Raw genomic sequence first — 103,048 nt, 5'->3', positions numbered from 1 at the left:
GGAGTCAAGGTTCAGTTGCAGAAAGGGAAGGGAGAGGAAGACTGTGATGTGACATACCCCCGTCCCATGAGTTGAAAGTCTAAAGCATTCCTGCACTCAGGCAGCACCAATTAGGCACACCTGCAGGACATGCTCCACCCAGAGAAGTGGACCTTAAAAAGGGTGAGACTGGCCACAGAATAGGGGCGGGGAGAATAGGGTGAGACTGGTCACCGAATAGGGAGCCTGCCAGGTTTTCTAATGAGCTCCCATAGCCAGGGGGAGCTCAGCCTGAGGCAGTTGCTAACCTTTTTCTTCCATGCGCCCCCATCCTTGTTTGGGGCAGATTGGCATGACAAACTCGATATGAGTGAAGGCTCTAGAGGGCTTCTTCCAGTCAGAAACCTGCATTGGGACCTGGGAAGCGCTGGCAGCGACTAGAGACTTTAAATTGGGCTCTGAAACAACTCCAGGAGTGAGCTGAACTGCTGGGAGCAGTAAGATTGCTTAGGCGTGGGGGCTCCTGGAGGGGAGCCCGGGGCAAGAAACTCAAAAATACTATTTCTGAGCCCAAGCAGAGGGTCAGCCAGCTACAAGGACCAAGATGGGAGGTCCTGAACCTCTGCTAAGAACATGTGTAAGTTTTGGATGTCCATAGCAATCTTTAATGGCCTGTCTGTTTATGTTGCTTGGCTGGGTTGGGGGAAGGCAAGAGAGACCCTAATGAGCGTGTCAAACAGTTTGTCCAATACATTTGGTGCAGCAGCATTTAGGATTCAAAGTTGGATATACAGAGTCACTCTTTAGGAAGATCTACTGGCTGGTGGTCAAGAAACCTGGCTAGGAAAGAAAAAATTCAGTAGTCTTTGCTCACTGGTCCTCGGGACACTTGTCTGACGGGGCTCTTGTATGTCAGATATTTTGTCTCAGACATTCTTGCATCATAATTAGAAACTATATCAACAAGAGGGATTCCATTTTGGAATGGGAAACATAATGATGCCCATATACACACAGTGCAGGAATAGGGGGTTACACTCATATCATGGATTGGTGTATTCAAGTCACAGGACTAGAGCAGGAGTTCTCGCAGTCCACATTTCCAAATCATTGTAATTTATTTATGTAGCGTTTTTTTTCAGACTCAATAATAAAAATAATGTACAGTTGTATTTTAGTGCCCTTGGTCCCCACTGCCTCCCTTGATCTCACTCACCCATTGCTTCTGCCACCCCCCCTATGTCTCCCCCAGGCTCCCCATTGCCCCCTGGGGCCCCATTACTCCCCCTACCTTGCCTCAGGCTCCCTTCCCCAGGCTTGCACCCTGGGCTCACCCCGCCCCTTGCCTTTTGACTGTGGTGAATAGTAAGGCCAGCCCTGCTGCTCTGGGACGAAGCCCTATGGCTGATCCAGAGGCGGCAAAGCCCAGAGCCTCACCATTCAGAGGGGTGGAAGCCCAGAGCCCTGCAGCTGAAGCTGGGGTGTGGGCTGGAGCCTGCTGCCAGAGCCCCAAAGCTGAAAGACGGGGAAGGGGGGCGTGAAGCAAGAGCCCCACAGCTGAAGGAAGGAAGGGGTCTGCCAGGGGCTGGAGCTAGCCGTGCAGCAAGGTGAGCCCAGCACCTGCTGGAAAGCGTGGGGAAGGGCCGGGTGGGAGGCTGCAGGCCGAGCTGGGTATGGTCACCGCTGCAGGATTCAATCTCCTAACTTCCATCCATGGAGGATTCAGCCTGGTACTTGATTTCCAGCCGGATCTGTGTCCGGCACTTCTACCCAAGCAGGGCTCCCCAGGGATACACCATCCCACCGGCCTCCCCATTGCACCCCATGGGCTAGGGCAGAACCTGCAGCACAGAGAAGACTTGGATCCTTGTTGCTCTGCAGGGAACTTTGCAGTGTCTGTTAGCTCCAACCTGGCTCAGGTGCAAAGGACCCACTCAATCAAAATCATCTCCCCCAGCAGCTGGTAAATCCACCCAGGCCCCTCTAAAGGGCAGCAAGTCTGGCGAAGCCCTCGCCCAGCCTGGGCTGGGATTCAACACCAGGCAGTGGGCAGGATTGCAAGCGGAGACATATTGCTCTGGGCCCCTGACCCGGTTACCAGGCCTCTTGACACTAATGGAGACTGGGTGCGCCACCCAGCCTCTGCCACTAGGCAGTGGGAAGAGCAGCAGCTGTGGCTGGAGGCACATGGAGGAGCTGCTCTCTGCTCAGCTGCTGACGCTTAACAGTGGCTGGCTTCCAGACTGGACTCCAAGAGGTAGGTGGTGCTGCCGCCTGGGGGTGGGGGTGGGATCACGTCCACCCCCTTTTCTCCCCAATTGCCCTGGTCCCTCCCTACAGAGACTGGCCCTCCCCTAGAGGTGCCAACCCTCCAGGATTGTCCTGGAGTCTCCAGGAATTAAAGGTTAATTTTAAATTAAAGATTATGTCCTGTGACAAAACCTCCAGGAATACATCCATCCAAAATTGGCAACCCTCCTCTCCTCGCCCCGGCCCCTTGCTCTGGGGGCTGACCCTCGCCACGCCCCTATTGCCCTGGCCCTGGCCCCACACTGCAGGGACTGACCCCTCCCCACTCCAGCCCCTTGCTCTGGGGACTGACACCTCCCCACCCCACTGTGCCCCTATTGCCCCCAGCACGACACAACGCTAGGCAAAGGTTTGAACAACAGATACCATGTATTAAGAGTCAATGTAATACAGAAAAATTAACATGAGGCCTGTCAAGTGATTAAAAAAATGAACAGGCATTCTCATGGCACTGTTGCAAGATATTTACATGCCAGATGCACTAAAGATTCATATGTCCCTTCATCTTCAACCACCATCCCAGAGGACATGCGTCCATGCTGATGATAGGTTCTGCTCGATAACAATCCAAAGCAGAGCAGACTGATGCATGTTCATTTTCATCATCTGAGTCAGATGCCACCAGCAGAAGGTTGATTTTCTTTTTTGGTGGTTCAGGTTCTGTAGTTTCTGCATCATAGTGTTGGTCTTTTAAAACTTCTGAAAGCATGCTTCATACCTTGTCCCTCTCAGATTTCGAAAGGCACTTCAGATTCTTAAACCTTTGGTCGAGTGCTGTGGCTATCTTTAGAAATCTTACATTGGTACCGTCTTTGCATTTTGTCAAACCTTCAGTGAAAGTGTTCTTAAAATGAACATGTGGTGGGTCATCATCCGAGACTGCTATAACATGAAATATATGGAAGAATTCAGGTAAAACAAAGCAGGGGACATACAATTCTCCCCCATGGAGTTCAGTGGCAAATTTAATTAATGCATTTTTTTTAATGAGCATCATCAGCGTGGAAGCATGTCCTCTGGAATGGTGGCCAAAGTCTGAAGGGGCATATGAATGTTTAGCATATCTGGCATGTAAATACCTTGCAACGCCAGCTACAAAAGTGCCATGCAAATGCCTGTTCTTACTTTCTGGTGACACTGTAAATTTTTCTTAGCCATAGGCTGAACAAGAAGTAGGACTGAGTGGACTTGTAGGCTCTAAAGTTTTACATTGTTTTGTTTTTGAGTGCAGTTATGTAACAAAAAAATCTACATTTGTAAGTTGCACTTTCACGACAAAGAGATTGCACTATTGTATTGGTATGAGGTGAATTAAAAATACAATTTATTTTGCTTATCATTTTTACAGTACAAATATTTGTAATAAAAAATAAGTACACTTTGTATTGGGTGTTGTAATTGAAATCAATATATAAAAATGTAGAAAAACATCCAAAATATTTAATAAATTTCAATTGGTATTCTATTGTTTAACAGTACGATTAAAAGTACGATTAATAGCGATTGATTTTTTAATTGCAATTAATTTTTTTGAGTTAATTGCATGAGTTAACTGCAATTAATCAACAGCCCTCATTAATATGATCCTGAGAAACACCTTACGATTACAGCTTCTCTATCACTTGAAGAAGATACAAAACTTTATTCTAACAAATGACTAGTGACTGATGTGTAAATAGAAACATTTTCTGTGATGGGGATGTGGTGTTGGATTATGAACTAAATTCTCTGCCTGCTCTCTTATGGGTAACTATTTTATTGTCTTAAAGGTTAAAACAAAATTCAGAACATATTATCTTAATACAGTTGACTTAATATATCAACATGTTAGTGCCTTGTTTTGTTAATCTTGAGATAGCTGGTATCAAATGTAAATTATATTGTTATCTTCTAGTTTTTGCATCATTTAATAATGATGCAAAATAATAATACTCTACTACACGTGAAACATGACAGATCACATCGTGTTAAGGCCCTGCAGGGGTCTTAACATAGCACCATGGGGGTTTTGGGTTGCTGACACTGCCACATCACCACAGGAGGATGAGACTAAGGCCTGGTCTACACTAGCAGGTTATGTCGAATTTAGCAGCGCTAAATCGAATTAACTCTGCACCCGTCCACACAACAAAGCTATTTAGTTCGACATAGAGGTCTCCTAAATTCGATTTCTGTACTCCTCCCCAACGAGGGGAGTAGCGCTAAATTCGACATGGCCATGTCGAATTAGGGTAGGTGTGGATGGAAATCGACGCTAATAGCTCCTGGAGCTATCCCACAGTGCACCACTCTGTTGACGCTCTGGACAGCAGTCCGAGCTCGGATGCTCTGACCAGACACACAGGAAAAGCCCCGGGAAAATTTGAATTCCTTTTCCTGTCTGGGCAGTTTGAATCTTATTTCCTGTTTGGATATCGTGGCGAGCTTAGCAGCACTGGCAACGATGCAGAGCTCTCCAGCAGAGATGGCCATGCAATCTCAGAATAGAAAGAGGGCCCCGGCATGGACTGATCGGGAAGTCTTGGGTCTGATCGCTGTGTGGGGCGATGAGTCTGTGCTTTCGGAGCTGCGATCGAAAAGACGGAATGCAAAGATCTACGAGAAGATCTCCAAAGCCATGACAGAGAGAGGATACAGCCAGGATGCAACGCAGTGCCTCATGAAAATCAAGGAGCTGAGATAAGGCTACCAGAAGACCAAAGAGGCAAACGGACGCTCCGGATCCCAGCCGCAGACATGCCGTTTCTACGAGGCACTGCATTCCATCCTAGTTGCGGCCGCCACCACTACCCCACCACTGACCGTGGACTCTGAGGATGGGATATTGTCCATGCCCGCTTCCTCTGAGATGGTAGTGGACGGGGAAGATGAGGAAGGAGATGAGGAGGACGAGGCAGTCGACACCGCTTACAACACTGATTTCCCAGACAGCCAGGATCTCTTCATCACCCTCACAGAGATCCCCTACCAACCGTCCCCAGGCATTAACCCGGACCCAGAATCAGGGGAAGGATCAGCCGGTAAGTGGTTTAAACATGTAAACATTTATTTTGAAAAGAATATTAATATTAACTGTAGCTTTTTCATGATTAGATTGTCCTAGGCACTTAAAGTTCTAGTCTTTGGCAGTGCAACTGCTGCAAAAAAATCTAACAATGTCCGGTATATCTTGATTGGTTTGCCCTAGGCGCTCTACTGTTTAGCCCTTGCCAGTGCAGCTACAGTAAAATTCGGTCAATATGTCCGGGGATAGAGCAGAAATCCTCAGGGGACATCTCCATGAAGCTCTCCTGGAGGTAATTGGAAAGCCTTTGCATGAGGTTCCTTGGGAGAGCGGCCTTGTTGTGTCCTCCGTAATATGAAACGTTTCCGCGCCAGGCTACCATCAAGTACTCCGGTATCATTGCCTTGCACAGCATGGCGGCATATGGCCCTGGTCTTTGCAGGCTTTCCCGAAGCATGCGTTCTTTGTCGCTGTCTGAAATACGCATCAGAGTGATGTCGCTCATGGTGACCTGCTTTGAATTAGGGGAATGTTAGTATTGGGACTGCTTCCCTGTTCCTTTACAGAACTGTAACCGCCTGTTTACAGCCATGCGGTGGAGGCGGGAGAGGGGCAGCATAGAGGGATCTTTCCCGGGGACAGCCGCGAGGGGGTGGGACAGGGGCAGAGTTCATGCTTGCCGGATTGCTGGCAGCAGGAACTGGCCAACGCTAGGAGCATTGCTTTGAACGTGAAAGTAGGGCAATGCTATTATTAAAGTTTTAAGCTGCCACAAGTCTACGGCTTACCATGTCAGCCCGCTACCCAAATTCCGCTGTGCTGTTCCGATTCTGTGATCTGCACTGCAAGACCCCAGGGACTGAATGCGAAGGCCGAAAATTCGACCTTGTCCTGAGTGTGCATGTGATAGGTGCTGTGAATGGTCTTTTTCACAGAGAAAGACTATTTTCTTTGTTCACCCAAAAATTTATCTTTCTGAGGAATTCACTCCCTTTTCCCCATCCCACAGCTGTGGCTGTCTCCTGACCTACCCTGTCATCAGACTCCCAGAGGCTGTCGCAGATTAGGCGTAGAAAGAAAAGGACACAGGACGACATGTTCTCAGAACTTATGGGCTGCTCCCGAGCCGAGGCAACCCTGCAGAGTCACTGGAGGGAGAACCTGTCCCAATACCAGTGAGCACACAGTGAATGGGAGGAGAGGTGGCGGCAGGAAGACCAGCAGGCGACTCAAACACTGCTTGGACTAATGAGGGAGCAAACGGACACGCTCCGGCGCCTTGTGGATGTTCTGCAGGACTGGAGGCAGGAGGACAGAGCCCCACTGCAGTCTATCTGTAACCACCATCCCCCGCCACAAAGTCCCATACCTCCCTCACCGAAAGTACCAAGAAGGAGGGGCTGCAGAGCCGGTGAAAACTGTCACTCTACCCCTGCAGACTGCTCAAGTGGCAGAAGGCTGTCATTCCCCAAAATTTGATAAGTCCTTTCCTTCCCGCCTCACCCAAGCCCCCATCCAGTTTCATCCCCTAACTGTCCATTTGCTAATAAAAAATACGTTTCTGTTAATTGCTGTTTCCATCATGTTTTTTTAGAGGACAGTCTGTTTTAAGGGGGGGAAAGGTGGTTGGTACAGACACGGGGGCAGGTTCAGCAGCAGGTCACACACACAGTGCAGTCACTAGGCACCCTGGTCAGTCTGGGAGGTGGTTTTCATTGTCTGTGGGGGGGTGGGGGGGGCTATGTGACTTTGGTGGGGGAGGGCGGTTACAGATCTTATGCAGCGGTCCTTATCCTGGATCACAGAGCCAAGCAGCAGGGAATCTGTAACCGTCCTCCCCCTGCCACAAAGTCACATAGCCTCCACACACAGAGTCCCGAACAGGAGGGGTGGCAGGCTCCGTTCAAACAATCAGTCCGCCAGTGCAGACCACTGTAGAAGCAGGAGCCTGGCATTCCTCGAGTTTAGACGCGTCCTTTGCATCAGTACACTATGCCCGCTCCCCACCACAGTCTGCGTCCCAGTTTCAACACTTTACCGCGAAAACAGTAATAAAGAAAACGTTGTTCATTAACAAATTTTCAGTGATTTTATTTTTAAACGTGGGTTGGAAGGGGGTGAACGGGGTATGAAACTGGAGAGGATAGTGAACAGTCACTGGGTAAAGAAACGGGGGCAGGTTCAGCTTCTCTGTAAACCAACAAAATTGTCACAGGTTACCCTGCTCACTCAGGAACCTAGCTTTCAAAGCCTCCCGGATGCACAGCGCGTCCCACTGGGCTCTTCTAATCGCACGGCTGTCTGGCTGGGCGTAATCAGCAGCCAGGCTATTTGCCTCAACCTCCCACCCCGCCATAAAGGTCTCCCCCTTGCTCTCACAGAGATTGTGGAGCACACAGCAAGCTGCAATAACAATGGGGATATTGGTTTCACTGAGATCGGAGCGAGTCAATAAGCTTCTCCATCTCCCCTTGAGACGGCCAAAAGCACACTCCACCACCATTCTGCACTTGCTCAGACGGTAGTTGAAGAGTTCCTTTTCACTGTCCAGGGTGCCTGTATAGGGCTTCATGAGCCATGGCATTAGCGGGTAGGCTGGGTCCCCGAGGATCACTATAGGCATCTCCACATCCCCAACAGTTATTTTGTGGTCCGGGAAGTAAGTACCTTCCTGCAGCCGTCTAAACAGACCAGAGTTCCTGAAAACACGAGCGTCATGAACCTTGCCCGGCCATCCGACGTAGATGTTGGTAAAACGTCCCCTGTGGTCCATCAGTGCTTGCAGCACCATGGAAAAGTAGCCCTTTCGATTAATGTACTGGCTGGCCTGGTGGTCCGGTCCCAGGATAGGGATGTGAGTTCCATCTATGGCCCCACCGCAGTTTGGGAATCCCATCGCTGCGAAGCCATCTATGATCACCTCCACGTTTCCCAGGGTCACTACCTTTGACAGCAGTACATCAATGATTGCCTTGGCTACTTGCATCACAACAACCCCCACGGTAGATTTGCCCACGCCAAAGTGGTTCGCGACTGACCGGTAGCTGTCTGGCGTGGCAAGTTTCCAGAGGGCTATGGCCACTCGCTTCTGGACAGTCAGGGCTGCTCGCATCCGGGTGTCCTTGCGCTTCAGGGCAGGGGACAGCAATTCACAAAGTTCAAGGAAAGTTCCCTTCCGCATGCGAAAGTTTCTCAGCCACTGGGATTCATCCCAGACCTGCAGCACTATGCGGTCCCACCAGTCAGTGCTTGTTTCACGTGCCCAGAATCGCCGTTCGGCATCAACATGACCCAGTGCCACCATGATGTCCACGGCGCGGGGTCCCGTGCTTTGTGACAGGTCTGTGCCACTCTCAGACTTCATGTCCTCATCGCGCTGCCGTAGCCTCCTCGCCCGATTTCTCACCATCTGCCTCTGGAAAAGGTGGCTGATAAGGTGCGAGGTGTTGACAACGGCCATAACTGCAGCGATGGTCGCAGCAGGCTCCATGCTCGCAGTGCTGTGGCGTCCGCGCTGTCACTCAGCAGAAAAGTGCGCGAACTGATTGCCCGCTGGCGCTTTCAGGGAGGGAGGGCGGGAGTGACGGCTGGATGACAACAGTTACCCAAAACCACCCTCAACACATTTTTTCCTCCAGCAGGCATTAGGGGCTCGACCCAAAATTCCAATGGGCAGCGGGGACTGTGGGAACTGTGGGATAGCTGCCCACAGTGCACCGCTTCCAATGTCGACGCTTGCCCCGTTAGTGTGGACTCACACAGTCGAATTACTGTCCTTAGTGTGGAAACACACGTTCGACTTTGTAATATCGATTCCACATATTCGATTTAAGTGACATCGAAGTACTCTCGTAGTGTAGACATACCCTAAGCTTCTACAGGAGGACCCTATAAGTTTGGAGTTGGCAGAATGTTCTGCCCAGCAAGACCTGAGTGGCAGCCCCTCACAGCCCCCTGATTTGCACATACCAGTACTTAAACCAGAAAGCCATGAAGGGGAGCTGTCTGAACAACAACACAGAGTGTCTGCCTGTCTCTGTTCCAGGCCCTGCTTGTGCTAGACCCTGGCTTCCAATCCTGGTTTGTCCTTGACTTTGCACTTCAATTGCTGTCGGTCACCTAGTGCCTGACCCAGGCATCACAAGGCCAGATCCTGTAAACAAGAGTCAGGGTCATTCAGGCTGGAGTTGGAGACTGGAGAGCAGAGCAGCACCGGGCTAGAATTTAGTGGCAGAAATCAGGCTGGAGTCAAAGACTGGCACTGTAGCAGGCCAAGGTCTGTATGGTTGCCTGAACAATCCCTGGGGTTAAGAAGGGGCACTTGGCCAATCAGAGGGCTGCAGGTTCTGTCAATCTGGGTCTTGTGGGTGGTACGTCCTGTGGTACCTACTCTCCATAGTGCTGCCTGGGTGGGGCTCAGCATAGCCTCCAGGTGCCACTGTAGGACTATCAGGTGCCCCAGGCTCTGCAGACTGGGTGCAGTAGGGAGGGGATGATCCGTGAGCTAGCTGTGATGCCCTGATTCTCCAGTCAGCCCAGGGTGTAAAATAGAGCAGCATGTGGGCTACTCTAATGTGTGAGCTGACAATGGTTCCTAAAGGACGCCTTGCCAGCTGATGGCAACCTCATTATTCAGTGAGACCAAACACCAATTGGAGATTGCTGGAGCATATTGTGTTTAGTCCATATCCCCTGCATTGCGGGCTCTGAGGAAGGGAGTGTAGCCAGCTCTATGCTCACTGAGGATAGCGAGGGGTTTGCAGCCAGTCTCTTCTCCACGTATGCTCCTGACCAGTGCAAAGGGAGCAGAACCAGGTAGAAAATCTCTGATTTTTATTCCATTTTTAATAATAGCTCCAATACTTCTGTTTAAATAACTTAGTGTTTACAGATTCCACACATTTTTAGGGTTATTTTCCTGAGTCTGTTTTGCATGAGTCAGTGAGCAGAGTAGTGACTAAGCATTCTAGCTTTGGGAGCTGACAACTTATCTCTGAAAACTATATTGTATTAAATTCACCTCTGAAAATACACAGGACACAACCTGGATAAGAGGGAAGCATTTCCTAGAGAATCCTGCCACTTGCCTCGACACATAGTTTTTTGGATGGATTTGTCTTTGGCAGGCAATTGTTGCTGTCTGTTGTACTGAGGATAGGCTATACATGTACCAACAACTAGGAACCCTGATGAAAGTTTTACACTGCAAACATATCCATTTGTTAGAATCATCTATGATGTGTCATAAAGGAAAAGACCATAAGGAATGTTAGGTTACAGATATTCAGACCTGTCTGTAAAGGCCTATACTTTAAGAATTTAGGTGTATTCTTATCACTTAGCTAGTTACAGAGGTATAAAAGAAAGAATCAAAATCACTGTCTGACTGTGTAAGGGCCTTTTCTCACTGTGACAGTCTGAGGCCCTGTTCTTAGGCTAAGGCCTTCAGCTAAGCAGCAGAAGTGTATGGTCACATCCTTATATTACAAACTAGTCCCATTGAAATAAGGTGCTATTGGGCTGTTAGGAATACAATCCTGTCCTGATATTCCTATCACCTCCAGAGAAAGGGAAGAGCCTAGAAGATTAAAAGGAAACTTAGTTTGATAGCATCCTGTCACTTATCATAGCTGGGATGCGAAATCCTCATTTCTTTGTTGTTCTATCACTGTAGTCCCCATTTCCCTATTGTTTGTCTGTATAATCTCTGTCTGGTTCTGTGACTGTTTCTGTCTACTATAGAATTAATTTTGTTGGGTGTAAGCCAATTAAAGTGGTGGGATATAATTGGTTAAATAATCATGTTACACTATAAAAAAAAGACCAGGAGTACTTATGGCACCTTAGAGACTAACAAATTTATTTGAGCATAAACTTTCGTGGGCTACAGACCACTTCATCGGATGCATGCAGTGGAAAATACAGTAGGAAGATTATTATATATATATATATATATATATATATATATATATATATACACACACACACACACAGAACATGAAACAATGGGTGTTACCATACACACTATAACGAGAGTGATCAGTTAAGGTGAGCTTTTATCAGCAGGAGAGAAAAAGAACTGTTTGTAGTGGTAATGAAAATGGCCCATTTCCAGCAATTGACAAGAAGATGTGAGGAACTGGGGAGGGGGGAGGGGGGAGAATAAGCATGGGGAAATAGTTTTACTTTACTTTGTAAAACCATTTCCCCATGCTTATTCTCCCCCCTCCCCCAGTTCCTCACATCTTCTTGTCAATTGCTGGAAATGGGCCATTTTCATTACCACTACAAACAGTTCTTTTTCTCTCCTGCTGATAAAAGCTCACCTTAACTGATCACTCTCGTTATAGTGTGTATGGTAACACCCATTGTTTCATGTTCTCTGTGTGTGTATATATATATCTTCCTTCTGTATTTTCCACTGCATGCATCCGATGAAGTGGTCTGTAGCCCACAAAAGCTTATGCTCAAATAAATTTGTTAGTCTCTAAGGTGCCACAAGTACTCCTGTTCTTTTTGCGGATACAGACTAACACAGCTGCAACTCTGAAACATGTTAGGATTGGTTAGTTAAATTTCAGTAAAATGACGGTTAAGGTATAGCTAAGCAGAACTCAAGTTTTACTGTATAGTCTGCAATCAGGAAGTAAAGGGGGGGGAATTGAAATCATGTTTTGCTAAGGGGGGAGGAATGGGAACAGGGACACAGGCAAGGCGGACACTGAGGAAGGAAACTGGAATCATGCTTGCTGGAAGTTCACCTCAATAAAAATTGAATTGTTTGCACCTTCGGGTATTGTTGCTCTCTGTTCATGCGAGAAGGGCAAGGGAAGTGAGCGGTTGAAGGAATAAGCTCTCTAACAAGGAAGTCTTTGACTTTCTTCCTAAGACACTGCAGGAGAAACGAAACTAAAATACCTCGCCGAGCCCTCAGTGCACCTCTCTCCTCCATTACTCTGCTTGCACTGTTTTTTCTCTCCTCTTCCCTCTGCTTTTTTCTTCTCTGTCCCTTGCAGTCCAACCCTCTGTTCTCCCACCTCTTTGCTGAGCTGTGCGGCTAGAACTCTGAACAAACAAAAAGGCAAACACTCCTATGTGGGATTGCAGGCGTCTGAGGAAGAAGGGAGGTGAGTGACTGGTATATACACAGTGGGCTGAGGAAGACAAGGAGAGCTGTTTGGATCCTCAGTGGGAAGGTTGTCGGCTGAGTTATTCCAGTCTTTTTTATGAGGAAATATTTACTGTTTGCTATGATTTTTGTGTCTTCTAGTGTGTCTGTGGTGCCTTACTAAAGGAAAGAAAAGGAGAGGGGGGCTACGGGCAGACATGCCAATCCTGCGAAAAAACCCCCACAGAAATTGGGCTTGGTTTTGGCTTTATTGGCTTGTGAGTTGCTTGTTGCTCGTGTAAGCGGGGGAATGGTCCCGCTATTGTGGGGAACTTTCCTGGCTTCTTCTCTACTCCGGTGAAATGGGCTTACGGAAGAATCTGAGTCCTCACTCCCACTTCCTTTACCAAGAGGCCCCCCTGCCCTTGAGGGCTCCCCTTCCACTGTCCTGTCTGGCAGAGTCCTCGTAACTCTGACAAGGCCTGACCCAGGATTCCTGGGGGGCTCGACCCCCAATCCTGCTGTGGTCACCTAGGACAGGGGCTAGGGTGTCCCCACTCCGGGGTGCTCTCTCTGCACTGGACACTTCCCTGACCCATTGATCATTTCATACAATTTAAAGCAAATACAAGTTATTTAGTCAACAATTAATTAAAAAAAGAATAAAGAAAAATGGGAAAAGTTAAAGGAAAACACATCATCCCGCTCTGTGGCAGGGAACATTACAAACAGTGTCTCTGGAACGTCAGGGCAGTTCACAGTCTGTTCCTTGTAGGTCCCAGGCCTCCTTCTCGGGCTCTGGCTGTGCTGCATGGATCCTGTGGGTTGGACACTTGCTCTGGTGGTGGCCGCACACCCCCGGGCTTTGGGTGGTGGGACCCTTCTTCCCAGCATCACCCCCCATAGGGTTAAGATCCCCCTCCCAGTCTGGCCTGCAAGGACCCTTGGCTGGGGTTGTCTTTCTGCGCTGGGGCCTTTACCCAGGATCCCCCCTTGGCTGGCCCCAGTTGCTCACCGCACCCGGCTTCAGCTCCAGCCCTACTATTTTAGCTCCGGCTCCACTCTGCCTCAGCACTGATGCTGCAGCTCTGCCTCCAGCCCCCTGGGCTGCTTCTCTGGCCCCTCCAGCTCTGTGGCTGCAACTCTGCTCCCAGCACAGGATCTGCTCTCCCTGGGGTGGGTCTCTGGCTCTGTGGCTGCAGCCCTGCTCCCAGCAAAGGGTCCACTCTGTGGGCTGCTTCTGTGACTCTGTTCCCAGCTCTAACCGGCTTCTGGGGCTGCTTTTCTGGCCCTTTTGGCTGGCCCAGCTCTGTTCCCTAGCTCAGCATGGGCCCCTGCTCTCTCCTTAGCTCAGCTCCACTCTGTTTGACCCAGGCAATTCCAGCTCACACAGAGGATGGGACCCACCCTGGCCTCCTTACGTCCTGATTAGCCTGCCCGCCCTGTCAATCAGGCTGACCTGGAGAATTGACCTCTCCCCATTCTTTTAGTACTGGGAGCTAGCCAACCAAAACATCTCCACTGAATGTTAGTAACAGTCCCCTTACACTTGTTTGCTTGTTGCTTATTGCTTTTTGATCGGCTCCGGGCAAGCAGGGACAAGGAGGGAGGGGAGAGGGGTGCACAGCGGGCCCACCACAGTCCCAGACTGCACTCTGGGGGGATCTAGTCACCAGGGATGGTGAGTTATATGGGCCTGTCAGGGCCGTCTTTAGGCATATGCAGCATACGCAGCTGCATAGGGCACCATGAAATTTGGGGCACCAAATTGTTCCAAATTTCATGGTGCCCTAGGCAGTTGTGTGCTGCATATGCGGCAGCACCAGCCCCGGTGACCAGCCCTATCCCTCGGCCGGCCCCCCCTGCAAGGGGCAGGACCATCCCTAGGAGGGTGTGGGGCCCTGGACAACTCCCTCCACCCTGCCTCTTACCCTTCACCCCGCTCCGCCTCCATTCCACCTCTTCCCCCAGCGACCCCGCACTCACCAGCAGCGATGGGAAGCGGAGCAACCCGGCCCCAGCCTCCGCCAGCTCCCAGCTGCAGCGCTCGCTTCCCGCCGCCGGTGAGTGCGGGGAAAGGATGGCCCCAGCCATGTCGCTCGGGTTGGGGAAAGGACCACCCCCGGCTCTCACCGGCGGCGGGAAGCGGAGCGCTGCGGCTGGGAGCTGGCAGAATAGAGCAGGCTGGGGCCGGGCTGCTCCGCTTAGGTCAGCCATTGTGCTCCCTCCCTCATCCTCCTGCAGCTGCTTTCCCTGTCCCTTTCCCACTGAAGGCCAGTGACATCTGAAAGTGGAGAGGCAAGACTGACACCATCCCACTCAATAAAGCTTTATCAGCATGATGAGTGTTGCCAAAGTGTTAAAAGGAGCCAGCACCTCAGAGGCATCAGACCTGGGAGCCATCTGCCTGGGATAGGGCTTCCTGATGTATTTGAGGTCTGATCCCCTATATCTATTAGTCATTACTGCCCATCCCTGAGGAGTTGACAGGGTTCTCTATAGCATGGTGTTGTCTGTACTTTCTCTCATCTTTCTCCCGGGGTTCAGGGGCAGTTTTTTCCTCATCACTCTAATGACGAATGCTCTATTGTTGCTGATAGTTGAAGGAGTTCTTCTCACACTGCCTCTGATTTTGGACTCTGTGGTAGGAGGTGCCTCTCTGTTTTAGGATATCCTCTATCACACTGGTTGCTCTGTCATTCATCTCTGAGTTTACACTCTGCTTTAGACCTTCTACCTCCAGGTTACAGTCACTGCCCATGGATTTAAGAACTGGGAACTTGTAGGGACATTAGCCCTTCCAAAATGTTAGGGACTGCAGTAATAAATAAAGGAAACACAGGGTTTGGAACAGAAGCTCATCTGTCTCTATTAAAAGTGGACAAATTTACCTATGGTTCAAAACTACTCATAAAAAATAGCTGTTTAAAATTGCTTTAATATTGCTTAATATTGCTTTTAGCTCCCTCCCCCCAATAAAAAAAGGTGACTATGTGTTGTATCCACCAGGCAAGGTATTAACAAACTTCAACAGAACTTTATTTACAGTGGAAATCTCTTTACCAAGCTGTGGCTGCACACTCTGTAACTCTCCCAGCCTCCTCAACTCCTCCCCGCTCCTTCCTGTTTCCTGTCCTTTCAGACTCGCAACAGCCAGTGCTCCCAGTTCTAATAATCACATGCAGCATCTAAACACCACATTCCCTCCTCTCTTAAGAAACTTTCCAAATTAAAATAAACATTGTTGTTCTAACCACAGGAACAAATATGAAACAAGACACTATACTGTTGGCAGGAATATTACACTGCAAACACTGTAGATACTACATAACATAGTCTCTAGTCCAGGCTGGTGGTCGTCTGGATCTGACAGGCCGTCTCTCAAGCCCCGGTTCCAGTGCAATGTCTTGTTGTGTTGGTTCTACAGTGAAGTCATCCAATGCAGACTGGGTGTTGGCATAATCTCCTCTTGATGCATAGGCAGGTGCACAGGCCAGAAAGCCGCCCCTAAAAATGTGCCGCCCCAAGCACCAGCTTGTTTTGCTGGTGCCTAGAGCCGGCCCAGCCCCCGAGTGGACCGATGCCTTGCAGTTAGGGTAGGCAGACAAGGCCCCCGAGGAGCTGCCAGAGCTGCTAGCGGCCGAGTACTCGGAGGAGACAAGGATCTTTGGACCACAGGACCCTACACACAGACTGTGGTAGGAAGTAGCCCGGGGGACCAGACTCTAATCCCATTCTGCTGCCAGAGTGAGAGTCAGCGTGCTGTGGGCGGACCCTCGCTGACCCAGTGGCACACCCATCCACCACTGTTAGCCCCTTGGGCTGGGAGTCTGTGGAGTAGGGTGGGCCCAGGACGCTTTACCCCCTGCTGCCAGCCCCACCCCTGGGCCTGTGTGTTGCTTGTGGTCTGTCCCAGACAGGAGTCTGCGGGCTCCAGACTGTTTGCTTCCAGGCTGCTTTAGCCAGGAGGCCTTGGCAGAAGTCTGCTCACTGCTCTGCGCCACCCTGCCCAGAGCCTTTGAGCAGGAGTAGTCCATTATTTTTTGTCAAGGTCCAAATTTCTTGGTCAAGGAATAGTCAGGGTCCACTCCAGACCAACCCCCCAGTTCTCCTCCCTTAACCCCCAATTATCCCTACAAGCTCCCAATTACCTATCAGTCCCCGCCCGTTCTGCCCGTAGAGTTAGGTGACCTTATTTCCCTCAACTGAAAACAGGATGCACGGGGCTGGCTGGAGTCATCTGGTGTTGCTGCTTGCCCCCCCCCTCAATGCGCCTCTGTGCCCCCAATTGAGCCACGTAGCAGAGATGGGGTGGGAGGATGGGTATGGGCTGGGATCTGGACAGCAAAGCAGGGTGTGAACGTGTGAGTACCTTTGAGCTCGTAGCTAGGAGGTGAAGCTGTTGGACTATGATCCAGCCAGCAGGGCGATGCCCTTTTTGGGGCTGGGATAACAGAGGGGCAGGAAGGAGGCTCTGGGTAACAGGAGGGACCAAGGAGACTCCAGATAGCAGCCCCGGGGAGATGGTGGGAGGCCGGGATGTGGCAGAAGCAGGTGACTGGAGGTGGACTGTGGAGGGAAAGAGGCCAGTTGGGGCCGGGTATGGGGCCTGGAGAGGACATGAGGCCAGGGTGGGGGGACTGCGGGGACCACAGGTGCCAACTTTCCAAAGTGCCGGGAGGTGTTTGACCCCTGGCTCTGCCCCAGGCCATGCCCCCACTCCACCCCTTCCCCCAAGGCCCCGCCCTGCCTCTTCCTGCCCCCATCCCCGCTCCACCCCCACCCCACCTCTTCCCATCCAGCTGCCCCCTCCCCCTAGCTTGCTGCATCCTTGCTCCTCCCCCTCTCCCCCAGAGCCTCCTGTATGCCGCAAAACAGCTGATCACGGCAGGCGGGAGGTGCTGGGAAGGAGGGGGAGATGTTGATCCGCGGGGCCCGCCGGTGGTCAGGAGGCGCTGGGGGTGGGGGAGGTGCTGATAGAGGGGCTGCCGGTGAGTGCTCAGCACCCACTATTTTTTCCCCATGGGTGCTCCAGCCCTAAAGTACCCACGGAATCAGCGCCTATGGCGGGGATAGCTCAGGGGTGCGAGAACAGGGTGGGTGGACAGGCTCCAGGGACTGCTCGTGGGTGGGAGGCACGAGGCTGGGGTGGGACAGGTCGACTCCGGGGACCACTCAGAGCACAAACATGGATCCACATGCTCCAGCCCCAGCTCAGCTTCAGCCTGCATGCAGAGGCGGCATTAGCTGTGGCTAGTATGTGGGTGGGGGGCACAGATGAAAGGTTCTGGAGGGTTGTGTGACCCCCACCCCCACTGCAGTGTGACTATATTCCAAAAGGAAAAAGGGAACACTGCGCATGGCGCTGGTCCGTGCCCTGTTCTCTCCCCCCCCTTCCTTCTGATGGGTTGGCCCATGCCCTGTCCCCACTCCGATCTCTGCGCCAGGGGCTGGCCTGTGCCCTGTTCCCTAGGGTTACCATTCGTCCGGATTTACCCGGACATGTCCTCCTTTTTGTGCTAAAAATAGCGTCCGGGGGGAATTTGTAAATAACTCAAAATGTCCGGGATTTCCCCCCTCCCCCGGCAGAGCAGAGCGAGCGGCTGGGAGGGCTGCAGGGAAGTCACGGGCTGGACTCCGGAGCAGCTGTAGAGGAGCTCCGCCCTGCATTCTGAGCCGGCAGCTCTCCCCCGCAGCCTGGCTCCGGCAGCCCTGTGCAGGGCCAGGGACCGGGTTTTGTTGTGCTGGGGAGCGCAGCCACGTGTCCGGCTCGCACAGAGCCCAACACCCTGTTCTGAGCAGCAGGGTAAGGGGGCCAGGGGGTCGGAGAATGGGCAGGGAGGTTCTGGAGGGGGCAATCAAGAAATGGGGGGGGGTTCGGGAGTTCAGGGGGGGGCTTTTGGGGGGGGAGTGGAGAAAGTTTTGGGCAGTCAGGGTACAGGTAGGGGGTAGGGTCCTGGGGGGCAGTTGGGGGGGGTCTTAGGAGGGGGCAGTTAGGGGACAAGGAACAGGGAGTCTTAGGTAGGGGGTGGGGTTCTGGAGGGCAGTTAGGAGCAGGGGTCCCAGGAGGGGGCAGTCAGGGGACAAGGAGTGGGAGGGTGGGGGGCTGGGAGTTCTGGGGGGGAGCTGTCAGGGGGCAGGAGTGGGGAGAGGGATCGGAGCAGTCAGGGGACAGGGAGCAGAGGGGTTTAGATGGGTTGGGAGTTCTGGGGGGGGGGCTGTCAGGGGGTGGGGAGTGGTTGGATGGGGCGTGGGAATCTCAGGGGTCTGTCTGGGGGTGGGGGGGTGGATAAGGGTTGGGGCAGTCAGGGGACAAGAGGCAGGGAGGCTTAGATAGGGAGTGGAGTCCTGGGGGGCAGTTAGGGGCAGGGGTCCCAGGAGGGGGCAGTCAGGGGACAAGGAACGGGGGGAGGGTTGGGGGTTCTGGGGGGGGCGGGAAGTGGGAGGGGCAGGGGCGGAGCTAGGGCGGGGCTCCTCCCGTCCTCTTTTTTGCTTGCTGAAATATGGTAACCCTACTGTTCCCTCTCCCTCCCCTCCCCTCTTGAGAGGTGTCCCCCCTCCTCACACACACTGGTCTGGATGGTTTGCGAAGTAGACAGCAGTGCTGGAGCTCCAGCTGCAGGAAAGAGGAAGCAGCCCCATATGGGGGGAGGGGGGAGAGGAGGAGCTCAGCCAGCTGCCATGCTCCCTCCCCACGCTGCACAGACACACTGAGAGCACAGCTGCCAGAGGTGTCTGGAGAAATGTGCGGGGGGGGGGAGGGGGGAAGAGGGCATATGACCCTGTGTGCCCTGCCCACAGGTCACCTCTGCCCCCAGTGGCCACTGAAAAGTATCTGGCTGTCCAGATTTGGACTGTGGTCTGCCTACTGACTACCCCTGCCTTAGAGACTGTGTTTTCTGGCTGCCTTAGCCAGGAGGCTTAGGTAAAAGCATGCTCCCTGCTCTGCCCACCCAGCAGTATTCCCTCTAATTTTTCCTACACGTGTGCGGAATGAATTTTGTTATGTGCACCAATATGGAGGTGATGTGTGACACATCACCTCCATATTGGTGCACATAACAAAATTCATGTGGTGGGGGTGGGGCCTAGGGGTTCGGAGTGTGAGGAGGCGGCTCAGGACTAGGACAGAGGGTTGGGGTGCAGGGGTGTGAGGGCTCCGGCTGGGGGTGCAAGCTCTGGCCTGGGGCTGGGGATGAGGGGCTCAGGGCTGGGATAGGGGATTGGGATGAGGGCTCTTGGGTGGAGCTGGGCATGAGGGGCTTCAGGCTGGGGCAGAGGGTTGGAGTGCAGGGGCTGAGGGCTCCAGCCGGGGTTGTGGGCTCTGGGGTGGGGCCAGGGATGAGGGGTTTGGGGTGCAGCAGGGAGAGGGGCTGGGGATAAGTGCCCCTTCCCAAGTCACAGCAGGTCCGGGGCTGAGATGGGGCCAGGGGAAGGGTGTCCCAGCTGCTGCAAGTCCAGGCCAGGGCTGGTTCCCTGAGTACCTGCACGGTGCGAAATAGGCTGCTGTGCAGCCGCGCAGCTTACAGGGAACTTAGCCACCCAGCTGGCCAGAGCTCCTTCGTAGACTGTTACTTCCTGTCTGCCCTGGACAGAAGGTGCTGGGCTAAGGACTGTTTGTGGCTCTGCCCTGCCCACCACAGGGCCAGAGCTCCTCCTCCCCCTAGATTGTTCCTTGCTGTCGGCCCCAGCCAGGCAACTGCAGGCTAAAGACTGGCTGTGGCTCTGCCCTGCCTAGAGGTCCAGAGTATAAACTTGCTGTCTGCCTGTAGTGAGGCAGAGTGGCCTCCCTCCCCACTCGAGAGCAAGGGACAATGCCACACTCTCTCTGAATGTATTGATCTATCCATTTAGGGGGTTACATAATACAGCATTTTAGTGCACAGAAGATTTTCACCTCTTGGGATTTAGGCACTAATCCAGGATTAAGAAAATGAGTTTAATAGTATTCATCTTAGTCCCTTAGAAAACATGATCTCCCACTCTGTTCCCATGAATTCATTATAAATTGGAGTACAGGGGAGGAGAGGAGAGTGGGGATGGCTCAAAAGAACACTTATTGCAACTGTAAACTCTGGGATTAAATTAACAGGAGATGCTACTTTTTCTGTTAACCAGGTGAAATAGCTGAAAAAACCTCCTGAGGGAATCTTCAGGACTGCACAGCGAAGCACTGTGTGCTGCTCTCATCAAAGGCAGATGTAGATCCACGCCCTTCTTCCCAGCTCGATTGTATGGGAAATAAATTTTGTTCTAAAAACTGCTCATGAAAGGGACAAAGAGGCGCAAAGGGCACAGCCACTGATTTAGCCTTCATGGAGGCCACAGGCAACAGCCAGCCGGCGGCACCAAACGGCTGCAGAAATAGAACAGCAGCAGCCACAGCGTCTCAATTACATGATGCTATCAAAAAAGGTTCAGTAAAGACAGTCCGGCAGCTGTTGGAGGAAGGTGCAGATGTCAATTCCAAGGTAGAAGGTGGTTGGACACCTCTGCACAGCGCTGTACAGGTTGATCAGGAAGAGATCGTTAACCTTCTGCTGGAGCAAGGTGCTGATCCACGTGCCAGAAAGGACAATGGTGCCACGCCCTTTATTATAGCAGGCATAGTGGGGAATGTGAGCCTTTTGGAGCTCTTCCTTTCTAAGGGGTCAGAAATAAATGAGAAGGATAACAACGGCTTCACGGCCTTTATGGAGGCTGCTTGGTATGGGAAGGAGAAGGCCTTGAAATTCTTGTATGAGAATTTCTCGGATGAGAAAGAGATGGATGTGAATTTGGGCAGGATGGTCAGTACACAACAAAGACAAGTGTACAAAGGAGGAAAAACAGCCCTGATGGATGCTGCCAGGAATGGCCACCTCTCAGCTGTGAAAACCCTCGTGAAAGAGATGAGAGCCAGCGTGCATGCCTGTGATAACTTTGGCAGGAACGCTTTGATCCATGCATTACGGCTGCCTCTGAAGAAGAACACCATACGTAGACAAAACAAGAATATAGAACAAATAGTCTCCTTTCTGCTGGACTGTGGCGCTGATGTTACTGGAAGAGATGAAAATGGGAAGACTTCGCTCATCCTGGCAGCAGAGAGGCAAAGTCAGGATTTGGTGGAATTGTTACTGAAGACAGGCAAAGTTGACATTAACGCCATGGGCAATGATGGCAAAACAGCACTGAAGATAGCTGTGGAGTATGACCATGAGGAAATAGCCAAGCTGTTATGTGAGAACGGAGCCAGGGCTGATTGTAGTGACATTTCTGCGGCCAAAGAGAACTACAACAATGAAATGGTGGCGCTGCTGCTCAAATACGGTGCTACGGCTACTAATAATCAGCCTCCTAAAGATTGGGAGCCCACCAGCAAACGCTGGGGAGAGCAACTATGGCGTCTTCACAGTATAAATTCCCCTCAGATCGGAAAACTCAACATCATATTTGATGAGTATTACTGCATTGAGAGCACCTCTGAAGGCGGCATCTACCTGGGATTCCATGCAGGGAAAGAGGTGGCTGTGAAGAGATTCCTTCTTGGCAGTGATAAGGCTAAACGAGAATCCATGTGTCTCAGTCACTGCCATAGCAACAGGCATATGGTAAAACTTTTTGGGACTGAGACTCATGGCAACTGCCAGCTCTTCTGCCTCTCTCTCTGTGAGAGCAACCTTGAGGATCATCTGAGCAAATCTGCACAGGCAGTCAATAATCATAACATCCTCAAGACACTCTTGGAAGCAGTGAGAGATCTGCACTCTTTGGAATTAGGCCATGGGGACCTGCACCCACGTAACATTTTGATAGGTTTGTGTGTTTTACATTTGGTTCCATTTAATCCTGCAGCCTGGCTGGGTGAGAAATTCTAGAAAGCAGGGTTGTAAAGGTGCGGGACTCACCCCTGTGGTGCCTCCTGCTGGTGTCTTGGGAATTAGCTTGTTTCCAGCCTTGGAGCGCCCTCTGCAGGCAGGTGTCCCACTGCCGCTTGGCCCCCCCATGTCCCTCCCAGAGCCTGGTGCCTCGTTACCTGGGGTGCTGCCCCCTGGCCATACACCCCTCAGTCTCAGGGTCTCCCCATCCAGGGGAACCCCCAACCCTCTATCCCCACCTTGCCTCAGTCATGGGCTACTGCCAGTCACTAACTAGCCCCCGTTCCCTGGGGCAGATTGCAGTATATGCCACTCATCACTGGCAAGGAGGGTTTGGACCTGCTGCCTCTGCCTACCTGTAGGATGCCCTCTGCAACCCCCAGTACCTGTTGGCCTTAGACTAGGCCACGGCCTGGGGTTTTCCAGGCCGGAGCTCCCCAGCTCCCGTGGCCTTCCCCCAGCCCTGTTCCACCCAGGTACCCTGTCTCTAGCTCCCTGCAGCCAGGCCCATCTCCCTCTACAGTTAGAGAGAGAGAGACTGCTTGGGCTCCTGGCTCAAAGCCTCCTATATAAGGCCAGCTGAGGCCTGATTGGGGCATGGTCCAGCTGCAGCTGCTTCCCCAATAAGCCTATTAGCTGTTTTCCCTGCCACAGCCCTCTCCCAGGGCTGTTTTAAGCCCTTCAGGGCAGGAGCGGGGTAACCACCCTGCTATAAGGGTATTATATAAGATTCAAACCCAGTGACTTGCACGGTGTGTGTGTTTTCACAACAAGGATGTTATGCATGTGTACAAGGATGCTTTAGTATGTATATGTGTGCGAGACAAAGTATATTGTGTGTGTCAGAGACAGACAGAAGTGGAAAGGAAACCTAATCACAGCAGCAACAAAGCCTGTAGTTCAGCAGCTTTACCATCATATGGATGGATCAGGGCATCCCTCTGAGTAACCCTGCTCCAGGGAACAAAGGGTTAATTCAGCCACACACTAGAAAGGTGGAACACCACACAGGAGCCATTAATTTACTATTAACAAATCATATTGCTTTGCTAGATGCGGATGATAAAGTTCTCCTTGCAGATTTTGATAAGAGTTGCAGTTTTGCTGAAGGTCAAAGGGAACTTATAATCAAAGAAGACTTGGAGGTACTTTTTCCTTAATACCAATATTGTGTTTACAGTTTTTCCAACTTTCTGCCCTTTTCTGATTTTTTTCCTAGTCTAGGGTTACCATATTTCCACAAGCAAAAAAGAGGACACGGGGGGGGGGGGGAGGAGGAGAGGAGCCCCACCCCTGCCCCGCCCCCATCCACTCCCACTTCCCTCCCCCTGACTGCCCCCCTCAGAACCCCCAACCCCCCCCGCTCCTTGTCCCCTGACTGCCCCCTCCTGGGACCCCTGCCACTAACCGCCCCCTAGGACCTCACCCCCACCTAAGCCGCCCTGCTTCTTGTCCCCTGACTGCCCCCTCCTGAGAACCCCCCACCCTAACTGCCCCCCCTAGGACCCTACCTGTCCCCTGACCCTTATCCACACCCCCACCCCCAGACAGACCCCCGGGACTCCCATGCCCTATCCAACTGCTCCCCACCCCCTGACAGGACCCCCAGAACTCCCAACCCATCCAACCCCCTCTGCTCCCTGCCTGCCTCGACCCCTCTCCACACCCCTGCCCCCTGACAGACCCCCCCAGACCCCCAGACCCATCTAACCCCCCCTGCTCCCGACTCATCCAACCCCCCGTCCCTGTCCCCTGACCAGGACTGGCTTTAAAGAGCCCAGGAATCAGGCTGCACTCCGTCCGGAGCTCCAGCCGGGGTTGCGGGGCTTGGGGCTGGGCCAGAGGTGCTTGGCCGGGGCTGGGCTGGCGTGCTTGGCCGGAACCAGGGCTGCCGCCCTGGACCCGAGCCGGGCCGGAGCTACTGGGGCCGGGGGTGCTCGGCCGGCGTCGCTCGGCTGGGGCCGGGCTGGCGCGCTTGGCCGGAACCGGGGTCGGTGCCCTGGGGCCCGAGCCGAGCCGGAGCCGCTGGGGCCAGGGCCTGACTGCCCAAAACCTTATCCACCCCCCCAGAAAGCCCCCCCGAACTCCCGACCCCCGCCGTCTCTTGACTGCCCCCTCCAGAACCTCCCTGCCCCTTCTCCGACCCCCTGGCCCCCTTGTTGTTGGCCTTTCTTTGCCTAATGTCTCGGTGAACTTGCTCAGGAACTGCATGAGCCGCTCTTCGGACGCTGGGCAGCAGTGGGGGAGGAGCTCCAGACTGCCGGAGCCGATCTGTGATGCAGGGAGGGAGGGAGGGAGTTCTGCTGCAGGGAGGAGGAGGAGGACGTGCTCTCTCTGGTTGAGTGTCGGAGCCCCATGTAAGTGGCACCATCCTGCCAGCTGCACTGTTAGCCGCGCGTGCTCTGCATGGGGGGGGGGGGAAGTCCGGACATTTACAAATTCCCCCCTAACGCTATTTTTAGCTTAAAAAGCCGGCCATGTCCTGGGGAATCCGGACGAATGGTAACCCTAGGTTAACCCAACCCCCAACATAACAATACAGTTGTTGGTCTCTGCAGAATCAAACATAGAAATAGACAATGCAGAAGGTCAGAGTATTGTTCAAAGCAACAAAGAGTCCTGTAGCACCTTATAGACTAACAGATGTATTGGAGCAAAAGCTTTCGTGGGTGACTACCCACTAAGTCAGACACGAGTGAGTATTGTTGATAGGAAATCAATTGGGCATCAGCCAATCAGATGGCTTGATTTTTTGGACATTCCAATGCTGCTAAAAAAAAAAAAAATACAAATTGCAGGTGCATGTGATAGAAATAGTGGATTATTCCGTCACTTCTGATAAGGGACCTACTTGATACTGTAATTTCGACATGCTAATATAATGATGCGTCAAAAACAGCCAAGAAAGCAAAGGGTAGCAGCCCTGTTGTGGCACTGCAATCTATTATTTAGACAGAGCCAACTCTCCCTGGCTAGATCTACTTCTTTTCTACCTCTACTGTTTTCATTGCTATACTAGTCCATTGGAGCTGCGCAGGCAAGGAGCTTTGGAGGAAGGGGGCTGCCAAGTGCCAGATCTATTGTTAGGAAGTTGCTTTGCCCTGTGGGGGTAGGAGATGAAACGGAACTCCTTCGGTGAAACAATGTATGTGAAAATTTTACAAACCAAAGTTCCGTCCCTTTGCTTTACACACCGATGGAGACAATCTGGCCCATAGTCTTTTCTATGTATCTTGTTTTCAGTTTATTTTAAACTTGATATAAAAATACAATGGTCATGACACTTACAGCATAATGCAGCATATGGGCAAGTTGACCAGGAGCTGGTCAGCTTCTTGAAGTAGATCGTAAGAAGTTGACATAGCTCCTAGGAAAATGGAATTTTTAATAGAAAAGGGTATTTTCCCCACCAGAAACAAGACCTTTGGGCATTACAAAAGGTGAACATTGAAGACTTTTTCCTCTGAGCTATTGCAAGTTGCTATTTACAATGTGCACTAATCTGACAAGAGAATCTCTGCTATTCTGGTTGAAATGGCCAGTATGTTCTAAACTGCAAAGGGGCTGACTGCCGTAATATATTTATTAGTGATCATTTCAAATTAAACAGACAAAAATTGGCTGCAAAGCTATAGCTAAGTTACTTTTTAGTTTCTTTTATTGTAGATCAGTGTTTCTCCATTTTTTCAGGTTGGCAACCCCCTATTGAAAGTTAAAAAAAAATGTTGCAACCTCGTTACATTTACTATAAGAGTAAGGATAAAAAAGTATCAATGATAATGCTAAGCTTACATAATGTATTTGTGTGTGTGTTTTGAGAGGTTGACAGAGAATACTTGATTTTGAAGGGTAAGGTGTATTGGGAGTGGTGGAGCGAGATTTTCTTTGCTTTAGATTATAATTAAAAATTTCAATGCCTCATGACACCCCGGTTACCTTTCATGATTCCCTGGGGTTGCAACCTCCCATTGAGAAAAGATAAATAAAAACTGTTGAAGGACAAGTCATTTCCTTATATTACATGCACAGTAAAGGGAGGGTAACAGATACCTAAAATAGGCCTTAGGCCCCAATCCAATTGACTTCAGTGGCATCACTCATTGTGTGTGAAGTTAAGCAGACACGTTAACATTTGCAGGATTTAGGCCTACGGGAATACAGCGGAGGCAAAGCAGTTCATCCACTGGTTCAATTGTTCATCCAACTCCCAAAGAGAAAAAAAACATTTCATTAAAAAAAATGGTGCAGGTTGCTAAGTATCAACAATTTATTTAACTACCACATCATTTACAAAACCCAAACCTTTAACAGCAAGGAAATGAATAGTTAAAACATCATAACATCTTACAGCCATGTAAGAAACGTAAGCATGTTATTCTTTCTTAGTCTAAAGAAATGTATATTTCATTACAACACCACAACCTTAACCTTGATCCACGGATTCCATTATTTTACATGCAGCATTTTTTTAAAAAGCCCAACAACCTTGATTTCAGTATCAAAACAGCTTCTTTTAAGGGATCGTGTTAAGTGGGAGATATTATCAATTCATATATCTATTTTTGGCAAAGATCCTGTACCTGCTGTTTCTTGAGAATAGCAGAACAAAGAGAATTTGGCCCATAGGATGAATATATAACTGAAACTTTGCAGATTATGGGCTCAGTTCTGCTCCTTCTGGACTCAAGGGGAGCAGGAGCAAACCCTGTATGTTCTCTCTGCTGGAGGTTTTGGCTCTGGAAGTGAAATATTCTGATGCTTGTTCTCCTGCTCAGGCACTCGGGAGGTTGGTCCTATATGTTGTAACAAGGGGTGAGGTCCCTTTTGATGGACCTGATGGAGAGGATGTGTCTGCAAGATGTCCAACAGATTTGCAGGGTCACTTGGAGATTGAAGATCTCATAAGAAGTTTGGTCTCCCCCCACAGAGGAAACTCAGTTCAGTTAGGAGACTTGATCCACCACCCCTTTTTCTGGACCTGTGAGAGGTAAATGTCATTAACAGTAGTTCTAAGATCTCAAACAATAGATACAAAAGATGCAATGCTCTTGCCAAAACCTCCCCACTCTGGGATAATAAATGTGCCATGACGACCCTGACTCACCTTCAACTCTATAGCAGGTACACATTCTTGAAGGCCATCCCTTCCTCTCTTTCAATTCCACAGCAGGTTTGAGTTTCTTGTGGATGTTGGGAATAATCCAGACATCGAAAAATACAATGCTGGGAGCCAGATTGTGAAAGCTTTGAATTGCAATAAGGCAACAACTGAGAAGCACTTCCACCAGTGGACTAGGAAGGTAAGCTTTAATCAGCTAATTATATATTAAGAATAATCCTCCAAATAGGCTTCCCACTGTGTCCTGTTTTCTCTGTATCTTTGTTGTATAGTGCAAATGTTCCAGGGCTAGAACCGTTGTCAGTTAGTGTCTTATACAGCACCCAGCACGCTGCTGGAATTTAAATCATAAAATAAATAACAACAGGCAGCTTGTACTAGGAAAGGTGTCCCTGAAGACTTATAGGCACTAAGGTTTTCTGTATGTGGGCCACAGATGTCTCAGCCCAGATTCCTTACTGTGGATCAAAATTAATTTCCTTTTCTCTCTTCTTGGTAGCGTCATCATAGTCCTTTCTGCTTGATGGTTGGTTGGACTACTGCCTGTATTCAACCTTTTCTCAGTCTGCTCATGTTCTGTGTCCACCGTGTCTTCAAAGACAGGATACCTGTTGCTGGTGGCAAGGCTGAAGGAATCCATAAATGCTTTTTATTACTCAACCTGTCCATTGCAAAGTGAAATGGAGGCCCTCTTGCCAAAGCCTATTTGATTTAGTGATCAAAAGCAGCTAATGGCCAACCAAGGGATTTGGCAGAATGAAATTGACACATAATCAAGGCATCATCCAATATACATATTTTTCCAGTGCACTGATACTAAATAACTTCATTATCAGTGGATTCCTGTACAAAATGGAATCTGAATTGGTTTGCCAAATTGCTAATATACATTTGATATTTAAAATATACTTTAGATATTTTCTTCTTAAGAAAATGCATTGTTTTTTCCTATATTGCCATTTCATATTTTAAATATCTGAAAACTTCATCAGTTTTGTACCTTTTCAAATATATTTTTTTGCCGTTTTTTCATTCCAAATCCCCTCCCCCACATACTATCACGCAGGTTGCACACTTAAGCACTCAGAAATCAGGAAATGACAAAATTAAGGTTACACATGTAATGCTAATTATTATTTATTTTTGTATTAAAGTAGTACCTAGCAGCACGTACCAAGATCAAGGCCCCATCATGTTAGGTGCTGCATGAACATATAGTAAGAGATAATCCCTGCCTTCAGGAACTCACAATCTAAATAGACGAGAGAGAAGGTGGGAGAAAGAAAGTATAATTTTCATTTTACAAATGGAGAATGGAGGCACAGAGAAATTCAGAGGGAGTCTGTCACACAGGGAGTCTGCTGGAAACTTGAATCCAGAGCCAGATCTCCTGAGTCCCAGTCCAGTGCTTTAACCATAAAACCATCGTTCCGCTAACTCGTCCCCCTTGTACATACCTGAAGATATGTAGTGAATGGGCTCCACAGGGCCTGATCCAATGCCCGTTGACATCAATGGGAGCCGTTCCATAGGTGTCAGGGATCAAGCCCTCACTGCACATCTTACAAGATGTGCCTTTCAAGGTTCTAGGGGAAAAAACCTGTGCTGTGTTGTATTATTTGAGAAATAGTATATAACATAGAGTCTCTGAGCCAAATTCTGAACTCTGTTACATGAATTTGGTCCTGAATACTATGCATTATGTATAAGGGGAGTTAAGGTTGCATATACAGTCTTAACTGTGGCACTTCCTGACTTTTGATGGAATTCCTATGGCTTGAAAGGAAAAAAAATTCCATAACTTAGAACGGATTGGACCCACCAGAATTCTCTGTATCAGGTGTGCAGTGACTGTGCACCTCAGTCAGTAAAGCAAAAGGTTCTGTGGAGCCCTACCTGTTGGAATGAATACTTTTGGTGTGCAGTAAAAGTACACTCACTGAGGCCTTTGTGCAGGGGTGGCTCTAGCTTTTTTGCCACCCCAAGCACGGCAGGCAGGCTGCCTTCGGCGGCATGCCTGCAGGAGGTCCGCCAGTCCCACGGCTACAGCGTACCCGCCGCCAAATTGCCGCCAAATCTGCGGGACCGGCGGGCCTCCCGCAGGCATGCCGCCGAAGGCTGCCTGATTGCTGCCCTCGCAGGGACCGGTAGGGCGCCTCCCGCGGCTTGCCGCCCCAGGCACGCGCTTGGAGTGCTGGTGCCTGGAGCCGCCGCTACCTTTGTCTAAATTGCTCTGTGTGGGTAGCCCCCTATGATAATTCAGTGAGTCTCTGTACAGATATAATGGTCTGCCTGCATGAAGGAGCTTGCAGGATTGGGGCCTCAATGGGAAACATAGCTGTGCATGCTCACAGTGCATCTAGGCTAGCCATGCACATGTGCAGTGCCGCATGCCTGCATTTAGAACTCTGCTAAGAGTAGCTAAAAAAACCCTGTACTTGTACAAAGCACTGTGCATGTGCAAACTGTGATTTCAAGACCCTGCAAAGTGCCAGGGCCGCCCAGAGGGGGAGCAAGTGGGGCAATTTGCCCCAGGTCCCAGGCCCCACAGGGGTCCCACAAGAATATAGTATTCTATAGTATTGCAACTTTTTTTTATGGAAAGGGCCCCCAAAATTGCTTTGCCCCAGGCCCCCTGAATCCTCTGGGTGGCCCTGCAAACTGCAGAAACAAAGCCACAAGTCACCAGAGGTATTTCTCTTTACATTGGTCTATTTTCTCCCAGCTAAATTTCAACTTTCTTTGATCTAGTCCTTTTGGCTCTCAGGGGTTGCAAGGCTGCGTGGTTGTTTTGTTTATAATAGGGAAGGTTCTTAATTTTTTTTTACATGTTCTTAACAGCTGGATTGTTTTAGCCCATACTTTGTGAAAAAACAAAAACAGCCCAATTCATCCCCAGACAGACACTGAACCTGGAAAATTTCAGCCTGAGACGTGAAAAGTTTTGGAGAGTTCTGAGTGACTGACAGTAGGGGGTTATGATGGAAACAATTATACAGCCTTAACTATCACTGTAGCTATAAAATAGGTGGGTCAATTCTGTTGAAAATATAAGAAATAATGGGATAGTGACTATGTTTCCAGTGTGGGAGATCTCAGTAGCCAGGGGACAAGAAGGAGAGGGAAGGAGGAGAGTATTTTCTATGGTATGGGAACCTCATGGAGTGACCGATCTCTTATGGGTCATTTTTCAGGTTGATCAAGATGTTCTGAAAAATATGGAAAAGAGACGCCCCTATAAAGATACTGTCACTGACCTGTTGAGGTTAATCAGAAATGTGGGGGCGCACTATGGTGCAAAACCACAATGGTAAGTGGTCATATCGGTATTGATGTCCCAGATGAAGATAGTTGCAGGGGGCTGCGAGAGGAGTTGGGTGGGAGGGGGTCCTTTTTTCACTTCCAGCATAGTAGTATACGGCTCGATAGCATTCATCACCATGCAATTTTGACAGGTCTGTATGCCCAATTAGGGCCCATCTAGGGCTTATGTCCCGCCTTGCCACCCCATTTCTGGTGGCGCCAAAGTTTGGCACAGTCGGCCATTTTGAAAAATTTTGTTTTTCAAATAACCCACCAAGCAATAGTTCATTTCTAAAAGGTTCTTGTTTAAAATCTTGGGACTACAGGATTGGTTTAACAAGTGCATTCTGTGACCTAGCTGTAAACAATCTCTGATTGGTTCACCAAAAGGTGGGGCTAGCTCCCTAGGCTCATCACCCAGAGCAGCTATCATTTCACCATCAACAGTCGCTGGGGTAGGATGTTTCGCTCTGCATGTGTTCAGTAACACAGACTCTCTTACTGCTTTATTTTTTCCTCTTTCTATTCTTGAATAACCTGTCTTTACCAGCCTCTCTCCTGACTCAACCTCCCCAAAAAACCTTTCTTTCCTTTTTTCCTCCAAACCTTACTCAAACTTTATTTTTTCATCTTTACACTCTCTCACTCTCTTCTTTCAACCTTTTTCTCTCCATGTACCCAAGCACACACACACACAACACTACCCCTACTCAAACACACACACACACACACACACACACACACACACACACACACACACAATTTTTTAAAATGGTTGACGGTGCCAAACTTTGGCGTCACCGGAAATGGGGTGGGAAGGCGGGACATAAGCCCTAAATGGGCCCTAATTGGGCATACAGACCTGTCAAAATTGCATGGTGATGAATGCTATCAAGCCATATACTACTCAGTATTATAAAAAAAACAAAAAACAACTTTTTTGCAACCAGATTTTGAAAACTAGCGGCCAAAATCACCACCACCACCAGCGAAGTGATTTTTTTTAATCCCCAGGCAGGGGAGAAAGGAAGAAGCCACAGATGCAAAGCAGGGAGAGCATGGACCTTAGTTTGTTTCCAGGAAATTCTCTCAAGGCTGGTGAACAGTGGGAAAACCTACTTCTTTGATACTTCTCAATGAATTGGGATGCCCCACGTAAAATCATCTGTTTTCTATTCTAGGTTCAAGGAAATAATCCAGAACCCATCACAGTATTTTGTTGACCGGTTTCCAGATCTGACATTTTATGTCTATGAGCATTTGCGCCGTGTGGACAGAGGTTGGTGGGATTTAATTACCTATTTGGTAAATACCCAGTTTGGGAATTCAAATTAATTAGTTTATTTTCACAACTGAGTAACAAAAACACACTCTGCCAGTCTTAATCAGAATGGAGAGAAGGCCTTCATTGGCCCCAAGGCTGATGTATCTTTATGAAAGCTCTCGATTCCTTGATTCATCTCTTCTCTCTTCACAGTTCTAGACACACTCCCCTCAAACTTGGGAGGCTGAACTGGAGACCTCCAGAGTTAAATGCATGAGCTGCTACAGCTTGAGCTAAAGTTCTCTAGGTGGGGTTGTAACAGACTCTTATCCTCTGTGTATCAAGCCCAGAAGAGGACCTGCACCACTAGTTGGTTACACCTGCCCCACAGAGGCCAGGGCGACATGAGCAAGCAATCCCTGGCCTCCTCATAGAGGAACCCTCATATAGCCAGGCCAAGGGGCATTGGGAACTTTTTGTTCACTCCTGTGTGAGGCCTGTTTACAACCAAGGTCTAAGCCAGCAGTTCTCAAACTTTAGCAATCCAAGGACCCCCATTTTGATTTAAAAATTTGTAGAGACCCCAAGCCCCCCCACTCAGCCCTTACCCCACCCCTTCTCTGAGGCCCTGCCCCCTCTCAGGGCCATCCCCCCCCTTTCCTCCCTCGCTCACTCTCCTCCACCCTCGCTCACTCTCACCAGGCTGGGGCAGGGGGTTGGGGTGCAGGAGGGGTTACGGGCTCTGGGAAGGAGTTTGGGAGGAAGTTGGGGTGCAGGAGGGGGTGCAGGGTGCGGGCTCTGGGAGGGACTTTGGGTGCCAGATCTGGGGTGGGGCAGGGGGTTGGGGTGCAGGAGCGAGTGAGAGGGGCGGCGCTTACCTCGGGCGGCTCCAGACAGGCACATCCCTCTGGCAGCAGCTCCTGGGGGGGGGAGAGGGGGGCAGAGGGTCTCAGTGTGCTGCCCCTGCCCACAAGCACCACTCCTGCAGCTCCCATTGGCCACAGTTCCTGGCCAATGGGAGCTACACAGTCAGTGCTTGGAGCGGGGCAGCATGTGGAGACTCCTCCCGCGCCCCCCCCCCCCCAGGGGCTGCAGAGACATTGCCGGCTGCTTCCGGGAGCGGCTCAGAGCCAAGGTCCCCACTCCTCTCCCTCCCTCCCAGCGCCTCCTTCACGTCGGGGAACAGCTGTTCCCCGGCATGAAGGAGGTGCTGGGAGGGAGGGGGAGGAGTTTCTCAGTGGGACCCATGGAGCCGCTGGAGTATCCTCAAGAACCCCCAGGGGTCCGCGGACCCCAGTTTGAGAAACACTGGTCTAAGCTACCAGGGTGTAAATGCCCCGGGCCCAGAAGTTCTCTAGCATCTCCAAAAAGGTGATCAGAGTGAGAACAGGAGATGGATTCAGAGGCTCATGTGGTGTGTTTAGAGTCTGAAGGGACAGGAATTCACCTTGGAGGTTGCTCTGCTATTTTTATTTAGAGGCAGACAGAAGGGCACTAGGAATACATCTAGCGAACAAAACCTTTTATTCTCTGCACTTGCTAGCATCTGAGCAGAAAGTTTCTCTGTGCATGTTGCTTGAAACTCAGAACTTTTTTCAGCCATTGCAGCATCCACTAATAACATCAGAGCACTAGGCTTCCCGCTGTCTCTGTGGAGGGGGAAAACACTTTACATCACAGGCTGCAATGACCTCTGGGCAGTTAGCAAGCGAGAAGGATAGTGGGGGACGGATACAGCTCCCTTAGGCCTTGTTTACCCCTGGGGATTTCAGCCAGCGCGGTAGCTGCACTAGTGTAGGCAGGCAAAGAGGCTTTAAACTGCGGTTAGGTTAGCAACGATGCAGCTTGCCCCGGTTTCAAGCAGTGTCAAGCTCCCCCAGCGCAAATTGCAGCTGCAGAGCATTTGCCTGCCCACACTAGGGGTTTGCACTGGTGCAGCTACCTGGGTGGCTGGTGACTGGTGGCTGTAACTGGGGCATATCCCCAGGGTAGACAAGGCCTTACAGAGAGACCAGACTCTCCTGCAATGTTGCTTCAAAGGCACAGAGGGGACCCGCTTGTGTAAGTTGTTGGAACAACTCCCTCTGAGAACTGGGACAAGAGCATTACACCCAGGGAATCGATACGCCCAAGTAGGAAACCTATTAATTATTATTTATTGGTGTTACGGAAGTGCCTAATAGCCCCAGTCATAGACCACAGCCCTAGGAGCTGGACAAACACAGAACAAAAAGACAGCCCCAGCCCCAAAGAGCTTAGAATCTCAAGATGAAACAACAGATGGAGATGGATAGACAGGGAAGTACAAGGAAACAATGAGACAATATTGTCTAAATAGACTAGACAGCCCCAGGCTGGGGGAAGGGGTCTAACACACAAGCGGAGCGGTCAGCGGGATGGCAGCAAACGTTATGTTCGTTCCACAACTATTTTGGGCCTGGGTGAGGGGTGGGTTTACTTAGGAGGGGATCAGCCAAATGGAAAGGGGGGTGAAGGGGACAGGGCAGGGGAGGAGAAGATAAGGCGGGCAGGTGTGGACTGAAGGTGAGGTGAAGATACTGTGAGGAGAGGGAGGGAGGGTTGGAGCAAACAGCCAGTCAGGGCAGGGAAAGTCAGAACTGGCTACAGTTTTGACTGCGATGTCTAGAGGTCCCTGCTTCGGCTGCTCCTGCCCCGCTGGCTGGAGTTTCTGGCTGGCTGCTCTCTGCTATTGTCCCCCAAGTGGAGGAGTGGGCAGACACTGCCTGTCCTAGTGCCTAGGCCTATCTACCTACCTCCCGTGACCTTTCTTTCTTTCTTTGCTTCCACTTATTTCTTTATGGGGGAAGGGGCCAGTGATTAAAGAACATTATTGAAGGCAGAAGATGCTATCATTGTCCACAGCCAAGGACTATGAGAACAGGTGTTGTGCAATCCATAGGTCTGCCAAAGCACCTAATGCCTGAACTGCCACAACCCCTGATATTCTAGTCCAGATCTCCCACCATGGCCCTGCTAGTGCACCTCAGTCCTGACCTGCAGCACTGCCGTGCCTTCAGAGCCAGCCTCCGGGTGCAGAGTTGCTCTCACTCAAACCATGAAATCGGGGATGGATTAGGATGGCTTTTTAGAAGCATCTTGAAGCTGTTGCCTGAAGGAAAAAGAGCAAGAACGTCAGGCAATGCCAATCCAAGATGGGCGGGGGACAGGAGGGCACCGACCCTGTACTATACAAATGCACTGGAATTGCAACAAAGCTGAGAAGCCAACAATCCCATCCACCCCTAGCTGGGGTTACGTTCCCCACTCTTCATTGTGCCTGGGGTAGGTTGGGGGGACAGGGAGTTGGCATGCCCACACAATTTGTACTCAGCCTAGGAAGCGAATGAGATGGGAAATCATGCTAGGCACTCGTACTGGGTCTGGACGGAAGGAGATGAGGTTTCCCAGTCATTACCTACCCGATCTGTTGGGTCACGCAGATGCCAGATGGAGGCTTTTTCCAGTTGAGGCTTTCAGATGATGCTGAGACAAAACCTGAGAGAGAACTTTCCATCATGAATTGAAAATCATCCCCTCCACACAAGCAACCAGCAACATTCTAACATCTAAGCCTCTTTTTTCCTGGGCAGATAGGAAGGTGAACTAAAGAGAAAGAGCATTCCTAACTTCTCCTTGGGGTAAAGAGATCAGCAGGGGAACGTGATGCTCCCAAGGTGGCCTGGCAATATCTACGCAGGTGCAGGGCTGGATTAACTTTTTGTGGGCCCAGCGCCAAACATTTGTGGGCCCCCATTGGGAAAATAGGGCATGTGCTGGGGGGTGGTCCGCAGAGCAAGGGGCCGGTTGGGGGCAATGAGGCACAGCGGGAATGGCCCCACTCAGCCTAGCACAAGGGCACTGTTTACAAACCCACAACTGCTAGATGCACACTGGCCCACCCAGTCCTGTGCTGCCAGTGTGCCCCTTCCCCACTGCCCCCCTGCCCAGTGCCCTGCCCTTATGCCCAGCACCCCCTTACCCAGAGATTTCCCCCAGAGATCCCTATGCCCAATGCCCCCGGACCCGCTATGCCCAGCACCCCCTGCCCAGAGACCCCTCCTGCTGACCTCCCACCACAGCTGCACAGCATCCTGCACACCATACCCCCCCTGCCCAGCTTCCCCACCCACAGCTCCCCCACTGTCCAGGACCCCCTTCACAGTCCCACCATCACAGCTGTACAGCACCCCCATTCCTGAGGGAATTCTGCATCAAATTCTGTGCATAATATTTTAAAATTCTGCATTTTTTTTTTACAATAAATAAATGTGGAAGCTCCACCATGGCAGTGGGGAGCACAGGTTACTGGCTGCCTGGAGGTGGGAGAACAACCTGCAGTCTCCCCGACCCCCCTGGGACAGGGACTTGGCAGTGAGGCTGAACCTGACCCTGACACAGCACAAGGGCCATGCCTGCCACAGAAACACCCTGGGGCCCTGCCTCTTTTGCACCAGGCACACCAGATATGGGCAGGGAGGCTCAGCCTGGCAGCAGGATCCAAGTGCAGAGGGACTTAGTGTGGGGGGATCCAGATGGGGGTAAGAGGGTTCCGTGTGGGGAGTAAGAGGGTTCTGTAGGGGGCAGTCTGGGTGCAGGCAGCTCAATGGGGGATCTAGATGCACAGGGAGGTTCCAGGTGCAGGGGCAATGGGAGTCTGCAGGGGGGACCAAGTGAAAGTGGTTGGAGCTCAGCGGGGGGGGAGGGGGAGGGGAAGAGGTCTGGGTGCAGGGAAGGTGGGGTTTATTTGGGTGGGGGTCCAGGTGTAGGTGGTTGGAGCTCAGTGGGGAGGGTGTCTGGGGGGCTCAGCGGGGGTGGTATAGATGCAGAGGAGGTGGGGCTTGTCAGGGTGAGGGCTTGATGGGCCTGTTTAACAGAGGAGCCCCAGCTGCTGCCAAGGGGATCCGCATGTTGGATCCCTGCTTTCCCTATCCCCTTCTCCTCCCCATCCCACCCCCTTCCTTCCCCACTGCCTCTTTCCCCCTGCCCCCGCTTCCCCTTCCCGCTGCCCAGTGAATGCAGGGTGCGCCCGACCCCTGCTGCAGCCCCCAGCCGGGACATAGCTCAGGGGAAGGGGTGGAGTGGGGGTGGGCCTGGGACAGAACAGGGGTGGGAAGAGGTGGGGTGGGGCAGCTTTCCTGGCTGGCTCAGCCGGCCGGGGAATCAGGCTGGCCGGGGCCCCTTCTGACTCTGGGCCAAGCATCATGTTGCCATGGTAAACCCAGTACTGTGCAGCTGGGGACAGGAATAACTAGAGACAGAAGAGTCTGATTTCCCAGGCTCCTTCTTCATCACTAGGCACTCGGTTCCCAGGTCAGAGAGCCTCAGGGGCAAAGTTACTTACACTTTTGCTCTGTAGAAGAATCCACTTCCTCCCGAGGCTGAGGCAGCAGCAGCTGGATCCCCTTGAGCAGCGTGAACCTAATGATTGGATAGTCCTCTATTGAAAGAGGAGGCAAAACAATACACCACAGTAACTTCTCCAGAAATGGGATCCTCCTCTAATGCATCCAATAGATTCCCCCTTCCTCTGCTCTACCACCCAGCTGCTCCCACACAGATTTGCAGACCTTGTCAGCTCCTTTCGTCTGGATTGGCAGACAGGGTTGAGGAGGGACTGGAGAGTGAGATTGGATTCCCCTTCCCATCCCATATTAAATGACTGGGATGTGACATAAACACGTATCCTTGGGCAAGAGGGGGAAGGAAGCGGCTCAGGGTAATCCAACAAGCATCTCATTTGATGTTGTTGTAGCCTGTTCTCCTTGAACATCAGGCACAGTCAATGAAACAAGATGAGAGGACAAATGAATAACAGAGGGAACCACCTCCTGCCCTAGGTTCTGCTGCAGCAGTGGTGAACAACAGGGGTACGAGCTACTGACTATCCCATGCATGGTACTGGTCTTGAAGGATAGGAGGTGGGGCCTTGTGTTTAGTCGGATGTTGTTCAAGGTGGTTTGTTTGGTTGTGTGAATGGAGGGGGAAAGAGGAAGGTGGTACAAAGACACACAGCTTTACACGCAGCCGCATGGTTTAACATATTGCCACACACACCCAGCCACATCCATAGTCCAATATATACATGCAGCCAGCCAACTGGTGTTTGCTCTACAAATTGTAGGATGAAGCACTATCTTCAGTTTCGTGTGGCAGATGTCATTTGAATTTCTCCCTCCCTGAATTAGCAATCTGAAGTTCTGAATTATATTTTTTTTTCCCAAGCTTTCCTAAAGAAGGTACTTCACCACATCCTCAAAGGCTACAATCCCAGCTGAGACATCGCTTTGAGCACCAGAAGCTGCCCAATCCTCTGCTGATGACAAAATAAGGCACAAGCGGAGCAACAGTGACACTATGTGGCCAGATGGAAGAAAAATTCAAGTCTCTTCCTTGGGAATTTCCCAGGGGGGAGGGATAGCCCAGAAAGAGAGGCACCCAAGGGGAGTGGGGTTGGGAAGAGAGATGAATTTAAAATATGTATATGCTGTGATACATTACTCTGCTCATCTGCTTCTTTGCAGTGAATGTAATCCCAGAAATAAACTAAAGTTTATAAAGGTGCTTTTGTGTGATCAATATATATTTAGGATATTTTTCCTAGTAATTTTAGAGTTCTTTTTTAAAAAAAACTATTTAACCCATCCTGTCAGTAACCTCACTAGGTAAAGCTTTTACTTTAGGGTGTGATCATGATCAGGAAGGTATCTTGACAAAAGTCAGCAGAAACAATTCAGTTTGCAAGTCGAAACAAGATTTTTCTGACTGCCTAAAATACACTTTTATCCTGGATTTGGAAATCCAGCTGGGTATTTTCCCCTCCTCATACAATGACACCAACAATACAGATTCTGCCATCGGAGATTGGCTGGCAAGTGTGTGGATGACATGAAGCAGAAGTGAATCTGCTTTGCTCTCCCACCACTATCTCAGCTTTGCAGTGCGGACACTGGTAACAACTACAGATGGTTCTTCTCATTTAATGGGCAGCTCTAGAAACTGACACAAACACAGTGAGTAGCTATAACACAGAGGTCAGAGTGATTTATGTGTCATCCTCTGCCAGCTCTAGTGAGGATGTTAGTCTGTTAAAGGCCCTAGCTACAGAGTTTGGATTCTGCTAGGGGCCCCAGTCCTGCAAGGAGCTTTGTGCAGGCACAGGGGTTTGCCCAATTGGCACCCTTGCCGAATTATGGCCAGGACGGGATGGAACAAAATGCCATTTCAATGTATTCCATTTGCAGTCCAGTCCAGAGCAACACTTGAATACTGGGATAATGATTGGTCACATCTCAAAGCATCATGGTTTTTAACATGAACTCTGGTGCCTGGGAGTAGACAGCATGGAACAGAAATAGTTAATGACTGTAATAATTTGCATGTACTGCATATAACTCTCTCCATAAAGCTTTTTACGAAGATTTGTTTACCCTCCCAAACAGCCCTGTCAGGTAGATACCCTAAGTCTTTTTATGTGCAATTGAAATTTTGACTGACGTCTGGCTGAGAATAATCATGTGATGAATCAAATTTTGTCTGCCTCCTCGGGAGGTCAATAATCCTGACTTTGGGACTAGAGCCATGATGTATTGAGGAGCTGGTCTCAGAAGCCCCCTGATAAACATTCCACAAACAAATAAGGAAGAGAGGTTGGCATGGTTACACGTAGTAACTTCCACTTTGAGTGAAAATAAGATTTATTGTTCCTTGGGATAAATATTGAGCTCTGTTTGGCCTGGATCAATACATCTTGATATGCATCTCAACAGACATCAATGGGCTTGATTCACCACTCAGATCAATAGAGCCACATAAAACTGCTATAACAAAATAGAGAATCAAGGCTCCAAATCTTCATTTTATATGCAGGGAAACGGAGGCACGGCAGTTGCATGACTTGACCAAGGTCATTCAACGATGGAGTAGAGAGAATAGAACCCTAGACTCCTGACTCTCCGTTTTCTATTCTAACTATTAAAGAAAATAAAACAAACTCTCTCTCTTCATAAAAAAATGACTATTTTGATTAAAGGTGGTAAGTCAATTAGAAAATTGCCACATGAATATTCAGTGAGGAATCCAAGGTGTCAGAGGGAGTGACAACCACTTCAGTGCTAATGTCTTAGTATCATTTCATAGTTTGGTTCTTAAATGAGCTGGTACTAAGTGCCAGGCTGAGGAGTGAAAATTGTCCCTGATCCCTAGGACAATGTACTCTACACCAGTCACTCCACTTCACATCTGAACTCTAGTGAGTATCACCCCCGAGCCCTGACTGCAGCTTCTCTGCGTTGTAAGTGCTCAGTTCAGCCCTGGTGTAAAGCCACTGATGTCAGTGAAGTTACATGAGAGATGAATCACTCCTCAATTTGCTTTCATCTCCGAACCTGGCTGGGAGCAAATTCGCAAACCAGAATGACTTTAGTTTAATTTCTGTTTTGAAGGGTTGAATATTTTTTTGGGACGTGGTATAAGGAATCTAGTGTGTTTATCGTGGAGAAAGTGCAATTGATGGATATGACCCTGATTTGACTTTCTGTATTCAGTAGCAGATGTACGGTTATGGGACTTACCACGGACGGGTTTTCATGTACTATCTAGGAGGGAATGAAGGGAAAGGCTCTAACTGTTTTGAGACCATCATGCTGATTGAAAATGATCTCCAACATAGGAAGATAGGAATTGCCAGATCAATATTAATCCATCAATTCTTGTCTTCTGCTTCAGTTACAGTACCTGTATCATTACCTGATGTTTCACACAAAAAACTCCCCTAGACAATTGTGCAGCACTTTACCTGGAGGAAGATTCCTTCCTGACCTGATCCAGTGTACACCATGAAGCATGACAGCTGCCTGATCTGTGCAAATGCTCACCAAATAAAGGTATTTTAATATCAAATTTTGCCTCTCATACAGAACCACTGATGAGCCACTACCTGAGGCTGAGAGGAGTAACGTGCAGCATACGTGACACGGCTAACACATCAGAGAAAGAGAGGATGAGGAAGAGGCAGTCTCAGCTTACCCCCACTGAAGATACTGGATGTTATAGGTGATGCCTTAGCAGGGAGTGGAGAGAGATTTTTTTTTATCTTCGGGTACCTGCGGAAAGATTCCATTGCCTTCCAGTTACAGTATCTGTAGGGGAAATGTTAAGGTCAAGGACAGACAGCAAATCAAGTCTAACACATTTGAGGAATACAGCTAGCAATAACGTCCCTTTCGGACTTACATGTTCTTTGGAAGAAAGGAAGGCGAGAAAGTGCCCAACACCCACCTCTGCACCCCCCTCACCCAGTCCAAAAGCGAGGGATTTTTACCTTTTCCAGAAGTGTATCAGAACCGGGAAGACGTTCAGCAAGGCCACGTGATAGAGGCTGCGATCCAGGACTCCTTTGGAAACTAAATTCCGGATTAAATCTTTCTGGCCCTCAGAAATGTTCACCTGGCCACAGAACAGAGACCACTTCACAAATGGGCCAGAAGGCACAGGTGGCATCCCTACTGAATCCCAGAGAGAAACACCCCTAGTAACTCCCCCTGCCCTCGCACCTTCCAGGATTCTACATTCCACTTATAGAGCCCTGGTCACAGTTCAGAGCTCTCCAAGCAGGGTCTTGGTTTATTTCCTGGCTAACTAGCCAAAATCCAAAGGAATCCCCTTTCTGCCCCTTCCCTCACCATGCTTTTAAAAGGGATTTAAGAAGAAATGTGGTTAAAACACCAGTGTGCCATGGGGAGGTGCAGCGTAACGGGGAGGGAGAGTATGAGTGATCTCTAGTGAATACAGACCAAAAGGCTCTTCTCTATTGATCGTAAAGCCAGCCACTGTGTCTCAGCCCTGACCAGAGGGGCCAATGTCTCTACATGGTCATTCGGTCGCCATGCCCACTCACTCACTCTCTCTGGATTACCAATTAGCGTCAGTTGTGAGAGTGGTTTTGGTGATCATGGACACTCTCCATTAGGACCTGGATTGAAGCTAATAACTTACTTCGCACAATGTCAAAGTCATCAGAATTGCAGTATGTTCAGCCGGAGCAATTGAAACCTGGGTCCCATTATTAATTCCCTGAGCCAGATATCCCCCAGTCCATAAGGCTCTCAGGTGATGATTTGCAGGCCCCAGGCCTCCCTGGTAGTGAGCGTGCAGGGCGTGTTACAGCCTCCTACCCGCAGTTTAGGAGCGACTTCGGAGTTCAGGAAGAGTTTGGTGATTGTGGCCACTTTGGTCTTAAGAAAGGTGACGTCCCTCTCGGTGTACATCCCGCAGGCTGCGAGCACTGCAGCTGAATCAGCCAGGTGACAAAACCTGCCAGGACAAATGGAAGGGGATGTCTAAGAGAGAAGCCGTGGGTGTGGCTGTCTCCTCAGACTCTGATACAACATATGGCCTTTAGCTGTGATTTTCTAAGCCACGTCGGGGATTTTGACCCACTTCCCACTAACATTCACCCCCTGCCCTGTGGCACGTCTTCCTCCAAAGAGGGTGTGATAGGGTGTATATGCCACACTGGTATAGAAAGGGCTAACTGGAGCCAGAGAGCAATGAATGCATCCAGTTGCACCTGGAGGATGGGCCAGGTCCAATTAAAGATGAAGCCTAGCTGGGAAGGATCTGGGAGTTATAATGAGGTGAAGGAGCCACAGTGAGAAGGTAAGAACTGCAGTCCCTCTCTGGTCAATAGAGAGGCCTGTGGGCCAATGGCAGGATTTCAGGGCAGTAGAGGAAAGAGGAAGCCCAGGGATGGAGATGGGGGAATAGGCCTTGGGGATCCTCTCCTGACACGAGAACCCTGGAACAGGCCAGGAGAGACACTGGGAAGACAGAGGGGTGGAGCAGTCCCTCCGAAGGGAGCTCTGACCAAAAGGAACAGGACTTCCAGGGGGAGAAACTCGGGGAAGTATCGCTCACAACAAGAAATGGAAAGGACTCAGCCCAGAAAGGGGCAGCAGGAAGTCCAAGGTAGGAAGCACTCAAATGAGGAGTCTGGGGGAGTGGACCTTGTCTGCTTCCACAGGGTCCCTGGATTGGAACCCAGAGAAGAGGGAGGGCCTGGGTTCCCCTCCTGGCCACTGAGGAAGGTGGCATGATACCTCCATACAAAAAGTAGGGACTCTGGGAAACCTGGAGACAAGGGGTGTAAAGATCACTGGGCCTAGAGTCAGGGCTGGAAACCTGACCTAAGGACATCAGGCTGGTGTTTGCAGGACTTTCTGCTACCCCGGAAGGGGTGGGACTGGATGTGGCCTGGCCAAAGGGTTGAGTCACCGGAAGAGGCAGACCACCACTAGGCTGGAACAGCTGTCCCGCAATGGGTGCCAGACCAGAGCCTGCTACACCACACCTGGCCAGCGGTGAGTCACTCTATGACAGAGGGGGTTGGGGGATGGCATAAAGGTTCCCAGATACTTTCATAGGGGCAACTACACCTCAGCAGAGGGATTGTCTTGTGCTTCCCACCTCTGCCATTGGCCATCACGACATCCCCGTGGCAGCTCCAGCAGGAAAATACCAAATGTCAAACCAGGAGCAGCAGCCAGTAGTGTGTAACTAGCCCGCTCTCTGCAGGCCACCAGCAGTGCACGGGTCACAGTTAGGGTAACGCAATGCAGACACAGGCAGCATGGCTTAACTTGTCCCCCCCCTTAAACAACCTCCTACCATGGAGACACACAGCTTGTGTCACCGCCATTCCTGTGCTGGCTGGGAGAGTGAAAGCGAGCGTCTTTCAGTGTTCTGTTACTGCTGCTCCCTGATCAGCCAACAGGTGTCGCTGCAGAGCACTCAGCAACAGGTACTCATTCACACCAAAGACTCCCTTCTGGCTGTGCAAAGGGGGCTTCTTTGTGTAAAGGAACGGGCCTTTGAGTCTTGTCTCTTTGCCCTGGGAGCTGAGTTCAGTACCTCCCAGCACCACATCACTGCAGTGTAAGCAACAGATCAGCTGAGTGCCCAGCAGACTAGCGTGCGGTGCTGCTCTGTCTGAGCCAGCCCAACAGGCCAGGGATTTTATCCCTGCAAGACAGGAAGAACCCCAAGGTATTTGAAACAAACGGACAGGGCGGGCAGGCTTACTTCTCAATCTCCAGGTAAAAACTGAGGTCGTTGACCAGGAAGTTGATGGAAATGTGCCGCTGATTAAAGAGCCGGCGCTTCACCTGTATCACCTCCACATCCTCTCCCGTGCTGGCAGTCGGCACGGCCTGGCGGGGGCTAGCCATGGCAATGGTACTGCGCATGGAGCTACTGGGCAAGTCTGAGTGAGGACAAGGGAAGACCTGAGCAACTCATCTCCCTCAAGCTCCTGCAACCCAGATGTTGGGTAAATTGAGAGAGAGACAGTGCGTGGAGGTGACAGGGCCAGCACTAATGGGATTGATCCACACCTCATTCAATCCCACGTGTGTCTCTCTATCAATTTACCCAATCCCCCGACAATGCAATCCTGTACCCGGCCTAACCCCCACCTAAAGTGCTCTACTCTTCTGTCTATGGTTCGCTGCTGGTGTCTCTGGCCCTGTAATCCTCAACCTGTACACTTCCCCCAGTACACACAGGGCTCATCCAGAGCCCTTCTAGTGCGCATTACTCTCTAATCCCCATACCCCTCCTGCCCCCCCAGCACTACCCTAAATCACAAGGAAAGAACTTACATTAGTGCTACGCCCTAAACCACCACATGGAGGAAATGCTCACAGCTGACGCCAGGTACTAAGTCACTGCACAGACTTACTGAACATTCAAGAAGCAGCTGGTGGGTGCTGTCTTCAGATGCGCTGAAAACGTAAGGCGTAGGCAGCTCCCAGGTGGGTTATGCAGTACAATTAGTGCTTTAAACAGTTAGGACCTGATTTTTCATTATAGTGCCTAATGGGTGCCTAAATTAGGCTGCCCAGCTCCTCGCATGGGTGCTCAAATAGCACGAGCTGCATAAAATGCCACTTTGAGTGGCCAACTGCAGAGCTGCCTGCCCAGGTTAGCAAATGGGATTTCCCCTTCTCCAGTGGCTAACTTCTTGCTGGGTTGGAGCAGATTTTTGCTATGGAGAGAACAACCCAGCTGCTTCACTCGCTCTGAGCCAGCTGGTATTCTGGCCTCTTATATGCCTCCAACAGAGAACTCTCGGGTAAGAAAATGACAGCAGGGGACAAGCTGCCAGGTTTCTGCTATTGCCTCCCCTAGAGTCTGCTCACCCCAGGTGGCAACAATGGTAGGAAGGAGAATGAGCGGGGTCTGGACGTACTTTCTTTTTGATTTACGAGCTCCCTCCGGAGAAAGTCCTCAAAGTCTTTGCGGGATTGCCGATTGTTCATCTCCCTCCGGAACTTGCAGATGCTCCTGATGAAAGCCTGGAGCACGAACCACACTCTCTTCTGTGGGCAAAGAGCATGGAGGGTGTCAGCTTATGTACAGCACTTGGAAAGGAAGCAAGGCAGGGAACGGAGGCAGTAAGTAACTATGGGCCTGATGGGAATGCCTTCAGACTAATTATCCTGATTATTCCCTGGGGATCTGTGCCCAGGCAGACCTGCCACTCTGAACTAATGCATCAAAATGAATCCACACATTATGTGGAATTACTGACCCCACGGAGCCACAGTCATTGCTTTTCAATGTCATAGATTCATAGATTCATAGATTATAGGACTGGAAGGGACCTCGAGAGGTCATCGAGTCCAGTCCCCTGCCCGCATGGCAGGACCAAATACTGCCTAGACCATCCCTAATAGACATTTATCTAACCTACTCTTAAATATCTCCAGAGACGGAGATTCCACAACCTCCCTAGGCAATTTGTTCCAGTGTTTAACCACCCTGACAGTTAGGAACTTTTTCCTAATGTCCAATCTAGACCTCCCTTGCTGCAGTTTAAACCCATTGTTTCTGGTTCTATCCTTAGAGGCTAAGGTAAACAAGTTCTCTCCCTCCTCCTTATGACACCCTTTTATATACCTGAAAACTGCTATCATGTCCCCTCTCAGTCTTCTCTTTTCCAAACTAAACAAACCCAATTCTTTCAGCCTTCCTTCATAGGTCATGTTCTCAAGACCTTTAATCATTCTTGTTGCTCTTCTTTGGACCCTTTCCAATTTCTCCACATCTTTTTTAAAATGCGGCGCCCAGAACTGGACACAATACTCCAGCTGAGGCCTAACCAGAGCAGAGTAGAGCGGAAGAATGACTTCTCGTGTCTTGCTCACAACACACCTGTTAATGCATCCCAGAATCATGTTTGCTTTTTTTGCAACAGCATCACACTGTTGACTCATATTTAGCTTGTGGTCCACTATAACCCCTAGATCCCTTTCTGCCGTACTCCTTCCTAGACAGTCTTTTCCCATTCTGTATGTGTGAAATTGATTTTTCCTTCCTAAGTGGAGCACTTTGCATTTGTCTTTGTTAAACTTCATCCTGTTTAACTCAGACCATTTCTCCAATTTGTCCAGATCATTTTGAATTATGACCCTGTCCTCCAAAGTAGTTGCAACCCCTCCCAGTTTGGTATCATCCGCAAACTTAATAAGCGTACTTTCTATGCCAATATCTAAGTCGTTGATGAAGATATTGAACAGAGTCGGTCCCAAAACAGACCCCTGCGGTACCCCACTCGTTACGCCTTTCCAGCAGGATTGGGAACCATTAATAACAACTCTCTGAGTACGGTTATCCAGCCAGTTATGCACCCACCTTATAGTAGCCCCATCTAATTTGTATTTGCCTAGTTTATCGATAAGAATATCATGCGAGACCGTATCAAATGCCTTACTGAAGTCTAGGTATACCACATCCACCGCTTCACCCTTATCCACAAGGCTCGTTATCCTATCAAAGAAAGCTATCAGATTGGTTTGACATGATTTGTTCTTCACAAATCCATGCTGGCTATTCCCTATCACCTTACCACCTTCCAAGTGTTGGCAGATGATTTCCTTAATTACTTGCTCCATTATCTTCCCTGGCACAGAAGTTAAACTAACTGGTCTGTAGTTACCTGGGTTGTTTTTATTTCCCTTTTTATAGATGGGCACTATATTTGCCCTTTTCCAGTCTTCTGGAATCTCTCCCGTCTCCCATGACTTTCCAAAGATAATAGCTAGAGGCTCAGATACCTCCTCTATTAGCTCCTTGAGTATTCTAGGATGCATTTCATCAGGCCCGGGTGACTTGCAGGCATCTAACTTTTCTAAGTGATGTTTAACTTGTTCTTTTTTTATTTTATCCGCTAAACCTACCCCCTTCCCATTAGCATTCACTATGTTAGGCATTCCTTCAGACTTCTCGGTGAAGACCGAAACAAAGAAGTCATTAAGCATCTCTGCCATTTCCAAGTTTCCTGTTACTGTTTCTCCCTCTTCACTAAGCAGTGGGCCTACCCTGTCTTTGGTCTTCCTCTTGCTTCTAATGTATTGATAAAAAGTCTTCTTGTTTCCTTTTATTCCCGTAGCTAGTTTGAGCTCATTTTGTGCCTTTGCCTTTCTAATCTTGCCCCTGCATTCCTGTGTTGTTTGCCTATATTCATCCTTTGTAATCTGTCCTAGTTTCCATTTTTTATATGACTCCTTTTTATTTTTTAGATCATGCAAGATCTCGTGGTTAAGCCAAGGTGGTCTTTTGCCACATTTTCTATCTTTCCTAACCAGCGGAATAGCTTGCTTTTGGGCCCTTAATAGTGTCCCTTTGAAAAACTGCCAACTCTCCTCAGTTGTTTTTCCCCTCAGTCTTGATTCCCATGGGACCTTACCTATCAGCTCTCTGAGCTTCCCAAAATCTGCCTTCCTGAAATCCATTGTCTCTATTTTGCTGTTCTCCCTTCTACCCTTCCTTAGAATTGCAAAGTCTATGATTTCATGATCACTTTCACCCAGGCTGCCTTCTACTTTCACATTCTCAACGAGTTCCTCCCTATTTGTTAAAATCAAGTCTAGAACAGCTCCCCCCCTAGTAGCTTTTTCAACCTTCTGAAATAAAAAGTTGTCTCCAATGCAGTCCAAGAATTTGTTGGATAGTCTGTTCCCCGCTGTGTTATTTTCCCAACATATATCCGGATAGTTGAAGTCCCCCATCACCACCAAATCTTGGGCTTTGGATGATTTTGTTAGTTGCTTGAAAAAAGCCTCATCCACCTCTTCCACCTGGTTAGGTGGCCTGTAGTAGACGCCTAGCATGACATCTCCCTTGTTTTTTGCCCCTTTAAGCCTAACCCAGAGACTCTCAACACTTCCGTCTCCTATGTCCATCTCCTATGTCCATCATGTCACTGGGCTTCAGTCAGATCCCTGGGGGACATTGCCGTTAAATGAATTTCCTGACTAAAGTCAGTGGGGCTCTGAGTGGGCACAGGGGTCTGTTTGCACAGATGAGCTTACAGCCCAGGGGCTGTAGACATTAACGCTCTTGTTCTGGACAAAGACAGTTTGTTCTGCAGCCTTGCATGACCCCTCAGCCCACTGGCATCAACACATTCACAGAGAAAAGCATCCCCTCCCCACTCTCGGGCCTGTGCTCTGGGATCTAGCTGGGGTATCAGCAGGTGGAGTGCAGGCCATCCTTACTTACCAGCTTATCCTTTATGAAGGATCCCCTTCCCTGCCTCGTGACGAAGTGAGTGTCAAAAATAGCGCTCCCAGGGTACAAATCTTGGTACATCTTAAACCTGCCAGGATGGAAGAGTATTAGAGAAAGCAGAAAGAGCGAGGAGTACTTGTGGCACATTAGAGACTAACAAATTTATTTGAGCATAAGCTTTAGTGGGCTAAAACCCACTTCATCGGATGCATACAGTGGAAAATACAGTAGGAAGATATATATACACAGAGAACATGAAAGAATGGGTGTTGCCATACCAACTATAACGAGAGTGTGACGGGTTGGATCACAGAAACCCCCTGGGGAGCTGCCACCCGATGTGCAAAGACTACCTCTGCTCCTGTTTTCCCTGCCAGCTCAGGACTCCAGCACCCTGTCTTGCTGAGCCAGACACTCCCGTCTGCTGCAACACAGACCCAGGGTCTGAATCACTTGTCCCAAAGCTGCAAGTTTACCTGAAAACAGCTCACAGAAGTGTGCTTGTCTTTAGCACTCAGATACCCAACTCCCAATGGGGTCTAAACCCAAATAAATCCGTTTTACCCTGTATAAAGCTTATGCAAGGCAAACTCAAATTGTTTGCCCTCTATAACACTGATAGAGAGATATGCACAGTTGTTTGCTCCCCCAGGTATTAATACATACTCTGAGTAAATTACTAAATAAAAAGTGATTTTATTAAAAACAGAAAATAGGATTTAAGTGGTTCCAAGTAGTAACAGACAGAACAAAGTAAGTCACAAAGTAAAATAAAATAACATGCGCAAATGTATGTCTAATCAAACTAAATACAGATAAGTTCCTCACCAGTTCCAGAATGCTCCCTTTTACAGGCTAATCTCCTTTTAGCCTGGGTCCAGCAATCACTCACATCCCCTGTCATTTGTTCCAGTTCCCTTCAAGTATCCGGGGGGGTGTGTGAAGAGGCTCCTTCCTTAGCCAGCTGAAGACAAAATGGAGGGGTCTCCCACGGGTTTAAATAGACTCTGTCTTGTGGGTGGAGACCCCTGTCCTATGCAAAGTCCAGCTCCAAGATGGAGTTCTGGAGTCACCTGGGCAAGTCACATGTCCCTGCATGACTCAGTCTTTACAGGCCAAAGCCATTGTTTACATGGTATCTTGCATGTCTCCCGGAAGACTTCTTATGTGGAGTGGAGTATTCCAAGATGCATTGTTCCCCAAGTGTTTCCTGATCAGGTACTTAACCTGGCGAATTCCTTCCTAAAGAAGCTGACCAAATGCCTCCCAAAGCTTACTTAGAAACCAAGCCAGCATACAGCCCACATTCTTAACCTCAAGTAGAAAATGATATATATGTACAAATAGGATGAATAGATATAGTAGATCATAACCTTTACGGAGATATATTACATGGCACAGGCAGAGCAAAACATATTCCAGTTATGTCATACATACATTTATAAGCACCCCCTCCCCATAAAGCCTTATGGGGTACACTGTTACACCCTCCCCCTGAACTTACTGCCAGAGACTTGGACACTGTCCATGGCGGAGGCAGTATCTGTAAAATTTCTGTTTGTCTTTGGTCACACTCCTTTTCAGTACCTTGAAACCATATGATGTCACTCCTAGGGGTTCTAGCCCGTTTTGGGGTTCCTGGTCCCCAGGTGCTTGCAAACAGGTTGGGATGTAGTATTGCTAACAGAATGCAGACAGCAATATCTGTTAAAGTGGAGGTGTCTTGGCATTTAGTCACCAATGCCATGAGGCGGTGTGCCTCAGTTTCCCCTTCTACACAGCAGCATGGGCCTGTTATGCTTTTGCTGCTTTTTACAGGTATGGGCTATAAAGTAACATGCTGGTGGGGCTGTCTTGTCACCATTCCCAGCATGTACAACAGCTTCTTCCACAAATTAGGTATGTCCCACATCTTTAAAGGGTTTACCACTAGTGTGAATTCTTTTGTTTTATCCCATAGGTGAATTAGTAAAAGACACAAGGTTAACAGCAAATCTACGGTGGACAGGCTTCGTTCACTCAATTTGACTTGTTTAGCATCTATTGCATTTTCCCAGTTCTCTGTGCCCTCTGGTAGACACTCTGATGCAGATTCCTCTGCCTCTTTGGGGAAGACTTCTAGTTTGGGCATGTGCTTGGGTCTTTGGCCAGGAAAGGGTGTACTACAACCATGCTTGTCCTCGGCCCCTCCCTCTGGAGTTTCTCTGGGCTGGGCCCTACACCCTTGTGAAGTTCCTCCCATGAAGAGATTTCCCCCCCCCCCCTTGTCTTGGAGAGAGAGTTTTATCTCTTGCAAGTGTAGCAAGAACAGCAGCTTTCCCTGGGGTGTTCTGGACCCCTTTGGGCACCCCACTTTTTGTTTCCAATGGGTCAGCTGGATGGACCCCCTCATCCCGGAGACCTGACCTCCAGGTTTCCCTTAAAACCTGATCCACAGGAGAGGGGGCTGGCATTTCGAATGCAGACTTTTCACCCTCCTCCTGGGAAAGCCCCTCCCCACAAAAGGTGGGTGGACTCTCTGGCCTCCCTGACCTTCCATCTGGGCTTCCCTCTTTGGGCTCCTCTCTGGGTCGGACACTCTGGGTCGGACACTCTTGTGTCCCCTGAAAGGGAAGGTGATCCTGCCCCAGCTGTGGACTCACAGCTACCAGCTACGACAGACCTCTCACTGGCCAGCAAAATCCCTCCCCTTCCACTCGGGTTGGGCTGGCACTCAGCTACAGAGTCCTTGGGGCCTGTTCCCACCACAGCGGTCCCCAGGACCCCAACTTCCATCTTTGGGACACACGCCTCTGCGCACCCCAGGGCAGGCCTGGCCCCCTGCTGACCTGCAACTTCCTGGCAGTCAGCAGCTGTGGTGGCCTCCTTGCTACAAGGAGGTACATTACCCTCTCCAGGGGAGATGATTACGGGACAGGAGCTGGCTTCATCCAGCTCCTCCCTCTGGAACTTCCCTTGAGCCCCGGGACTATAGGAACCGGCTACAACCAGCCCTGCCCCCGAAGCTGCATCCTTCACTGCTGCCGGGGAATCTAAGGGTATGTCTACACTACGAAATTAGTTCGAATTTATAGAAGCCGGTTTTATTGAAATCGGTTGTATACAGCCGATTGTGTGTGTCCACACATAAAATGCTCTAGGTGCTCTAGTCGGCGGACCGCGTCCACAGTACGAGGCTAGCGTCGACTTCCGGAGCATTGCACTATGGGTAGCTATCCGACAGCTATCCCACAGTTCCCGCAGTCTCCGCCGCCCCTTGGAATTCTGGGTTGAGATCCCAATGCCCGGATGATGCAAAACAGTGTCGCGGGCGGTTCTGGGTACATGTCGTCAGGCCCCTCCCTCCCCCGTCACAGCAACGGCAGACAATAGATTCGCGCCTTTCTACCTGGGTTACCTGGGTTACCTGTGCAGACAACATGGAGCCCGCTCAGCTCAGCTGAGCTCACCGTCACCATATGTCCTCTGGGTGCCGGCAGACGTGGGACTGCATTGCTACACAGCAGCAGCTGCTAACTGCCTTTTGGAGGTAGACGGTGCAGTAGACTGGTAGCCTTCATCGGCGATCTGGGTGCTGGCAGCCGTGGGGCTTGCCTTTTGGCAGTAGTTGGTGTATTACGACTGTTAACCGTCCTATTACAAGTCGGGTCATCGCACATTAGCAGAGTCTTCCCCGAGCAGCCGATCGTGCAATAGGCCTGAAGACCATCGTCATACACCGCCCAGTATTTGCTGCCAAGCACCCAGAAAGATGCCGAGGGCTATCAGTCACGCTGCACCGTCGTCTTAAGATGTAAAAAATAGATTTGCTCTGTATTCATTTGCTTCCCCCTCCCTCCGTCAAATCAACGGCCTGCTAAACCCAGGGTTTTCAGTTTAATCTTTGGGGGGACCATTCTGTGTGACAGTTGTTTGTGTTTCTCCCTGATGCACAGCCACCGTTCTTGATTTTAATTCCCTGTATCTGTACGCCATGTCGTCACTCGGCCCGCCCTCCCTCCTTCCCCTAGTCCGTCAGATACTACTTTCGCGCCTTTTCTTTGAATTCTGGGTTGAGATCCCAATGCCCGGATGATGCAAAACAGTGTCGCGGGCGGTTCTGGGTACATGTCGTCAGGCCCCTCCCCACTCGTCACAGCAACGGCAGACAATAGATTCACGCCTTTTTACCTGGGTTACCTGTGCAGACAACATACCACGGCAAGCATGGAGCCCGCTCAGCTCAGCTGAGCTCACCGTCACCATATGTCCTCTGGGTGCCGGCAGACGTGGGACTGCATTGCTACACAGCAGCAGCTGCTAACTGCCTTTTGGCGGTAGACGGTGTAGCATGAGTGATAGCCATGGGGCTGGCAGCCGTAGGGCTGCATTGCACCAGCCCCTTGCCCTTTGGTAGGCGATGGTATATTATGATTGGTACCCATCGTCGTCGTACTGGAGTGGCTGTCAATCATGGCCACCTGGGCAGACATGTTTCGATGATGATGGCTACCAATCGTAATATACTATTTTCTGCCAATTGCTCAGTATTGTCTGCTAAGCACCCAGAAGAGGCCGAGGGCGATGCTGGGTGCTGGCGGACGTGGGGCTGGCAGATGTGGGGCTGCATTGCTACACAGCAGCAGCCCCTTGCCTTTTGGCAGACGATGGTATATTATGACTGGTATCCGTCATCGTCATACTGGAGAGGCTATCACTCATGCTGCACCGTCGGCTGCCAGCTTAAGATGTAAAAAATAGATTTGTTCTGTATTCATTTGCTTCCCCTTCCTCCGTGAAATCAATGGCCTGCTAAGCCCAGGGTTTTCAGTTTAATCTTTGGGGGGACCATTCTGTGTGACAGTTGTTTTTCTCCCTGTTCCTGTACCTGTACGCCATGTCATCACTCGGCCCTCCCTCCCTCCCGCCCTCCCTCCTTCTCCTGGTCCATCAGATATTACTTTCGCGCCTTTTTTCTGACCAGGCGCCATAGCTAGCACTGGGATCATGGAGCCCGCTCAGATCACCGCGGCAATTATGAGCACTATGAACACCACGCGCATTGTCCTGGAGTATATGCAGAGCCAGGACATGCCAAGGCGAAACCCGGACCAGCCGAGGAGGCGATTGCAGAGCGGCGACGAGAGTGATGAGGAAATTGACATGGACATAGACCTCTCACAAGGCACAGGCCCCAGCAATGTGGAAATCATGGTGTCACTGGGGCAGGTTCATGCCGTGGAACGCCGATTCTGGGCCCGGGAAACAAGCACAGACTGGTGGGACCGCATCGTGCTGCAGGTATGGGACGATTCCCAGTGGCTGCGAAACTTTCGCATGCGTAAGGGCACTTTCATGGAACTTTGTGACTTGCTTTCCCCTGCCCTGAAACGCCAGGATACCAAGATGAGAGCAGCCCTCACAGTTGAGAAGCGAGTGGCGATAGCCCTGTGGAAGCTTGCAACGCCAGACAGCTACCGGTCAGTCGGGAATCAATTTGGAGTGGGCAAATCTACAGTGGGGGCTGCTGTGATCCAATTTGCCAGGGCAATGAAAGACCTGGTGATAGCAAGGGTAGTGACTCTGGGCAACGTGCAGTCAATAGTGGATGGTTTTGCTGAAATGGGATTCCCAAACTGTGGCGGGGCCATAGACGGAACCCATATCCCTATCTTGTCACCGGAGCACCAAGCCACCGACTACGTAAACCGCAAGGGGTACTTTTCAATGCTGCTGCAAGCCCTGGTGGATCACAAGGGACGTTTCACCAACATCAATGTGGGATGGCCGGGAAAGGTACATGATGCTCGCGTCTTCAGGAACTCTGCTCTGTTTCAAAAGCTGGAGGAAGGGACTTTCTTCCCGGACCAGAAAGTGACCTTTGGGGATGTTGAAATGCCTATCGTGATCCTTGGGGACCCAGCCTACCCCTTAATGCCATGGCTCATGAAGCCGTACACAGGCAGCCTGGACAGTAGTCAGGACCTGTTCAACTACAGGCTGAGCAAGTGCCGAATGGTGGTGGAATGTGCATTTGGACGTTTAAAAGCGCGCTGGCGCAGCTTACTGACTCGCTCAGACCTCAGCGAAAAGAATATCCCCATTGTTATTGCTGCTTGCTCTGCGCTCCACAATATCTGTGAGAGTAAGGGGGAGACCTTTATGGCGGGGTGGGAGGTTGAGGCAACTCGCCTGGCCGCTGATTACGCGCAGCCAGACACCAGGGCAGTTTGAGGAGCACAGCAGGGCGCGGTGCGCATCAGAGAAGCTTTGAAAACGAGTTTTGTGACTGGCCAGGCTACTGTGTGAAACTTCTGTTTGTTTCTCCTTGATGAACCCTCCAAACCACCCCCCCCGACCCGGTTCACTCTACTTCCCTGTAAACCAACCACCCCACCCCACCCTTCCCTCCCCTCCCCAATTCGAGCATCGCTTGCAGAGGCAATAAAGTCATTGTTTTTTCACATTCATGCATTCTTTATTAGTTCCTCACAGAAGTAGGGGGATAATTGCCAAGGTAGCCTGGGATGGGTGGGGGAGGAGGGATGGAAAAGGACACACTGCATTTTAAAACTTTAACTCTTATTGAAGGCCAGCCTTCTGATGCTTGGGCGATCATCTGGGGTGGAGTGACTGGGTGGATGGAGGCCCCCCCCCACCGTGTTCTTGGGCGTCTTGGTGAGGAGGCTATGGAACTTGGGGAGGAGGGCTGTTGGTTACACAGGGGCTGTAGCGGCGGTCTCTGCTCCTGCTGCCTTTCCTGCAACTCAACCATACGCTCGAGCATATCAGTTTGATGCTCCAGCAGATGGAGCATTGCCTCTTGCCGTCTGTCTGCAAGCTGACGCCACCTATCGTCTTCAGCCCGCCACTTGCTCTGTTCATCCCGCGATTCAGCCCGCCACCTCTCCTCTCGTTCATATTGGGCTTTTCTCATCTCCGACATTAACTGCCTCCACGCATTCTGCTGTGCTCTATCAGCATGGGAGGACATCTGCAGCTCCATGAACATATCGTCCCTCGTCCTACGTTTTCTCTTTCTAATGTTCACGAGCCTCTGCGAAGGAGAAACATTTGCAGCTGGTGGAGGAGAAGGGAGAGGTGGTTAAAAAAGACACATTTTAGAGAACAATTGGTACACTCTTTCATTAAAAGGTCGCATATTTCGGCTTGCAGGCAGCCATGGTAGGCCACAGTGTTTTGGCTTTTTTAACCTTCTTAACATGCGGGAAAGGTTGCAAACAGCAGCGCATTTCCCATATCAAGGATGAATTGGGTTGTCCATTTAAAATGGGTTTTCAATGTAAAAGGAGGGGCTGCGGTTTCCTGGTTAACATGCGGCACAAACACAAGTAAACCACCCCACACACACACACACACGATTCTCTGGGATGATCACTTCACCCCTCCCCTCCACCGCGTGGTTAACAGCGGGGAACATTTCTGGTCAGAAGAGCAGGAACGGGCGCCTCTGAATGTCCCCTTAATAAAATCACCCCATTTCAACCAGGAGAGCTTTCTGGAGATGTCCCTGGAGGATTTCTGCTCCATCCCCATACACGTTAACAGACTTTTCCAGTAGATGTACTGGCCGCGATTACCAGGGCAAATTAATCATTAAACACGCTTGCTTTTTTTTTGGTAATGTTTACAAATATTTACAAAGTTACACTCACCAGAGGTCTCCTGTGTGCCCTGAGGGTCTTGGGTGAGTTCGGGGGTTACTGGTTCCAGGTCCAGGGTCACAAACATATCCTGGCTGTTGGGGAAACCGGTTTCTCCGCTTCCTTGCTGCTGTGAGCTACCTACAGTACCTCCATCCTCATCTTCCTCGTTCCCCGAACCATCTTCCCTGTGTGTTTCTCCAGTGAGAGAGTCATAGCACACGGTTGGGGTAGTGGTGGCTGCACCCCCTAGGATCGCATGCAGCTCCGCGTAGTAGCGGCAAGTTTGCGGCTCTGCCCCGGACCTTCCATTTGCTTCTCTGGCTTTGTGGTAAGCTTGCCGTAGCTCCTTAATTTTCACACGGCACTGCTGTGTGTCCCTGTTATGGCCTCGGTCCTTCATGGCCTTGGAGATCTTTTCTAATACTTTTCCATTTCTTTTACTGCTACGGAGTTCAGCTATCACTGCTTCATCTCCCCATATGGTGAGCAGATCTCGTACCTCCTGTTCGGTCCATGCTGGAGCTCTTTTGCGATCCTGGGACTCCATCACGGTTACCTGTGCTGATGAGCTCTGCGTGGTCATCTGTGCTCTCCACGCTGAGCAAACAGGAAATTAAATTCAAACATTCGCGGGTCTTTTCCTGTCTACCTGGTCAGTGCATCTGAGTTGAGAGTGCTGTCCAGAGCGGTCACAATGAAGCACTGTGGGATAGCTCCCGGAGGCCAATAACGTCAAATTCCGTCCATACTACCCCAATTCCGACCCGCAAAGGCCGGTTTTATCGCTAATCCCCTCGTCGGAGGTGCTGTAAAGAAACCGGTTTAAAGGACCCTTTAAGTCGAAAGAAAGGGCTTCGTTGTGTGGACGTGTCCAGGCTTAATTCGGTTTAACGCTGCTAAAGTCGACCTAAACCCGTAGTGTAGACCAGGCCTAAGAGACACTCTCCTATTCCCCCAGCAGTCCGTGTGACTTCACCCCCCCCCCCCCCGGGGGCTTTTAGCACAAGATTCCTTCTCACTGCTAATCAACCCTGGGACAGATTCTGCCACACTAAAGAAATCATTCCCCAGTAGAAACGGTGCAAAATTGTGTACTACCGTTGCAACCGTCAGCCTGCAAATCCCGAGTTTGCATGTGTACTTTAGCTAAAGGTGCAAGGACTTTGTAACCCCCTACCAGCTCTAATTCTGCCATTTTACCTGGCAACAAATCCTTTTCTTGGATCAGGTCCCTCCTGAGCACAGAGATCTCAGCACCCGTGTCCCTTAATCCAAGAAGCATTTGACCATTCAATTTAATAGCATGCATATGCTCATTGCTTGGTTGTCTGGAAGCAAGCTTTACAAATCCTGTGTGGAAAGAGGCCACAGCCTGGCTCTGAGAAGCTGCAGCTTCATGAGTTACTTGTTGCCTGTTTCCACTCAGCAAGGGACACTTATTCCTCAGGTGCTCAGTGGACTTACAATGATAGCACCTCTTGGGCTCCTCTGCTTGCACAGGAAATTTGGGACGAGTACCAGGGGAATGGGGGGGTGACCGCCCAGCCTCTTTTTTCCCAGACCCAGGGGTAAAACGATGATTTTGCTTTTCCCCAACCTTATACCCCTCTGCCAGTGGTTTATGTTTGATTGCAGCTTGTGCTTGCTCATAAGAGTCTGCATACCCAGCTAATTCACCCACTGCATTTACCTTTTTGTCCCACAAATACTGTTTTACCTCATCACTGCACATATTCAGGAAGTGTTCCTGAGTAACGAGATCACACATCCGTTCAAAGCTTATAATGCCTTTCCCCCCCGCACCTATTTATCTACCAAATCTCTCATTTCATTGGCATAAGCCACATTACTTAATCCAGATCCCCTCTTAAGGCTCCTGAATTTAACCCTGTAGGTTTCAGGTGTAACCTGAAACTGTTTCAAAACCAGCTTCTTAAATTTACCATAGTTTGAAGCATCATCAATAGGCATCTTATTGAATATGTCCAGAGCTCTGCCCGTCAATTTTGCTATCAATGTGGTCATCTTCTGATCTTCAGGGATGGCATGGAGGGTGCACAGTCTCTCAAAGGTGACGAAATATTCGGCGATATCGCTGGACTCATCATACTGTGGACATAGTCGCTCCCATTTGTGGATTTTTGGGGAAGTGAAGCCAGCAGGGGGAGGGTTTTGTCTCCTCAACACCATAACAGCCAGTTCATGTTTCTGGGCCTCCCTCTGAGCCTCCATAGCCCTCTCGTGGGCAGCTGTCTCTGCCTCCGCCCTCCCTGCCTCTGCCTCCATAGCTCTCTTGTGGGCAGCCTCTTCCCTTGCATTTTCTGCCTCCATAGCACTAATTTCTAGTTGTCTTAGTTCCAGCCGTCTCTTATGTTCATTTTCTTTCTCTTTTGCTTCCAGTTTGGCCAGCTTTAGTTTATTAGCAGCGTCACTAGTACTCATTTTCCTGCTTTCTTCTGCTGGGCCACAACCCCTCTGCAGTTCACTGAAACTGAGATGCACTCAACTCAGGGGATTCTTAGTTAACAGAGACTTTCATAGTGCCCAGCGTTCAGCTTTTCTGGGCAATTTGTACCCTTTGCAGTTTTAGTTTCTTCTGATCTTCCGTCTTACTTATTTTGCTTCCTTTTCTGTCTCTACTTCCCTTTCCCGAAATAAGCAAACAGAAAATAACAAACCAGTAACCACTTTGTCTGTTCTCCAGCCACTACACTTAAAACTCACTTAAAATCACTACCAGTATCTCAAAGCAATCAGCTGTGCACAGACCCTGCTTGACTATGCCACTGTGACGGGTTGGATCACAGAAACCCCCTGGGGAGCTGCCACCTGATGTGCAAAGACTACCTCTGCTCCTGTTTTCCCTGCCAGATCAGGACTCCAGCATCCTGTCTTGCTGAGCCAGACACTCCCGTCTGCTGCAACACAGACCCAGGGTCTGAATCACTTGTCCCAAAGCTGCAAGCTTACCTGAAAACAGCTCACAGAAGTGTGCTTGTCTTTAGCACTCAGATGCCCAACTCCCAATGGGGTCTAAACCCAAATAAATCCGTTTTACCCTGTATAAAGCTTATGCAAGGCAAACTCATACATTGTTCGCCCTCTATAACACTGATAGAGAGATATGCACAGTTGTTTGCTCCCCCAGGTATTAATACATACTCTGAGTAAATTACTAAATAAAAAGTGATTTTATTAAATACAGAAAATAGGATTTAAGTGGTTCCAAGTAGTAACAGACAGAACAAAGTAAGTCACCAAGCAAAATAAAATAAAATGTGCAAATCTATGTCTAATCAAACTAAATACAGATAAGATCCTCACCAGTTCCAGAATGCTCCCTTTTACAGGCTAATCTCCTTTTAGCCTGGGTCTAGCAATCACTCACACCCCCTGTAGTTACTGTCGTTTGTTCCAGTTCCCTTCAAGTATCCTGGGGGGGTGAAGAGGCTCCTTCCTTAGCCAGCTGAAGACAAAATGGAGGGGTCTCCCACAGGTTTAAATAGACTCTGTCTTGTGGGTGGAGACCCCCCCTTCCCTCCTATGCAAAGTCCAGCTCCAAGATGGAGTTCTGGAATCACCTGGGCAAGTCACATGTCCCTGCATGACTCAGTCTTTACAGGCCGAAGCCATTGTCCACATGGTATCTTGCATGTCTCCAGGAAGACTTCTTATGTGGATTGGAGCATTCCAAGATGCATTGTTCCCCAAGTGTTTCCTGATCAGGTACTTAACCTGGCGAATTCCTTCCTAAAGAAGCTGACCAAATGCCTCCCAAAGCTTACTTAGAAACCAAGCCAGCATACAGCCCACATTCTTAACCTCAAGTAGAAAATGACATATATATACAAATAGGATGAATAGATATAGCAGACCATAACCTTTACGGAGATATATTACATGGCACAGGCAGAGCAAAACATATTCCAGTTATGTCATGCATACATTTATAAGCACCCCCCCCCCCATAAAGCCTTATGGGGTACACTGTTACAGAGAGTGATCAATTAAGGTGGACTATTATCAGCAGGAGAAAAAAAACTTTTGTAGTGATAATCAGGATGGCCCATTTCCAACAGCTGACAAGAAGGTGTGAGTAACAGTAGGGGAAAAAAGTAGCCTGGGGAAATAGTTTTTACTTTGTGGAATGACCCATCCACTCCCAGTCTTTATTCAAGCCTAATTTAATGGGAGGAGACTGGCGTGAAGGCAGAGACAAGGAGGAGAGAGGTGGTGAGGGGAATGGAGGGCCTAGTCCCAGAATGCTGGATAACCCTGGATATCACTTCTATTGCTGCAGTGAAACCTGATGAGGAGGGTGAAACTGATCATCCTCTGATCCCCTCCTCACCAGCTTCTGCTGCTGCAGGGGGCCGTGCTATTCATGGGTAACCCCAGCAATGCAAGGACCAGATCAACCTGCCCCTTATAATATATCACAGACACAGTAGTGTATGAAAAGTTATGAGCCACACCCTGCTGTCCTTATGCAGGTAAAACCCTCGTCAGCTGCAATGGGAGCTGTGCCAGAATATGGACTCAGCACTCTGGCCACTGCTTAGGTGTATCCTACTACAGAGTATGTGTGTGTATAACCTCCAGCAAGTTTAGCAACAATGCCATCGGCCTCTCAGGAAGTGTGATGGGCATCCACCCCTCACAAGGCTGGAACAGGCTAAAAGGGGCCAATTAACCTTACAGGCTGCACCTGGAGGAGAGCCAGGGATGGATAAAGCCTAGTGGAAGATGAAGCCCAGCTGCGCATGGGCAGGCTGGGCTTGAGTAAAACCAGGAAGCTGAGAGCAAGAGGGGGCTGCAGGGAGGGGCTCTGCAGTCACTCCCTACACAGAAAGGGAGTTGGCAAGGGACAAGGAGTTCGAGGGGGAGCATAAACCCTAAGATCCCATCCTGGACTACAGACTCCGGCAAGAAGCGGAGAGGGGGGGAATAGCCTCTTGGAGCGGAGGAAGCTTGGGCTAGTAAACCCAGAAGTGGGCCAGGAGATAGAGAAGTGAATTAGGAAGGAGCCCAAGGAAACAACAACCGGGTCAGAGATTGAGTAGACTGTAGTTGCTAGGCATAGGGTCCCTGGGCTGGAATGCAGGGTAGTGGGCAGGCCTGGGTTCCCCTACCAGCCATTGGAGAAGTGGCACTGGACCTGGACTTGGCCTGAAAGACTGACTGACATGGCATATGGACAGCTTGTACAGTTGGACTTTAAGACCCCCAGAAGGGGAGGACCAAATAGTGAGCTGGCTGTAGGCGTGAGTCACAAAGAGGAAGCACCCTAAGTCCCAGAGAGATAGAGAAGCCATGGTGCAGGCAACTGAGGGAAAGGGACACCAGACCAGGTGAGAGAATCCACAGACCCAGCCACAAGGAGGCACCCCAGTGGTGAGTGTACCCTGTTAAAGTGAAATGAGCCAGGACTACTCACCATTTCTCTTCCATTGCTTTCAGGACAAAGCTCTGTGCTGTGAATAGCATGGAGCTGGTGACCAGGCCAGCCTTGGGTATATCTCTGATGATGGAAGCTTGGCATTGCAGCAGTTCCTCTAGAAAAGACACACAGTCACCTCCTCTCATCTGCACCAGACATTCTAACATTGTAAGGACCTCCTGAGCCATCCATGAATCTCCATCCCTTGTGTTCACAAGGTCCAGGACCTTCATCACAATCACTACCCCCTCAACCACATTTGCCCAATAAATTTTTCCTCCTTCCTTGGCATTTTCCCCTTTTATAACATCACTTTTTAACCCAAGAAGAAGTCTGCAGGCCACATAAATACCAAGGCACCTCACACACTTTGCAAGTGACACTACTGAGCTCAAAATATCTAAAGAAGACTGTAGGGAAGAATATTTCCCTCCACTGCTAGAATCACAGGGTGAAATTCTATGCAGGAGGTCAAATTAGCAGATCATAGTGGTCTCTTCTAGAAATCTGTGTGGCAGTAAGAGCAGGAACCTCAGGAAACAGTGAGATGAAAATTAGAGTTCCTGAAGAGCAGATGCCCCACGGGTTTGGGCAGTGAGAGCTGGCAAGGCCCTGTGCACTCTACTGCAAGCTGGATCTAAACCTTGCTGCAAGGTCCCTGGATTTGGCAGCACTTTGGCACAGCAGACTGGAAATGCCAAATGAAAGGCCAGACCCTCTGCCTCCACTAAAGCCCCGTTGTGGTGCTGAAGTGATACAACGGCATCTTAAGCCAGCCCTAGGCAGGGCAGCTGAAGATGCTCCCAGTGGTCCAGAATCCTCGCCAATTTGTGTACAGTTGTATCAGGGAGAGTAGCAGTTCCTCCAGAGCCCTGCTGTGTGCCCACGTACTCCCCATGCTGGAGTAAGTGGACAATGCGCCGGCTTCCCCTTCCCTACTAATGCACCAAACAGTTGAGGTGGTACAGGGGGTTGTCCTATTTTGCTGTGGGTGTGCCCCAGCAACAAATGACTATTTCCCTCCCACTCTGGAGCAATTGGGAAGTGGGGAGTGAGTTGTACCCCACAGGGGTGTCTGCGGCACAATGCATGCCCGGGCCACTTCTGTGATGGTGAGCTTAGGCACTGCCCTTTGCACAGAGAAATCATTCTAGGCTGGGGCATTCCTTTCCCTTGTAACCTTAGTGGGTGGCCTGGATCATGTTTGCCTTCCTGGGTAGCTCAGCTCTGTGGAGTAGGGAGTCTGCATACCAGCAGGCACTTTGTTGTGGAAGAAATTCTTGAGGATACTGTTGATCAAAGCTCTCTGAGCTTTGGGGTTGGACTCGGTGTTGAGCTTCTCCACCGCCTGCCAGAAGAGCAGTGGGGCTTCGGCGTTATGTTGTTTGAGGAATTGCCTGAAAAACTCCAGGTGGACGGGGTTGTGCAACACTTCCATGAGATACCTGGTGGGGAGGAGGCACTGGGTGAGAAAGCAGCACCATGGCAGGGCACTGTGCCCTGATCAAGAGCTGGAGCCCTGTGCCTGTATCTCCATTGGCATGGGGAGTTTTTGTCAGACTCCCAGTGATGGTGAGAGGGTAGAAAGCTTGGGGACCTCCGCGCATGGGACCTGATGAAGGCAGAGTACGTCTTCTCCATAACAAGGGAAAACAAATGTGTGCCTCCTCCCCAGCTACTGATTCATTGAGAACCATGGGACCAGATGAACCCACTCATGGCTCAACAGCATTGATGGAATTTACCAGACCTGGCTGCCACCAAAGGGAGCAACTGAGCCAAATACTGACCTGGGTTACACCAGTGTAAATCCTGAAGCCAGTGGATTCATTCTGGATTTACGCTGGTGTACCAGACAGCAGAATTTGACCCAATGGCTCTGCACCTGCCATGCTTAACAGAAGATCCCAACCAGAGAACTAAGGTGGGAGCAAGGTTAATTTCACTAGAGTTCAGCTGTGCACTTGAAGACATCTGCCCTGGCTGCTTTGGAACCCACAAGTGATCAGCAGCACCCAGGCCATATACTGCTTTGTGCTGAAGGAGAATCAGCTCAGCAGGGAATCAAACTAGATAGGCACAAGAAATAAATGAATGAGGGGAGGAGGAAGCCTTATTATGATGCTCAACAGCTCCACCTGCTGGGTAACTACGAGTGCTTCAGCCCTCCGGGATGAAGCGGATGTTTCCTGTACAAGTAGATGAGATGTGAGATTGCATATGAGGGTACGTGTGGGGGGGAGGAAGAGTTTCTTCCCCTACTCCCCCATTCCAGTGCCCAGATCCCAGCTATATCAATGTCTCTGTCTGAGAGAGCTCTACTCTCTGAGGCAGGCGGGACCGGTTCCACAGGAAGATGAATCAGATGGCAGGAGTTTGGGGGGCTTAGAAAACATGACTCCGGAGAGAGTGAAGGTGGTAAAAAGGAGGAAAGCTCCATGACACACAGTGCAGTACCTGGGTCTTAGAGAGGGCTTCCTTAACATGAGGGTCTCCCTCCTCATGAGGGACAGACTTGTCTTGCTCAGGCGAACACACTTCCTCTCTTCGTATTCAAGATCGAACGCTGTTACAAAGAGAAGAGAATTGGGCCCGAGGTTACTGGGAGCCATGTCACAGCGAGCACAGACTGACTCAGCCTCCAGGTGGAGGAACTCAGGGCTCTGGGCAATCTCCAAACCCACCATGACAACATTCATGTCGTGAGGCCAGCCCAGAAGAACCTGTGCTGTGGGAGCTCGTCACCTGAATATGGCCACGTCCCTTTGGGGTTGGCTGTTGTGGAGTGTTCCTTCTCCCTGAACTCTGGGAAAGGGTGCTGGAGTGCAGGCCTTTCTGGGGGGCCAGGACTCTCCTCTCCCCCTTCCTTCTGGAGATGATCACTTGAACCATAGGAAGGAAGTAGGTGGGCCTCTCCGCAGCCTAATCCTCTCAGGATGCCTTCCATGCTCAGTCCTTCAAGGTTGTGTCTGCTATTCTCTGCCCATGAGTTTGTTTTAAGTCTGCCCTAGTTCTAGCCCCTCATAAGCACTCACCAAGGGAGGGAAACATGCTGCAGAAGAGCTCATAGTCCTCACTTAACACCTCTACAGCCATTGAAGGATTCCTGAGGGTCAGCTCCTCGAATGTCATGCTCCTGAAGTCTGATGGGGCAGAGAGAAGAGGGGTTAGACTAATCACTTGTTCAGCCTGTGGTTACCAGTCAGCCTTGGGAAGGTGCTTGAAGAAATAATTCATAGTGTTATATCCACAGGAGGGCCAGTCTTCCCTCCCACCCACCCCGATTCCTTCTCCATCCTGATCCCTTGACTCTCCCACCACTGTGATTAGCAATGACCAGGACAGGTGGTCCACAGAAACTCAGGCTTCACCAAAACTGCTTAATAATAGTAACACTTGGCACTTTCCAAACATTACTGAAGTCTCCCAGCCTCCCTGCGAGATGTATATTGCTGTTCCAATTGTACAGATGGGGTTGATGAAGCACAGAGAGATTAAATGACTTTCTTCAGGTCACACAGTGAGCTAAATTAATCTAAGGGTCTACAACAGCTTTTGCCAGCATAGAACCTTGTGCATGGCTCTAGGCAGCAGAAGTCCACTGGGCGAGAGCATGTGACACTGCCACAACCTCCCCTCTACTGAGGGCCCAAGGCAGTCCAAGATGTGGGATTCAGCCAACTGGGCATGGGTTTCCGTGCATTCCTGCTGCAGCCTCCACCCGGTGTAATGTCCCAGAATGGGTGCAAAGAGGCACAGTTTGCTCCTCCTGTGCCAGCGCGAGGGGATCTGACCCAGTGAGTCATTGACAAAGCTGGAATTACAACTCAGGTATCCCTGACCTCAAAGCCCTGCCCCATTCCACACTCTCCTGGGCATATCAGATGGGCTTCCACTCCATATGTACCTTCAAACACCCTATGCAATGGGAGACGTATACTGTGTGTTGTGTCAATCCATATCACTTGGTCAAATCAAAATCACCTTTTACCAGATCACCATAGTGGGTGACATCCCAGCCAAATTTCCATTGTCTGCCATCTCCCTCTGAGCTGTTCAAATAAAGGGTCACAAAACATGGCATGAGTGTATTTTTCGCCATTCTTTGTAGAGAAAGGCTGAACAAAAGGACTGTGCAAAAAAGGTTGAACAGTTTTTGCTCAAACATTTAAGGTTTGGTTGTTTTTTAAATGTGCTGTGAGGCTGAGATCAAGCATGGAAAATTTCAACCCTAAGTATCAAAGTTCAAGGTGGCTATAAGCAACAGAGCTTGTCCAAAAATGCAGAAAAAAATGTTGCTGGAATTTTTAAGACATTTTTTTGAACTTTTTAACTCTAGAAGCTGGTTGGAAGAACAGCTGCCATTTTTGCAAAATAATATTGTCAACTATTTACATTTTTTTCCAACCAATAAGCAGCTGAAGAAGGTCTGTTAGAGGGAAAACACTTTTTCCAGGTTACCTCTAGGGATTGCTGTAACCCTGCCTACACTATAGTTCAGTCTTCCTCTAGCTTGACATGAGTGCCTCTCTCTCAAGTGACTGTGTCTGAGCCCCCAGAAGACACTCCTTTTACCTGTCTTGCGCACAACAGGCTCCAGTTCAACCTGAATCGATCCCCCTTTTGTGAGATCCTGAGTGGCTATGAATCTCCAGTGCTCCTCTGAGAGTGTCTCGAAGTCCCTCACTCCATATAAGGCTTGGCTCAGAGTCAGGGATTCGTTTATCCTCTTGGCCAGCAGAAGGTGTTCATCTTTTCCATAAGTCTCCTCTTTTCCCACAGGCTTCTGGACCTTGCTCCTCTGAGACTACGGTCAAAAGAGTGGAGAATTATTGCCCGGAGCCCAGATGACATTTTCAAAATGGCTACACTAGAACAGACTGGCAGCCTCTCCACTGGCTCAAGCACCAGCTGCGTTGCACAGCTAGTCATGCTATAAGGTGGTCACAGCCATACTGTGTTTAAACGCGAGTGGTTTGTTTTAGTATAGGCAAGGCTCGGACAGTTGTTGGTGCTGGATGCTTATATTGCAGTAGCACCCAGAGGCCCCATTGTACTAGGTGCTGCACAAAGCAACAGTCCTTGATCTGAAATGCTTATGATCTAAATACGCAAAAGAAACAAAGAGTGGGAGAAAGGGGGTGCTACCATCCCCATGTCTTACGTGGGAAACTGAGGCATAGAGAAACCACATGATTTGCCCCAGGTCACACATGGAGTCTGCGGTAGAGCCAGGAATTGAACCCAGGTCTATTGAGTCCGGTGCCTTAACCACAAGACCACCCTTCCTCTCCATTATGTAGAGGAAACCCTCAAAATGCACCTAATTGTATAGTAATGTGGAGGACAAGGTAGAGGATGTTTCTTCCTGACACCAATTGATGATCAGGATGTGCCCTGAAACATGAGAATTGTTCGCCCTTGAAGTGTAGTCTAATTTAGGTAACATAAAAAATGCTCATATCATTCAGACACTGGCACACTCATGGCATTTTATTTAACTCACGGAACAAACAGTGCTATTGGGAGAGAAACAGTCCATTCCTGTGACTGGCTGAAACTGCTGATGCACTGCATAGGGTGACCAGATCACAGAGGCGAAATATCGGGACGTGGGGTGGGGGAGGAGAAAGGAGAAGGGGGCGGAGCCAAAAAATAAAAAAGCCAGTGGGGAGAAAAAACAAAAAAGCACGAACTTCCCCGAAAAGTGGGAAGTGCCTAGGCTGGCGCCAGCCACACGCAGATGTAAACAGCGGCCCCCGGGTCCTGGGACGCAACAACCCCTGCCCGGAGCCCAAGGACTGACACCCCGACGCCGCGGAGATGGGCACGGACAGGGGGAGCACCCCCACCAAGTCCCTGCGCGGAGACCGGCCTGGGCTGGCCGCGGTGTGCCAGCGTGGGGCAGCCCCTTCCCTGGCAGGCTCCAGCACCCCGCGGGCCCGGGAGTGTGGAGCTGTAGCAACCTTCGTGCCACTGGGCTACACCCCACTGGAGAAGCGGGACCTTGCTGCAGCCCCCAGGCTGGGACTCGTCCAAGCATCGCAGGACGGGATCTCCTCACCTAGGGTCGCACACCCAGCCAGGCACGCACTGCTCCCCCTGCCCTGCCCCCCAGAGGCAGACAGACTCACAGATTCTAATTATCCCCAGTACTGTGGCGGAGCCGCCGCCCGACCGGCCCTTCCAGCCGCTCCTCCGCCTCTCCCTCGCTGCGTGTCAGGCAGAGGCATGCGCCTGGCACCCGGCACCAACTACACCCCTCCGGGGCCGGGGCGCACGTGGCGGAGGTGAAGCCCCGAAGAACTGGAGTCCCCACGCGGGTAGCTGCTGCCCCCCATCCCCACCCATGGGCGCGTAGGGAGCCGGTTCCCCAGGCCGGACCCAGGCTGCCCCCCTGCAGGTACCCCACTGCCCTCCTGCCTGCGCTTGGCCCAGGGCCAGGCCGGACTCACTCCGCCGACCCCGGGCCTCCTCCCTCCAGCGCTTGCCTGGGAGGGAGGAGGAATGTGGTGTGCTTCGGAAAGAGACGGGGATTTGAGGAGGGATCCAATGGGGCAGTGAGGGGGTGGGGCCAGGGCAGGGATTTGGGGAGCTATCCAATGGGTGAAGGAGGAGATGGAGTTGGGGTGAGGGAGGGGGTGCGAGCCAGAGCGGAGGGCAAAAATTGCTTGTTTGTCCAGTGTCCCGACCAAACATTGGTCGGGACATGGGACAAACGAGCAAATATCGGGACAGTCCCGATAAAATCGGGATGTCTGGTCACCTTAGCACTGCATGACACTATGAGCCCAATTCTGCCCTCCCTTACGCCTGTGTGACCTCACTGGCTTCAGCAGAGGCTCTCCCCTCCCCCATGCAGCCAAACTATATCCTTCAGGCCCTGCTGCTGGCTGCAGGTTTGGGCCCTTAACACTTAAGTGAGCAATTTGGATGTGTCACAAGGCAACATGATTAGAATGTCCTTTACCTGAAAATTTTGAGATGTGCCTACAAGCTGCCTGACCTATCCTTGGTGCAACTCCATCAACTTCCGTAGCGTGACACCAAGGATGAACTTAGCCCAGTTGCTTCATACCCTGCAGACATCAGGGTTTTAGCACTTGCTGAAGTGCTAATTGCATTCATGTGCCAATTCTGTCACCTGAAGGGTAATTTCCCTGTCAGGGGATGCTTAACTACCTGGCTAATTAATTAATTTACAACCATTAGAATTAATTAATAAGGGCCAGATTTTTAAAGGCATTCAAGCATTGCTGCACTCAGTATTGCAAGGTCTAACAGATTTAGGATCCTAAATGTCATTTTTAAGGGGATTTAGGCACATTGGAGCCTAAATCCCATTGACTTTGAGTCTTACATGCTCTGTAAATCCCACAGGGTGCCTAGCTGCATCTTTAGGCACCTAAATACCTTTGTAAAACTGGCCCAAGATCAATATTTTTAGAAATGGCCATTGGTTTGGGGATCTGCTTCAGAAAACGAAGGTCTGATTTGCAGACAGACATGCTAAGCGCCCAAGAAAAGGGTGGCTGCAAGTGCTCAGCACCATTTAAAGCCAAGACCCAGGTGTCTCAGGTTGGAACTCAAAACCGAGACACTCAAAAGGAGAGGTCAGTTTGCAAATGTTGGCCTGAATTAGCAGCATGGTCCATGTGGGCTCTGCAGGAATCCAAATAAACCTGGATATTTTAGCACATCTGTTTGAAAGTATGTTTTTCAGAGGCATTCTTGCCTCAAGGTGCCATTTATGGGGCTGGTATTCCATGAGATCTGGTCTTCCTGTGGAATTTCAAGCACCGGTTAAGAGCAATGCCATGGGAAGAAGAGAACTCATGTAATTTGGTTCCTTAAGGTAGTGAAAAAACATAAACACAAGTAAAGCACAGTTAAAAATGCTAGCTGCCCCTCCCATTAATGAAGGCCTTTATTGGTTGCAGGGTCACCTGTCTGTGTGTGTAGACTTTTTTCTCTTTGTGTAATAATGGCAGTACCTGCTCTGAGCAAGGGAAAAGAGGTGGGTCCTTAAAGAATGTATCAGTTACTCATTGTATTTCCTACCCCTGGTTTGTGTATGCGATCGGTACCTTGTTGTGTTTCCTTCCCAGAAAAGTTATTTTTTGTTGCTACTCTGAGGTGGTTTTTGGTCAGGCAATTCTCCGGACAGCTCTTTCAAGACACCACCAATAGGCTGCTAAATTCCAGGGGTTAGTGGCTAAGGAATTCAGGAACACTGCTCCAAAGAGCTGGAGAGAGAGTCTTTTACACACACCTACATGCACACTGCAATATTCACAGAAACCCTTCCCAGGTGTGCACGGCCATTGTATGTTCAGAACACATGGGGGTGCAGTGCACAAAGGGACACAAACATCCTCAGACACACCGGCCAGGACCCATCCTTCCAGACCCTCACCCGCATCACAACTAGGGTGACCAGATGTCCCAATTTTATAGGGACAGTCCCAATTTGGGGGGCTTTTTCTTATATAGGCTCCTATTACCTCCCACCCCCATCCCGATCTTTCACACTTGCCATCTGGTCACCCTAATCACAGCCTCCTCTTACCACAAAACGAAGAAACGTTTCATCATCATCAGCAAGAAAGTCGTTGTAGAAGAAGCTGAGTATCTGATAAGGCAACAAGAACATGCTTTGTAAGCAAGCGTTCGCCACTTCTGCTAGCAGAGCTCTCAGCTTTCAGTTTGCCAGGGAGTACTTTGAAAAACCAGTGTAGTGCTGGGAATAGTGCTGGATTAATACCCTCCATGGATGCAGGATCCATTGCAGAGCCATAAAGGACAGCCCAGATGGCCCCAGAGCAGGTTTGCCCCACACTCCCCTGTTCATATGCCTCAACGCTGACCTGGAAGGGCCATGGCTAGGGGGAAAAGGGAATTCACTCTTGGTCCGTGGCTAAAGGGCCAGCTAAAGGGTGTTTTCAGTGATGTAGACTGGGTAAAGCCCATTAAGTCATTTTGCATAGGCTACCCAATAGCGATGGTTATAATGGTGTTCAGTTACGGACTACATCACACTGAGAACACCAGCCTCGATGTGAAAGGATCCCTAGCATAGTTTCCCACGCCATCCAGCCCCCTGGCTCACACATCTTTATTGGCTGGGCACACTGACTAGTGAGCTCCCCACCCACCTCTACCTGGTCCACAAAGCAAGAGCTAAGGTCTTGGAATCAGACCATGTGGAAGGTCATTTTTAACTCCAGGCAGCACTACCTCTACTAAACAGAGAGTAACATCTGTTGCATCCTTGGGGAATTCTGATTCCTGACCAGACAGTATGCAGCATGGCATGCTCTTGCACCTCCACTTTCCTTTCTCTGCCTCACCTCGGAACTGAAGCACCATCCTCATTAAGTAGGCCCTAAGCTGCTTTTACAAAATCCACATTTGTGCTTGCAAATGGGTAGCTGCTCATCTAAGTACCCATTTTGCATGCCCCAGTTTCTGTTTGCAGGTGTAAATCAGGCACAAGAGCTGTGTATGCAAGTTTTGTGAGCAAAACATAGGTGCTAACCTTTGAAAGTTTAGCCTTTCGTGCAGGGCCAGCTTTAGGCCGATTCAGCCGATTCGGCTGAATTGGGCCCCGCGCCAAGAGGGCCCCGGGCTGCAGCTCTCCACCCCGCCCCCAGCTCACTTCCCCCTCCTCCCTTCTCCTGAATGCTCCGCCCCCTCCCCTGCTTCCCGCGAATCAGAGATTCGCGGGAAGTCTGAAAAAAAGCAGGGGCGGGCCGGCAGCACAAGGTAAGCTGGGGTGGTGGGGGTGCGAGAAGGGCTCCGGGGAGGCGCCGCCCGTTCCCGCCGAGCACGCAGGCACCAGTGGCTCTGGCCCGGCTCGGGTCCCCCGCAGCGCGGCTCGGGTCGGCTCCAGCCCGGCCCGGTCCCTGCGGCGTGGCTCGGGTCCAGCCCGGCCCTGGCCGGACCCCCGCGGCGCGGCTCCGGCCCGGCCCCGGCCCCAGCCCGGTTCCCGCAGCGCGGCTCCGGCCCCGGCCCGGTCCCCGCAGCGCGGCTCCAGCTCCAGCCCCGGCCCGGTCCCCGCGGCTCTGGCCCCGGCCCCGGCCCGGTCCCCGCGGCGCGGCTCCGGCCCGGCCCCGGCCCAGTCCCCGCGGCACGGCTCCGGGTTGGACCCAAGCCCGGCAACCCCGGCCGGAGCGCGGCTCGATTCCTGGGGGCGGGGCTTGCAGCAAGCCCCGCCCCCAGGAATCGGGCCCCACTCTTGCTAAAGCCGGCCCTGCTTTCGTGTCTGGGAATAATCCCTCCTGGAGTGTCTGGTTCAGAGGTTGACCTCCTACAATGGGACCTTAGAAATCGGAAGCTCCAGGCACTGTATTTGTACGTGTCCCGTGCAGGGCCGGCTCCAGGGTTTTGGCCGCCCCAAGCAGCCAAACAAAACGAAAAACAAAACAAAAAAGGCGTGATCACGATCTGCAGCGGCAATTCAGCGGGAGGTCCTTCGCTCCGAGCAGGAGTGAGGGACCGTCCGCCGAATTGCTGCCGAACAGCTGGACGTGCCGCCCCTCTCCGAAGTGGTCGCCCCAAGCACCTGCTTGGTAAGCTGGTGCCTGGAGCTGGCCCTGGTCCCGTGCACATTGTAAAGGGATCATCAGGCATCAAAGTACTCAGTTTTGCAATGTTACAAATGACTTCCATTCATGCACAGCAGCACCCAACACAGAGAATGTCAATCACAGTTCCCAGCATTAGCATCATGGGCAGCATTTCCTACCTTGCAAATCTCTTCCTGTGCTTTTAATATCCAAGGAATGACCTCTCCAGACGGCAGAAGATCTTGCAGGTTCCTGAGAGTGTTCGGCTTCAGGGGAAGGTGCTGGTGGTTGCTTTCTGTTAAATAGATCTCACATATCCTTTCACCCATCAAATGGCGCAGGAGGAAGCTGCCGCCTTTGCTGGAGCTCAGCACCATGCACAGAAAATCCTCCAGATCATGCCACAGATCCAAAAGATGAGTCTCCACAGCATAGTTCTTGCTCCTCAAGAACTTCCTGAAGGGGCGGCCAGCGCAGCTGTCGGCATTAAGTGCCCAAGGAAGGAAATCCAAAGAAGAAGAGGGTTTGACAATCTTTTTCAGGGCTAGCAGTGAAGGCAGCTGGGCAATGGGTGTAGAAGTACGTAGATCAGAGAGGCTTCTCCTTTTGCCAATCTCCTCCAGTTGAAGAGGCAACTGGGCGTTAGGGCTGGGTGTTTTGAAAGAAGTGGCCTTTTCCATATCTTTAACACCCCTTTCTGGATGTTGTGCCCACACAGAAGTCTTTCCCAGGGCATCCTCTTTAGGAGGTGGTTGCTTCGTGTCTGTCAGACTACTTGCACTCCAGTCTGAGCTTGGCTGCCCCTCAGGCTGCAGCCCAGGTCTCCTGTGTTTCTCTGTTTCTTTAGGTTGTCTTCCACAAGTTACGAGATCCCAGATCTGCTCCTTGGCTTTTTTACTGGAGTACGGCTCTGACGTAGCCCGGCTGTTCCTGATACTCATTGTGGGTGCTGGAGACACTGCCTTCTCCTTTGAGCCCACCTGTAATAAACGCTCTTGGTATTCCCACAGCAGAGGCTGGCAGGCCTCCTCCTTCTCCATGTTCAGCTTGCAATGAATGAAGAAGTTAGGGAGCCAATAACTTTGGATCTTAAACAGGGCTACTTTCTGCATCTCGCTCAGGAGCTCCCTCCTGGTGCTGATGTGCTGAGGGTGCCAGCCTGAGATCTTCAACAGAGACTCTGAAAAGGGCATGGAGAATTGTAAAGAGTAAGGGTTTAATCCAGAGCTCACTGCAGTCAATGACAGTCTTTCCGCTGACTCACTAGGCTTTGGATCAGACCCTGCAAGAGTAGGTTCTTGAGAAGTGAAGAGTAAATACGGCAGGGGAGAGAGGAGTCCTACAGACTGCACACTGCTCCCCATTCCATTATTTCTCATTGCAAGCGGCATGTACACAAAGCTATTGCAAGGATGAGTCTAATTTTAATGACTTTTTTTAAACTTGGATTTTTGATTGTGGTTTATCTGTTCCATGACAAAGCAACACATGCGCTGTGGCCATTTTTGTTCACATGCACAATCCCGGCATACAGCATGGCAGTCAGCAAGCAAAATAGCTCACTGCTTCCAGCCACAAGACAATGGTTTAACGCAAGGGGAAATAATAGCAATAATAATACCTTGCATTGTAGAGTGTTTTGTAATCCACAGAACACAAAGCACTTTATACAGGAAGGTAGAAGTGCATTTACTGCCCCGTTTTCCAGATAGGGTAATGCAGGCATAGGGACTAGCAGTTAAGTGACTTGGCCTAGGTCATGCAGTGACTCAGTGGCAGAGTCAGCAGCAGAATGCAAGCTGACTGCTTTTTAGCCCTTTGCTTGGTTCATCAGACTCTGGCTGCTCCACATACACCTTCATTTAGTAAGGGCCCAGTGGCAGGGTCATAACCCCACCAGGGCTTTCTGGGAGTTAACTTCTTAGATTAGCTTGACTACAGTACCAATTTGATGATGGACCGCACAAGCCCTCACCCCCGCTGAGGTGGGATAACTCTCTCAAAAGGATGCCAGGAGCAGTCAGTCTCCAGTTTTTCTCACTCTTGTGTTTGCCCTCTCTGCTACACCACTTTACTTCAGCTCTGCTCTGGAACAACTCCCCTCCCTTGGGTAAGAGAACGGATTTCGTTTCCATCTCCCGTCAGTTCTAGTCTCCACCACTGCTCCTCAAGCCTGAGCAGGTGGAGAGATGGCCCTCTCTGGGGTGAAAGAGGGATTTGGTCCTTGGGGGGTGCATGAGCCCCCTGTTTGGGGAGGCTAGTGCCTGGCCCTCCCCCTTCTGTCCCACCCGAGCCCCCCACCATGGCCAGAGGAGCCCACACCCCAGCCTTCCTGAGTCCTGACCCACCAGCCAGCCCAGGCCGCCGGCCAACCTGCCCCAGCCGCCTCAAGCCCAAGGCTGCAGGCTAGGGTGACCAGACAGCAAATGTGAAAAATCGGGACAGGGGATGGGGGGTAATAAGAGCCTATATAAGAAAAAGACCCAAAAATCAGGACTGTCCCTATAAAATCAGGACATCTGATCACCCTACTGCAGACATGCCAGCCCCAGCTGCCCTGGCTGGCCCGAGTCCTGGGCTGCTGGTCCACCTGTCCCAGCCACTCTGAGTCCCAACCCACCAGCCCGCCCATTCTAACCCCAGTGCCTGCTGGCTTTGGGGGAGAGGCTGAGTGAGGGTGGGAAAAGGAGCAGCGTGGGCAAGGTCATGGGGGAAGAGCGGGATGGGGGAGGGGCCTCAGGGTGGAGCATGGGCGGGGCCACACCTGGCTGTTTGGGGATGCTTAGCCTCCCCTGGCCTATGATACCAGCCGCCCATGATCTGGTCACATTGTTCATTGAGTGCTGGTCTCTCTGGAACTATGAGATCTCTAACCAAGTGATACTGATGTCCATTCTGCAAGGTGGAACTGTATGAACTGATTCCATGTTCATCAACCCCCTAGTGGTAAATACAACCCCATGTTTCTATCCCCAGCTCCTCAAGCCAGGCTTGAGGTGCTGGACAGAACCAGATGCACTGAAGTCTTGCTGCTCCTGGAAGTTCGGATTCCCAGCCTCAGATTCTCCTTACCAATGCTCATGCTGCAGAGGGTGACTACTGTGGAGCCCTCCTGCAAATGAGTGGCCCTCAGCACTTGGAGCAGTGACAGGTAGAGATCTCGCTGGGCAACATCTGACTCATCAATCTCCAAGATCCTTTCTGCAGCAAGCCAGAACTTTGTCAGCTCTTCCCCTGTTGGTCAGACACACAGCACAATGGTTAAGGGCAGGGAAAGAATGAGAAAGTGGGGAGAGCGAGCAGGAGAGACATTCCCTGAAAGCATTGCTGATGAGACAAACAGGGGCTATTCTAAAGTAAAAGAGTTCTATACGTGGTTTAAAGTTACATATCCCAATGTCCAGATGCAGGGATTGCCACTCTGCACAAACATATGGATACATAGGGAAGTAGGGGGCAGTATGAAGGAAGCTCTCTGTGCTCACCTGCCATTCCTTGGATAAAAGAACGAAAGCGCCACATTCCCCTGCTACCGCTAATGCACTTTTCGAGCAGCCATTGATCTGCACTCTTCCATTTCAGCATCTCTGCTGCAAGAGAAAGTGAAAGACATCACATCAGAATGTACTCGAGCATGTGCATGTGCAAACATATCCCTATGGAAATTCCAGTAGACTCCTCTAGAATCCTTCAATTGATCTCTGTTAGTTTCTGCTGGAGGACCAGCAGTACCAGGAGACAGCAGGTCAATGGACCTTGGCTGTTCCAAAACCTAGATGCCAGCTGGAACAAATAAGAGCCAGTTGCAAATGCTCAACTGGAATTCCCACTAGTGATACCCAACACATGAACATATGGACATGTAAAACCACACACATGCCCTCCAGACCCTGACATCCACTTCCCTGAGTTAGCCCCTCCCCCTTCCTATTTCCATTTTTTATCTCAACTGGGGCTTCCCCTCAAATCTTCCTGGTGTCTAACATTAAACCTAGGTTGCAAGAAGAAGCCTGAGATGCAGAGGAAAGATCAAACTGGTGTGAACTTTGCTCCTGTTGACTTTATAATACAAGATGAACATGGCTCAGTTATCTTCGCAGCTCTTCTGATAATGACATTATGACTCTGAGCCTTTGTTGAACTGCGTGGACCAAATTAATCCAGGGTGTAACCCAAGTTTATCCAGGATGTCTGGACCTTGCACTGCCATAGCCACCCAGGGGTTAATAGGCAGAGCAGCTACTTCCCCACCTGCAGGGAATTATGTGACTAGCAACAGTTGGGATAAAAGGCTGGAGCTCAGACAGAGAGTGATTGCTGCCCAGGAACCTGGGGAGGACTGCACCAGCTGCAGACTGGGAGGAAGCTATGCAAGGAGCCAGAGCCGCCAAGGATAAAATGCTGTAACAAGATTCTCTTTGAGAGGGGCCTGGAGGTCAATGAAGGTAGGAAGTGGCCCAAGGAAGCACATCTTACCTGCTTAGTACAGAGTCCCTGGGTTGGAACCCAGAGGAGAGGGAGGCCCTGGGTTCCCCTCCCTGCCTCCAAGGAAGGGGATGTGAAAGCCCGCCTGATGCAAGGGAACAAGAACTAGTGATCCCAGTATGTGGCTGAAGATGTGGCATAAGGTCATTGTACTGTTTGTTTGTTAGACTCTCTATTACCCCAGAAGGGGTGGGATGACAAACCATGTGGTTGGAGGGCTGAGTTCTAAGAATGGGCAAACCACTACAGGCTCAGAGTGGCCACCAACAAGGGCCACCAGAGTCCAAGAGGCTGCTACACTATGCCCAGTCACTGGCTGGTGGGTGACCTTTCTACACCCAATGACTGCATTAAATATTGGCTTCTCTGGAGTTATACCAGATGAATCTGGCCCTATGTATTTGTGCCCCATGATACACCAAGAGCATCCTGTCTGCCTTTCTCCCATTTGTCTTCACTTTCAACAGCTTTGCATTTCCCTGGTAAACAGGCTGTTGTCCTCATGTTTTGGGGTAAATACTATGGCCCAGATTCAGACCTGCTGCAACTATGACACAGACTGGCTGAGTCACAGGCCAGGACACTATTTTATAAGCACAGGACACCGCAGACAAGCAAATAGCCCTGATTTAGGCTTATTGGTGGGTTATCTCCTGACCCACCAAACCTACTATACATCACTGGAACCGTGGGACTCCCAATGGGATATACCATTGGTTTCTATCTAGGATCGTTCACAGGATATCATTTTTAAATGGTTGCTGCTCCTTCAGATGAGGGAAAAAAACAGGTCATCTCAGGACATTTATAAGACAGGATTATTTCAGCATCTCAGGCATTATGGGACAGTCCACTTTTGGATGCCATTCCCATCAAGATTTTAGGGAGAAATTGACTGGCTGGTGACTTTAATGGGAGTGTGCAAGTTAAACTTGGGTACAAGTGGTAAATGGTTTTAAATGCCAAAAAAAAAGTGTAAGTGGTGAAGTAGGGCAACTTGCAGCAATTTAACACTCAGTTGTGGGCGTGCAAAAGGAATGTAACTTATGGAGAGGGAGAAAGGTGGACAGGAGCAGAAAAACCAACTACAGCAAGTCCCTTCACTTTGGTCTGTGCTCTTCTGATATTTGCTTTTTCTACTCCAAGTTTCAGGGTATAATATGCTGCACCCCTTCTGCATGCTCATAGTGTCAGAGTCCCCTTCATGTAACCATAGTTACAGCATAGTGTGACCTTGCATGCATTGTAGGCGTGGGGCCACGCTGGTGGAGGTGGAGTACCTGCACATAAAAAATCAGGATTGCACCACTGCTCGTGCCCATAGTAGCTGAGTGACTCCTAGAGGAACTACCAGCAAATTCTCTCTCTCTCTCTCTCTCCAATATCTGCCTATAGAGGGGAGCTTGAAAAGCTAAAAGGAATACGATCTTTTTATGTGTGAACTGAGCACATTTGACCTGGAATCACTGAGGCAGAATAGAGTCCTCAGGTGCTAAGGCCAGAAGGGACCAGTCTGACTTCCTGCATAACACAGGCCATAGAATTTCACCCAGTGATTCCTGCATCCCACCCACCACGTCTGGTTGAGCCAGAGACTCTTTTAGAAAGCCATCCAGTCTTGATTAAAGTTCCCAAGACTGAGAAGTCACTGGGTTCCATTGTAAGTTGCTACAATAAACAATGCCCCTTTTGAGCCCTTTCCCACAGTTTACAAGTATTTTCCCCCTACACAAATGAAACCATTTACAAAAAATGCAACCATTTTATAAGCACGATGACCTAGTCCAGAATGCGTCTCCCACTCTTCAAACCTCAGTCAGCACACACTAGAGGTGAGTGCCTTAACTGAACAGAACCAGGGTACAGCACTGCTGATGTGCTAATCCTGCCCTACATTAGAATGTTTGTGCTTAAGGTCACCTTTGCTTACCTGCCTCCTTGGATCTAATGAAACTGAGAAGCTCCTGACAGAGAATGTAATGAAAACACAAGTTGGTTTTACAGAAGTGCGGCAGCCGGTACTTTTCCATCCAGGTCAATAAGCCTTTGTACTTTGGCACCTGTATCCCCCCACCCCACCCCAAAAAAAGATTGATTAGACTGTGAGGAATGATCTATCCCTGGTGTAGCTCCATTGACTTCATTAAATGAGAACCCATTAGGGCGAGGGGCCTGTAAGACTCCCAGGGCTCAAAGCCTGCTAGGACTTGTTTTTCATGACCTTTTCAGGGTAATGAACATTTGGGGGGACTTAAATCCCATTGATCCCAATGGGATTACACCTAGGGGGACAAGGATTTGCTTCCTGTCAGTGAAGCCAATGGAAGGAAGAGGTGGTGATGATGCAGCTGGAGCACTGGGGAAGCAGGATCCCCAGTAAGAACAGCAGAGATCAATAGTGTCAAAGCACAGGTGAATCCTGCTTGTAGCAGTGGAGAGGAGATCCTGCAGGAGGTGGCTTAGGGTGAAGGCTCCTGGTTTTGCAAAGACAGCCCTATCCTGTTTAAGGATGGAATGTTCTGCTCCACACTGTTCTATCCAATTCAACAAAACTTCTGCACATGGGGCCTGATCCTCACCCCCCCCGCCCGAAGTCAAGGGGAGTCTTTCCATTTACTTCAATGGAATTTGGATCAAGCCCCATAGAACTTCCCCAGGATCAGGGCCTTGATCACTTGTGCTCCTGATTGTACCCAGGGTTCATAAAGAACATGATTCCCCACATTAAAATAAATCAATTAACGGAATAAACATAAGGAGGGAACAAGAGGGAAGGAGAGTCACCCTTGGGAATCTTAAACCCCACTTGTTCTGTCCACCCCTGTTGTTGTCCTTCCCTCCCTTCTTCCCCACCCACCCCCTCCCTTTCAATGGAGAAGGTGTCAGCCCTCCACTGCATGCTAAGAATGTTACTTCCTCACCAGGTAGCATGGTAACTCTGGCCACAGGAACCACTGGCAAATGTTGGCCATGTAAATTGGTGTCTGGCCAAAGACCTGTGAAGAAAGAACAGGAGAGAAGTGAGAGAGATTGGGGTGTGGGGGAAGGGCTGATTAGTGGAGACAATAATTCCTCCTGGAAAACCCATCTTTCCCATAGACAATCATCACCACTTATTCTTCCAAGTCATGCAGAGTTCTTCCAACCTTTCTTGGTAAGCAGAGACACTCCTCAGGTACAATTATTAATAATAAATGAACCAACTGTTTAAAACTGAAGTGACGCTACCCCTCTCTATAGTCACGATTCTCAGTCTGTGATGTATTTGTATTACAGTGGGGCCTAGGTACCCCAGTATATTAGTGTTATATGTACAGTGAGTAAAGGGAAGCGTTTCCCCACAGGGCTTACAGTCTAAACAGACAAACAGTGGGAGAAAGGAATGATTGGTCCGGAATCGTGAGCAGCGGCGTGGCCTCAACTGGAAGAGGTTGGGCCTTTAAATCTTGATTTAAAGGCCCCGCTCCAGCTGTGGCTGGGAGCCCCGGGGCCTTTAAATCACCCCCGGAGCTACCAGCTGCAGAGGCGGCTGGGAGCCCTGGGGTCAAGAGGCGATTTAAAGGGCCCGGGGCTCTGGCCGCCGCTACCGCGGCAGAGCTCTGGGCCCTTTAAATCACCGACAGAGCCCTGCCACCGCTACCCCAGGGCTCTGGCAGCCGGGCTCAGGCACTGCTTTAAAGGTCTGGGGCTCCCCGCAGTGGCAGGAGCCCTGGCCCCTTTAAATTGCCGCCTGAGCCGGGCTGGCGGAGGCCCGGGGCTCACCAGGTGATTTAAAGGGCCCGGGGCTCCAGCCGCTGCAGGGAGCCCCGGGCCCTTTAAAGTGCCAGCCTGGGGAAGCTGGTCTCGTCCGGCACAGCATACTGGCTCTTTCCGGTATGCTGTACTGGACCATACCGGCTTACTTTCACCTCTGGATTGCTTCAACTTTACAGATTAAGTGATTTCCTGGTACTTAAGGTCACCCAGGGAGTGTGTGGCAGAGCTGGGACTTGAACCCAACCTTTCTGAGGCTTAACTCACAAGCTCATTCCTTCTCTTCCATGAGCTCTGTCCTACTAGGCCCAAAAGTAGCCATTTTAGGAACAAGCTCTGGAGAAGCTGGGAAGGCAGAAGGGATTCAAGCAGTCAAAATCTCTGTTTTACATCTCAGAAGACATCACCTCCAGCAGTTCAGCACCAGTCCAAGCCTGAACATCTACACTGCTATTTTTTTAGCCCCACGGGACTCAGCCAGTTGACCGGGGCTCTGAAATTCAGTACCAGGGGGTCTTTTATTGCAGTGTAGACATACTCAGGGAAACCAATGGTGCTGAAAGTAGTGGGATTGAGTCTATATTTTTCACTCCTCTCTGATCAGTATTGAATCATTGTCCCAACAGACTGTGATGCTGGCAGGCCAGCTCTTGCCAAGGCTGCAGGTTTTAACTAAGAACCGACAGACTCATAGCTGGAGACCAGACCAATTCATTTATGTGTTAATGTTGTTCAAAATAGGTATTAGTCTTATAAGTATGTATGTAGTGTTTAGACTCTACAGGATGTTTGTAAGTTGCTGCATGCATTAATCTCATTTGTACTGTCTGTATTCTATGCTATAAGGAAATAGGTAAGCTTTGCTTTATGGCTATGAAAATGTTTGCTCTAAACTTGTGAACTCATATGAAAAGAGTGTTTCTCCCTCACCCTCCACTGCTTGTCCAGAAGGACTATCAAAATCAGATGGGCCATCAAGGAATATCACAATACAAAGGATTGGTGAATGGTCCTATTGCACCTGGGAAACGCTATGTGCAAGGCCTGTCCTAGGGACTTGGAGGCTGACTGAAGGAAATAAAAAACAAAGACACGAGAAAACTTGTCATTTCTTTGCTATTTGAACTCTCATTGGGCCAGAGACCCCAAACTGAGGCAGAGATCCCTAGGGGTGACTCCCTGGGTCCACCCTGGAAGACGTCTTGAATTGACAAACTACCACATCTCTGTCAACTTTAGGATTTAGATTGCAACTCATTAGTGCGTATATGTTTGCTTGCTTTAACCCTTAAATAACTTTCTTGTTTTGTTTTTCCTTGTTAATCAACCTTGAAGTTAGTTTATTAGAAGATTGGCTACAGATATTGTCTTTGGCGTGAGATCTAAGACACAGATTGATCTGGGGTAAGTGATTGGTCTCTTGGGACTGGGAGCAACCTGAATATTTTGTGATTTTTGTGACCATTTATCATTAAGTCCAGCTTGTTTGAGTGGCAAGATAGACTGGAGAGTCTAAGGGGACTGTCTGTGACTCCATGGTAAGACTAGTATAGTGATCCAGGAGTTCACATTTGTTACCGGCTTGGTGAAATCTACTTGTAGAACACACCACCGGTTTTGGGGCATTTGCCCTGTTTTTGACAGTCTGCCCTGAGGTCAGCAGTCCCTGTTGTGAGCCACTCCATACAGCGCGACACAGGCACTATGTGCAAAAATAAGGTGTTATTCCCTCTGTGCTGCCTAAAGTCCTGCTTGGATAACTACATTCTGCCCATCTAACACTGACCCCTCCCCCCCCCCGGACTTAGCTTGCAACAGCTGACAAAATTACATCCAAAGATGCATGCCCATGGAGCAGGTGTAGGGATAGCTACCAGAGAAGTGCTGGCCTGAAATTCACAGGATTCCTTAAGACCTGCAAACTCACCAGGGTTGTGGGTGGGAGGGTAGAATCCAGAAAGAGTGAGCTAAACTGGAAACTTACGGGGAGATTCAGGAATGTGTTGAAAAAATCTACAAAGACTTCATCTTCCAGCAGAACCACCAGCTCCGTGGAGGCTATCGTTGCTAGGGTGGGAGAAGAAAAACAATTACCCAGAGAGGGAGCGAAACTGAACCAAAAAATGAATTTTAAAATGCTAGGGTAGCCCACTGGGAGTGCTATAGGGCCCCCTCTGTGCTAATTACAAGAGAGACGGATGTTTTACAGCCATCATTTGCAAGCTGGCGCTCAAGCTGCAGCTCACACCTTTAGCTCTGGAAGTTCCTAGTTCAATCCCTGGTAGTCCTCATACTAGGAAAGACAATTGTTTAAAACAGTTCTTAAATAATTCCTTCTAAAACCAGTTTAAGGAATACAAAAGGAGGAGAACGTTTAATAGATTGGGTTCCTGTAACACTGAAAACTCTGAGAACACTTCCACAGAGAGGCTTGGGAAGGGTAAACAAGTTCTCTCTCAGTACACTGTGGAACAATTCCTACAGCAGCTCAAGTTAGTGAGGTGCTTAGAATCCTGGGATATGCCTCAAAATCATCATCGTGCCTGACCTGGGTTACTGCAATGCCAATGTGGACACAGCTGTGACTCAAAGCACCCCCATGTTCACACACTACTGCAAAGATGTTTGTACAAAATATGCCTTTTAAGGTGGTATTTGAAAACTAATAGCAGGTCTATAGAGATGTATAAAATCATGAATGGAGAAAGTGAATAAGGAAGTGTTATTTACCCCATCACATAATACCAGAACCAGAGGTCATGCAATGAAATTAATACACAATAAGCTTAAACAAACAAGGAAGTACTTCTTCACACAGTGCACATTTAACCTGCGAAACTTGTTGCCCGGGGATGATGTGAAGGTGTGATGAACTGGGACTGTTCTTACTGTGGTCTGTGAATGCTGACAGGGGAGTGTGGCTAGGATAGTCTGCATTGGGGGATGGGAGACTGCCCGAAGGAGAATACCTGAGCATGTAACATGAGAACCCAGGAAGGGGTTGGAGGCCAGGTGACACCTTGGCCCGGGAAACTGAACAAAGGCTGTGGGAGGGGTCGCTGAAGGCAGAGTGTTGGAAGCGGGCTGGAGAGATGGCTGGGAGGCAGAGATGGCTCTGACCTCCCAAAGAGGGGGGGGCTGGGATGCCCTGGGACCCCAAGATGGACCTGAGGGGGGCCCTGTTGTCTGTGCCTGCAAGACCTGTCTTGGACTGTATTCCTGTCATCCAAATAAACCTTCTGCTTTACTGGCTGGCTGAGAGTCATGGTGAATCACAGGAAGCCGGGGGTGCAGGGCCCTGAGTCCCCCAATACTCCGTGACAGAAGGCTAAAAGTATAAAAATTCATGGAGGGTAGGTCTATCTGTGGTTATTGGCCAAGATGGTCAGGAATGTAACCCGATGTTCTTGGTGTCCCTAAACCTCCGACTGACAGAAGCTGGGACTGGATGACAGGGGATGATCACTCAATGAATTGCCCTGGTCGGTTCATTCCCTCTGAAGCATCTGGCATCAGCTACTGTTGGAAGACAAGATACTAAGCTAGATGGGCCATTGGTCTGACTCAGTATGGCCAGTCTTATGTTCTAGCACAATAGTCATTAATATCATTGTAAAATGCATGTATTAATCGAATATGTGAAGTTATGAGTTTCCTCTGTATAATGTTACTAGAAGATGTGTAAAGAAGACAGCCTAAATAAGCAAGTCTGTCCTAGACAAAGAAATGAGGGCCCAGGAGGCCACGCCTCCTCACCTCTGCTACACATGCTCCAGGTGGAAGGGACAGATAAAAGGAGACAGCCCAGCTCAGTCTGGGCTGGCTGAGGAGGAGGAAGGACGTGTGTTGCAAGCGCCTGCAGAGACACCTGAGACTCCACGAGGCAAAAACCATGGACCCAGACTACGCTGCAAACAACCAGACAACCACAGAGATTTATGGGAACACCGAGCCACTGCCAGCTAGGGAGAAGCCTGGGCTGCACCTTGTGGTAGGAAGTGACCTAGGGAATGTAGTAGAAGCTGATGCTTAAACCCTTAACAGGGAATTTCCCAGCTTCATAGGGACCTTGGTTGGAACCCGGTGGAGCAGGATGGCCTGGGTTCTCCTACCCTTCCCCACTTTCCACTAGATGTGGCTACTGCTGGTTTGCTCTGCCCCGCCAAGGGGCTACAAACTGACTGTTTGTTCTGCCCTGCCCAGAACCTCAGAACCCCCAGTTGCTATTGCCTGCCCCAACAGGAAGCTCAGGGGCCATACATTGTTTGTTTGCCTTGCCCTGCCCTGCCCAGGGGCTGCAGGTTGATTGTTTGCTTGACCCCACCAGGGATCCTGAGTCCACCTTGTTGCAATCATCTGATCCCACAGGGAGTCCTGACGATTGTGTGATGGGGGTGTACCAACCCAGCACTGGGCCAACAGGGCGGCCCCACTTGACACGCAGGGTCCCCCCATCATGTTGCTAATAAAGTTGTTTATTTTAATCTAAATCAGCCCAGTGCTGTGTTGAATTTAAGTGACTATTAACTGCAATTAACATGGTAAACTGCTGGGTATTGTCTTTCTGAAGGAGCAAATGAACTTTATTTCTCTGAATGGTGCAGGAGAGGGCTTGACCTTTCAGGGCAGATGGTTTTGTACAAATTCAGGACTGGAAGTGCATTGGAGTCATTTTGCCAGGAGTAACCAAACCTGGGTGGGGTGGTTGTGTTGTAGGCAGGCTGTTGCGGTCAGAAGCACTGACCCAGGGCTGCACCGCACACAGACACTTAGGATATTACATTCTTGTTTGGTGGCTGTTGGTGTCCAGGCTGTGAACTACAGCAGCAGAACATTTAAGCTATCCAGGGTTACAGGGCAGACAGTGACATAACCCCTTACTGGTCTGGATTGCACCCCAAAACATGACCTGGCTACATGAGTATGAGTCAAGTGTGGCTCCATAGCATTGACACTTGTGGGTGGGCGTGGCTAACCGGGGTGTCCATTCCTGGGTGCCCAGACCTGAGTAAACACTGCAGTGAAGACATATCCTGAAGGAGGTTTTACGTAGCCAGAGTTTGTCCCAGTGTGGGATCCCAGGTTCTGAAAGGTCAAAGGGCAACTCTCTAAACAATTAAAGTGTCTACCTCATGCAGGAATAGCATTAGTACTCTGAAATCAACGAGTCAGTGCAGTACAAAATAAAGAAGAGACACTGTGGCTGACTGCAGGAGAGGACCAATCCCAAAATAGATTTTAAGACTAAAACATCATGTGCCAGAGCTCTGGCTGGTGTGGATAGGAATTGCTCCTTTGACCCCCCTGAAGCTACCCCAGCTTACACCAGCTGAAGAACTGGCTCTCTATATTGGTACCCTTTAACTGCCTTTCTGCAGAGCATGCTAATAAATTCCCAGAAACCACCACAGGTCAATGGACAAGAGAGACAAAGTGACTCAGGTTATAGTGACAGTGAGTAACTTCAGAAGCTCCATCCATCCAAGGATCGAAAGGTAGTATATGAACATTATTAATGAACGGAGTCTCCCAATATCCCTGTGAGCTATTATTACCCCTGTTTCACAGATATGGAAGTGAGGGATAGAGGCAAGATGGGCACCTAGAAAATGTGCACTCCAAATTAATGGATACTTCCGAAAGCTTACACTTAAGTGACCAAGATCACACAAGAAATCTGTGATAGAGGCAGGAATGGAACTTAGATTTCCTGAGTCCCTGGCCTGTGCTCCCCCCAAACCAAACGTGGGCAAACTACGGCCCACGGGCCACATCCAGCCCGTGGGACTGTCCTGCCCGGCCCCTGAGCTCCCAGCCAGAGAGCCTAGTCCCCAGCCCCTCCCCCGCTGTCTCCCCTCCCAGGCTGCCCCATGGGCCACACTCTGGCCCGCCGCTGCCGCTGGGCAGCGTGGGGAGCGCAGCTGGCTCTGGCCGGGTATCTCAGCTGTGAGCTCCTGCTGCTGGTAAGGGGAAAGGGAGCGGGGGGATTGAGTAAGGGAGCGGAGGGTTGTGGGGGGCAGTCAGGGAGGAGGGGGGCGGTTGGATGGGGCAGAGGTTCTGGGGGGGTGGTCAGAGGATGGGGAACAGGGAGGGTTGGGAGTGGGAGTCCCGGGGGGCCTGTCAGGGGGCGGGGATGTGAATAAGGGTTGGGAGGGCAGTCAGGGGACAGGGAGCAGGGGGTGTTGGATAAGGGGGTGGGATCCTGGGGGGCAGGAGGTCCCAGGAGGGGGTGGTCGGGGACGAGGAGCAGAGGAAGGTTGGATAGGGGGTGGGAGTCCTGGGGGTCAGGGCATGGAGGTGTGGATAGGGGTCAGGGAAGTAAGGAAACAAGGAGCAGGGGTGTTGGATGTGTTGGAGGTTCTGAGGGGGGCAGTCAAGGGGTAGGAAGTGGGAGGGGGTGGATAGGGGGAATGGGCCAGGGGAGGCACAGCCTTCCCTACCTGGCCCTCCATACAGTTGCGCAACCCTGATGTGCCCTCGGGACAAAAAGTTTGCCCACCCCGCCCTAAACCCTCTTTCCCTCGTTAATTGCTTGCTAAGGCCTCCAGCAAGGGTGTATTGCAGGTAACTCACCAGTCTTGTTCATGTTTTCCCCTGTCCTTGAGATCTTTGCTGTTACTGCCAAGCCAGACCATTCTAAAGGGAGTTGTTCCTTTATGATGCGTTAAGTATTGCTGCTGTGCAGAGTTCCACACTCCACATGGTACCAGCTGGTGAAAGTGCAATGCTACTCTGAAAATGGCACTGCAGAAGTCCATCTGTATCGTCTGCTCATTGATTCCCAGATCAAATCTGCCAATCATTTCTTTTCTAACTGCAAACCTTACAAATATACTTTGGGAAGCTCAGAGTCAAACTGGGGACTTTCTGTCTCAAGCATCATCCCCTGTAAGAAAGATTCTGTAGGCCCAACGTACGCCCTTAGTGACCTCTGTAACCCTTTTATCTTCAGATTAGGCCATCACCTGTCCTCTGGCTTCTTAAATGGTGTAAAGAGCTTCCAGTCCTGTCCCGTAGCAAAATCAGCTTCAAACAAAACACATTTGCTGTGGAAGCCACAGAGGAAATACTGGATCCTACAATACAGCCAGTCACTTCTCTTGATTATGGTCACAATCCTGCAATGAGCTCTGTCCCCACTGCAGGAGCCCCACTGAAGTCAGAATCAGCACAGAATCACCTTCTACCCATATGCACCAGGGAAAAGAAGAGCTTGTAGGTAGTGTGACGGGTTTGATCACAGAAACCCCTAGGGACTGTCACCTGATGTGCTGAGACTACCTCTGAGCCCATTTTCCCTGCCAGATTGGCCTCCAGAACCTTGCCTTGTTGAGGCAGACAAGCCAGTCTGCTCCAGCACAGACCCAGGGTCTGAACCACACGCCCCAAAGCTGCAGACTTAACTGAAAACAGCTTAAGAAGTGCTCCTGTCTCCAGCACCCAGACACCCAGCTCCCAATGGGATCCAAACCCCAAATTAATCTGATTTACTCTGTATAAAGCTTATACAGGGTAAACTCATAAATCGTTGCCCTCTATAACACTGATAGAGAGATATGCACAGCTGTTTGCTCCCCCAGGTATTAATTACTTTCTCTGGGTTAATTAATAAGCAAAAGTGATTTTATTAAGCATAAAAAGTAGGATTTAAGTGGTTCCAAGTAATAACAGACAGAACAAAGTAAGTTACCAAGCAAAATAAAACAAAACATGCAAGTCTAACCCTGATACATTAGGAAACTGATTACAGATAAAATCTCACCCTCACCTCCAATAAGCTTCTTTCACAGACTGGACTCCTGCCTAATGTGGGCCCAATCCTTTCCCCTGGTACAGTTCTTGTTAGCTCCAGTTCAGGTGGTAATTAGGGGATTTTTCATGACTGGAACCTCCTTTGTTTTGTTCCACCCCTGTATATCGCTTTGGCACAAGGTGGGAATCTTTTGTCTCTCTGGATCCCCAACCTGCCTTCTAAATGGAAAAGCACCAGGTTTAAGATGGATTCCAGTACCAGGTGACATGGTCACATGTCCTGTGAGACCCCAAGCCTTCATTCTTCCTGGCCTGACTCACAGGAAGACTTGCAAGTAAACAGAGCTATGTACAACCAATTGTCCTAGTTGATGGGAGCCATCAAGATTCCAAATCACAATTAATGGCCCACACTTTGCATAATTACAATAGGACCTCAGAGTTATATTTCATATTTCTAGTTTCAGATACAAGAATAATACATTTATACAAATAGGATGACCATACTCGGTAGATTATAAGCTCTGTAATGATACCTTACAAGAGACCTTTTGCATGAAGCATATCCCAGTTACATTATATTCACCCTCATTAGCATATTTTCATAAAATCATATGGAGCGCAACATCACAGGCAGCAGCATCAGTTCACCACCCTGGCTTCTGAATCTCAGCTACTGCTCTATTCTTTAGGTAGCTCGGCTTGCCAGCTTACACTTCAGGCTTCACCCACTCTAGGACTGCAAGCTGGACTCCAGCTCAGACTCCAAGACCCCTTGCTGCCCATGCAATGCAGGGAGTTTGCACTGTAATCCAATTAGCTCCCCTTTGTGGGGAAAGCTGGAAAGGCAGCTGAAGGCAGGTCCCAGAATGGCAGGGAGACAAAAATGATATGTGAAGTGCCGGGCAGCAGCAGAATGGTGAATTCCACTGCAGAAATGCAGATTCCTGTGGCATTGGAGAAATGCCATATGCCATGGCCATCTAATTGTGGAATCCACAGGGGCCTGTCTGAGATGAGTGGAGCAGATCACACCTCTCAGAACTATTGTTTCAGGCTGCCTGCAAACTCAGAAAGGTGCTGCTACGTCACTTTACATTAAGGGCATGTCTACATGTACAGCGCTGCAGCGGCGCAGCTCTACCGATGCAGCTGGAGCAGGTCTGGTGAAGATGCTCTATACGGACAGGAGAGAGTTCTCCCATCGGCATAATAAAACCATCTCCGCGAATGGCAGACGCTATGTTGCCTGGAGAAGCTAGCTCAGCGCACACGGGCACGTATGATGGCGTAACTTATGTCTCTTGGGGGGAGTGGTTTAGACACACCCATGAGTGACATAAGTTATGCTGACATAGGCTGTAGTATAGACATAGCCTAAGCTAATGTGTTCAACGTTATCCCCACAACCCTAAAAGGTGAGAACTGAGATTGCGGAGCACAATTCTGCAGCCGGGGGTGAATTCCATGGCACTTTAAGGTTTCAAATTGTTTTAATAGGAAGATATTGTAAAAGACATGTGGTCTGATTCACTGGTGTCCATGGCCTTGTTTCATGATGCACACTAGTGCAAAACAAATGCAAAGTCAGTGTAAAGCTAAATGGTAGCATTCAGCTCCACTTTGCACTAGTGTAAATGATATGAGTTTTAGAGCAATGGTGAATCTAACCATCCAGTACTCAGTGTGGCAGATGGACATTCAACAACTATTATTTTTAATTATTCCATATCTATTCATATTTTAACCTCTATTTATATTATATATATTATCTTCTTTAATTGTAGGATAAATAATCTTTCTATCTAAAAACTAGCAAAAATAAATAAATAAATCCTCCCTTTATATTTTATTCATAAGGGTGAAGAAATCAAGTCCCAGAAACAACGAAGAGTTAATTATCTCTCCAGATGACTATTTGAATGCTAATAAGCCTTTAAGGGAACTCTGTTGATGGGAAGGTGTTACATCTCTGGAGCTATTAAACAAAAGGAAACAACGGATAAAATTATGCCCAAAGGGGAAGGGAGAATGTAGACTCTTGTGTGTGTGTTTTACAATTTCTGGATTATTGGATTTAAAACTAGAGAAAAATGGAAATTATTTGAATGGTGACTTAGAATATAGATGTCCATCAACATCTGAACAGGAGGAACTCAGTCATTCTTGGCACCTATATAGCACTTTATATTTGCAAAGCTGTGTACAAACACGACCTAATCAATTTCAAAGACTGTGTTGGACATGGACATAGAAAGAGTTATACCTACTCTGAAACCTGTAACTGAGTTATTCAGGGGAGACAGCTTCTAGTAAAATATCAACAAGAAGAGTAGATTGGGGAAAAGGAAAGAGGTCTTTCTGTATTGATAAATCTTCCAAGGAGAATTGCCCTATATTTATCCTAAGCACTGTCCAAGTAGAAGTACATTGGGTCACATTCATCCTTAACTTAACTTTATTATGGAAGTCTATGGAACTACAGTGAGGATGAATCTGGCCCATTGCTGCTATGGTATTTCTGCCCTTTGCTGGACACAAGAACTACCAGAAATGCTCCAGTTTTGCAGGCCCACTTCTGGTAGTTTGGCAAAAGCTCAGATAAGCTACCAGACACGTGGTTTCTTATCAACATGAACCTCAAAACCTTCTGAGATTCCCTCCTCCCCTTTAATATGGCATGTGTGTAAAACAACAGGCTCTCTCTCTCCCACATACTAGATCTATACATTTTATTTCTAATTTACAGCATCTTGTCTGAGCTTTGAAGCACAGCAAGGATGTGAGTAAACAAACCTTACTATTCTTTGAAACAGGGCGCATACCTGCTGAGAATCTATGACATCACCGTCAACATTCCAGAAGACTGGAAAAGGGCAAATATAGTGCCCATCTATAAAAAGGGAAATAAAAACAACCCAGGAAACTACAGACCAGTTAGTTTAACTTCTGTGCCAGGGAAGATAATGGAGCAAGTAATTAAGGAAATCATCTGCAAACACTTGGAAGGTGGTAAGGTGATAGGGAACAGCCAGCATGGATTTGTGAAGAACAAATCATGTCAAACCAATCTGATAGCTTTCTTTGATAGGATAACGAGCCTTGTGGATAAGGGTGAAGCGGTGGATGTGGTATACCTAGACTTTAGTAAGGCATTTGATACGGTCTCGCATGATATTCTTATCAATAAACTAGGCAAATACAATTTAGATGGGGCTACTATAAGGTGGGTGCATAACTGGCTGGATAACCGTACTCAGAGAGTTGTTATTAATGGTTCCCAATCCTGCTGGAAAGGCGTAACGAGTGGGGTACCGCAGGGGTCTGTTTTGGGACCGGCTCTGTTCAATATCTTCATCAACGACTTAGATATTGGCATAGAAAGTACGCTTATTAAGTTTGCGGATGATACCAAACTGGGAGGGATTGCAACTACTTTGGAGGACAGGGTCATAATTCAAAATGATCTGGACAAATTGGAGAAATGGTCTGAGTTAAACAGGATGAAGTTTAACAAAGACAAATGCAAAGTGCTCCACTTAGGAAGGAAAAATCAATTTCACACATACAGAATGGGAAAAGACTGTCTAGGAAGGAGTACGGCAGAAAGGGATCTAGGGGTTATAGTGGACCACAAGCTAAATATGAGTCAACAGTGTGATGCTGTTGCAAAAAAAGCAAACATGATTCTGGGATGTATTAACAGGTGTGTTGTGAGCAAGACACGAGAAGTCATTCTTCCGCTCTACTCTGCTCTGGTTAGGCCTCAGCTGGAGTATTGTGTCCAGTTCTGGGCGCCGCATTTTAAAAAAGATGTGGAGAAATTGGAAAGGGTCCAAAGAAGAGCAACAAGAATGATTAAAGATCTTGAGAACATGACCTATGAAGGAAGGCTGAAAGAATTGGGTTTGTTTAGTTTGGAAAAGAGAAGACTGAGAGGGGACATGATAGCAGTTTTCAGGTATCTAAAAGGGTGTCATAAGGAGGAGGGAGAGAACTTGTTCACCTTAGCCTCTAAGGATAGAACCAGAAACAATGGGTTTAAACTGCAGCAAGGGAGGTCTAGGTTGGACATTAGGAAAAAGTTCCTAACTGTCAGGGTGGTTAAACACTGGAACAAATTGCCTAGGGAGGTTGTGGAATCTCTGTCTCTGGAGATATTTAAGAGTAGGTTAGATAAATGTCTATCAGGGATGGTCTAGACAGTATTTGGTCCTGCCATGCGGGCAGGGGACTGGACTCGATGACCTCTCGAGGTCCCTTCCAGTCCTATAATCTATGAATCTATGAATCTATGAAACATGCAGGCCTGGATTACCCTGACAATGTTAGTTTCTAATAAAAACGAGGCATCCGGTGGCACCTTAAAGACTAACAGATTTATTTGGGCATGATCTTTCATGGGTAAAAAACCCACTTCTTCAGATGCATGGAGTGAAAATGATAGATACAGGCATAAATATATACGCTGGCACATGACGAGAAGGGATTCCTCCTGCGTGGACTCCTACTGATGGTCAAAATGACAGACTGGACTTCTACATAGAGTGTTTCTGCAGACGTGCACAGGCTGAAATTGTGAACAAACAGCATCACTTGCCCCATAACCTCAGCTGTATAGAACGCAATGCCATCCACAGCCTCAGAAACAACTCTGACATTATAATCAAAGGGGCTGACAAAAGAGGTGCTGTAGTAATCAAGAACAGGTCAAATTATGAACAGGAGGCTTCCAGGCAACTCTCCAGCACCACATTCTACAGGCCACTATCCTCCGATCCCACTGAGGAGTAGCAAAAGAAACTACACCATCTTCTCAAGAAACTCCCTGCTATAGCACAGGAACAAATCTACACAGACACAACCCTAAAGCCCCAAACAGGGGTATTCTATCTGCTACCCAAGACCCATAAACCTGAAAATCCTGGATGCCCCATCATCTCAGGCATTGGCACTCTTACAGCAGGATTATCTGGCTATTTGGACTCTCTCCTCAGACCCTATGCTACAAGCACTCCTAGCTATCTTCGAAACACCACTGACTTCCTGGGGAAACTACAATGAATTGGTGATCTTCCAGAAAACACCATCCTGGCCACCATGGATGTAGAAGCTCTTTACGCCAGTATTCCACATGAGGATGGACTACAAGCCATCAGGAACAGTATCCCTGGTAAGGCCACAGCACACCTGGTGGCTGAGCTTTGTGACTTTGTCCTCACCCACAACCATTTCAGATTTGGGGACAACTTATACCTTCAAGTCAGCGGCACTGCTATGGGTACCCGCATGGCCCCACAGTATGCCAACATTTTTATGGCTGACTTAGAACAATGCTTCCTCAGCTCTCGTCCCCTAGTGCCCCTCCTCTACTTGCACTACATTGATGACATCTTCATCATATGGATCCACGGGAAGGAGGCCCTTGAAGAATTCCACCTGGATTTCAACAATTTCCATCCCACCATCAACCTCAGCCTGGACCAGTCCACACAAGAGATCCACTTTCTGGACACTACAGTGCAAATAAGTGATGGTCACATAAACACCACCCTATACCGGAAACCTACTGACCGCTATTCTTACCTACATGCCTCCAGCTTCCATCCAGGACACATCACACAATCCATTGTCTACAGCCAAGCCCTGAGATACAACCTCATATGCTCCAATCCCTCACACAGAGACAAACACCTACAAGATCTTTATCAAGCATTCTTAAAACTACAATACCCACCTGGGAAAGTGAGGAAACAGATTGACAGAGTGAGATGGGTACCCAGAAGTCACCCTACAACAAGACAGTCCCACAAGGAAAATAACAGAACACCACTGGCCATCACATACAGCCCCCAGCTAAAACCTCTCTAGCACATCATCAATGATCTACAACCTATCCTCGAAAACGATCCCTCACTCTCACAGACCTTGGGAGGCAGACCAGTCCTCGCTTACAGACAGCCCCCAACCTGAAGCAAATACTCAGGAGCAACTACACACCACACCACAGAAACACTACCCCAGTAACCAATCCCTGTAACAAACCCTATTGCCTACTCTGTCCCCATATCTACTCTAGCGACACCATCAGAGGACACAACCACAACAGCCACACCATCAGGGGCTCATTCACCTGCACATCTACTAATGTGATATATGCCATCATGTGCCAGCAATGCCCCTCTGCCATGTACATTGGCCAAACCGGACAGTCTCTATGTAAAAGAATAAATGGACACAAATCAGACATCAGGAATGTTAACATACAAAATCCAGTAGGAGAACACTTCAATCTCCCTGTACATTCTATAACAGATTTAAAAGTAGCCATCCTTCAACAAAAAAACTTCAAAAATGGACTTCAAAGAGAAACTGAAGAGCTACAATTCATTTGCAAATTTAACACAATTAATATGGGCTTGAATAGGGAGTGGTAGTGGCTGGATCATTGTGGCAATTTCCCTCTCTTGGTATTGATACCTCCTCATCAGTTATTGGGAGTGGACCACATCCATTCTGACTGAAGTGGCCTTGTCAATACTGGTTCTCCACATAAAAGGTAACTCCCTTCTCTTCATGTGCCGGTGTATATATTTATGCCTGCATCTGTAATTTTCACTCCATGCGTCTGAAGAAGTGAGTTTTTTACCCAAGAAAGCTTATGCCCAAATAAATGTTAGTCTTTAAGGTGCCACCAGACTCCTCATTGTTTTTGTGGATACAGACTAACACGGCTACCCCTCTGATACTTAGTTTCTAATGGCTAAGAGCAATTGGTGTTCCATGACAGCAGGTGGCACCGTCAGATTAGAAATACTAAACTCACCACTTTTTGCAACTGTGCTTTGATTCTTGGTATCACATTACACTGGATACATCAGCAGAAAGACAGGAATCATTAATACAAGGTCACTCCTTTCAAGTCTGGCTTGCTATTCCCCTTCTCCTTGAAGTAGATGTAGCAATACCCTTCAGGTTTGCACACACAGAATCAATGCCTCTAGAAGAGACAATGCCTAGTGGATTGAGCATGGGCCTGGGAGTCAGGAACTCTGGAGTCTTAATCCTGATTCCAGTGACACTGACTTGTTCTGTGGCCTTCAGCAAGTGATTTCATCTCTCTGGATCTTCTCATGCCATGTCTACTGTACAAACTTTGGTTGATGCAAGTTACATCGGCATCAAGTCGCCGCAGTTAGTATAGCGTTTGTGCATGTGCATACTTGGCTTCTTGAGCTGGTGCTGCAGTGTGGGAGTGTTTGTGTTGGTGCACAGTGTGGTGCACCATGTGTATGTATCCTAGTGTGTGTAGTTTTGGTAATACATGATGGGGCTGAAATGAATCATGCAGGGTGACTAGGAGCAAGGGGTTAACTTCCCTGTGTGCATCTGTCTCCATCCCATAATGTCATTTATAGCCCATTATTTTGTGCCTTTTAAAAAAAATCCTACAAACCTACATGGCCCATCTCACGGTCCATCTCTTACAGAAGCATGGAGCCTGCACAGCTCTGCATTATTGTCAGGAGTGTTGCAAGCACAGGATACACAATCCTCTGGTGTTTGCAGAGGTGTAAGAAAAACTGAATCAGTGGGGAACGTGACTATTTCTTGGAGGACAGATTGCTGTGGGACACAGCGAGAATCAATTCAAGGTTATTGGTGACATTCACGGAGAAGCTGCAGATGTGGGAGTGCTGCTTCTGGGCCCGAGAAACAATCATTGACAGGTGGGATGGCAGCATAATGCAGGCTTGAGATGATGAGCAGCGGCTGCAGAACTTTCGGATACATAAGGCCACATTTTTGGATCTGTGTGCTGAGCTCACCCCAATCCTCCAGCACAAGGACGTCAAAATGAGAGCTGCACTGACAGTGGAGAAGTGAGTGGCAATGGCACTGCAGAAACTTGCAATGCCGTATTGCTACCCGTCAGTGGGAAGTCATTCTGGAGGTGTACAGAGGCATTAATCATCTCCTGCTATGCAGGCCTGTAACTCTTAGTAATGTGCAGGACACAGGGGATGGCTTTGCAGCAAGGGGATTCCCAAGGTGCAGCAATAGATGGCATGCATATCCCTATTGTGGCACCAGACACCCTTGCCAAAGAGCACATCAACCAAAAGGGCTATTTTTCTATGGTTCTGCAAGCATTGGTGGGTCACGGGGACACTTCATGAACATCGGTGTTAGCTGGTCAGGGAAAGTTCATGATGTGTGCCTCTTTAAGAACACAGGACTCTTCAGAAAGCCGCAAGCAAGGAGATTCTTTCCTAATTGGCAGATTACCACTGACAATGTTGACATGCCAGTAGTGATCCTGGATGACCCAGCCTGCCCCCTGGCTCATGAAACTGTACACTGGCCACCTCGACAGCACCAAGGAAAGATTCTACCACTGGCTGAGCAGGTGCAATATGACCACTGAATGTGCTTTTGGTAGACTGAAGGGACACTGGCATTGTTTGCTCACAAGATTGGATGTCAGTGAAAAAAACATCCCAATGGTTACAGCTGCCTGCTGTGTCCCGCATAATACATTCTGGGCCAGATTCTCTGGTCCATTAGGTCCACTTTGTGCATGTGACATAGTGGACTTGAACTGGCTAATGGAGAATTCCCTGTGCAAGGGAGCTATCCACTGGCATAGAATTGGTAAAGCCAGTGGAGTCAGAAAGGGCATTTATAGGGTGGGTTGGGGGCAGGAAGGAGCATGGCAGACGAGAGCTATGCTACAGCCGATCATCCACTGGTGTAAGATCCCAGAGGGACCATACGCCACTGATATGAATGAGAGCTGCCTTTGACGATTTATGCCAATCCCACATGACATGGGATCTCGGATCTGCAAACAGCTCCCTGCACTGTGCCCATCTCATGACAGCTCAACAGAGTTGGGTGGGGTGGAGAGTTGGGCCTGCAGTTTTACTTATACTCTACACAAGCCATTCCTTGTGGTGGTGCATTGATATTGGTGTGATGGGGTTCAGTAACAAGAAGTAGCTCCAACCAGTGTTCTTGTGCCAGGCTACCACCAAGGCTATTGACCAGCTAGAATCCAGGGTTTGTGAAGGCCATTCTGTACTGGTGGGATGTTGAAGGAAGGGCAATGGGACCTGCTCCTGCTCCCTCTCCCATTTAAGTCAATGAGAGCTTTGCCATTGATTTCAGTGGAAATAAGATTGGACACATTTACTGTTATATACTCGAGTTCTCCTGTGAAACTTATGTAGAAACCGGACTCCCATCTTGGCTAATGGTGTCACTTCTCTTTTCCAAAGCAGCATGATGGTGGCGACCTACAGGAGGTTCAGAAATCCCCATTTCAATTAACAAGCCCATTCCCAGCCAATACATTTGATGAGAGTAGCAGGTGCTGACATCAGAATGCCACTTTCTTTCTTTGGCATCACCCAGCTAGAAAGCCTCCCTTCAGTGCCAACACTGCATGGGCCTCCCCTCAGTGCCAACATTCATGTCAGTCCAGGTGAGGGACATGTAGGCTGAGAGATCAGTTTTGGAACCTCTGCCTTGGTCTCATGGTTTTCAAAGCCTTCTTATAGGGCCTGATCAAGCGTCCATTGAATCAGAAGGAGTCTTTCCGTTGACTTCAACAATGGTCACTGGATCCAGACCCTTGCATTGGTGAGCTACGCCTGTCTTGTGCACTATAATGTCATTGTCACAGTTGCCAACATTCACATGATGCACCATGATTGGGGTTCTTGGTTTGTTACAGCAAATATTGCAAAAGCACAGATGACTCATGGCATGTTTTGAGTCAGTCACAGACGTGTGACTCACCTGGGTTTCTGCATTCTTCTCACCACTCATGCAAGGGAGCAGGAACAGAGTTTTCCTCATGTCCCTGGAAGGTCTTTTTACTTCCTTGGCAGGGACACCCAAGGGAGGTGGGGTGATTCGTATCACTCTGCAGTCGGGAGGCTCAGGAAGGGATTGGCAGGTCCCTTCAGCCAGGGCCAGATCAAACAATGCTTCGGAACTGCAGCTACTGGCCCGCTGTCCCAGGTGTGGTGGGACCACCAGTACTGACATGAGATGTGGTGCTAATGGTCTGGTGCCATGTGGGGTGGGGAATGCCAGCAACTTAGGGTGAATGATCTCCAGGGTGATAAGAATCAGACACCTCCATGGGAATCAGGATGTTCTTCTTCAATCATTGTCCAGGCTGGGGTATATCACAAGTTTCCCCCCCCCCTCACTATTCCTCTGTCTCCCCAAACACTACACATCATCTGGCCACATTACCTGCCCTTCCAATCTGATCTATCACAGGAGTCTGGGGCAGATATGGAGCAGCAAAACACTGCTAATTCTAATTAATTAGCAGAGAGGACAAAGGTGCTACACATTGTGCCTCATGAAATGCTGGAGACAGAGCTATACATTACAGTTTGGAAACACAGTGAAAAGTATTTCTGATTACAGATCCACCCAGGAGCTCTCAGTTAATCTCAGACCCAGGAGGGGCCAGGTAACCTCTGTGTGACACTTTATTTTTGCCATGACTGTCACATGCATGACTCTCAGATAATGACTCAGTTAGGAAGAAATCCATCATCCTTTCTGTTGGTAATTGACCAAATTGAGGGTTGAAGGTGCATTGGCAAAACTAGCTTCATATGCACAGTGTAGCGGGGCAGGAAAAGGTAGGCTGATTGAAGAGGCAGCCACAGCTGTGGCCACACCCAGTCAGGCCACAGCTGGCCCTGATATAAGGGCTAATGGAGGAGGTTGGTTAGTCTCACTCCAAGGCTGGAGTGAGAAGGACCTAGCTTCCTGGTAGAGACTGGGTACCTGAAGCAGAGTAGCACTCAGCAGCTCTGGCCTGGTGAGTCCCCAGGCTGAGATCTTGCTGCAGGCCAAAGGAGATACTGGGGCAGCAGGGAGACAGCAGGGCTGAATCCTCTTGCCAGTGATGAGTGGCTATTACATACTGCAGTTTGCTCCAGAGAATGGGGGCTAGATGATGACTGGCAGTCACCACTGAGGCAAGGTGGGCATAGAGGGTTGGGGGTTCCCCTGGGAGGGGAGATGCAGAGTGTGGGGACTGCTGGGGGGCAGAACCCCAGGGTAAGAGGTACTGGGGTCTAGGAGGGATATGGGGGGCCTGTGGCAGGTGAGACACTGGCCAGCAGGAGGCACTCAGTGCTGGAATTGAGCAATTCCTGGATGACCAGCAGGAGATGCTGTGGTGGTAAGTCAATCTGCTACATACAGAACCTGGCTGAGCTATGCCTGGCTCCCTCTAAGACTATTGGGCACACATGTTGTGGAGCTGTACAATTTACCAATGTCCTTGTTCCAGGAAGGGATGGGGAGATTGTAGGGAATAGATTCCAATGAGAAATAATCAGCACCTATTCCAGGATCCCTGACTGAAACCCAATAGTGACTTGGTATAGATCCAAAACACATCCCACCACTTCTGCATGCAGCTGGTTCCAGACAACAGTGGCTTGCTGGGGACCTCTAGGGATAGTGGGAGCCACACTCTAGAGCAGGAGTTTACATGGAGGAAATGGTGCTGTATTATCACTTCTTTTCTCTTTTTCCCCTCATACCCAACACTTCCTACCGCTCCAGCCCACCTGCCTCTGGACCAGTGAGAGAGTCCGTCATTGTTGGCCATGAGTGTGCACTGGTGCTGTGGGTTACATTGCACCCCCACTCTTATCCAGAGTTTGGTGGTGGGACTCTAGCTCATTGCTGATGCTTTGCCTCTTTAAAAGGTCTGTATTCAGGCCAGCAGGAGCCTTAGAAAGCTAGGTCTGCCAAAGGCAGGAGCACTTCAGGGGTAAAGGAGGCTTATGGCGTAAATCCCTTTTTTGCAAAGTGTAGAGAAGGGAGTTTCAAACTCTGAGGCCTGGGAAAAGGTGCCAACTTGGAAGAAAAGACTTTGTGCTGAGGCTTTGCTGGCCTATAGAACTGAGGCAAGATAGGGTAGCTGTGATTCCTCCTGTTTGCCCCATTGAACTGTGGGGCACCTAATTGGTCTTCTACCCACTCAATCTCACAGGCTGATGCGCCAGCAAAGGGAGTTGTAACTGGGCTGTCAAGACGAAGAGTTAAGAGTGAGGGGATGTGCAGGAAACAAGTTTTTCTTGGGGCCCATCTGGCCCCACATTCCCCTCTCTGCTTTCTGAGATTACCACTTCCCCACTATCCTAAATGTATCATTGACACACACAGGTAGCAACTAAGCCAACGGTTCTCAAACTGTGGGTCACAACCCCATTTTAATGGTGTTGTCCGGGCCAGCATTAAACTTGCTGGGGCCCAGGGCTGAAGCCGAAGCCTGAGGGCTTCTGCCTAGCATGGCAGGGCTCAGGTTCTGCCCCCACCCAGGGCAGTGAAGCAGCAGGGCTTGGGCTTGGGCTCCAGCCTGCGCTGAGTCATCTAAGATTTGTTGTTAGAAGTGGGTGGTAGTGCAATTAAGTTTGAGAACTGCTGATTAAGCCTTTCAGCACCAGATGGGGGATTTTTAAAAACAACAACCCCCAAAAAGCCTGCCTTGCAGTGCAACCCAGAGATAACTGCTAGCCTTCATTGCTTTTCAAAACCAGCAATCATCTACCCTTGACCTGGCAGCTTCTTCAAAGCAAGCCCGGCACCTCTTTCAATATTTATTCATTATAAAGTAAATTGGGTGCATAGGAATAAAAAACCTGCTTCTGGGAATGTCATCAGCCTGATACAGAAATCAAAGGGATAAAAATCTGCTGCAAGATATGCAAGGTCAGTGCCTGCTGCACCTGTTTAAGTCACTGAGAGCAACTGGTGACCTTCCACCTCCCTGGATTAGTTAATCAAATGCACAGGGCAGCCACCCCTGTGACTGCAGTGTCTCTGATGGCATAGAATTTACATCATGACTAGCTGAATAATCTAAAGGCTGGTCAATAGAAAAATGGGTGCTGCTTCCTCCCATTATTTTATTAGTTTAATTTTCCAAAATCCATCTGCTACCATTACATTGGGCTTGATTTTTTCAGGTCCCCTTTCCCTGTGGCCTGAGCTCTGCCCTTCTAGGGATGCCTGCTTTCCATCACCCCATTTAACTCCTCTTCTGCATGCAATGCTGTACTAAACTACCCTCTCCCAATTCCAAACTACACCACCAAACATCCACAGTGGTGAAGGGATAATGTGGTAAAGGGGTGTGCAGAAGAGTGAAAGGGGGGCAGAGTTAAGGTTGCAGTCACTGTATGGTCTAAAATGTGTAGTAGTTGTAGAACTGGTAAGGAGTGTGCCTGTAGGTAGACAGTATGCTTATGTGGGTTTGTTATATCTATAGCAGCCCTAAATGCTTCCTGGCTAAGTTGTGTGTGTGTGTGTGTGTGTGTGTGTGTGTGGAATTGCATCTGCAGTTACATTGGTGAGGATTGCAGATTTATAAGAACTATCAATCCTTGTGCTTCAGGATGTAACTTAATGTAATCAGTTGGGTCAGGAAGAAAACTCTCACTTCTCTCCACTATGGTATTGAACAGGCAGGTGCATTATGGATGTGTTCTGCCTTCTTCTGAAGCATCTGGGATTGGTCACCAGCTGAGACAGGACACTGAGCTAGGTGGGCCATTTTTCTCCCTAGTGTGGTATCTCCATTAAAAGAAATATATATTTTTTTTTAATGGAAAGTGACTTTAGTGCTGGTGAAAGATACAAAGAAATAAGGACAATCTCTGGTATTGTATTAGTGTGCTCCAGCCAGGATTGGGGCCCTGTTGTGCTAGGTGCTGTACAAACCGAATACATGGACAAGCCCTGTCCTGCCCTACAGAGTTTACAGTCTAAATAGTCCTGGAGCCTGAAGTTCTCTACTTAACCAGTGAATAGTTACAGCATGAGCAGTAGCTGTGTAAGCTGCCCTGCCAATGAGCCAATCTATATGGTTTTATAAAAACATAAGTGGATATAACATAACTGGGATATGCTTCATGCAAAAGGTCTCTTGTAAGGTATCATTACAAAGCTTATAATCTACTGAGTGATCATCTGATTTGTATAAATGTACCACTCTTCTATCTAAAACTAGAAATATAAAATATAACTCTGAGGGCCTATTGTAATTATGTAAAGTGTGGGCCATTAATGATAGTTTGGAATCTTGATGACTCCCATTGTCTGCAGATGGCTGTTTTTACCTGTCAGTCTTCCTGTATATGTATGTGCTGGCAAGTGAGTAATGAAGTCTTGCATTGACATGTGATCATGTCACCTGAACTGGAATCCATCTTTAACCTGGTGCTTTTCCAGTGGGGGGAGGGGGGTGGAAACACAGAGGGACAAAGGGTTCCAGCCTTATGCAAAAGATAGATATGGGGTGGAAGAGAACAAAGTGGGGAGAGGAGCCATCAGGAAGAATCCCCTAGCTATCACCTGAGCTGCAACAAGAGCTGTACCAGGGGAAAGAATTGTGCCCAGGCCTGGAAGGTGTCCAGTCTGAGAAAAAACTTACTGAAGCATCTCGGAGGGTGAGATTATCTGTATTCAGTTTGATTAGACACAGATTTGCACTTTATTTTATTTTGCTTGGTGACTTACTTTGTTCTGTCTTACTACTTGGAACCACTTAAATCCTACTGTCTGTATTTAATAAAATCACTTTTTATTTAGTAATTTACTCAGAGTATGTATTAATACCTGGGGAGCAAACAACTGTGCATATCTCTCTATCAGTGTTATAGAGGGTGAACAATTTATGCGTTTGCCCTGCATAAGCTTTATGCAGGGTAAAACAGATTTGTCTGGGTTTACTCCCCATTGGGAGTTGGGCATCTGAGTGCTAAAGACAAGCACACTTCTGTGAGCTGTTTTCAGGTAAACCTGTAGCTTTGGGACAA

The 103,048-nt window shown here is 49.4% G+C and overlaps 2 protein-coding genes across 2 annotated transcripts; one reads left to right on the top strand and one right to left on the bottom strand.

Moving 5' to 3' along the window:
- Positions 1-12,211: 12,211 nt before the first annotated feature.
- On the top strand, positions 12,212-38,375 carry LOC128842601 (2-5A-dependent ribonuclease-like). The gene is made up of 8 exons (XM_054038748.1): positions 12,212-12,420; positions 20,520-22,199; positions 23,315-23,406; positions 27,037-27,248; positions 27,429-27,561; positions 30,575-30,690; positions 31,865-31,962; positions 38,191-38,375. The coding sequence occupies exons 2-8, from the start codon at positions 20,717-20,719 to the stop codon at positions 38,241-38,243; spliced, it is 2,187 nt and encodes a 728-aa protein (XP_053894723.1). The 5' UTR covers positions 12,212-12,420; positions 20,520-20,716; the 3' UTR covers positions 38,244-38,375.
- On the bottom strand, positions 35,167-87,064 carry RGSL1 (regulator of G protein signaling like 1). The gene is given in 22 exon segments (XM_054038747.1): positions 35,167-35,451; positions 37,310-37,405; positions 40,993-41,105; positions 41,288-41,412; positions 42,141-42,279; positions 44,047-44,227; positions 45,215-45,344; positions 48,529-48,625; positions 61,621-61,738; positions 62,875-63,068; positions 64,081-64,189; positions 64,659-64,766; positions 66,199-66,430; positions 70,193-70,255; positions 72,371-73,371; positions 75,264-75,426; positions 75,575-75,622; positions 75,624-75,781; positions 78,607-78,736; positions 79,598-79,672; positions 82,414-82,513; positions 87,018-87,064. Coding segments are annotated over 22 exon segments (3,495 nt in total). The 3' UTR covers positions 35,167-35,383.
- Between the last annotated feature and the right edge of the window lie 15,984 nt (positions 87,065-103,048).

This window comes from Malaclemys terrapin, chromosome 8, assembly GCF_027887155.1.
Source record: "Malaclemys terrapin pileata isolate rMalTer1 chromosome 8, rMalTer1.hap1, whole genome shotgun sequence".
NCBI lineage: Eukaryota > Metazoa > Chordata > Testudines > Emydidae > Malaclemys > Malaclemys terrapin.
The sequence above is the reverse complement of the archived record's forward strand: the minus strand, read 5'-3'. Positions and strand labels throughout refer to the sequence as shown.

What these genes read in the sequence shown, in the direction of transcription:
- LOC128842601 (XM_054038748.1), top strand. Translation starts at nt 20,717, where the DNA reads ATGGAGGCCACAGGCAACAGCCAGCCGGCGGCACCAAACGGCTGCAGA. An exon ending in TATGGTGCAAAACCACAATG is followed by an intron (nt 30,691 to 31,864) that starts GTAAGTGGTCAT and finishes TTTCTATTCTAG; the next exon opens with GTTCAAGGAAATAATCCAGA. An exon ending in TTTGCGCCGTGTGGACAGAG is followed by an intron (nt 31,963 to 38,190) that starts GTTGGTGGGATT and finishes TTTTTTCCCAAG; the next exon opens with CTTTCCTAAAGAAGGTACTT.